The 131,120-nt window shown below is 40.7% G+C and overlaps 4 protein-coding genes and 2 long non-coding RNA genes across 10 annotated transcripts; 2 read left to right on the top strand and 4 right to left on the bottom strand.

Moving 5' to 3' along the window:
- Window positions 1-16,642: 16,642 nt before the first annotated feature.
- bmp16 (bone morphogenetic protein 16) lies at window positions 16,643-25,712 on the bottom strand. Its single transcript, XM_003450830.5, has 3 exons — window positions 25,181-25,712; window positions 20,011-20,372; window positions 16,643-19,116 (listed from the first exon to the last, which is right to left on the bottom strand). Exons 2-3 carry the CDS (start codon window positions 20,363-20,365, stop codon window positions 18,056-18,058), a joined length of 1,416 nt encoding a protein of 471 aa, XP_003450878.1. The 5' UTR covers window positions 20,366-20,372; window positions 25,181-25,712; the 3' UTR covers window positions 16,643-18,055.
- A 17,005-nt stretch (window positions 25,713-42,717) lies between these two features.
- LOC112842151 (uncharacterized) lies at window positions 42,718-43,986 on the bottom strand. Its single transcript, XR_003213835.1, has 2 exons — window positions 43,926-43,986; window positions 42,718-43,427 (listed from the first exon to the last, which is right to left on the bottom strand). It is a non-coding gene; the product is annotated as an uncharacterized LOC112842151 (long non-coding RNA).
- Window positions 43,987-53,468: 9,482 nt separating this feature from the next.
- On the bottom strand, window positions 53,469-56,321 carry gemin7 (gem (nuclear organelle) associated protein 7). The gene is made up of 2 exons (XM_003450802.3): window positions 56,196-56,321; window positions 53,469-54,698 (listed from the first exon to the last, which is right to left on the bottom strand). Exon 2 carries the CDS (start codon window positions 54,675-54,677, stop codon window positions 54,291-54,293), a length of 387 nt encoding a protein of 128 aa, XP_003450850.1. The 5' UTR covers window positions 54,678-54,698; window positions 56,196-56,321; the 3' UTR covers window positions 53,469-54,290.
- A 9,593-nt stretch (window positions 56,322-65,914) lies between these two features.
- LOC109200093 (galaxin) lies at window positions 65,915-99,455 on the top strand. The gene is made up of 18 exons (XM_025898514.1): window positions 65,915-65,925; window positions 66,298-66,303; window positions 66,393-66,425; window positions 67,069-67,099; window positions 67,720-67,874; window positions 71,657-71,791; window positions 76,980-77,177; window positions 77,482-77,583; window positions 77,748-77,921; window positions 78,205-78,218; window positions 78,385-78,407; window positions 82,154-82,254; window positions 83,937-84,028; window positions 84,757-84,983; window positions 93,741-93,900; window positions 97,876-98,038; window positions 98,160-98,213; window positions 98,291-99,455. The coding sequence occupies exons 6-18, from the start codon at window positions 71,770-71,772 to the stop codon at window positions 98,542-98,544; spliced, it is 1,584 nt and encodes a 527-aa protein (XP_025754299.1). The 5' UTR covers window positions 65,915-65,925; window positions 66,298-66,303; window positions 66,393-66,425; window positions 67,069-67,099; window positions 67,720-67,874; window positions 71,657-71,769; the 3' UTR covers window positions 98,545-99,455.
- On the bottom strand, window positions 90,991-92,068 carry LOC112842201 (uncharacterized). The gene is made up of 2 exons (XR_003213925.1): window positions 91,214-92,068; window positions 90,991-91,179 (listed from the first exon to the last, which is right to left on the bottom strand). It is a non-coding gene; the product is annotated as an uncharacterized LOC112842201 (long non-coding RNA).
- An 11,962-nt stretch (window positions 99,456-111,417) lies between the features above and the next one.
- LOC102080793 (galaxin) lies at window positions 111,418-119,676 on the top strand. Of its 5 annotated transcripts, XM_005455749.3 has the most exons (12): window positions 111,433-111,496; window positions 111,612-111,644; window positions 112,649-112,755; window positions 114,811-114,891; window positions 115,162-115,290; window positions 115,742-115,885; window positions 117,189-117,259; window positions 117,461-117,519; window positions 118,219-118,366; window positions 118,550-118,694; window positions 118,777-118,830; window positions 118,935-119,676. In XM_005455749.3, exons 4-12 carry the CDS (start codon window positions 114,828-114,830, stop codon window positions 119,180-119,182), a joined length of 1,062 nt encoding a protein of 353 aa, XP_005455806.1. In that variant the 5' UTR covers window positions 111,433-111,496; window positions 111,612-111,644; window positions 112,649-112,755; window positions 114,811-114,827; the 3' UTR covers window positions 119,183-119,676. The 5 variants fall into 5 exon arrangements, with proteins under 5 accessions (XP_019211063.1, XP_005455805.1, XP_019211065.1 ...); XM_019355518.2 differs by lacking the exon at window positions 112,649-112,755 and having other exon boundaries at window positions 111,418-111,496; window positions 118,598-118,694; XM_005455748.4 differs by lacking the exon at window positions 112,649-112,755 and having other exon boundaries at window positions 111,418-111,496.
- Window positions 119,677-131,120: the final 11,444 nt, after the last annotated feature.

Here is a 131,120-nt window from a genome sequence, read left to right as displayed (position 1 = left end):
TATTTTCAGTTTTTATATACAGCTAAGATCTTAATATTTACAACACAATTGAGAGCAGTATTGATCTTCTCATGTAAATCTCACAAGAAAATAATTATGTGTCTTTTACTTCCTTTAAATATAATAGAAGTAGAGTGATGCAACAGTATTCAATTCAATCAATGTTGTTGAAGAAACAGGAGAAGACATGCTGGAGCTGACCTTTATATACATGATGTATTATAAACAGCTGAGAACAAGAAAAGACCACTAAGTTACATTCACACTGTCCACTGAAACAACAGCCTGGTTTAAAGCTTTTCAAAATTCTTACATTATTAAGGTACACTGTGACTCTGTAGTGTTTCATAGATGAAGCAGTAATGCTAATTGTGTTTAATTTGCAAGATTCTGCATTTTCCTATTAATGTCTAATTAATACATCAGTGTTTATCCATTTGTTTATGTGTTTGCGATCAGGTGAATCTGTGCTCTGTGTGTGTTCTCAATATAAAGCATGATAAAGCAAGTGTGTGTGAGCGGGCATATATGACTTACTAAATTTTCTGTATAACCTTTTAACAAATACAATTGCTATGATAATATCAGTAAAATAACCACTAATAGTCACTAATTAAACAATGTCTTTGTTTCATTTGGCAGGTAAATAAACAAGATCTGTTAAAAGGTTAAAATAAACAAAAATCTTCCTTTATTTTTGCTCTTTATGAGCAAATCTGATGTTTAATGGCGAGGTCTGATATCCTTTAGTAAATGCAGACATGTGTTGACTAACCTTGACTTTCTTGTAGCGGGATAAGCTGTTCCAGGCTTTTTTTTCACATGCAAAACAAATGTTGAACATCCACTTCACTGCATACAGCTTTTTTTTTTTTTTTTGGGGGGGGGGGGGTGATATCAGACAAAAATAATGAACAAAAAGTTGACTGTAGAACATTAATTTGTTCAACTCCGTACATGAGCAACAGCAGCTGTGTGTGAAATCAAAGCCATCAGCTTTGGAATAAAAGACTTCATGTGTTACTGGCACTGCAGCAGTAGCAGAGCCAACATGAAGCCCTCCTGTACCATCCTCTCCTCTGCTCTCCACCTTCTCATTGGTTGCATAATTTTACATCCTCCTCATGTCCTAAGCCTGCTGTGATGGCTACCATATGTCCACACTGGTTTCCCAATAAAAAAAAATACTATTTCCCTTTTTAAACATTATAAAAACACAGGTTGGACCTCGGGAGATATAAAATCGGGGTAGGATTTGGCACTGAACACCCATGTGTGGGGACTGACCAGCAGAAGACAGGCACCGCAAATCCACTGCCACGTCATTAGAAGATGGGGGAAGAACGAAGGACAAAGAGATTTTTCATCATTTACCCAGCCACCCATCCATCCATCCCACCTGTGAAAAACTCCCATTCCTCCCCTCTTTTAATTCCTCCATCTGTTTTTCTCTCTTTCCTTTCTGCCTCTTTTTCTTTTCAGCCATAACTTGTTTTGGCTCTCTGTCACAATATTCTCCACAGTATTGCTATTTTTTTAATGCAGTTCTCTTCCTGTTCTCTCTCTCTCCTCCATACACCCTTGGTACCTCATCATCCAACACACACACACACACACACGTACACACACACACACAGGCATTCACACACTTCATTTCTTTAAATATTCATTTCCGTCTGTCTGTGATGTGTTTAATGGAGTTTCCTGTTCCCAGCCCTCCCGCTTCCCTGAGAACCGCCATGTAGGAAGTGGCAGTCCTGGCAATGGTTCCTCCTGCCCCCTCTGACTGGTCACATTCCCACCTTATAGAAACAGACATCGATGGGGAAGAGAGATGGACCTATGTCATAGAGGTTACTGTCCATTTAATATTAGTGCTTTCTGGATTCCATCACAAAAAATAATGTTTGCAATAGCATTTTCCCACACAATATACAAATCTTTTCTGGACAACCTGCATAACTCTGGTCTCTAATAAACTTAGCATATTACTCTGTTTCACAGCTGGTGGTTTCCCAGAATTTCTCTAATTCTTTTGACAGAAACAATCCCCAGGTTGTCACTGAGGAAGTTATGGCATGTTTTTCCTGAACATAAACACGTGAACTTGAATCTGTAAAGTTTGTTTCACACTGTAAAGTATGATCCTTCATCTGGCAGGGAAAAGAATAATTACCTGTGACAGATGAGTAACATTTCCAGAGTCCCTTCGGGTGGTCTGGAGTAATGTGCTACTGAGAGGTGAAAGGGAAAAATGATTAGAGTTAGTGTTATAAGGTTTGGTTACACTGAAAAGTCACAAGCTAAATTAATTTATATCTTTGGGAAAAATCTGGGGAAATGCTGTGGGAAATGAGCACTAGTTAGGGACTGGTTTTGTCTGTCACAATTGCTGTGAGCCAATGGCTGTGATGGGGTTGGATTAATTGGCAGGTGTATTTGATTGCAATGACACTCGGGTCTACTTAAAGCCCACGCTACAAACAGGCCTGGGCTTACTATATGCTGCAGCACAAAGGCAGAGTTGGTTTGCCTTCTATTTACAGGGTGGTGGTTCTTGGAGGACAATTACTGTTCCCTGTTAAAGCTGTCAGCATGTAAAGTGTAACAGACTCGCAGTATAGCTGGCTCTGGCCTTGTACTGTGTGTTTTATCCACTTTTACAAGTGGGACACTGGACTGTTTTAACCCTTCATTTTTATGGTCATTGCACTAATTACCTTTCAGAATTTTATTGGTTGTCATCTTTTGCCCATGGCTGAGACAGCTGGTCAGACCTAGAATCTGTGTGTTGCATTGTTTCTATACAGTATAAAAGACATGGATGTAAGAGTGGAGTGCTCATTTATCATTTAAAACCTGGTAGCCTGGTTAGTTAGCTGTATTTACAGTAAACTGTTGGAGTGGAACCCATGGACATGTATAACAGCTACATAGTCCTAAGTAATGGAGTAAAACACTAGAATCACTCAAGCTCAAGCACAAACATATATATGTATATATATATATATATATATATATATGTTTGTATGTATTATTTTAATCAGATATCCTGTAAAATGCTCCAAAAGACACCAACAACAGCACACTGTGGGGACACGTCACAAAGTGGACACTTGAGGAACTGCAGTTTTGTGCATTGGCTTCAAGTGACAGCTGTGGTCACTGGCATTATAGAACGTAACACAGCTTCTTGTTCAGAACAATAAAGAAATGTGGAAGTCCTTTAAACCTGCATTTTATCTGAAGGCCACCAGATGGTGATAAATGTGGTTGCAAGCAGCATTCTAGTCCTACAGAAGTCTATAGGAAAGCAGCTCTCTGTTTTGACTTCTGTAAACACTTTCCCGATGAGTTTATGGGCTCCTTCACTCATTTTGGGTCATACTAAATCTTGGTCATACTATGTTTCAAAACGGATAATTGTCGTTCATGTAACCCCACGCTCACTGTCGCTAGCCAATCAGCACCTCATCAGATCTGGTGTTTTGCAACCAAAATGGCGACAGCGGAAGCGCTCATGTCGGGCTTGAAAACGGGACCTCAGAAACCAGTGGGTGATACTGTGAAAGATGCATCCATCATTGTTATACTACTTGTGCTACTACCACCTGGAGCTTGTCGTTGGGCTGTTCTCCCTTGCTACCACAGCATTCTGCAGCACCATGCAATACCCTCTGGTATGCGCCTAGGTGGTCAGGGGTTCATCCTACAGCGAGATAATGACCCAAAACATAAGTCCAAGCTATGCCAGAACTACCTCAGGAAAAAAACACACAAGATGGTAAGCTTGAAAACAGCACAGTCTCCAGGCTTAAACTTCATGTAGCTAGTTTGGGATGAACTGAAGAGCGAAAGAAAAGCAACCTACAAGTGCCACAAATTTATGGGAACCTCTGCAACAGATATGGGAAGAACTTTCTGAAGAATATTTGATTTCTGTTGTAGAAATAATGCCACTGGTGTGTTCAGCTGTTATATCTGCCAAAGGTGGCTACTTTGATGAGTCAAATGTTTAGTTTAGTCTATAAATTGATTCTTTTTTTCACTCCAATTGCTTATTTGTACTATGCATTCATTTTAGAGTGCAATGAGACATTAAACTGCATAACTTTCAGTAAAAAACTGAAAAACTGGGGTGTTCTAAAACTATCACCAAGGTTAAAATAAACAAGAAAAATCTTGTATTTTTGATCTAAATGAGCAAATTCTGTAGATTCTGACATTTTATATGGTGTATGTCTCTGATATGGTTAACTCTGCTACACGGTTATGCAAGAAGCTGTGTTTTGGAATATCTCATTCATCATCGGGGCCTGTTTTTATTTTTTTTTTTGTTTTTTTTGTGTTTTTCCATCTTTCCTGTTCTTGGTCAGATTTGGTTCTGTCTTTTACCGCTTTACCACAATTTCATTCTTTCCTCCCATCTGAACCACACAACGCCTCAGGGTCCCTCCCTGTCTGATACAAAAATAATCTGCTGTATGTTTCAAGTCCCTGTGACGACAGCTCAAGGACGTTCTCACATTTGTGTTTATTTGTGTGCATGTCTGTGTATGTTTGTGTGTTTTTGAGGGAAGACGCAATGCTCTTGGACAGCTCCAGGCTTGGTTTTCTCATTCTGGCTCCAAACAGACCTGTTATTCAGGTTATGGTGTAAGACTGGAAGAGGGAGGTGGATCCAGATATCAAGACCCCAAGACAGAAGAAAGCGATTGCTTAATTGTGGCTTGTTATGAACTTGATGTTGATCTTTGGTTTACACTTGATCATTGCTGATCAATAAGCCAATATAAATCTAGTATTAGACTATATTTTTGTTTATTAATATATGCACAGTGCTTTCAGTTCAGCCAGATTTAAGAGTTTTCAAGCATGAATCATGCTAAAGCTTTATTTTGTCTTATTTAGGCATTCAGAGATGGACTTGCTGTTTGTTTAGACCGCTCTGCATTGAATCATACTTGTTATTAATCTCTTTCTCTCTTCCACAGCATGTCTTCTATCCTGTCTTCCTTCTCTCACCCCAACCGGTCGCAGATGGCCGCCCCTCCCTGAGCCTGGTTCTGCCGGAGGTTTCTTCCTGTTAAAAGGGAGTTTTTCCTTCCCACTGTTGCCAAAGTGCTTGCTCATAGGGGGTCATATGATTGTTGGGTTTTTCTCTGTATGTATTATTGTAGGGTCTGCCTTACAATATAAAGCGCCTTGAGGCGACTGTTGTTGTGATTTGGCGCTATATAAAAAAAATTGAATTGAATTGAATTGAAATTGAATTTTGTTTTGGATCATTTTCATGCTGCATAATTCAAGTATGCTTCAGCATCAGGCCAAAAACTGATGGCCGGACAGTCTGGTAGAGAGCAGAATTCATTATTCCATCAAATATGGCAAGTCATCCATCTAGGGGTACATCTAGTTGTTTTTTGCTAAATTTGAGATGAGTCTTTTTGCTTGTTTTTATCAGCAATAGTTTTCTCCTGGGAACGCTCTCATTTTTGCCCAGTCTCTTTCTTATTGTTGAATCATGAACTCTGACCTTAACTCAGCCAAACGAGGCCTGCAGTGCTTTAGATGGGTTCCCCTGTGACCTACTGGATGAGTCATCAACATGCACATTTTGGTAGGCTGGCCACTCTCAGGAAGCTTCACCACTGTTTTAAGTCTCTAGGGTCTCGGGTGTCTATCCCAGCTGTTTCAGGCAGCTTGGAGACAGTTCACACCTGGGACATATCGCTAGTAGATGACATATATTCATGTTGGTGAAATATACCTTCTCAAAGATAACTGCAGTGTATTAGTTATTTGAAACTAAATGCACGCAAAGATATTCTCCAATAAGAGCAAAAGATTTACGACTTACTCTGTAAGGCCCTCATTAATAAGGTACAAGTGGCACAGACATCCGAGGCATGTATATGTATGAGAACATCTACCAAGCGGTAAACAGAAAGGATTCAGGAATCACTGTGAATTAGATCTATACTGATTTAGAAAATGAAATAGCCATCAAGATGCTGCTGTTATGAAATATATAGTTATTTAAAATAATATGCCCAGGTTGGGCGGTAATGATTGAACGTATGGGTTTACTGACATTGAAGTTATACTCATAGCAGCAAAACTCGGATTTCTCCTGAGGAATGAGGAGCATTAAATGATGCTTTAAATGATTTATTGTACCCTACAGACTCTGGCTGTTTCAAACATTTTATTTGCTTTAAATTGTCGTATTTTTAATCATCTTAACATTGATCTTTTGCAGCTGCACAGCAGTTTTGTCAGGTTGTGGGTGATGCATGGTTTTCTTAACATTTTTGCTGTTCTGCCTATATGTTGATATAATGGATATACTCACACTTCCTCCTGCTTTTGTTACCATTGTGGGTGATTTTATAGAGTCAGCCCTCCCAGCCTTCAGTTCCTGAACAGCTTCCTAAATAAATGAATTCAAATGGAGTGTGAAGGATGTTTATAAGATGTGTTTTTAGCGTTTCCATTCCATGACCACACCACAATCAGGATGTCTCTTTCTCTTCCTCCAAATGAAACCTAATACCATTTCATATTAGCTAAAAATTTTGAAGTGATTTTCACTCAGTTCTATTGTCGGTGATCTTCAGAATAATATGGACACCTGTTATAGTGCTCACTGGTATTACAACAGGCTTTGTTGATGTCCCGTAAGCGCTCAGATGGAACTGCTCCATGGCCTCTTGGCTGGCTTCTCCTTTCTTCCTTCCTACTAGCTTTTGTTGCAATCTGCCAAGCACACACATGCACACATACACACACCTGATCTTGACTCAGACCAGGTTTTTCGGAATCTGCAGGACCATGTGGCGGCTTGTTTTTATTTAAAGAGGGTACATGTTTCCAGTAATCTCAGTTGGACATCTGGTCAATGGTGAAAAGCTGGATTTTAAATTAAAATAAAGTTTGTGTTTTACTAGAGCCAGAAAAAGATAAAAACAGAGAAGGGGACATACAACTGCTAAATAAATAAGAGGAGCTTATAGCAGGCCATGAAGAATATTGTGTTTCAGTGAAAACATTATTTTTAGAGTATCCAGCCACAAACAGCGAGTCATACCTGGCAAATGTAGATATAATAAGTAGGCCAGGATTCCACATGTAAATATGACACATGCTCACTTTGACACATAGGCCTAGCTTTGGAGAGCCTGTTTACATCCCCTGAAATTTAAATATATACAGAATTCTGCTAATGAATCTTGATTAGTCAGTCCAGGATTCACAACATGACATCCTTCCACGATGGCACCTGTACAGCACATGTTAACATCAAAACCCTACATGTGTTTATATGAAGCATTTGGCTTTTATGATCAGTGCTGACTGTTTTTAGGTGGCTGCTGCTGCTGCATCCACTCATCCACTTATCAGATTCAGCATCTGGACAGGGGGCTGGAGCTAACAAAGAGAAACACACATCCATTCATGATCACCTTTAAATCTAACATGCATGTCTTTGTGGGAGGAAGCTGGAGTAGCTGGAGAGAACCCGAGCACGTACGGGGAGAACATGCAAACGCCACACAAAAAGGTTGCCTGGTTTTGAAAACGGGCCTTCTTGTTGTGACACTGTAGCACTGTGCTTCCTGATTTGTGCTACATGTTACATTCAGGTACATCAGAAACATTAACAAATGTTTTAACAATGTAACTACAGCTATTGCCTTGACCACATTTACAAATAAAAATTTCTTCTTGCTGTGAAAATGATCAGGAAACCCATGGATGTTACTTTTTTGAAGCACACAGCCATCCAGCCATCCGTGTCAGTTTCTGACACAAGCAACTGATTTGCGCTTTGTCAGTTACACATGTTCTTGTTTCCCACAGATGACAGTATAATAGCAACTCAAATGTCCTATGTCTTTAAAAAATAGTCCAAATTGACAATGGGATCTGGTCAGATTTGTAATGGATATATTCTTTTCGTAGCTACTTACCACAGAGGCACGTTCAAAGGGCTGGGCATTGCTTGTTATTTAGTGGCAGATTAGATTTTTCAAAGTCGTTGGGTGTGTCAGTGAGCTTTTCTAGAGATATCATGCAGTTTATTTAAGAATACATGAAATCCAAATATGTGGTTTTGGATTAGCATTCCTGTGGTCCCTCAAGAGTCTCGGCTCATCTCTTCATTATCTGACAAAATAATTGAGTCTCCACCAGCCCACCAATGAAGATTAGAGGATATCAGTCTTTCCATCGCTTTGCCTTGATACTGTTCCCACCCTTCCTCCCTTTGGAGTTGCAGCTTATGCGGCTGGAAGCAAACTCACAGCTACAGGGGAAAGGAATGGAGGAAACCCTTTTCCTCCATACCCGGCCAATGCTTTCTTCCCAAAGGGTACATAATGGCGATGTGAACAGTGGAGGCATGCTGTCCCTGGCCTTCACTTGCAGGGCTGGACCAGGGTGTTTAATGTAACACACATTATCAAGCCTTAAAACCTCAATCCTCTGGGTAGGTGGAAATGTTGACGCTAAATTGGTCATATAGCAAATTTCTATATTATGTATACTAAGTGTAACATAGTTAAATTGCAAAAACTGGAGCTTTAATTAAGCAGTCACGTCACTCTGGATTAACTACCATAATTGGCTTTTGCACTTCCTACATTCTAACAAAGAGAAGAAAGAAAGAATACAGACGCTTCAGTACTATAGGTGGGGAAGCCAGCCGCCCACTGATGAAGCACTGGGAGTAGTCTGTGAAAAATATTATAAAATGTTAATAACACTACTAAAATAAAACACCACTGTACTAAAATGTGGAAACAGAAACTATGTGACCATCCAAAGTGAGTGAACTCCCTGCACCAAACTTGCAAGTGTAGGCTGACACCAGCCACTGGGACAGGATTAAACCCTTAAACTAAAACAACTCCAGTTTGATACCAAAGTAAAATCTGACTAAAATAAAGTGCAGTCAGTGCTCTTACTCAGTGCACGTAAACAAACTGTTACAAGTCAGCTTCGAGATAACATAATTTTTAGCGTCTATAAAACCTTAAAATTAACACATCACAAACAGTTATTGAGTTCGTTGTTTTCCATTTAAAGAAAAAGTTATGAGGAACCCACAAATTATTTTAGTAGCACCATATTTAAACATAAAGACACAATAAATGATGAAGAATTCAGAAGGTTTGGCTACATATTCATTCTTTATGAAGCATTATTTCATGTCTCATTCCACACTCAAAAGAGAAATGGTAAATACGTCAGTAGGGTGCCAGGACATGATCTGTTAGAGATGCAGCAAACCGGATGATTACTAAACTTGCCACTGTATGACGTCAGTTCAAGGAGGATTTACTTGCTTTTCCCTTTCATCATATCACAAAACTGAATGTCAAATTTCCAGGATTCTGAAGACCTTTAAGATTTTCTCTCCAGGTTGGTTTAAAAGCTTAGCTTTACAGATGCATTCTTGACTTATTTATTTATTAATTGTTTATGCTCATAGATCATGGAAAGGTCAATCTAAAAACAACCAAAAAATTAAAAAGCACCCACTATTGATGGGCTGAAGAGGAACGGGACCAGGTATAGGACTCCAAAAAAGTGTGTTAGCGCAAAGCCCACAATATGTGGGCACAGACAGTTTTTTTAGGTTAAGCGTGACCATGTCATGACATCAAAAGGCATTTAAATCTTAATTTAAAAAAAGTACCATGGAAGTCTTTGATTTTTAACCTTACACCTCTGGTAACCACTGGCCATGAGGGAAAAATGTAAATAAAGTTTCACACCTGGGCCCTTGGTTGCACTGTTTTAAATGGTATTACCTCATTTAAAAGCCATAAATTAAACTGCTGTTATCGTTATGAAGGATTAGTGACAGACAAAAAGGTTGAGTGAGGAGTAATGAGAAGTGGAGAGCAAGGGTGGGAAGGTGGAGGGAAAGAAAATGTGAGATCTGGCTCATATCTGTGGGGGAGCGGTAGCTAGGGCCGGACGAGTTAACAGATGTTTTAAAGTGCTAATCTAATCTTTATGCCAGGCCTCCCCCCTCCTCTCTCTCTTTTTTTTCTCTTTCCCCTCTCCCCGTCTCATTTTTTTTCTTTACTCCTTCTTCTTTTTCTAGAGGGATGCTGGAAAGACTCCAGCCTGTGTTAATGCATCTCAGGAGCATCATGTACTGCCGCTGCTCAGTGCTGAGCCCTGGTTATTCATGCATCTGTTATCAGCCCTGATTTCAGACTAAGACACATGTGCAATAGCAATGAAGGAGTCTGCAGTACGCCGAAAAATAAACTTGCTTTGTGAAGATGCCTAGGGATGAAAGGAAGGATTAAAGCAAGGTAAAGATGAGTGTATGTCTTTACAATTCTCACTCTGGCACCTTTTTGTTTTGTTGACTTTGCTGTTTATTTACGCACCACCAAAAAGTGTGCTGCGATGGTATTATATGGCTCTGATGCAAGATGAAGGGGGATTACACTGACCTTTTATGTGAGTGGACCTAATAAATTTGAGGCTTACTCTGAGTTTTAACTCATTTCCTCCTCTTGTCACTCTGTTCCTTGAATTTCCCTTTTGCTTTTCCTGCCTTCCTCCCCTTTGCTGCCTGATAGGAGGGAGGCTTTGTGTCAGACAGTACCTGCATTGAAATACACTGACAGCTCCCTCAGATTTAGCGGATGTACTTGCACAGGAGTTAATCTGACTCCACACAATTTAGCAGCTAACCCAAATCCTGTGGTTAAAACCTCACGCTAGACAAGAAACAAAGAGGCACTGCCAGCAAAACCCACAGGTCACAAAACCTGGAAACCAAGCCAGAGATTAGAGGTACATGCTGAATCCTGGGAAGAAATAAAGCCCTAATATTTATGATGACATAAGCTGTTAATCACTTATAGGTCCACAGATCATTTCCATGGTTTGATTTTCACATTATTTATTTTGCCTTCCCTTTTTTGTCATTATATATGTTCTTGCATCTTAGGTAAATTTAAGGGAATCAGTGAATGTGGTTGAATGCTGGTTGTTTCTTCTCCTATGACATGTCCTAATGCCGATTCCTACTTTGCCAACCACGCAACATGTTGAATGTGCAAGTCATAAAATACACTATGATGAGTTCACCCTGGCAACAAGTACCGGAGCTCCGGCAACTCACATCCTTCTGCTGTGCTCGCTCCCTTTTCCTCTGTGTACTACTAACCATCTGGAGAAGAGTGATATCGTCGAGGTAAACACACCAACAGCTGTCAGCCAGGCTTCGCTCTCTCCTGTTGCCGTCTCTCGCTTCCTTCATTGCTTGATTCCACCTTATATGTCCTGTTTCAGTCATTCTGTCCCTTCCTTTCTGTTTGTTTCTTGTCTGTTGGCTCATCAGTGGGTAAGCACAGTTGATGGATACATTTGTGCTGCTTTTCCCTTCTGGTGTGGGCCCTGTGAAGTGAGTGATGGAGGACACCAAGGACACAGACTGAGTGATGGGTTTGGTTAATGGCAGATACGTCTGACTTCATTAAAACAATTTCCTGGGACTTTGAGAAAGGATGCAACTTGAGTCTTAGTTTTGCATTTTTGGCTTTGCTTTCAATATGTACTAACATTGTACTCTAAACCTTAATTGTGCGAGCTTGGAATATGGCAATGTTGTGTAAGTCTGAAGGGTGTGAAAACATAATGAGTAAGGTTTTAAAGGAGGATTTATGAGGTATAACTTCACAGAGTGGTTGAGTACTGTTACATGCAGTAGTGCAGAGTGCAGGGTCATGTTTTGCATCCATTCATAGCTTGTTCTGATTAGTGAAACATGCCAAAACAAGTTCAAGGAAATCATTTTATGACACAATTTAACCGGTTCCACGTAACCAAGTACAATTACAAGGAATACCCAAGGCATACTACATGACAGTTTTCACGGAGACTTTCTGGTACTACTTTAGATGGAAGTACTGTATGAACTGTATACCAGTTTTTTATGTTTACGAAGATATTATGGCCAAATTTTCAGGCTCACCTTTAGTTTTCCTTCAACTGTGAAGTGGTTTTAATATTAAGTCTGGACAGTTGGCTTATTTGCAGCCTTTTTCAGGGGGGAATTAAGAATAAGAAATAAGAACATCTCCTTCCTTTTCTCTACTTCAGCGGTGCAGTACATTTCCCTGAACACGTGCCTTGAGTGTTAAAAACAAATCAGTGGTGGTGAGAGAAAAAAGGAATAGCAAAAAGGATGGAAAGAATGAATGCAATTTCCATTTGAGCAAGGTCAGCATCTGCATTGCAAGACACCTGTAAAAACATAATTTTTCATCCTTCAGCTGTAAGGGAATTGGAAGAGGTAAGGCGGAGGTGGAGTGGAGAGGGCCTGGAGAGATGGACACGGGGTCAAAGAAGAGGGAAAAAAATGTTTGATTAACACATCATGCCTACAGATATTTTCACTCAGGAAGGACCGACAAAGAGGAATTTTTGAACAACAGCTGGAGCTCATGTACCTCTGCGTCTCCAGATCAAGCCGACATGCACACAAGGTTGGAGAACTGGAGGCAGGCGAATGCAGCGGCCCTTCCTGACTTCAGGGGTCAGTGTTCTGGCTCGTGGCTCACCTGCTTCCAGCCAGCCCACCTGGTGTTTTGACTTGCTGCACCTGCCTTACTCTGTGACCCAGAGGTCTAGTTCTTCTCAGTCATTTTCAGCACGAGTCTTGCCTTTGAAGCTCAGAGGTGAAACCCAAAACCTTCGCTATCTGTTTTATGTGTTCCAGACTGAAACCACCAACAGCACCAGCACCACCACCAGCACCAGCAGCAGCAGCAGCAGCAGCAGCACACAACTGGAATATACATCCACATCTGCTATAGTAATTTCAGACACTATGATTTTATTGTATGACACACTATATGTATCTAAATGCAATTTAGTGTACTTAAGGGGTTAGCATGATTGAAAACTGTTTCTGATGTCCAAAAGGGGTTTTTTGTGGCCATTAAGGGTCTTTGACCCCAGCAGTATAAAGCAATGCCCTGAATCTCCTCTTGCTGGTATATCACTGTCATCTTGGCTTTTATTTATTACAGCTGTTTGAAAAACCTGCAGCGCAGAATATATGTTGCTGGGACTTCTTGCCAAATCCATAGGCTTTAACAAATCCAGCTGATATTCCTTTAGAAATATATGAAATCAAAAGAGCAAATTTATAGCCATCAGAGTTATCAAATTCCTAAGATTTATTGTCTCACTGCGGCTTATTATTGGTTTACACAGACTAATTTATTCAGGCATTATAATAAAGTTTAAAAATGTAAACTCTTACACCGTCATAGTCATTCAAACTATGCCTTAGACAGATATTCATACAGGTTTCATATGTACAGTGGGTGGGCTGTACAGTTGACTTAGCAGTGGTTTTTGTGGACCAGGTTAGGGAACAGGGGACACCAGGGATTAACCAGGTTTTCTCCATCTGTGTCTCCCCTTGGCTCTGTTGGTGTGAGTGGAAATAAGCCAGTCATCATGAACTCAGCCTGCACTGTAGTAAACCAGGAAGCAATCCCCACGCCTCAATGACATTGCTTATATTTGACAGCTGGTATATGATACTAAAGAGCTCTGATGTGGTCCGAAGTTCAGCCGCAGCACTGATTACTGACACATTTCACATTTACATTTCTAATGACACTGAGTAGGAGTAGTTTTTTCAAAGGTGATGTTTTATATATAATGTTTAATATTTTTTTTTTGTTCCCTTAAAAATAGAGGATCACATTAAACATTCTCTAAGTATGGATGGGAAGTAAAAAGTGAGTGGTTGATGTGTATCCTGTGTTAGACTTGTAGCCTTTCTGGGCCAGGGTGCACCTCACCTCTAACCCATAGCCAGCAGCCTCCTCCTGCAACCCTGAACTGGATACAAAGATAAGAAAATGGATGGATGTTCCTGATAGGTCATTTTTGATAAGTATCAAAAACTATCAGTGGATTAGGGGCACTTTTATCTACATCTACAGCTACCTTTAACCTCATGTCTTTATACTTCTGTGCAAAATCTGAGTTGAATTGCATGGGGACGTGTGAACATGAAGGGTTGCCTGTCTCGCTGTATTGGTGACCTGGTGACCTGACTGGGGTGTACCCCACATCTCATGCTACGACAGTTAGGATAGCTTCCAGCACCCTCTGTGACTCTTGGATTAATGGTTAAGGAAATGAATAGCTGGATTAGCTATATAACTAATAAGGATTTGAATATAAATAACGATTTTTTTGTGGTGATTTCAAAGACTACAGTCAGTATCTTGATGCATGCTCAATCATCCAGGTAAGTAAATCCCAAAAGGTTGATTCTGTACATCAATGATCAATCATGATCAATTCTCTTTGATGGGCTTTGATTAGTGGCTGTTGATCAATGGTCATGACAGTTTGCCAATTAATGATCAAAGAACTGACCTCACAGCCTGTTGTTCATTTCAGTCATTGTGCAAATGTACTGTTTATAAGGTTGGTGATACCTGCAGTCAGCTGAGACTGAAGAAGTCACTTGGATTGGATGGAACATTTCTCCCACTGAAAACGCTACGTCCAGATGAACAGAATCGACCTTTTGGGACTATAGTCAGTACGAAAAAATACATCAATCTTTTGAGGAAAATATTTTGACTATATAAGCTATACTATTAAATTATTGCAACATATTTCTCTGGGGCAGACTTTTATATGTGACTCATCGATGAGCACTGAGGATATCATCAAAAGAAAATTGTCGTCTGGTTTTAATAATCTTGAGAGACCAGTGCCCCACATTATGAAATAACATGGGTCATTTCTACCCTCTTCTACTGACCTCTGATCTGTCTGGAATATATTTAAAATCCAGACACCTGCTCATAAGTGTGGCAATGCTGCCCTGTTACTAGGAGTAATCCTCCACTGCTCGAGTCCTCGAGCATTGATTTATGGACTGAAGAAGATGATCCTCTGGTGTGACTGGGTCAAGGCTGCTGCTGCTACCTAGCTTTAAACTGCACACACCTGACAAGATAAGAGTCACCATATCCTGTCTTTATCCTCTACAATTTCACCCTTACGGATTTGTAATCAGTGCAACTATGATAGAAAGGAAAAGAAAAGGTGTTACCTGGCTTTTGGCCTCACTGCAGAATCATTAACACATAATGAGGACAGTTGAATATGCTGCATTTAAAGCAATCAAATTTTTTTTAATGTTCTTAGTTATTATACAAAAATTTCCAGCTTGTTCTTATGAAGACTTATTTCAGTCCTTTAGTTGTAAGAAACAAATGTACGATTTAACAACGAGTTGGAGTCAAGTACTTGAAGAAGTTTAGGGGTCAGGCTGGAAGGCAGCTTGGGCAGCTGACTGAAAAAAATCAGGTGAGGAAAAAGTGAACTTGATTAATGTGCTGAAGGATCAGAGTGATAAATGAGGCAGCGGGAGGGGTTGTAGGTGAAAGAGTGAGTAAGGGTCATGAAATAAGAGAGGCCAGAGGTTATCGTCCAACCACTGCATGAACGATGACGTGTTACAGCACATGCTGAAATGTACTGGCAGTAACCCAGAGTGCTATTTGGTAGAATGCACATACTCTTTGTGAACATGAGATCATAAAACACATGTGAGGTGCACATCTTTAGCTGCTTATTTTCATGGCCTTATTTATCTCATCTCTCTCCCTTTCTCTCTCTCTCTCTCTCTCTCTCACGCCCACACACACACAAACACACACACACACACACACACACACACACACACACACACACACCTGTGCACTCCTGACAGGTGTTGAGAGATGAAATATACAGGGGAAATGGGTTTATAGATTTCCAGCTGTACGCTCTGGACAGTTACCACCAATGCACTGCAGCAGGGCTGCTTCACATCCAGTATGCATGTGCAAAATTGGTAAGGTAGTCCTTACCAGAAGTAGTCTTCTTTTTGACGCCTCAACACACTTATTTAATACACATATTGCCATGCCTGCACACATATCTACTTCTAAAGATGTAATCCATACATCGGTAGTGGTATTTGGTAATGGAATGTTTTAAATGCATAGGAAATCTGCACAATCTGAAATCTCATCCTCTTCTCATCTGTGGAGGCAGGCCTGTGAAAGGTAGGATATTAAATCTTAGAGCCTGGATTGCTGTAGGTTATTTCGACAGGAGTAGGCACAGATTTTTATATTTCTGTTATCAAGAAATGATCAAAGAGGAAATACTTATATCAAGGGAATGAAAACATGAAAAGAGATCTAAAAATAAAAGATAAAGGAATCATTTATACATTCAACTAGCTTAATGGGGATGCATTCTTTTAAGGCAGGGTCCTCCAGTTAAAAATGCAAGAATGCTGTTCAGTTAGTCTAAACCCCTCCATTCAGTCTTTACTCATTCTAGCTACCTCCATTGATACATGTGATCAAAAGCATGTGTGTGGTGTTCTTGTTTTCCTGAAACAGTTAGAAGAAATTTCCTCTTTTGTTTAAATTTGAAACCAGTAACAGTGTCATATTTGTTCTCTGTGGGTTTCCTCTTTCTGCTCCAAGTGACTGAAGAAGAATGTGTATATTAAAGATATTTCATGCATTTGGGCTCCAGAAAAGGGAAAAAAAAAGTCTCCCAACAGTTGTGCTGTTTGCGCTGTTTATTAGAGGTATATTGTCAAACATTTTACAAGCTCTTGTTTAAATGTTTCCATTTAGAGAGAAGAATGCAACACTGAAACATTTACCAAGCTCAGCAGAGAACACACTTATAGCCCCTGTTTGAAAGGCACTAAAGTCCCTGTTTTAACATCAGTCATCCTTTAAAAAAAAAATCTTGACACATGCAGACACAACTAGCTAAGACACCTGTTGTTACACACGTCAGTAGCTACAATACACAGAGCTTACAATTGGCTTGTTAGTTGAGCTTTTGTAGGCCACACCACTTACGTCTGCTATTGTGTGTTGCACACTGAAAAGTGTTCAATGATAACATGAGAAGTAACACAGACTGTTAATTCAATACACTGAACATTTGCATGGATGTAAAGCTACCTTAAGTCACTTCATTTGGATCGCAGACTTTTAATATGCTGTATGCTCTATTGAGTGCAGGTATCTTAAATATGTTAAAGATTAAATACACCATATTGCAGCTATTTAAATAGATAATGTGTCTTTTAAGTTAGAATCAGGATTCAGTGGATTTATATATAATCACAAGACAACTATCACTGGATTTCCTCAGTCTGCAAAATAAATTTACAAAAAAAAGTCTCTTTTATTTAAATAATAATGTTAATAGTACATTCAAATAATAGCATAATAGTTCCTCAGCATTATTGTTGTGGTTTTTAAATAGCTTGATGAAGGAGTGTTTGTGAAGGGGTATATTATTTTATTACCATTCATAAAAACATATGAACCCTTCTTCCCAGTTCAAATACTGCAGAAACAACGCCGTCTCAAAGTCTGGATGCCACACTGGTGCCATCGTCAAATTGCTAATGCTGCCGATCATCAGTAAGTCCATCAGAACAGTAAAGAACTGTGTAAACCCTGCTCTAAAAAAAGCTAAGCACATATGCATGTGCCTGTCAGACCGTCTTTGTCAAAGCTAGATGTGTAGCAAACATGAATATACACTTCTGCTGTAATAGCAACCAGTCGGTTGATGATGTGCACTGTTGCATTGTAGCTAAATGGCAGAAATTAAACGACAGGGCAGTTTGACCATATTTCTGATAACACTTGTTCCTCTCCTGTTTTCTAATTACTTGTTAATTATATACATATACATATATATATATATATATATATATATATATATATATATATATATATGTATAAGGGTCTGTCTGTTTCTCTCTCATCCCTTTCCCAATCTCTCACTCATCCTTGGTATGTTGCTACATTTGTCTCTGTCACTCAGTCTAAAATTAGTTGGCTTCTAGAGTCTCTTCTTGCCTTCTCTCATCTGCATTTTCATGCTTCTGTTGCTTCTTTTTTCCCACCGACCACGTGAGTTTGTCACTCGGTCCGAGTTCTCTAGCTCACTACCGACAGCCGCAGCCCTCCACAACCATGTCCTGATAATTTTTCAGCACAACTCGGTCTTGAGAGTCCAGGTAGAGCAGGGCGATGGGACTGAGAGAGGTTGGGACGCAGCAGGCCCGGGGCACTGCTCCATTCACAGAGTTTACCAGAGTTTGCACCATGGCGTGGCTTGAGGAGTTCATGTGGTCAGCCAAAGGAAAGCGACACTCACCCAGGCAGAAGAAGGCGTCGTAGCCACTGGGTGCAATGATCCACTTTTCCCAGCCCACGTCATTGAAATCTACATAAAGTGGATGGCGGCGGCATCTATTGCGGGAAAGGCGTTTCAGTTTTGCAGAACGACCACCGTTTCTTTTCACCCTGCCACGTTCGCTCCAACTGATTCCTCCTTTGTCATCCGCCCAGCTCGGCACAGTATACCCCATTCTTTTGTCCCTTCCCCAGATTTGGTTTCTATTGAGACCCTTGTTTTTATTCTTGACCCTTGCCTTTGCTCCTTTTCTCCTCTGGCCATTACCAGGGTTTCTTCTACCATGTTTGACTAAAGGCTGTCCACGACCATCATGACTGTAAGTAACCAAGAGGGGTCTCTCTTGGGCCCAGCTGTGATCGTCTTGTCCCACAGATCTGCACACCCTCAGGTGTGCCTCTTTTGATTTCTCCGTCCCCTCACTTGCAGCAGAAGAGAGGTTCTGCTCAGGAAGTGAGGTGGTGTTTTCAGGTCTGACCTCCAGGAGGAATCCTAGGCTGCCAGTCCCAGCATGGGCCTCATGTAGGAGTTCTGCGCTAAGACTAAAAGCCTCCCAGAAACCACTTGTTTTATAACTACGGAGGCCATTGGTGAGTAACCTTGTTTCCAGCAGAGTGGGCTCAGGGTCCTCATGGTGCTCAGAGAGGTATAGGTTTAGTCTGTGGGGTCCAGGACCCAGAGATGCTCCGTCACTGCGACGGAGGCGGAGCTCAGCAGAGAGCACACTCTCATCTTGAGGGATGGAAGAGATATTGAAGGAAATGTGCACTCTGGTATGATCCTCTGCACCAAGACTGTCTCCAAGGGGCTCTGAGTGGAAGAGTGACAAAGCAATATAACAGTTTAGTAAGACTTTATTTGAGCAATAGCAGGAAAATTGTCAGACTGTATAGCGCAGTCAGCAAATAACTTAACATTGTTGTTTTTCAAAGAAACTTAATTTAAAAAAAAAAAGAAATCAAATATCAGATAGATTTTTTTAAGAAATTTGCGTTAAAAGAAGAAGGTAACTTTACCAAACCTATATCACTAAAAGCCTTATAGTTACAGCATGTGGGTTAATTCCTTTATGAATTTTCCTCACAAAAATGCAACATTAACTAATGTCAGCCTCTGTATTATCAAATAATTGTACTGGCAAAAGTTGGGAATTCCTTCAGTGCTGCTACAGGATTACCTGAGCCTTGGGATTAGATTAAATGACTGTGTGTGCTCCTCCTTTGTCATTTTATTAGTTTGGAGCAAACATGTCTGACAGGAATATGCAGTGTTAACTCACTGATGGTTCACTGATAATGAACCATTATCGCAGGTCTTCATTTATTCTAGCTTGTTGTGCTGAAATAAGGGCAATGGGGAGGCAAATGTGCTGGCCAGGATAGGCCCAACAGCAATGTTTCCCTGGTGAACAGGTTAATCCAAGTATGATGAGAAGAGTCCAGAGTTTAGATTTTCTCTTAGTCTAAATCTGATCTCATACATGTTTTGAAAAAAAAAAAGGATCCACTTATCTCATTTTATAGTGTAGTATCTTATTTTGACTGTTAAAAACTGACATACAAAGACTTACAAAGGTGTGTTACTGCTATAAAAGTTCAAAGCTAGAATCAGCTCAAACAGATATAATTCATATATCTTGAATTTAGTTTGACATCAAGAGGAATCAGTTGACTGCGTGCCATCTAATTGTGTAAGTAAGCTTACCATTGTGGTGGAAGCTGCGTATAGTGTTGGCCTCCTGGATGTGCTGACTGGGGAAACTAAATGAAGGGTCCTCTACTAGATGGTACTGCTGCTGGTGGAAGTGGTAAAGATCCAGGAGGTACCGTGGCACCGGCACTCCAGGCCTTGGGTCAGGCTGAGACTGCAGCCCCAGTCGGCTCAAAAGGAGACTCTGGATGGTCTGAGCCAGACCGGGATCCCGGAGTGACGGTGACAAAGCGGAAGGTGTGGGGTGCACCCTGCCATGATCGATCTCGCTGGTGTCTCCACCCTGGCGACCAGACGAGCCATGAGGTAGCAGCAGGACCATGAGGAGCAGGAGGTTAGGAGGGAACATGGTGGACCTGGAGGGAGATGCGGAGGTGAGGAGAGGTAATAAGGTAGATAACAGAACAGGAAGAGGAAGTGGAAAAAGAAAGGAACGCATACAAAGTAACCTAAACATCAAAGAAAAAAATTGCGAATTCAGGTCATGCACCACTCTGTCCTTCCTTCTGTGTGTTTTAAATAAGAATTTAAATCATATGACGACATGACACAATATAAAGTATTGCTTGAAATCTGCAAAAGAGATAGCCCCAGAGAGATGCTTCTGGACTCTGTATATTATGCTTATGTCTTCTCCTTCCTGGACACACTAGTTTCTCATCAGTCTTCAGCCTTCATGTGGCATATGTTCAAGAAATTTACCATTCACATGTCCATATGAAGTTGTTTGCTTGCTACTCCTGGTTGTAGAAACAGTGCTACTTTGTTTTTTCTTTGTTAATTTATTGCAGGCTTCTTCCCCTAGAGATCCATTTATCTCACAGGACACCTAAGCAGGAGTAATTAAACAGTCTCTATCTGTAATTTAATCATGCTGCATGTTTGTGTGTGCTCTACTGTAGTAGTGCTGTTGTGTGTGTGTGGATGCTTGTGATGTGTTTGGTATTTACAGAGACCTGATAGAGTGACATGTAAATAGATTTTTTTTCTTCCCTTTTTTTCAAATGACTTGAGAAAATACTTATTCAAGAATTAAGTAGCTTTTTAAAAATATTTTTTATTTGAGGTCTAATCTAATTAACCCCTTAATTATAGGAAGATTAAAGAGATAGCTCAGGCATCAAATAGCAGATTTAAACACTAAACGCTGAAAATGCTCAGTTTAGTCTGATGTCAGGGTAAATTCTGGTATTTTAATATAAAAAAATAGTGCCACAATAATTGCTCACTGACTGTAAGCCAGCTGAATAATTGGACTTCATGTCTTCTACAGTGATGTGATCAAAACAAATGAAAGCTTTTAATGTCGCAGTTTTGAAAAATATGAGCTTCGGGGCAGCATTACTTTAATGCTGCTTTGATGCGAGTAATGCCACTGCAAACCAATCAAAACAAATCTGCGTTAAATCACGAATTCAAGGCTGCCGTCATGCGCAGAGGTATCCACCACACAATTATTATTGTGTTGTTTTATTTTGCAAATAAAACGAAAAGAAAACAAATACAAGAAATGGGACATCTCATTAGAGTTTAGATGTGCATGCACTGGCATGCTCTGCTCAGCACACACGTTGTATTCCCTCCGTTGGGTCATCCAGAGTTAGATTCATTTGCACCTGCACAGTCCAGTTGCCTGTAACCTCCCTATTTCTTTCATATTCCTGCCTGCTTCATTCACTTCACTCATACAAATGAGTGAAAAGATTATATTCGCAGTCATTAATTTGACTTGAAACCCACAGATGCTGCAAGAGCACTCTTTTAGCTACACTTGATTTTGTTGGCAGGGCATTCAGTGCTGGAACGTGATCACAGACAGGGGTCACACAAATACTACTGCGACCTGGCCAACACCTTACATCTCTGTAGTATGAGGGTTAAGAAGTGAGTGAATTATTGCAAACCAGCAAGGTAATGGCTAGCTTGACCTGAAAAGGTTGAGCTAAGGTGTTAAAGGGTCAGTGCAAAGGTGCAAAACTTGTTTACCAGGCAGAAAAAAACATCTGCACTGCAAATCAGATGAACTGCTGCACAGTAAAGAAGAACAGAACAATAAACCCCATCTGCATCTAAATTTATGTCTTTTGCAGGACTTTAAGTTTGGCTTTATCTTTTTTCTCGTCCAAGTGCTCACCTATCTCTCGCTCATTCTTGCTTCTATCTCTTTATCTCTCGCCTGTAAGGGACAGAGAATCGATTAGGGCCTCTACAGCGAGATAACAGAGGAGTTTATGACTGAGTAAACACATAATGACGTTGTAATGACAGCTAATCTTACCACGCTGTCAGAAAAAAGGTTAGAAAGAGGTCACAGGTGTGAAGGTGTGTATTTTTATGTATATGTGACTGTGGGTATGTGTACTGTGTGTGGTACGTGGCTCAAAGGGCAAGCCTGGGAAAATAAGCCACCTCTAGCGTGGGATTGTTGCTAGCTGGCCATTAAACACCACACCCAGTGCTGTTTCACCTGAGGCAACGCAGCAGAGGACAATTACAGATTAGGAACTGCTGGACAACCTCTCCCATATATTGTGGAGGCTTGTAAAGCAGATTAAGGACAACAACACCACATCTCTCCTGTACTTTCCTCACCTACAAAACCACCCAGGTGACTCTGAGGTACAAAGGTTAGGTTGTCACACAGAAGGGTGTGTCGCAGCTGCAGCGAGGAAGAGGAACAGGGACAAAAACAGAGAAAGAAGTTTGGGAAAAGTGTCCTACACTGCTTTGTCAGGCTCTTTGTTTCCTCCCTGGGTGTCTGCCTTATGAATGGTTCAATCCACTTTCAAGGGAGGGCAAAGAGGATCCAGACTTAATTTAGATGTTTTATGTGTTATGTGCATCTGAGTGGGTGGCACCCAGATGTCAGCTCATTCAAGTTGGCTAGAAAAACTGACATTTTCATGATTACATTCCCCAGTTCCTTATTTTATCTCTGACTTTTTTATACCTTTCCTCTGGCTTAAACAATGAAATGTTCTGGAAGGATAAATTAGGAGAGCCGTATAATGAATGGGGTCAGGGATAAGGCGAAATGAAAGGTATGGAGTTCAGCAGCCGTGTTTGTGTGTCTTTCCCCTCTGTGCTCAGCCTATGAGACTTATTATATGTGACCTGACCTCACGAGCAGACAGCTGAGTGACCCTGGCATGCGGCGGACGAGTGTGGCTGCTGGTCTGCCCCGTGTCTTTCTGAACTCACTGATTAAAACCTCTGACCTCTGACATCCGTTTCTCTTTCTGCCCCTCTTTTTATCTGTTTATTTCAAACTCTGCTCCCTTTCCCCTTCCTCCTTCCTCCTTGCATTCCTTGAACTTTGTCCTTCTGTTGTCATACACCACCGTATATAACCCTGTTTTACTTTTCTTTAAGCACAGTCTCCCATGTCCCCTTCAAACCATCTTTTTTTCCTTTATTCTCTTACATCTTTTTTGTTAAAATGTCACTTTTCATGCTTTTCTGCGTCACCTTCCCCTTTCCCTATCAACTTTCTCCCTCTCCATCTCCCCCATTAGTTCTGCTCTTTTTTCCTAGGTCTTAAAATGAATGGTGTTTTTGCGGAAGAGTGCGGCAGACTGTTGCCGGGCCAGGGGGCCGGAGTGTCACCACAGCCGGCTGATTTATCCACTGCCGCTGTCTTCATGTTACGCCTGGTCCCTCAACTTTCCCTTCCTGTTGTTCTTCCCGTGTTTCTTTTCCTAAATTCCTCTTCTCACTCTCCCTGATTTCTCTCCCCCCCTTCCAAGCTCTCATTTTTCTGTGCTGCCGTCCCATTCTTTCAGAACACGATACGTGCAGCGCACATGCCACAGGGTTCATTTTCAGGCTCTGAGCTAACTCATTTTCTTGAAACTGTGCCATGTCGGATAGCCTCATGAGTCCAGATATGATGTGCTGTGTGCATATACACACCTGGGATCACTTCTGAGGATACATCTGTACTGGCTAACACTTTTTCCCCCCATTAAAATGTATAAAGTGCGTGTGCAGTCACTATAATTAAATGTGAGGTTAAGCCTGTACCATACTCCCCATACCTAACTGATCATTAATGGTTGACTCTGGGCTGTGGAGTTAATATATAATGGGGGTGGGGTGAAAAATGTCCAAAACAGTTGCAGTTGTGGCTCTGCTTTCTGAGGCGTAACAGATGAAATCATTAGAACAATATTCCAGGTAGGCTGCTGTAGAGTTTTATTGGAGTCTATTAGAACAGCACTCTAATTCATCCCAGCTGGACTGATTAGTTGGTTAATGACCCAGGCGTCCATTTCTGCTCTACACATACAGAACATACACGCACTTGGATACAAATGTGTCCAAGCACAGAGCACTACAGAGTTTAAACACAGGCTAACAGCCAGGCAGAGTGAGCGCAACACGGAGAAAAACTTGCCAATATATGTAACAGTGAAGGGTTGTAAAAATGTGAGACAACTTTGATATAGATTTAGAGTTAGCTCGCAAACACACTGTTTCCACAGCTTAACTGTAAATTGCTTTTTCTGGCTGGTCACATCTACACGCACATGCCTACGCGCACTGTTTTTTTGGCTTAAGTCTCAATTGTGAGGTAGAACAGAGCATCGGTAGTTCGGCATGTATTCACAGCTTGTCTCTTTCATCCTCATGCGGCTCTGTTCCTCAGCCCGGGATGCTGCACAGAGATCTCACAACTGCATTGTGGTTAACAGGAGGCCCTACTGAGGCACAACACTGTAACAGCATCAGTGGAAATACTGACATATCTAACCCATGACTGCTGAAAGCTCAGAGACTGCCCTCGTTGTGTGTCTGACAGCTAAACCGATGTGAAATACAGAACAAAAACACACCTCTGCTTTTCACATTAAAGCTGCTGAGCATTAACACTGAGGGCCAATTCATACTTCGCATGTTGCACAGTGGTGGCGAGTTACGTTATGCTCTTTGAACCAATAAAGGGCACATTATTCTTGGACAAGTTGCTTACCTGACAAGAGGTAGATTGAGCAATACAGTGGGCCAGCAGTGTATTCATATGCACGAGTGTGTGCAAGTGTGTTTTTCCCAGCGGAGACTAATGGTTTCAGCAGTGCAGTTCCTGTGGCCTGTGGTTTGACAGACAGATCTGTGCATGTGTGTGTGAGAGACAGAGACATAGGGACAGGGATGTAGTACTCACGTCCAGGTGTAGTGGGATGTATGCAGAGTCCATGGTTTATCCTTGAGCTCCAGTGTTACGATCCCTCGGCTCTCGCTCCCGCTCCTTTGGACAGAATGGACAAAGTGGACTGTTTACCTCTGTCTCTTTACCTCTCTCAGAGAAGCCAGTGCATGTCTCTCCTATGTCTCCTATGCAAATGTACTGTAGGTAAAGTCGCTTGCTCCATGATTCTCTTCCTCTCTACTCCCTCACTCAGCTCCTCATCCTGTTGTCAGTGTCAGATAAGCAAACTCTTAAAAAACATCCACTAGCTTCCCCTCTGCCTGCCTGACCTCTGCTAGTAGGCAACTCCCTTTTCTCTGTCGCCTGCACTTCCACCCTTAGTTGTGTAAGACAGACTGGTACCGCTGCTAGAAGTTGCAAGAAGACAATAAATGTCTGTCTGTCTGTCTGTCTGTACTGTATCACAAGCAACAACTCCTTCTTGTTCCTAAACCTTACTATGTCTCTCTCCTTTCCTCTCCACTCTGTTCCTCCCTTTTGTATCTCCTCCCCCTTCCCTCTCTCTCTTTTCTTGCTCACATACATACACCTACACACTCTCTCTCTCTCTCTCTCTCTCTCTGTCTCTCTCACACACACGCACACACACTTTTTCCTTCTAGTGTCCAGCTGGTAAACTCAGTTTAACTCTAAATGACTTTCCTGACCACTCAGATTCTCTCAAATAGTGATGTCACTAAGACCGGCGCTAGTACATTTACAGGCTGTTATCTCTCTCTCTCATACACACACAGAAACACGCACACACACACACCCACACACACGCACAACCACATGAGGATGAAAACTTAGAGATATGATAATGTGCACGCCATCAGAGTAAATAACATCAAAAGAAACATACACAATTAAATGCACAAAACACACACAAATAAATAAATAAAACATGTTCAAGAGGGACTTTAAAGTCAGCACACAAATGCAGACTAACTGTTTTCCTCCTTTACCAAACTCACCTGCGGCGTTTCGTTGGCAACATTTTAATTTTTCCGCCAACATGCTCGCAGACAGTCTCTCCATCATTATAAATACGAGGCCTCATTACTCTGAATGAGAGCGAACGGATTCAGTTAGAAGACAAAAAGCTATGAATGGATGACTCATAAGAGCTTTCATGAAGTCACCAGAGCTGAGTGCTGTGATTGGATGAAAGTAAACATTGAGGGGGGAAAAAAAGAAAAAGAAAGAGGCTGCACTTCTACACTACGCAAGGTGCATTCGTCCTTCCAGCACAGAGCGGGTGGCGGGTTGAATTTGTATTCATGGGGTGGACCCATGAGAAAACGTCTCTTTAGGATGCACCGTCTCACATATTAGATCTCATCTGGAGAATCACTTGCCCACGTTCCTGTGCTCCTCCTCTCTGTACCCTCCACTTGCTCTTCTAGTCCATTCTCGTACAAACACCCCCCCCCCCCCCAAAAAAAGACTCATTCACAGAGCTCATTCATCCCAAGGCTGAGTGACTGTCTCTGTTACACTGTTGCTTTTCTCTTGCAATACACACTGCTGGGGTCGGAGCATTCAGTCAAAGTTTTTTGAGGTTCGGGATGGTTTGCAGTGAAAGAATCTATGACCTGTGAAAGAAGAGATTACATAATGTGAGAGATATATTTATGTCCTGTTTGGTGCTTCTCACTACCTCTATGCTCCTTTTAGAAGCTGGAATGAAAACATTTGTACAAGCAGATCTTCCGTGGTTAAGTTCTTCTAACTCAGCATGACCTCTGACCTCCTTAAGGAGTGGTTTAATTGGTTTGATTGTGGATACAAAGGAACTTTTTGGCCTTTGCCACCTCCAAACAAATGTCAACTTCACTATCAGTCAGTGTGTAATTTCTTAGATGGACACAATTTCCTTGTCACTTGGTTCTTGGGTCTGTTGTAGTAAAAAGATATTTGAGGGCACACTGGCTCGGATCCGTGTTCACCTTATTGCCCTTTCACCATATCACGCAGAAAAGGAAATGTCTCTTTTTACATGAAAAAAAGCTACAGCTGGGAAAGGTTACCGTAACTTAGCATTAACATCATAACACAGAAAAGCAGCTAAGCTATAACTGTTCACCATGAGGATAGTAAACAATGATTGTGGTGTGGATTAGAAGACAGGATATTTAACATTAATATGGTTTAGAGGTGTTGGTTAGAAATATTTAAAATTTTAAACAATGCTCAGCTAGGTTTTCTCTTCCACTTCCACTAGCTAACTAGCTACATAACTAATGGACAGCTGCACTCAAAAGCCTGGCTCTAGGCTCAAAATCATTTGTTATTTTTAAATAATTTGTTGAGATTGTTAAGAATTTTTAGTTTAAAACATTAAAAAATGAACAAATTATAATTGCATCATGCATAAACATCTAATGATTGTGCTGCATATATTGATGAAGACGATGTTAGCATGTTAGCCACTTAGCTTCAGCTGTTCCCTGAATGCAATTCAAGACTGTATTTTCTATATAAAATTTATCAAAAGAAGAGACTAATACTGATGAAAAGCAACTGCCTATAACATGATTGACATTTTGGCATTCATGGCTATATTCAATATATTGAATATTAACGACAATAAGAGCTCCAGTAACCACTGGACAGATTCAAGGTGTTAAGGTGTTACCTCCTTATAGCACACCATTCATGGCATTCCTTAGTCAACTGTAGTTCTGTATATATATATATATATTATATTTCTTCTCTCTTGAATAGTTTATGTTCCATCTATTCATTCCTGTTCTCTCCACTCTGCTGTTGTAACAACTTACCTTATCTTATTTTAGCTTATCTTATCTTATCTTATCCCCTGGTCGCTGGCATCAGGTGAAATGTGTTTATTGGCACATCATTTATATTTTGTTGGTCTGAGAAACCACAAAGTCCTCTTGATCAATCTGTTATCCTCTTGTATGCTATTCTATTTCACCCCACCTAAATCCTTATCTGCTATTCCAGTTACTTTGGCTGTTGGTACTGATTGGTAAGCCAGTCTAATATTAAAACTGATGACCTACCTTACAAAGAGCTGTTGTTTTTATTTAATTCAAGGTAAAATATGACAGTTATATCCTAATACTTATAACTCTTAAGTGCTATGTCTTGAAAAGTCTTCTTTTTTGGTGTACTTAGGAAGACTCTTAATCTGGTACTTGAGATTAATAAAACATGTTGTAGTTGCGGCATATTGTCCCAGAGATCAAACTCAGAAGAAAAACAGAAAGAAAACATAAAGCACAGATTCACAGACCCTTAAATGAACCACTAGGGAGAGTCTCTTAAACCTTTCTGACCCACAGATGGGCCTCTCATTGCAGACTCTATAATTCAGGACAGGTTAAATTTAGGAGGAATGTGTATAAATGATGGAAAGGAAATCAAGAATATCACCCATTAAAGAAAATACCACAGCAGTGAGTGTTCACTTCATCTGTGGTAGGTGTCATTTAGCTCAAGCGAATCAAGAATGTAAACAGGATCTTCTGTATATGGGACACTTTAAGAGAGAAAGGTAGCTTTAAAGACAATTTTTCAACATTAAAGTAATAGTTAGCCACAGCTCTGGCTTCACTGAGTGCCTTCCTGAAATGAGCAGTAATCCCAGCCTCCAGCTTTCCCATCCTCTGGAAAAGCTGTTGGCTGCCTGTCCCGCTGACTTCCGACGGGGGTGGAGAGAAACTTTTAAAGTAATACCTCACCGCCCTCTTAACAAGCCATCCATCCGTCCCTCATCCCAGTGTTCCCACCTCCATACTGCTCCATCCCTCCATGGACACAGAGTTTGAGGCCTCATCAGGAGAGGAGGGGGGGAAGCGGGTATCTGAATTACTTCCCTGTTCAGCCCCCCTTCTCTTCTTCTCTTTTCTTTCAGCAAATTGTCCGACATAATAACTTGTTGATTGGCATGATCATCGCTCCTTGGGTGGAAAGGAGAGCCTGGATAGAAAAGTTAACTTGGCGTCATAGTAATAGTAGCAAAAGCTGTAGACACACACATTTGTTTGTTTATTTGTGTGTGATTTTTCCATCCATTCATACAGTCTCTTTCGCTTATGCTTATCGAGGATGCTGGAACCTATTGCAGCTACTATAGGGCGAGAGGTGGAGTACACCCTGAGAGAGACAGACAACCATTCACACCTATGGGCAATTTAGAATCACCAATTAACCTAAGCCCACTGCATGTCTTTGGACTGTGGGAGGAAGTCGGAGTACTTGGAGAGAAACCAAGCAGACACGAGGAGAACATGCAAACTCCACACAGAAAGGCGCCGGCCAGGTGGTGGAGGCAAACTCAGGACCTTATTCCTGTGAGGAAACAGTGCTAACCACCATGCCACTGTGCTGTGGTTTTTTTTTTTTGTTTGTTTGTTTGCATAGTAAATACTTCCCAGTTGATAACATGGGAATTTATGAGTCCTGTTATCCCATCAATAAAAGTCACAACAATCCACATTATCTGCTCAGCTAAACATCTGCTTGTTGAATTTTTAAGGAAACTGACTGTTGATTTTCACATTTTTTCACAACTGGATTAGTTTTCACTTTTAATTGTTAATTTAATTGCTTAATTGTTGAGTTGACCATATAAAATTGTTAATTTTACATATTAAAATGAACAATTATTAATGTACACAGCTTTTATGATGTTATTGCTGCTGTAACTTCATGTAGTCAGGATGATATTATTACATTAAACACCCTCAACGTCTTGGTGTTGTCATAAAACTTGAAATCTGAGCTCAGACGTTTTTGTTGAAATGAGAAAATCTGTTTTATATGAAACAATTTAAACATGATCAAAGTTTCAGTTAAATATGTTGTGAACTTGAATCGTCAACAGCAATCCCAGTCTAATGAGGCGTGTATTCAAATGCATGACTCACTGGCAGAAGGAAGAATAAAAGCATATGTCGTTTATTGGATTATTGAACCAAATAATGATTGGGTGACAAAAGTCCAAATAGAAATGAGCAGGTGGGAAGCATAAAGCCAAGTAGAAACTTAAATTAAATTAAATTTCCCATACAGTGGAGGAAATAATTATTTTGTCCTCTGCTGAATTTGTTTGCTCACTTACAAGGAAACAGTCTTTAATTTTTATGGTACTTTCATTTTAATGGAGAGAAACAGGATATTAATCATTATATAAAAGTAAAAAAATTGATTTTCATGTCATTGATTGAAACAAATAACAAAAAACAAAAACAAACTATTTGATCCCCTACAACCCACCCAGTCAGTCAATTATAGATCCTCCAGATCTCAAGTCATTATGTGTATAAAGCACACCCACCCACAGAATCAGTGTCTTCCATTTAAACCTCTCCAGCACCATGTGTAAGACCAAAGAGCCATCAGAGGATGTCAGTTGTAGACTTGCACAAGTCTGGAATCGACTGCACGACCATCAGCAAAAAGCTTGGTGAGAAGGTGACAGCTGTTGGTGTGGTTATTTAGACATGGATGAAATATAAAATCACTATCAGTTGCCTTCAGTCTGAAGCTCCAAATCTTGCCTCATGGAAGTTAACTTAAATACAGAAATACAGTGGAAATGCATTAAGTCCCTCCAAAAGTCCCCAGTTCCTGGGAAAAGCTCCTTCGCTGAAATGCAGCTAATGCCATCTACTAGCTATCTACTCTACTGATAGTCATTATTTTTTCATCAATACTGGGCCAAATCTCCTTGTATAATGTAAAAACGATTGCTTTGGTTAAAATGCTCAAGAGACCCATGCTGGTCTTTCTCTTCAGCATCAAACGGACAAATGAAGTAACCTAAATGTTGTTATTTGCAGGGAAAAGCAAATTTATCAAGAAATCTATTAGAGAATGTGGTTTACTTGTATGGGATTGTGAGTTTTAGGAAATAGGTTTGAATAAAGGATTAGAAAAGTAATGCAGATTTACAGCTGTGGGAACAAGCCTTTTATTCTGGGCTTTGTTTAAAGCTTTGGACCTTGCACATGTTGATAAAACATATTAATCTACTTTAGCTGAAATTAATAAAACCATTTCTATCGGGGACAGCAGAACACATTTTCTGCAGCTGGGACATGTTGGAAAGTCACACATTCCTCTGAGTAATCAATCCAAGCTATTAAATCCCCCCAATATAAACCTGTGTGAAAAGGAAAATCACTTTATTTTGAACCATGGAAACAGTTTAAAGGAACGAGTCTGACAGTTTACGGTATTGTACGTAAATGTTTTGTTGTGGTGCAGATGATGTGGAAAGCAGTTATAAAACTAAGCTGTTGTAAAAGTGAAAGCGGTGAAGTGACACTGACAAACATCAAATTAATGTGAATTGTTGTTTATAGAAATTATGCAACAAACTCAGCTTTATTACTTAGTCATCTGGAGACTTTTTCCAAAATCCTTTGAAGAGCGGTGCTTTGAACAGAGTGAGGTATTAGGAAAAAAAATATTCTTTTGGGAGATTTTATTTTAAATAACCTTTTTGACTTTTAAAACTATGCCGTTGAGTTTACATGGCTTTCTGTACTTAAATTTCAGACACAAACACACATTACAATACTGAAATAGCCACTGCACTATTGTGTCACCCTACAGAGTTTTCCTACGTTTCTTAAAGCTTCCTTACTTCCAAAACACCAAAAATATGGAAGCTAAAAGTCGATGCAGATTGGTGAGTATCTCAACTTGAAACTGCTTTGCATGATGAAATAAAGCTGTCTGACCAAACATAAATTTAGTCGCAATGCTTACTGTGATTTAGCAGTGATAATAATGATAATGATCATCATAAAGGACAACAGCTGGGTTCCTCTGAAGATTGGAAAATCAGCTTGGATATCATCTCAAATGTATCTTCCTCGGTATATATGGGAATAAACAACTTCTTAAGAAGTTTTCTGCCATGTTGTGTTTGTCATGAACAGAAACCAGTTTTCAGACACCGAATGCTTCCAAACACTACTGCTTCTGTGTTGGACAGATCCAATGGACAACAAAACACAGGCCTTTGGGCCCAAGGTGTGAGATGAGCTGGTCGTATCCTAGAAATAGGATATCTGCATCTGTCATAATTGATCCTTCCCACTCAAACCAGTGCTTGAGATTCCACTGGATGCACTCGGAAATATCTTAGAAGTGGATATCCACTATTTTAAGCTAAAAGAACATATCTAGTCTATTTCTGATGAAAGCCATGCCCCCAGCACAGAGCAGGAGATGAGGAGGATGGGGAGTAAGGCACAGAAACAGCAGGGAATTTTCAAAATAAAAGACCCAATGTCTTTAGAGTAGAGTAAACGTTACTGCTTCTGTATCCAGTTTCCAGAGTTACATCTGCCACAAGATATACAAAAAAGCCAAAATAGCGCATAGAAGAGCTGTATGATGAAACACAGTGAGACACAGGATGGCTTCGAATAGAAAAGAAAGGACCAAAATGTGATATAAGCTAAAACAAAGATGTGCAAAAATTGCCAATAAGTTGAATGCTGAATATCAACCCCAAGGTGACGAGTGTTTCACTTGCACCGTCAAACATTGCAGTTTGTCATGAGACAGGTGTATAAAAGGTATAAACAGGTATGGCATGTAAACCTGTTCGAACTCGACAACACGATTAGAAGTGTTTAGATTGATAGTTTGATGCATCCAGTAAATCCTTAAGCACACTTCAGTATTTTTAGATGCGGAGTGTGTTTTAGAGGGGAATGACAAAAAAAAACAAAAAAACAGGATGATTTGTGAGTACTGCATGCTGGAAAGGACAAATGGATGTCAGAAAAAGAAGTGACGAGAAAGAGCATGGGGGACGGGGATGAGATTTCATTACCAGCTCATATGAAGGAATCCACTCAGCTGAAATGAGCACACATCCTGCCCAAATGTACACAGTCGCACACTGAGAGACTATACACAGACACTGTCGCAAAAACAGAGTCTGACTCTTTTCATTCACCAGTAAAGAATTCCAGTGTGCGATAAGATTTCATTCTTTTGTTCTGAGCTCAGTGTTTTTAGTTAGACAGTGGGCCAGACGTGTGCGTGTTCGTGTGTGTGTGTGTGTGTGTGTGTGTGTGTGTGTGTGTGTGTGTGCACACCTTGTGTCATGTCTCCTGCCCACACTGAGTCAGTCAGACATACTCAGACTTCACCAGTAAAGACAACAGTGTTGCTAAAGGGGAAATCTGGACTTCACTCATTGTAAATCCAAGATTAAAAGCTGACTCAAAGATTCTGTAAAGTTGGTTTAGGAGATTAGGGTGGCAGACAGCAGCAGTGGAGGAAGGTCTTAAATACTCATAATAATCATGTACAACATATTGTTTCTGGAACAATACCTGCAACTGAGAACCTGAGAACCGGTCAGTTTTGCTTTTTATGCATTTTCACTATTACTGTGTACAGTACAATATATATTTTTATTTAGGCAGTATATTTTAATACTATAAATGTGTTTCTAACTAAAGGTCTCATCTGCTACAGATTTACAAAGTGAATTTTGCTCTATTAACTTTGTACATCCCTGAAATCATATATATTATAACAGCATTCATCCATCTGCAACAGACTGGTGACCCATTTAGGGTCCCACCTTTCAACATATGGCAGCTGTGATACAGCTCATTTGTGACAATGAAATGAAAAATCAGAGCAAAATCCATCCATCCATCCATCTATCTATCCATCCATCCATGTATCATGATGAAGAGCTTCGAGAGGCTTGTCATGAGGCACATTAAGACCCGGCTGCCACCCACACTGGACCCACTGCAGTTCGCCTATTAACTGGTCAACAGATGACGCCATCGCCACCACCCTACATCTTTTTCTCACCCACCTGGACAATAAAGACAGATATGTACGAATGCTGTTCATAGACTTCAGTTCAGCATTGAACACAATCATTCCTCAGCACCTGATTGGAAAAGTGAGCCTGCTGGGCCTGAACACCTCCCTCTGCAACTGGATCCTGGGCTTTCTAACGGAGAGACTTCAGACAGTCCGGATCGGTAACAGCATCTCCAACACCACCACACTGACCACTGGAGCCCCTCAGGGCTTTGTTCTTGGCCCACTGCTGTTCACGCTGCTGACTCACGACTGTGCAGCAATGCACAGTTCGAACCATATTATCAAGTTCACTGATGACACGACTGTGGTGGGTCTCATCAGCAAGAACAACGAGTCAGCATGCAGAGAGGAAGTTCAACAGCTAATAGACTGGTGTAGAGTCAACAACCTGTCTCTAAACGTGGACAAAACAAAAGAGATAACTGTTGACTTCAGGAGAGCAGGAGCGATCACTGTCCACTTCCTACATCAATGGTTCTGTCTTGTGTTGCACTGTTGCTGTTTTGGGTTTTTTGCAATTTCTGCACACTTGCACTTTATGTAGTCCTGTGTTGATTGTCTGTTTTATGCTATATATAGCACCATGGTCTTGGAGGAGCATTGTCTTGCTTCGCTGTGTACTGTACTATTGCACATGGTTGAAATTTCAATAAAGCCACTTGACTTGACTTGAGACCTCTGACTCCCTAGCCACTTCACCCCCTGCTCTTCTGGTGTTGGCTCTGGTGCTGTAGCACAACAACCAACTAAAGAAATAATATTCTTACTGTGAACATGTGATCGTGTCATTGTGAGTAGGACTGTGTATCTTGATTATCTTTTGATAAAGAAGTATTTTAGCTCATTAGTTGGCTTCTTGGACATTTTATAATTCCAACTTTTATAAATAAAGTTATTAAAGTTCATTTTGACTTGTTGGGCTAGTCTCCTTGTAACTTTCTTTACCTTCCATTAACTTTAGCCAATACAAATCTTAATACCAAATTTTAAATTATTCTTTCCTTCCATTGACCCACCTTACTGGACTATAAAACATAGTCTATGATAGAAAAAAAGTAGCTACAACCCATACTGTTATTACAGTAAACTCTCCCTATTTTGGGAATTATATTGTGTGTATAGTGTGTAAAGTGTATATTTGCAATTTGGATATCCTAAAGATAATTTATGTCAGGTCTGCTCAATATGCAAAAATGTCAAATTTGTCTACAGGGATATCTACATCTAAGCATAGGTTAAGTTTCCAGTAAGAAAGTAAATGTGAAATAAATTATAATTAATAGTTAATTACATTGTCTTTCCAAGAAAAATATTAGTAGGAAATTATTTGCAATTTGTGGGCTCTTAAAAATAAAACTTTACCAGGTTGTGGATTGAAACAGATACATCATAACAAGGGCATATCAGTAAATCAGAGACATAAAATGAGAACAAACTTGAGTGATCCATTTGATTCCTCTGAAATGGAAACAGGAAGTCTGGTGGCCACACTCCTCCTCCACAGAACATTCAAACCAAGGTTAATGTAGAGGCAAAGATGGATTTAGTGTGTGTGTGTGTGTGTGTGTGTGTGTGTGTGTGTGTGTGTGTGTGTGTGTGTGTGTAAGAGAGAGCAATGGAGAGAAAGAGAAGGAGAGAGAGACAGTCAAGCAATCCTATGAGCTAGTATGCATTCATTATCTTGCTCAAGGGCAAACACCAACCTACTTACTCCACAAACGACCACTATAGCTGCACGAATTCATTCACATAGACACACAGACACACACACAGACACACACACAGACACACACACAGACACACACACACACACACACACACACACACACACACACACACACATACATTGAGAGAAAGCGAGAGAAAGACAGACTAGATCCCTTATAAACTAACTTTCTTGCCGACTGATAAAGAGCTCCTTGTTTATCTAAGGTCAATTACATCACATTTAGTTTCATATTTCATTCTGTGGTTAGTTTTTACAGTTCCAAGAGGAAGATTTACAATAAAAAGTTTTAACTATATAATGGAGTAGACTTTATTACAGCTGCTGTTTGCATGCCTTTATATGACAGTTGGATTTTTTCTAGATGGCTAATCAGACTCTGGTATCCGAGATAAGGTGGTGGCATAATTGTCCTTAACATAAAGTGTAAATCTAATGACCTGTGTGTCTGTTTCAAATAAAATTGCTGTTTAAATAATAACAAATTTTTATTTTTTTTGTCAAACAAGAGTAAAGTACTTTCAGTACTCATCAAAATTGGGGTGCCAAAAATCTTAATCTACGTTATTTAAGGTCAGTCATATATTGATCTGAGTTGCAGCAAGACACTATTAAAAACTGTTAATTTAAAAGATAAGCAGTTGTGAGGACAGCATGTTTGCGGATGTTTCAGTTTCTACAGCTGTATATATGGCCTTGCTCGTTGTAGAAAGCAGATAAGCACACGCACAGCTCATGTCTGTTTGGTTGTTGCATGCTGCTGCTTAATTACAGATACAGTATATTACAGGTTTGTATATACATACGTGTGTGTGTGGTCAGTAATAACAGGAAGCTGGTCCTCCATGTTGACACAAAGCTGCCCGGGTGATTGGCCTTTTAAAATAAATAAACAAACACACACACGAGTGACCCACTCAAACCACAAGCTGCAGAGTTCTCCACGAGACTAAAAATATGAAATGACGGGCGCTCCACGCCGTCAAACCCAAACAGGAACACCTGCAGCTCACCCCTCAGCCCGGCCTCGTTGCCGGACGACCAGCTACACTGCGTAAAAACAGTTTATAGTAGGATAAGGAGGGGTGGGAGAGATTTTACAGATGCCAGAGGATTCAGGTGAAGATGACTGGAACACAGTTTGTAGAATTACAGCAAAGTTTGAATAAAGTCAAGGAGAGTGAAGAATGAGGAGACAGTCATAGTGTTGGGAGAGAGGTAACATAAAATAGAAATATTAAAGAAAGAAAAGCTCCAAACTGAGAGAGTCTGGGATGTGGTTTGAGTGGGAGCTGGTGCTGTTTTTAGAGCCAGCAGGTGGCTGTGGAGCACCAAGGCCACAAGACTCACAGAAGAAGGTATGAATATGACTGCGGTAAATTATGCCATAGCCTTTCCAGTGCAGTGGAGAAGTAAAAAAATCAGTGTGAACAAACAAAACCAACTTTTGACCAGAAGTCTGGAGTCTGACTCACATCTGGAACCATTTTTAAGTTTCACTTTCAGTCACTGTTTACTTTGGTTTTCACACACTGTTTGGTTTAGGTTTAAGCACCAAAACTGCTTGGTCAAAAAAAGGCTGATGGTTTGGGTGTCAACATATCAAAAAAACCCCAATGTGTTAATGTCTCACACTAAGCAGGTGTATCTACGTAAAATTTACCAAGCACAGATGTTTTCCCGTAATCTTTGTTGCTATAGACGCTCATGTTGTTTGCACTTATATTTTGGGGTTGATTTGTGTTCAACATGTATGGGCTGATTCCATTCAAATCACAGACCCTCTATTTCACCCCCACTTCCAAAGTATTTGGGATGCTGTGTAAAATGGAAAGAAAAACAGAAAGCAATGATTCACAAAGCATCAAAACTGAGACATTTTACGTTCTCTCCGGTTACTCCTGCTTCCTTCCTCAGTCCAAAGACATGCAGTTAGTGGGGTTAGGTCATTCTAAATTGTCCATAGGTGGGAATGGTTGTCTGTCATTCTGTGTTAGCCCTGCAGTAGACTGGCGAGCTGTCCAGGGTGTACCCTGCTTTTCCCCCTATAACAGGTGGGAAAGTCTCCAGCCAACCTGCAACCCTGATAATCGAAAAAAAAAAAAAATAGTAGCTCCGTACATTGATTGGCAGTTGGCAATCATTTTGCAGCATATAATGTTAATTGGCAACTGGTCTGTAACACTGGGTTAGATCGGATACAATATGTAAAGACATACATACTTAGACAGCCAGAGTTTCTAAGAAGTAAGGATGGCTACGGATTCAAAAATCTGCAAAATACTGCATTTACAAATTGTAGAAAACTTTTCAGAATAGCATTCCTCCATGTGAAGCTGCAAAAACTTTCATCTACAGTCCATAATATGATCAAAGTTTTCTTAAAATCTGGAGAAATCTCTGTGGGCAAGGGACAAAGCTGAAAATCTTTGGGCCTCAGGAGACACTGCATGATTCTGTCATGGAACTAACTGCTCAGCGACTCTTTCAAAAATCACTGTCTGTGACCACTGTTCACCATGGAATCCATAAATATGGTTTAAAGCTCTGTCATACAAAAACGACACCACATGTGATCATGATCCAGAAACACTGTTGTCTTCTCTGAGACAAAGCTCACTTAAAATGGACTGAGAGAAAGTAAAAAACTTTTTCGTGGTTAGAAAAATGCAAGCTTGAAATCATGGATGCCACATCCTCCCGACTAAAGAGGAGAGTGACCATCCGGCTTGTTATCAGCGCTGGGTTCAAAAGTCTGCATCTCTGATGGTGTGAGAGTGCATTAGAGTCTATGGAACTGGCAGCTTGCACATCTGGAAAGGCACCATTAATACTGAGAGGCATAAAAGATTTTGTGCTCCCATCCAGACAACTTCTTTTTTTTTAGGAAAGTAAATAATAAACAACATACTGCATCTAATACAAGAACATGGTTTCATAGTAGAAGTGTCCAGGTGCTAAACTGGCCTGCTGCAGTCCAGACCTTTCAGCAAATGAAAACATTTGATGCATGATAAAAAATCAAATACCACAAAGAAGACCCAGGAGTTTTTAGGAACTAGAATCCTATATAAGAAAAAACTGGAACAACATTCCTATCCCGAAGTCCAGAAAGTGGTCTCATCAGTTCCGACACATTTACAGACAGATGCTAACAGTGGTAAACGTGGCCCTGTGCCAACTTTTGACACATTTCTGCAATCAAATTCAAAATTAGCTTCTTCTTTTTTTTTTTAATGGTACTTGTTCTCTGTTTAAACATATACTTTGTTACTGTTTTCTATTGTGAATAAAATAAGAGAATTGCTACTCATTGCATTCAGTTTTTAATTATGTTTTACCTTTTTGGGGGATTGGGGTTGTACCTCACATCTTCAGAGCTTTTTATTTTCTACACTGTGGTTTAGTTATGAAGAAATTTTTGAGAATTGCTATATTTCAGAGGCAGATGTCACACGAAAATACGCAAGATTTCCCAAACATGACCTGCTTTAAAACAAAGCCAACAGAGTGTGAAATTTGAAATGCTTAAACTATTCCATAGAGTGGAAAGCTGTCCTCTCAGGTGGCCATTGATTTCCATGTGCACGCATTTTTGTATCTATGGTTTGAACTTGAGGGAAGCTCAGAGCTTTAATTCAGGATGTGTTGTCTGGCACAGTCAGTGGCCTCTTCTGGGAGGTTAAAATGCCCTCCAACAGCTGCAGCACCTGCTCAGATTTCTCTCTGAGACAGTGTGATAAAACCCAAGTCTCCCTTCATACATAAAATAAAAATGCAGACTCACAATTCATCTGGAGTCATGACTTGACATACATTTTTGTTTTTTGCATGTGTCTGTACATACGCATATGTACTTCATACACATGTGGGGACATATGTTTGTTCTTTGGTGAAGAAGTGCATGCCTATCTGAATTTGTGTATTTCCCACGAATAACATACTGTACATACGTGAGAGTGTTATTTATGCATCCTCTCTGTGTCTGTAAATGCGTAAGCTCCAGATGTGTCCTGGTGTCAGAGCAGGGCTGCCCTCTCCAGTCCAGATGTGTCCAGGTGTGGCCTTAAGTGTCGCGCCAAACAGAATCTTCTTAATGGCAGAAACAGGTCACAGGTTCACAGATATTTTGTTTTGACTTGTGTCTCAAGAAAAAGAAAAAACTGTGAATTAAAAAAAAAAATCAATCATGTGACAAGCAGGTGCACAGACACTGGACTTGTTGTAGTTTCTACTAAAATGAATGAATGTCTCTGGTCTAAAGTAATCTAGTGATTCATTTCTCTGTTACTATCTTTGGCAGGATATGACTGTCTATTCAGTCCTTACAGCTGTGTCCGTTGATATCTTCAGCAAGGAGGACAGGACCACGCTTAAGGACGGAGATCTGGCAACTTTACAACAGGAAAAGGGCACTCAAGTCTTACATTCTCTGGCACAGCAAACGGAGAGAGCGAGAGAGGAGGAAAGAAAGAGACAAAGAGAAGGAGGCAGTAAAGTTTAACAGAATTTTTAAAATGCAGAATTTACTGAGGGGAAATGTGAGTAAAGTTCAGGAAGAGCTTGGTGTTTGTTAAGTGTAAGGATTTGGATTTCGGGGGCATCAGGTCTGTGGTCGGGAACATAAGGAGAAAGGGAAAAAGGAAGATGTGCTCTACTTGTTATCTAGCCTCACTGTTTACTCAGATTCCAGCTCACAGATAGCATCAGCAAATAAGCTGCGGCCAAGTCAACGTGCTGTTAGACCATGCCAAAACTGACCTTTTGCTTCTGTGAACACACACACACACACACACACAACATATACACATGCTGTCAAGCCATTCTCCACATTCTGCTCAGTTATAAACAGCAAACATCAGTGGGGCCAAAGCAAAACAAGAACCTGATCCTCAGTACGTTTATCTGAATCAAATAACACAAACATGAAAATTTACATTTAAAAGGCACTGTGATCATTACATGTAGAAATAAAAAAAAACTGAATCCTTATACGTAGTAGCTAAACTACTAAAATATGAAATAAGAGTTGAATTCAGCAGTCATTTACCAAAATGGCAAAAAGATCATGCAGAAAATGTTCTTACAGAATCCATATTTGAACAGCTCACAGGATCTTGTGTGGGTTATACAGTCATCCATCCATTTTGGGCCTTATCCTATTTGGTGAGGCTCAGATTATATATGGCCAATGTATATAATCTATAAACAGTTAAAAAAGTTATTTAACACCCCAGTAATTCAAGAAAGTGAATTCTTGACTGAGGATTTTTCTGGGTTTATTAGGGTGATTAGACCTTTTTTCTGTTCTCTTTGCTCTGTGGCCAGGACAAATTGATAAAAATTACATACCTACTCAGCTTCATTAGAAACAGAGGTCTAATCCACTGTAACTCATCAGATTTTCATAACTGTAAACTATCCTCTCTGTTATATGGAGAATAAAGTAAGATTTTTTAAAACTGTTTTAACATAATTCAGCATTTTGGAGATCATCTTAAAATAAATGATCCTGATGATGGTGCCAATGGTGATAACATCGATTACTTGGTATACAACCTGTTCTTATTTTTCTTGTTCTAAAAATAATTATATTTTTTCAAATGTGACATGTCTCAGATACACAAAAGCTGTCCTTTGGGAACAGTGGGTGACAAACAGGGTCTTGGGATAAATGAGGTGGAGCTGTTGCTACCAAGCTGGTGTTACTGGTGCGAGGGCCTGTATTTTAATCCAAACCCAATTCACTGTTTCCTAACTGTTCGTGAATCATTTTAATTGTAATAATGTAATAATATCCTGGCTTAGAAACGTGTTATCTATGCCAGTCCTCCAACCTCTTTATTTGGACTGTCTTGGACACCATCACCAACTGGCACCAACACCAGACGGCCCCTTGTAGCATCTGACAATGGACACAGTTGTGATAGCACAAGCAAATCTATTCCTAGCTATAATATTTTCTTCATTATTATTTAACCCGTTTTGCCTCCCTTGGCCTTACAATTTTTTTAAGGTGAGTTTTTTTTCCTTACTGTGACCAAAGCCTTACTCACAAGCAGCAGGTGTCTCTATGGTGTTGTAGGTTATATAAATAAGATGACATACAGGAGTAGAAGGAACATGACCACCTGCCACGTAGCTTTGGTGAAAGTTATAACATGGGCTGTTGAAGCTATCTCTGATGTCTTTCTGGTGAGAAAATTTCACAGATACTTGATCTGACTGAGAATTGTGCTATGTCAACACTTTGAAGTCTTCATTGTGTTTCTTAAACTAGTCCGAAACAGTCTGTGCATTGTTGCAAGATGCAAGCTAAAAGAAGGCACTGCCACTGGGGAATATTATTGCCATGAAGAGGTGTAGCAGGCAGATAGCATAAAAAGTGTGGCCACAAGAGTTCCTTAACCCAAGCTTTCCCAGTAAATCATTGCCAGAACATCGTTATTCTTCCAGCAGCTTCTTTTCTTCCCACAGTGCATTCCTGGTGGACTTACTCACCTGTTACATGGCATGAAATAAAATAAGCTTTAATTTATATCACTGCTAATGTGGGAACCTCTCATCATGCCAAGGGTGCTCTAACCAGGTCATCTGGCCAATGATAATGGTTTGATGAGGGTTGCTAAGCTCTGTTCACCTGCCTGTACAGTGGCTAATTTTCTGACCAATATGTCCCAGACTATGACTTTCACTGCTGGCTGGACTCTTGGTAATTTATTGCCTACATTTAAGAAATGTACTATTTTGAAATGGATGAATCAACCAACCCTTTTAACTTCTGCTCTTTGGTGCCGGACCTCGTAGATGATTTTATGAACTAGAAAAAAATTGTAGCAAAGTAATGGTGGAATAAAGTCTCTCATGTTTTTGTAGACTAATAAAATGACTAAAGTGTATTATAATATTGCGACAGCATTTTGATGAAGCAATAGGAGTTGGTGAGCTTTGATTTTATTACGTAAGCATTACTGTATCTTTCACGATCCCCATCTTCTTGCAACGTCCCTCATTCATATTCAATGTCTCCCTCTATTGCTGTATTCCTCTCTTTGTGCGACAGAGTGGTGTGACAGTAGAGAGCAGACAATGTCGGGTTACCCTGGTAATTTAGGGAGGAGGACGGAAGTATCCTGGACAGGCAGTCCCTCCTCCCGAGAGTCCCACTGATGATTCACCAGCACTGCATGATGAAGGTTGGTGACCCCAATTTGAGTAAGGCAGGAGGAGGTGGAGCGGGAGAAGAAGGCGGATGAGCAAGGGGGATAATAAGCAGGAGGGGATGGCGATGCCTACGTCAGTGGCACTCGCTAATAGGCAGATGTCCTTGTCCATGACAGAAGTAAATCATGTCTCTTGGGGGAAAGAATACAAGAACGAGAGGAGAGGAAGGGAAGAAACAAGTAAGACAGAGACCAAGATTGCTGTCTGGAGAAGTGAAGTGCAGGGCTGGACGTGAGTGCGTGTCTAAGTGAAATTATAGGCAATTAGTTCAGCCTCTGAGCCCACTGTAGAAATGTTGTTTTGATGAAGAGGAAAACAAGAAGGAGGGAAGCCAGAGAAGGTGAAATGACTCAGTTTAAGTGTTTTAAGCTGTTTAGGTTGAGTGGGCGGGGTTGCATTAAACCAGAGAAGGACACAGGTGATCTGCAGAGACAGAGGAAAACAGAAAAAAGGAGCAAAAAATAAAGGAAAGGTAAAGGAGTAGTCTTCAACAAAGAACTAGTAATGTGAGTGTAACAATAGCAGACTATGGAAATACTCAAGAGTAAGTTAACTTACAACTAATAGTATATTTCTAAGGAAACAAGTAGAGGAAAGTACCATCAGAAAACTGCAAACTAGCAGCAGAAATAAAAATCACTCACATCCCTGTTCCCCAGATTACGTAATATATTCTCTGTATTAAATTAATATTTACTGTTTATAATTTTCTTAAAAGGCTTGTATGCCTTCAGACAATTCATCTGGAGCAATGTGTCATGTTTTGTAAGCATCTCCTTGTTTTTGCATGAAAAATATTTATCTATTTTTTATGGAACTCTTTGATGTACCACAAAATTGATCTTAGATTTAGTACTTAAGTGTCCCAAAGACTCGGCTAATGACTAAAAGAACATCAACTTTTATGAGTATGTGATTTACCTCCTGATTAAATAGCTGTATGCCCAACAACCACCCCCACTGCCAAGGAAGTTTCCACTCTACAGAAAACATAATGAAAACACCAGAAACACTTATTTCTTAAAAGCAATGTGGACATTCAAGGTCATAGAAACATTTTAAGCAATCATATTATGAGACACTAATAATAATAATACGATCCTATCGAGAAAAAAAAAAAACTAAGGGCAGGATTGGGCCTGCACCTGAAGCAGGCTTTAAAGGGAAAATCATTCTTATTAACAATGTTTTTCTTATGTTTGTCTTATTAGCAAACATAGCTGAAAGGTTTCTCCAAAACATATGGTTCAAATCATGTTTAAAAAGTAAGGCTTGAGCCAAAATGAACTACTTTCATTCAAATTATAAAGTGGGTATTAATGTGCCTAACTCTGTATGGGATAAATAGTAGAAATATTTATTACAGTAGTGGAAACTGAGATTGGCCGCAGGGCTGCCAGTGCTAACCCCTGATTGTTATCCCTGCAATCGGGGAATAAAGTGGGCTGGAATGACACAAAACACCTTTTTGGCACCTTTGGTTAGTGAACCAATAAATCTGATAAACAACTTAATGCATATTACTGTTGAAAGAGTTTATTTTTCATGTGCCACAGCTTGGCATTGCTTTATTGACTGCATAGAGATATTTGCTCAGTAATAATAAAAGAATGACATCCCATTGTCTGCCTACATGCTCAACATGTTCTTTTTTCATCCTCATCTCTGAGTTGTGTTCATGGTGCAGATGTAAATAAAGTTGAGGTCATGGATGAACTGAGAGGTATATTAATTTTTTCTTGTTTAAAGATTGCGTGAAAATACTAGGTGTTTTGGCAGGCTGCAGGCTAAACTGGTTATTTTGCAGTACTGTGGTGAAGTTTACAGTAATGCACGATGTTGGAGTGGTGGAGGGCAGGCTGTGCTGTTCATGGTCTATGTTGGGCTACATCAAGGCTAACTGGTATCAATTTAAGGTGAATATACTGAAGGTGATGATGCTGATTAGTCACTCACCAAATTCTAACTTTTACTTGCTTTATATTGCCTATGGTGTTTGAAAGCAGCCATATGGCTCATAACACATCTGCTTATATCTTGTTGAATTCAGATGGTGATATCTACAAAGAGCAGTGAATGTCAGAGTATCAGTACAGGTCAATTGATTCTTCTGGTGCTCCCAAAACAAAGTATGTGGCTTAATTTCCAAGTGATTCCTTTCCCTATGCTGCATTGCTACACCCAATCTTCGGGTTACTCCAACTGCCAAATCCCACTTTAACTGCTGCCTGGGATAAACTGGCAACCTCTCCAGGATGTAACACACTTCTCATCCCATGAAAGCTGTGGTACCCTGCAACCTATACCAGCTGTCATAGGCCAAAAATGTAAAATAGAAAAATAGCTATTTTAAGGCCTTGTAAAAATAAAGTTGGGAATCTTTGACGTTACCTTAGATCCTAAGCTCAGCATTCTAACATGACCATAGCTCAGCTGATATAAGATCTGTAATATGTCGTGAACTTCTAAATCACAGGTGTCGAACTCCAGGCCCCGACGGCCGGTGTCCTGCAGGTTTTAGATGTATTCTTGATCCAACACAGCTGATTTAAATGGCTAAATTACCTCCTCAACATGTCTTGAAGTTCTCCAGAGTCCTGGTAATGAACTAATCATTTGATTCAGGTGTGTTGACCCAGGGTGATATATAAAACCTGCAGGACACCGGCCCTCGAGGCCTGGAGTTCGACATTCCTGCAAGATAAGCATGTTAACATTTGCTAGTTGGGACCAAAAAGGTGCAGTTGAAGTTGATAAAAAAAAAAATTCATAATTTTGCACATATAGATGTTTTACACCACAGGATTAAATATATGAGCATTGCGACTTGATCCTGGCATTAGCTGAAATATCATGAGATCACCAAAATTATTATAATCAGTCTCATGATGGCAGTCGGTAAACTGACTTCAAAATCGATGCAACATGTATAATAGGAATATTGATGACTGCACAAATGTGACAAATGTGAGGATCTCAGAGATAAACATCAGTCAAACCTTCACTCAAATATTCACAAGCTTCTCAATAATAGCACTTCCAGCTGGTCCTGATTGGTCACAGCTGATGAACCTGTCCAATCAGTGCTGACATCAGTTGGTCCTCAGCATCACAGACACTAATTAGCAGCATCTTCCTGTGTTTACTCCTGTGGGGAAGGGAGTGGGCCATGATAGAGTCTACAGACTTATAGATAAATGGAGATAACTTTAATCTCACTCTAATTAGCGCTTCCCTTCTCCTCCCACCTCCTCATATGTCTTCCTGTCTAGACTTGAGTTGGACATAAGCCTCCACTTTCCCATATCATGCTGTGGCAACTTTTTGATCATGTGCACAGATAGATATAGTCCAATATGGATTTAGCTCCTTTGCAGGGCTGCAGGCCAATAAAAAGGAAAATTATAGTTTAGTATCTTCACCTTTTAATTTAAAGAACTGGCAGCTTCACTTCAGGGAAACAGTCTCAAAATGCTGTTGTGTTCATATATTCACCCTAAACACAAATAAAATTGAGTCTTTCAATGCCTACGGGGTTTTTACTGTTTGGATCCCAGGCTTTTTCCAGCTGGCATGCTCCACTGCTGGCCTCTTTATCTCCCTGGCCACTTGAGCTGGGGAAATGAGGCTGCCACAGAGCGCCTGGCCCTCACAATTGCTGGAGATCCTCCAACATTCCCCGCGGTGGCAAGTCAAACAAACCTGGGGACTGATTGTGACTCAGCCATTCCTTTTGTGTCTGTTTGCCTGGCTGCTTTGACAACACCTTCAGTGAGAACTTTACAGTAAATATCAGCACTTCTACTTTAGAAAACGTACTGTGACTGTATTGTATGCACTGACGTAAATGGAGTTTTATTCATTTATTTACCCAATTCTTCTTAATAATATCTATAATAATAGAGGGAAGCACCAGAAACACACTCTCATTCATTCACTTCCTTATATAGTTTACAGTATTCTATAATGAATATTTAATTTGTGTTTTAGAAATAAACATAAATCTTCACTGGAGGCTGTAATATTATAGGATTGATTTAATCATAATACTACAACCATTGCATTGTGGGATTTTCAGCACTTCCATTGTGAGAAGGTTTGAACTCATTAACTAGTGTATAAAGTTCATAATCAGAATGCAAACACCTAAATACAAAGTAATTCTGCTGCCTTGCATAGTAAACAGAGAATGATAGTCGTCTAGCACTGTGCACGTCTGCTGAGACAATGTTTTATGTATGCAAGCTGCTGAATGCAAATCAGCAGTCAGGAGGCAAAGTCTTCTTCGCATACTGTACCTTGCACTAAAGAAGGTCTATATCAAATTTAGTGCCTTTTGTCTCACAAAGATATTTTTAGGGATTTGCCTGTTGGTTGCACCACAGAGAAATTCAATTCAGAGTCATATTTGTAATGCGACAAAATTACAACAACAGTTCCCTCAAGGCACTTTATACTGAAAGGTAAAGACCCTGCAATAATTCAGAGAACAAAAACCACACACCCATGAGCAAGCACTTTGGTGACAGTGAGAAGGAAAAACTTGCTTTTAACAGGAAGAAACCTCCAGCAGAACCAGGCTCAGGGAGGGACGGCCATTTGTCCTGACTGGTTGTGGGTGAAGGAAGGACACAGGACAGAAGACACACTGTGGGGGAAAGGTTTTCAGCTCGTAAAAGTAGAGAGGGTGTCTGTTTCCCAAATCCAAACTAAGGGCTGCTTCCACAGTAGAGGGGCCTGAAAGCTAAAGGCTCTGCCTCCCATTCTACTATTACATATCATAGAAACCACAAAAAAATTGGAGTCTGACAGCAAAGTGCTCTATTGTGGTGATATGGTACAAGGAAGTCTTTAAGATAAGATTTTTAAAGACCTTGTATGGGAGAAAACTGAGTTTAGATTTAATTCTGGATTTAACTAGGAAGGTAATCTGGGAAAATTGTGGTCTCTCTTTGTGGTTCAGTACCCAATTAAACACTCAATTAAAAGTTTCTCAGTTAGATTTTAGAAAAGCGTGATAAAAATGAATGACAGTCAGCCAGACAGTTTTTTGTTTTTTTTTTACTGTTTTTCTCTTTATTTTTTGTTTTGGATTGAAGCAACCCATTTTTACTTCCAAATCAGTTTATACTTTATACCCCTTAGGCCTTCTTTTAGCATTCACTTTTAGCATAACTGTTCATTGTAAAAAAAAAAAAAAAAACTTTCTACACAGAGGCAGAATGATACTGCAGGCACATGTAATGAGAAAAGGCTACGCAAGCATCACTATGTAAAGCTGGTACTGTGAATGGATGCCTTCCCCACTAAACAAGAAGTATGAGCAGTAAGACAATAACCGCAATGTTTCCAAGTCAGTTACAAATAAGCAAAAATATTAGATTAAATGTGAAGTTGAAGAGAGAAAGTGATCACACAGACTCATTGAGGAAGCAGAGGAATGAAAGGCAGTTTCACTGACTCATCAGCCGGCTGAGTGAATTCCCCATCTCATACTCCAGTATATTCATTCATTTTGCTCCCAATGTCACAGCTCAGAGGAAACTTCGTTAGTCAGCGTTACCATATATGTTAACGGGTCTAACTCTAGCACTGATACAATGACAACCAAAGTTAATACTTGCTTATACTTGAGTTAATACTTGTTCCAATGAATGTTGAATGATGTAAATCATCATTTCTTCCCCCTATTGATAATGAAATGTGCTAAAAATACCAATTCATGAGGTCACTGCCCAATTATTTTTGTCTGCTGGCTGGAGTTTTTGGCAAAAAGGGTGATTAAGTGGTTTTGAGAGTTATCAGACACTTGCCAGGAAGTGACAGAGGACCACAAACAGGAAGGAGCGGAATGTGCTTCCTGTTGGCCGATGGTAGTGTACAGGGGCAGATTCCTTGTACCATCATGACTGATACACCACATACACACACATGCATACACTAAAAGGCAGGAATGTTTTTCCACTGAAATCAGGGAGAAGCAGACTGTCAGGAAAGGCAAACAGCAAGAAAAGATAACACTGAGACAGCGTGTCCAAGTGCAGTACGACACATTGGGAAGTATAAGCCAACACCGGGTCTTCAGAACTGCCTTGTAAAGCTCATTCGCACTTAACCTTTGTAAAATACTCATGTAATATTTAGTTTGTTGAATCAAGTGAAGTCATGAGGAGATCACGCTTTCGGCCAACTTAATAATGCATCTGTTTGACAAAGATCTTCCCCTCAAATTGGACTGATCTTATCCATACTAAAGCTTAATTTTTAGATCACGTTCCCATGAACAATGACAGCCTAGCATGCTGACATAACAGACTCTTAACAAAAAGCTTTTTACCAGTGAGAAAGAACCAAATCTGTAAAGTTGTTCACTAAAAACACCAAAACAGTGAGCTGAAAAAGGTTTCTGCTTGTTTCCATTTTCTTTTAATTGCATTTTTTTAAAGATGTTGTCCAGAAGTATTTGAACAATGACAGGTAACTGAAAAGTACACTAGGTTGAGATCAGGTGACTGACTTTACCACTGATCAATATTCAAGTTTTTGCCTTTTGCAGCTTACTTTAGGCCGTTATCTCTTTGCACTGTGAAGCAGTCTGATCAGTTTAGCTGAATCTAGAAAGTATAGCCCTGTATACTTCGTAATTCATCCTACTACCTCTACCAGCTGTCACATCAATAAACAACAAAAACCCAGTTCCACTGGCAGCCATACATGTCCATGCCAAACACTGCCTCCACCATGTTTGACAGATGACCATTGTGACCTACCCATTGTTCTGATACAAGTTCATTATGGTTTCATCTGTCCAAAGACAGTCCACTGAACTGTGCAAAATATTTTAAATGTCTTCTGGCAAAGTCTAATCTGACCTTTCTGTTCTTGAGTGTCACCAGTCGTTTGCACCTTGTAAGCCCTCTGTATTTATGTTCATAAATCATCTCTTCATGTAGACTTTGACAATGACATGCCTACCTCCAATACATTATCAGATATCAGATCAGAAGTATTATTAGAAAATGAACCAGGAACCAACTAAAGCATGAAGTTGTATAAAATTGAAATGAATGTGTTTATGTATTGTATACACTCCTGCAGATAGTCACAGAGGTGAGAGTGAGAGATGGGGGAGTTGAGAGCTGCTGGTCATAGAACAGCATATGAAATTAACATTGGTTGTCCTTGAGGGCTTCCTGATTCAATCACACAGGCTTGATGACGTCATGCAGAGGTTTAAGTCATATTTCGGATTAGGGAGGGTGAGAGAGAGTGAGAGGGAGAGCAATGTGGGGAGGCGGACGGGGGGAGGAATGAGTCACTACCTCACTGATGACTGTCTCCACTGAGTGGTCAGATAATTCAGGTACAAAAAGAGACACAGGCACAGCACGACCGCCTAATGGCACTCAAATAAAATGACTTATTGGGAACTCGCAAAATACACCTTTTAGGAAGATTAAATAGTATTGATGCTACCCCTCCTCCTCCCCATGAGGCTGGTACAAAACAATGACCAATACTGTTCTTCTATATTTAATTAATGATCAGAAACTTACATGACAAATGTCTTTGCTGCCAACATATGTTGAGTCAGTATGGGGTCTATTACTGAAACATTCAAGAAAAATGATCCGGTGTAATCCTGATTCATCAAAGATTACAGTTGATTTAAGTTATACAGTCCCAATCAAAAGTTTAAGACCACTTGAAAAATGGCAAAATCATATTTTTCATGGTTCGATCTTATAAGGTTCCAAGTAGAGCTTCAAACTGCAACAAGAAGAAATAGGAGTGAGACAAAACATTTTTGAGCAAGCAAATTGGTGAAAATAAAGCTTAAACTGAAACACGAACTCAGTAATGAGTAGGTCCACCATTATTGATCATTTCAAAAATGCTTGAAGTGCTTGATGCAAGCGTGCTACCTGACAGAAAATGACAATGAATCCATATTTTTGCACATATTTGGCCTTTAAAAGGCATGTGGTCCTAAACTTTTGATCAACTGTAAATCAGACGGTTTCAGTTAAAGCGTTGTTTTCAATAAATTGTATGCTCCAAAAATTGTTTTGTCTTACTCCAAATTCTTCTTGTTACATGTTGAAGCTCTATTTGGAACCTTGTTAAGATCCAACCATGCAACATTTTTTAAAATCATTTTCAAGTGGCCTTAAACTTTTGATTGGGACTGTATGGTCCATGCTGTAAATCTGTTCAATCTTTGACTGAAAAAATATAATCGCATCACTAAAATCTGCATCCATAGATGCAAGGTCAGACACAAGGACAGATGATGAACCTAGAATTGTCATCATTATAAATTTCTTGATCATCAGAATAATCATTTTCAGTCAGTCAGTTGAGATCTGGCTGAACAGTACAAGTGTGTTTCACAAGTAAAAAAGTAACATTTGTGAAAAACTTGCTAAGAAAGAGGATAACAGGATAATACTTTAAAAACTGTTGCAGTAGTCTAAACATCACTTTTATGATCATATTGGAGAAATATCTTTTGTTTCTTTATACTCTGTACCTGATGAAACCTTAAAGAAGAACAAATTACAAATTTCTTGGAAATCGAAATAACAATTTTCAGTTGTTCAGTTAATCAGTTGAGCATGAAAACTTAACAAAGTGTTCATAACATACTATAACAGATCCACGTGTGAACATGAGGTTTTGAACCGTGTCTAAGTTAGCTCATTGTACAGCAACACTTTTATAACATTTAATGTCGTTATTATGAATATGAAACTGGAGATCAAGGAAATCGGCTGTCACACTTACATAGATTAAATGTTTTTATTTTTTTATTTCTCCAAATAAAAACTAACTACAGTAGCAACTAACTGTTGCTACTATAGTCAACACACTATTCTACCAGTTTGATGAAACACAGATATTACACTGGTCATCATGATGATAGAGAGCCAATTGGAGAAAACTTGGTTTATAGCTTTGTTGTCAGGCATTTTTTAAATAATTAGAAAAAAGGGTTAAAATATGGCTATGCAGTGGTAAGCCTTACAGGACTTTGATTCCAACTGGCTGGAGGTGCTTCTGTGTGGAGTTGGGCTGATCTCCCTGTGCCTGCACACAGTTCCTCCAACAGTTCAAACACATGCATGTTAGGTCAGACGATGGTTCTAAATTGATTTGGTTGAGTACGAATGGTGTTACCCTTTATGTTGTTAGCCTTGTGATGGACTGGTGTCATATTTAGTAGGAACCTAACCCTTAGTCACATTATACAGTACTACACAAAAGTGGGACAACCCCACATTTATATATATAGCTTCCAGATAGCCAACCATTTAAGAGGAATGCTTTGTTATTGTTTTGAGAGGAATGTTTAAGTCACTTAACACTGACCTATGAATCACCCAAACATAAAAAGCACCTAACTCAAGTAATGCACCAGTGTTGTGTCTACAGATAACGACAACTTGGCAAAGAATCCATTTTAAATTGAACAGTTAAGACAGTTAATAGCAGCCTGTCGTTGAAAAAAACAAAAAAACAAAAACCCGCCCCTAAAAAAAAAAAAAAAAAAAAAAAAAAAAAAAAAAAAAAAAATCCCCACAATTTGCTTGCTCCTTTTCTACTACTACTACTACTACTACATTATTAAGCTAAATACCAAAGATAATAAAATCTGACAGGCATAAAATAGAATTTTTGTACCAGCAATGTCATTCCACCACAAGAGGTATCAGCTGAACACCTGGCATATCTTGACACTGTGTGCAGTGCAAGCTTAAAAAAAAAAAAAAAAAAAAAGGAGGAGGAAACTGAACAAGTGGAAGACAAGTATCAGACCTAAATTACAAACTACAGCCAACGAAGCCAAGGACATAACATCCAAATGTTGTGTCCTTAAGAATAAGGGGGGAAACAAACAAACAAACAACCAACCAACCAACCAACCAAAAAAAGAAGTTCACTGGAGTCTCATTAGAAATGGTCTCAGTGGAAGGGTGGCTGTCAAAAAGCCATTCTTAAGGGAAACAGGCTGAGCAATGCCAAAATAGACAAGAACTGGACTGAAAAGCAGTGGCAACAGGTCCTATGGAGTGATCCACATTTGAATTTTTTTAGTTAGATGAGGTCAGGGAATGAACACTGAAAGGTACTATCAGAAGCGTGGAATACCACCAAGATTCCAAATATCTGATTGGAAAATGCTTTACTTTTCAGCATCCCAAACATACTGCTAATGCAGTAGAAGCATAGCTGGATAGAAAAAGACAATGAAAGACATCATGGATTAGCCTCCAAACATTACCGAAGCAGTGTAGGATTATCTTAAGAGAGAACGAAACACAAGGAAGCCAACATCCAAAGCTTCTTGAATGTCCTTCAAGAAGCCCAGAGAATTATTCCTGAAGACTACTTCAAGAAATTACAAAAAAGCTGCCTAAGAGTTCAGGCTGTGCTGAAGAATAAAGATTGCCGTACAAAATATTGACCTTGAAGCTTGTACTGTAAATGTACAAACAGTTTTTGCTTTATTTAAACTGTATGTTTTTGCACGTTTCAATAAATCACACATGCTTCCCATTTCTGTAGAAAATATAAAGAAATGGAGGTACTTCAAGACTTTTGCACAATGCCAAAAGGAAGAGTTTAATGAGCCCACTTTAGGAAAAGAGCTCGATCCAAGGGTGGATTTTGAAATTGAGCACTTCTTTAAACATGAATATTTACCAGTTATTTCTTTAGACATTTTATTTCGCAAAAAATAACATTTTGCCACACAGTCCTGATCACTTTCACAGAGAATACAAAAGGGTTTCTTTTAAGTGCAATATTTTATATACCTCATTCAGTTAAATTCAATGAGGCAATTTCACAACTCCAGCACCAGTACAGCAGTAATATGTTTGTACATATCTAACTCTGATGTTTAACTGAGACAGGAAACCTGTTCATAAACATGATACTGAGGCTAAATGTCAGGTGACATCTGGCAGGATTCACTGACCTCAAAAAGCTGCATTATCTTTGAAGTGTTGCACTTCTTTAACTTTGCAGACTGTTACAGTCTCTACCTCAGGCATTTGTTGAGACTTGTTATGAAACCACTAGTGGCACTTCTGATATTTAACTCAAGAGTATCATTGAGCTCTGGTGCAACCACTAAACTCTGCCATCAGGTTTGGATGGCTACCTCTTGACACAAAGGCACGCGACTCCCTCTTGTGTTAAAACAGTGGGACTGCTTGTTGAATGCAGTTAAACCACTAGCATATAATCCAGTCCACCGCACACACAACAGCAACATGTTTATACATCAAAGGTGAATGATATCACATCCTGACATCTGATTAGAGCCTCTTTCTGGACCCCAATGGGAGTGTGCAGGTCAGACACCTGAAAGTTCAGCACGTCAATGTCTGATGCCCCAAATGTGGCCTCCACCTTCACATTCTCGTACATCTGGAACTGAACCTTCTTGTTGGTCATGGAGAGCAAGCACCGGAGGAAGCCCTCTCTCAGCACAGATCGAGCATGCTGCTCTTTCTGCAGCTGCTCGCTGTCGGTATCTGAAGCTGCTGAGGAGGAAATTGAGGTTCGGCAGAGAGCGATGAAGCGGGGCGAGTTGGGGTCAAATCCACGGCTGTTGGGGTCAGGTCCTTTGGGCAGGCGGAGTACGGGCACTGGAGTCGCCATGCTGACTGCTTTTGCCAAAGCCTTCAAGAGGAAAATAGAAGTCAGGAGCAGGAAAATAAATGTGCTCAAGAAAAACTTTTCCAAGCGCAATCATACAAAAAAAGATTAAACTGCAAACTAAAAATAAACAGAGCTGCGTGCAGTTCAAAATTAGCTACAATATTATGAAAAAGTCGTTCATTGTCACTTGTTAATTGTCAGTTAACTTTTCTTATTATATGTAAGACTTGGCAAACTAAGTATTTAAAATGAAGTCAGGGGGATCATCATGGAAAAGTAATTTATTTATTTATTAGTTACATTAAGTAACAGGTATAAAAGCAGTTATGTAGCGCTATAGTTACAGCTCCTGCTACAAAATGTATGTAAACCATATGTGTTTGTTTTAAGTTAAGATGTCATTTTTGATACCATAGAAATTAACAATTCTAATTATAAGTCGTTATTCTTTTTTCCCTTTTTATCCCCCCCCCCAAAAATAAATCCAATATAGTGAATAAACCCATTTCAGGAAATATGGAAAATGTGAGATAATTGAGATAATGGGTTTTAATTTAACAGAGTTACATGATTTTAAAATGCCAAAAGGTCAGAATGGACCCCTTGGCACATGTTAAATGTGAATGAGTGATGGGATCCACGCCTGCAGTGAAAGTCTCTCAACAGGGACCTCATGGTTATGTCAACATCGCCATAAAACACCAAAAAATGTACAAAATAAAAAATCATGAGTAGCTGATGTTTAGCTTTTGTATCCTGTCAATTTCTCATATCCATGTTCAGATTTTTGAGAACTGGTCTTCAGTCACAGATGTGACATAGGCAGAATTAAAAGCAGCATGTCAAGGATAAGGGCGATATAACGGAGACATAAGAGAAACAAGCAAAACAATAACAACAACAACACTGGCCTTAGTGTCGTGCATTCTTAGCTTTACTGAAATTAACAAACCTTTCATAGCTCGCAAAGAGTTGCTGATTAACAAATGATTTGATCCCATTCTCTGCTGCCTATCACTGTAAAGTATATTTTGATTTTATGTTTGTCTTTTTGTACGTGCGTTTGTAAGATTAAAGCAAATATACTATGCGCCATTCGGGGTTTTGATAACAAGTTATCCACATTTTCATTAAGTATTATTTTATCTTTTTCTCTCCCGCCCCCCTCGATCTTTCTTTCTTAAATACATTAACTTTTCATTGTAAAAATGCACTTCAAATTTACGCTATTAATAAACACGAAAAAAAAAACGATTTATACCTTCGTTTCATCCAGAGCATAGGTTACAGTGAGCTATAACGTTTCATGTACGCTGCCCTACATAATGCAAATTTACCAGAAAAATGTAAAATTTGCCAGTTTTTGATCAATAGAACTTCATTAACAGTTAGCCACTTGGTTTACAATCCCATTTAATTTAGACACAACATAACCGCACAAAACGACTAGAAAGCATAGTGAAACAATCGAATTAAAAATGCACAAATGCTCTAATAAACGCTCTTTCCTTTACTTACTGTGTGCTTCCTCGTGTTAGCACCGTGAGCAACAGCCAACTAGGCCCAGGCCTTGTTGTTCGGTTTCTTCCTCGATGGATTCATTTGCGCATATAAATCAGCTTAAATGTGCATTACCGCCCCCTACTGGACGTGAGGGCAAAGAGCCAAATTTAAAGTGAATTTTAAAATATTTTATTCTTTACATCAATAATAATAATAATAATAAACGTGGACATGTAGAGATAGAAGCAACTGTTAATACCATTAAAAATAATGTTTTTGAATGCAATTACTTCTTAAAGACACAGTAAAGTAACTTGTTAAAAGTGTGTCAAAGGTAAGTCAAATAACCATTCATTAAATCCAACATAAGCAGAAGAGCATTTCTGAAGTCAAAGTCATGCTACAAACTAGTTTACTGAAAATGACCTCCTCTGTTGTCATTTAAGCTGATTGTAGCATTTTTCTTCAGGACCTGTATTCGCAAACATTTGAAAAATCCCCTCACAGAGCATAAGTAAATTTTGTAGCCACTGATGTAAACAATATATATAACTTTTCACTAGTCCGTAGTTATGTTGCAACATGAAGTTTGAAAGCACATACTTTTGAAAGACGAAGTAAGATGAATTACCAGTTGAACTTTTCACAACGCCTGGGCTTATTTTGCCCCACAGCCACTGTGTAGTAAACAGTGTAGCAAAACAGAGCTCAAATGAACCAGACTGATAGACATAAGGTGTCACGGTCCTGGGTAGGTGACCCAGTCTTTTGGTTTTCATATTATTATTGACCTTTGTTTTTATCTGGAGTTTGACTGCTAGTGTGACGGTTTCTGTTTTGTATTTCTAGTTCAGAGGTTTTGGTCCCTGTACTCTGTGTCCCCTGTGTAGTTTCAAGTCCGTGCCCTTAAGACGGTTGTATTTCCTGTTTTACTTTGAAGGTCCGTGTCTCAGGTCATGTATTCTGTTTTGCTTCCCCAATGTCTTGTCTAATTAGGCTCAGCTGTGTCTCCCTCCTGTGTGCCATTTCCTTGTTACCTTTGCTGTGTCTCAATTCAAGGGCTACATCCTTCGGAGACCCGGCCTTCGCAGTCTACTTGGGCCTGGTCCTCCGAAGACCGAGAAGGCTGGAAGTGCGAGGCTGTGAAATAGGACGGTCTAGCCTTCAGATTTGTGTCACCAGCTGTGTTTAATAAACTCATCCATCTGCTCCTTGTTATCTTAAATATAACAGGACATTGGAGTAAATTCTCTACCATCTCACACTTCTGTTTAATCAGTTTTCTATTTGTTTATTCAACTGTGTGAAAACCGATTTACTCAGGAACAAATAAAACACAGGAAAAAGCCAAACAATAACATTGTTAAGTTATCTAAGTGGCTGATATATCATGTTTAACCTGAGTAGCAAAAGACCGGGAGTCCAGCTCGAGTGAGTCCTGACCACCCGGTCAGCTATTGAGTCTCCGAAAACATCAGAGCGCTTTTGCAAATATGTGATGTCTTGATAAACCGAGCAGATATTTGAAGTTGACACAGCTACATTCTCGTCTGAAAATATGTTAAAAGTTTACTTTGTGACCCAGAAAGAGTAATAAGATTAATATTAAAACTAAGCGGCTGCCGCCATTGTTGGAAACTGGAATTGGCTGGGCCGCGCTATGAATCCTGGGATAGGTTGGGCCACGAAGGATACATCTGACCCATCCTTCAAATTCAGGGAAATGAAAGACGCATTTGTCGGCCGCATTTGGAGCAGCCTTCGAATTGGGACAGCCCTCGTCGCGTCACTGTGACGTAGTCGGCCTTCGAATGCGGCCTCTGAAGGATCCAGCCCTTGAATTGAGACACAGCCCTTGTGTGTATATTTAGTGTGTGGTTACCTCTGTTCTTCATCGGAGCATCTGCGTATCATGCATGTTGGTCATCCTGCTCATCTTCCCCAGTGTCTCTCCAGCTATGTTGCCATGTTTCAGGTTGTTTAGCTTTATAGTTTCATGTTTAGCTGTCTCCAGTTTAGGTTTTTGCTAGTGGTTTTGTGGTAATTCTTAACGCTGCAATAAAGGCTCAGTTTGAAACACTCTGTCCTGCACCATTGTCTGTGCCTGGGTCCACGCCTCTTATGACCACCATGACATAAGGGAAGATATTTTGTGATTTTTATTTCATTTTCATTCATTCTTTTTTTTATCTTTGACATTATTTAGCTCTATAATTGTCAAGAGAAATTGAATTAAAATTGGATTTTTTTTTCTTATTTCTAAGTGTACTGCATTTTTCACTCTATGGAACTGGAAAATAAAACAGGATTTTGCTTTTAGTAAATGACGTTTGAGTTTTTTTGGGTGTAGTGAAAACATGTTTTACTTAGTGTTGGTTTGAAGATACAGGTGTTTGTTAGTGCTTTTGTGGTTCAGTTTAAAAGGTGATTGGTTAACTCAGTTTTATTTATACAGCACCAAATCAAAACAACAGTTGCCTGAAGGCACTTTATATTGTAAGGTAAACCCTACAATAACACATAAAGAGAAAAACCCAACTTGGATAACCTCCTATGAGCAAGCACTTTGGCAACAATGGGAAGGAAAAACTCCCTTTTAATAGGAAGAAACCTCCAGCAGAACCAGGCTCAGGAAAGGGCGACCATCTGCTGCGACCAGTTGGGGTGAGAGGAGGAAGACAGGACAAAAGACATGCTGTGGAACAGATACAAGGATTAATAACAAGAAAAAACAGTTAGTTAGAAATACCAACTGTTGCTTCACTCTGTGCAGGTTATTAATGTAGAAAGACAAGTTTTAAGTGATATAAATTTGCTCTGATAGTATTTGCACATCAGAACCAGTTTGTGTTACTTGTTAATTTTCACCTTTTAGTACTTTGCTGGCCTCATTCTCCATCTAATATGACTGTCAATGAACCAAATGTATATTGTACTTTATCTCAAGCAGCCACGTCAATAATAAAATATTAAATTGTAGTAAAATATCTAAAAATGTATCTAACTTTGACTGAGAAAATGAAGAAGCTTTTTTCCAAGAGAAGATTTATTCCTCTAAGGCAGGGGTGGGCAACTCCAGGCCTCAAGTTCCGGTGTCCCGTGGGTTTTAGATGTGTTCTTGATCCAATCTTGATCCATCCTGATTTAAATGGCTAAATTACTTCCTCAACATGTCTTGAAGTTCTCTAGAGGCCTGGTCATAAACTAATCATTTGATTCAGGTGTGTTGACCCTGGGTGATATCTAAAACCTGCACTGGCCCTTGAAGCCTGGAGTTGCCCACCCCAGCTCTAAGGTCATTATAAGGTCTTTGAATTTGTTTGTTCACAAGATGGAGCCAAAGTGCTTCAAATTTGCAAAGTCATCATTCAGTGAAAAGACATAGTGGAAAGCTGTGGGTTGGCAACCAGAGGAGTGAATCCAAAGGTGTAACATTAAGTAAATAATTTCCCAGACCCAAGCATTTGTAGCCTAAGCTCATTTGCAAATCCTGATGCTTTGTCCTTTGCAAAACCTGGTTCATGTTGCTATTAATTTAAGTGACAGGTGAAGGCCCAGTGTTTGCCAGTGCATCCCAGACAGTTTCTGCCTCTCTTAGTGGTGCATCCAGCCATGTTGGAACCCTCCTCTGAGGTCACAGCAGCAGCAACAGTGCCAGGCTGAAGAAAGTGAATGTATAGAAGGCAGCAAGCCCAGACAAGTCCAGGACACATACTCAGGGAGTTTGCTGACCCACTGGCACATGTCCTTATGGACAACTTTACCACCTTTCTGAAGCAGACTGTTGTTTCATCATGTTTCAAGTCTGCCACCCTATCATTACAGTGCCCCCAAAAAATCCACCATCACATGTTTTAATGACTGTTGCACTGACTCCCCTAAAGATGAATTGCTTTGAGAGGCTGCTAAGAACTACATTATCTCTATAGCTCCCATGTACGACTGCTACGGAGGCACAATGGAGTATGCTGACCAGCTGTATCTCCACCTGGTATGGCAGTTGCACGGTCTAAGACAGGGGTGGCCAACTCCAGGCCTCGAGAGCCAGTGTCCTGCAGGTCTTAGATGTATCCTTGATCCATCACAGCTGATTTAAATGGCTAAATTACCTCCTCAACATTTCTTGAAGTTCTCCAGAGGCCTGGTAATGAACAAATCAGGTGTGTTGATCCAAGGTGATATTTAAACCTGCAGGACACCGGCTCTTGAGGCCTGGAGTTTGCCACCCCTGGTCTAAGACAAGAAACAACTGTAGTGGTAAGGACTGCAGTGAACATCATCAGGACTTCTCCATCCATCTAGGATGTCGTGCACAAACAACATCTCAGCAAAGCATTGTTTCCATCATCTGTGACTCCGCCCACTGACACCACGCACTGTTCTCCCCCTAGAAATAGATTCTGTGGCATGAATTCTGTTTTAACTTTGTTGTCTTGGTTCCAAAAGTTTATTTTAGTGCAATAAAACTGCATTTCCTGAACAACTCCATCTCTGCATAAAGGTAAGACACCAGACAAACAGAATTCACCCACTCAGCCAAGTGCTTCCCACTCGACCTCTCTCTATTTCCTAAGATCCTGTACATATGTCTGTGAAGGTTCTCAGTCATCCAGGTCATCGTAGTCTAAGGAGCTTGGAAAGGAAAGCGTTTCACCTCTCATCTGAGAAGCTTCTGCAGTTCTAGGGTCAAATGGTGGAGAGCCCCAGATTTAAGCACTGTGGGAGTATCCGCCTAAGAGGGACAACACACCCCCTAATGATCCTCTACCTATGTCTGTGAAGGTTCTCAGTCATCCAGGCCATCGTAGTCTAAGGAGCTTGGAAAGAAAAGCGTCTGGACTTCTTTAGGTTGCTTGAAGACGTTTCACCTCTCATCCGAGAAGCTTTTTCAGTTCTAAGGGTCAATGGTGGAGAGTCCCAGATTTAAACCCAGTGGGAGTTTCCCCCCAAAGAGGGACAAAAGGAACCCCTGATGATCCTCTACCTAATCACATGAGCCAAGGTGTGAAAACGGGTGTGGGTCACGATCAGCCAGGGTTTCGGGTGAGCTCATTGTGAAACCTAACCCCACCCTATCATGTGATTTCCTGAGGTCAGATGGCCCAGGATGTGAGTGGGCGTTAAGGCATCTGGGGAGGGAACTCAAAACTGGATTATAGATGGCAGACAGTTGGTGTCGTAAACCACTGCCTCTGTTCAAAGATGGTCGCTCACAGTGGACATAAATGGTTTCTTTTATTCCTCTTTCAAACACTCTGTCTTTTCTGTTCAAAATGTGAACATTGGCATCCTTGAAAGAGTGACCTTTGTCCTTTAGATGCAGCTGGACAGCCGAGTCTTGTCCCGTGGAGGTGGCTCTTCTATGTTGTGCTGTGGGTTTATGAAGTGGCTTTTTGTTCTCTCCATTGTAGAGGTCTGGGCATTCCTCGCTGCACTGTACGGCATACACTACATTGTTAAGTTTGTGTTTACGAGTTTTGCCTTTGGGATGAACCAGTTTTTGTCTGAGTGTGTTGCTGGGTCTGAAGTATACTGGGATGTCGTGCTTGGAGAAGATTCTCTTGAGTTTTTCTGATACACCGGCTACATAGGGGATAACAATGTTGTTGCGTTTGTCTTTCTTATCCTCCCTAGCTTGTGTCTGATCTTCTTTTCTGTGCATCTTTGCTGACTTGATGAAAGCCCAATTAGGATAACCGCAAGAGCTTTCTTTACATGTGTGTATTCACTCTTTTTCCCTTCAGGCTTAGAGGGAACATTCTCTGCCCTGTGGTGTAGGGTCCTAATTACTCCAGGTTTGTGTTCCAGATGGTGGTGGGAGTCAAAGAGGAGGTACTGGTCCGTGTGTGTGTGGGCTTCCGATAAACTTCAATGTTGAGGTTTCCATTCCCTTCAATGTGCACGGCACAGTCCAGGAATGGCAAACAGTTATTCTTTGTGTCTTCCCTGGTGAACTTGATGTTTTTATCCACAGCGTTAATGTGAGCAGTGAAGGATTCCACTTCTTGTGTTCCTGTACAGTTTTTCCTTACTTACTGTTAAGTTTTATTTATACATTTTCCCAATTTTCTTAGATTTTTCTCACATGTATATAACCTACATTCTTTTTTTTTCTTTTTTTAAAAAAATATATTTAATACTTTTAGTTTTATTCATTTATATTATACAGTCTAATGGCAAGTAAATGCACTGACATTTTGTCTGACTGGTGTGTGTTCTGAACGACAATAAAGGGGCTATTATATTTTATTCTAGGCTACATGCAAGAGCTATACACAGCCTTCCCCAAAGGCCAGCTGGTATTAAAGAGGATGATATCTTCATCCCTGGGGGATTGTTTTTCCCCTAGAGCAGGGGTGTCAAACTCCAGTCCTCGAGGGCTGGAGTCCTGAAACTTTTCCATGTGTCCCTGCTGCAACACATCTGAATAAAATTTAGTAGGCCATTAGCAATTAGCTCTATAGAACTTGACTACATACTGAGGTGGCAACCCCTAACCCTACTCAAGTAAATTTAAGTAAAAGTGAAGTTTAAAAAAGTACTTCAAAAACTATTTTTATTGCACCATGTTCATTCACTCTTGAGCTGCTGTAACATGAATCAAATGGCTGAACTGCCACCTCACCATGCATTCAAGTTCTATTGCTAATGACCCACTAAATTTTGGTGTAGCAGGCAGCCTCCCCCATATCTCAGCCTGTGGGGGAGGCTGAGATAATGACTGAGCAATCTTCAAAAGGGATTGTGGTTTGACTGCTGACCTGAGAACTGAGGTGATTATTTCTCTAACAATATTCATAACAGATCGAAACCATAAGTTAGAAAAAAATCACTTCATCCCAGTCTTACTTTTTTGCTTCCTCTTTCTTACCCTAATCATCCCTCATAGTTTAAATGGTCACAGAGTGTGTTTGTCCTCATTACTGTGATGTGAACTGATGAGCAGTTTAAACAACAACAAAAAAAAGCTAAATAAACATATAGATATTTTAAAAGAGGCTCCATGCTCCACAAACTAGTGATGGCCCGCGTGAAGCTGACGCTCCGGAGCGTGTGTCGAAAAAAACAACACACTGGTTCAGAAGCACTGTGTCGAGGCTTGCTTCGTTTGGCAAAAGTCACGTGACCAGTGACGTCCGAAGCTTCATCACGCACGTAACTGCTTCGGTACCTGATTCAAATGGATATAAGGAAGTGAATCATTCACGGGATTTTGAGTTGATTTTGCTCAATTTATTTTATCTGCAGAAGTGAAAAACTTGAAATGTCCAAAATCATCTTTTCATAATGTAAATATCATTACTGCATATGACTTTAGAAATACTTCCATGTGAATTAAAGCTAATAAAGAATAAAAAAATGTATTTGACACTATACGTAAATTACATTGCTACACATTTTAGAAAATCATTTTGTTTATTGTTTTTAGGTGATAGTCTGCAGGACCCATAAGTTGGCATATCTACCAACTTGCAGTGTAGTTCCTGCACTCCACAGCCGCTTCTGTTCCATGAGAGAGGATTTTCTCTTGGGCAGGAGAAATTATTTCTAAGAAAAGAAACAGACTCGGCCAGCGCACAGTAAAACTAATCCTCTTTTTAAATGAAAATAACAAAAAGGCTACCTTACATAGATCATGTTTTTACTTTGCAAGTTCATGGTTAGGGGTGGGTTTTGATCATCGCTTTTCTGATTACAATCCATTCTAAATTGAATAAAGTGATATTGATTCATTAAAATCCTGAGGCGATTTGTAAATTAAATGTTATTTTGCGTGAAATGCCAGCATCTCAGGTTAAACCTCACAAAATTTCGTCAAACACCAAACAGCTAAAACATACAAACGTAAACACAGAGCGCGGACCCGACGCGTCAGAATCAAATTTTGATGTGTAGGCGGGTTCGCGCTGTGTTTACCTTTTTTTTTTTCCCCGCTGGCTTCTGAAGCTGCAGGTTTCATAACTCTCTGTTTACATCTCTAATTAAGTCTCACTAGTGTCAGCTTTCTTTTAATAGATACAAAAATATGGATATATACTGATAAATGATCAGAATTGTAATATGTCTGAGGCAAAACCTTCCAGATTCCAATCAAATTGAATCGGATCCTGTATCGAATCAAAATGATTCTACAAATCAGTGACGATACCCAGCCGTACTCAGCCCCCTAAGCATTTTCCCTTTCCAGTTCACAATCAATCCTACCCCTAGGTCAAAAATATGGATAGGACAATTGGCATAATCTAATAGTTTGTATGAACATACCTGTCCAGCTGTCCAGTGATTAAATGCACAAGTAGATGGAGGCAGGACTTCACAGCAGGGGCATACTCCATAGTGTGCTGTACATTATCATATGTACATTATATATATTGCTCACTTATTGTATTTACCAACATCAAGGAGTCATAAGCAAAGAAAGGCCACACCATGGTGCATGTTTCATAAGGAAAGTTTATTGATCAAAATGTATTAAGCAAATAAGCGTTACAAATTTTTCAGCCCCCCAATCGAGGAAAAAAATAACAATTACATGTTCAAAGCAACGCAACGGAGGCCCAATATCAGAGAGAACTCCACTCTGTGGAGTGAGCAGTGATAATTAAGCAGTCTGTTTCATTTTGCAGATTCAAGCTGCTCTTCATAATTTTCGCCACCAGATGTCACCGGAGAGGATTGTGTTGAAAAGCTTCGAGTAATGAACCGTTTTTCAATACAAGCTTCAGTGCTTCAGAAAGCTTCATTTGGCCATCACTACCACAAACGGTAAACACACATCAAGTCAAATCACTCTGCCAAACACTCATGCTCAGGAATCCAGGCGTGGGAAACAAGAATGGGTCCGAGGAATCTAAACACTATAAACAAAAATGAGATCAAAACCAGGAAATCACAAAGAAACAAGAGAGACAGTCTGGCCCAGGGCTACACTAATGTAAGTTGTACAACGATCCAGCAACAAAAAGTAATGAGCCACTGCCTTAAATAGTGGCCAGAAGTTGCAGGATAATGAGCCACAGGTGAGTAACTGCTTGCAGGTGTGTGGGCCAAAAGCTGGAACTCATAATGAGCTCCGCATGAGGTTAGTCCACCTAAAACAGGGGTGGGCAACTCCAGGCCTTGAGGGCCGGTGTCCTGCTAGTTTTAGATATCACCCTGGGTTAACACACCTGAATCAAATGATTAATTCATGACCAGGCCTCCGGAGAACCTCAAGAGATGTGGAGGAGGTCATTTAGCCATTTAAATCAGCTGTATTGGATCAAGGACACATCTAAAACCTGCAGGACACCAGCCCTCGAGGTCTAGAGTTGCCCACCCCTGACCTAAAACTACCAACCAACAATCCAGCCACCCAACCAACCATGGAGCACAGAGTATAAAAAAAAAAAAAACCACAAACACACATCAAACAATTTATGGTTGGGGGAGTGAGTTCCTTAGTGTACCCATGTGAAAATCCCCCTTCTTGGTCTCTTTTTGCGTCTTTCTCTAAAATATTTGAATTGACTTGTGTCACCTTTAAACAATCAGTATGCTTGATAGGGAATTTAAGGATATTGGCTTGTGCAATTGATCCATCCATCAATCCTCTTCCGCTTATCCTTGTCAGGGTCACGCAGGGGCTGGAGTAAGTGCTAATTGTTTTGTGTCTTCTTGTACACATATGCTACACGACAGGTGTATTAGCGAGTAGTCATTTGAAAGCTCAGTGTGCAGATGAGTTTGTTGGTCATTCCAAAACGTTTGTATTTTATAATTTAGATCGCTTTCTACCCAGATGAACATAATGGACAATTTTAAAACTTGTCTTCATCATATATCCTTTAAAATCAGAGGTAAGTTAATTACCCCGCTTTGATATTACTGAACCTGTGTTATGAATGAAGGATTATGATGGCTGTACATTTTTAAGCAAACACATTGTGTGTGTGTGTGTGTGTGTGCGTAAGCCACCTTGATTCTGTGTTGACTAATTCCACATTTATCATGAGGGAGGTGTGGTTTTAAAAGAGTTTAGACCGAGCGGTTTGCTTCTTTTGCATCTCACTTTTAGAGACAATTTGTGGTCGGAATTTCTTAAAATATTTACAGATGTTCTCCCTCTGGGCTCCAGGCTTTGGTAGGCTACTTCATTCCTTTGCTAAAATTGAATATTTTTAATTAAACATTAGTATTACTTTAATAATGCTTCCGTCTCCCATCTTTCAGTTTTGCTGATTTTTGGCATCACCACTGTCTGTGGTAAGTAAGGTTTTTTCCTCAAAATTAGGGACCACTTGTTCCATACAGCTCATACTGTGTTGATATTGTGTTTCCTGAACTATGTGTATGTGTGTGTGTGTGTGTGTGTGTGTGTGTGTGTGTGTGTGTGTGGACGCAGAGGATGCATGTATTTATTTGTTATTCATTTTTTATATTATTTTCCATCTACCTATCTATCTATCTGTCTGTCTGTGCGTGTGTGTGCGTGTGTGCGTGTGTGTGTGTGTGTGCGTGTGTGTGTGTAGAGAGAGAGAGAGAGAAAATAATGTTTATCCACTTTAGGCTTTTTCACGTCAACAATTTTAAAATGGGCTTTATGTGAAAAGAAAACAGCAGAAGAACTAGGTTACTGTTTCCATCTGTTCCCTTTCCTCTCTCTCTGTCTCTCTGTGCAGTATTCTGTGGTTATGTCGCAACTAATGTACAGTGGAAAAAGGCAGTCGATTGTTGCTATTGAACAGATACTTTTGTAAAATTTATCAAATTGTATCACGTTAGTCAATGACATGCCATAACCTTTGAATTATGAAATTTTGAATCTATTTATTCAGAAAAACAGGTTAACGGGTTTTAGTTTGTTAATATGAATGACTCACAGCTTTGAATGTTTGCTTGTCCACAGAGCCTGCAGCCTCCAATAATAACTGTCATCGGTGAGTCACCTCTGCCTTACTGTGAAAATGTGTGATGCTTATTTTTACCACTTGACCATTATTGCAAGTTAAGTCCTGTTCAGTGAGTGTCACTGAGTTTCCATACAAGAAAAGAATTAACAAATGAGGCTGTCAAGCAAAAGTTCAAGCAAAAGGAATGAGTTGGATTTGTTGAAATTGGTGTTGCATGCTTGTCCACCTTTGTTTTTTAATGGCTGAGTAATGACTAAACATTTGTCCATTCTCTGGTCTCTTGCTGCTTAAGTGTGCATTAACGATTTGACCAGATCTGTCAGTTCAGGGTTAACGTCTGCTTTCACCAGCTGATCGGCCGTAGTACCTTGACCATCCACTTCATTAACGTAATTTTTCTTTCCACTTCTGATCATCATACTCACTTCACCCATTAGAGCCCACACTTCTGACACCACTTGTCAGTTTGACCAGCAGTCTCTTTTAGGTTCAAACAAAAGGCATGAGATTGTAATGCCAATCTTCCACAAACTAATAAAAATACAATAACAGTAACGAAACCACATGTCTTCCCTGCAGAGGAAGATATACTTTTATATCTGACTGCCAGCGATAATGTCCAGGCTTTGGTTATCTATGCTTTTCAGAAAAGACTGTAATGGAACATGGTATGACATCAAAGAGGCTACATGCTGCGGAAACAGACTTTACCCTGGTGCAGGCCTGTCTTGTTGTGGAAATGAGCCTTACAGTCCTGGAACAGCCACTTGTTGTAAACAGCACCACAGATACACTGTCACAGGTAATGAATTTATAAGATAGAAAACTGAAATGTTAAAAAAATATATGTATAGAATTGTAATTTTAAAAAGTCTGTCAATAAATGTTCATCAGCTGGTATTAAAATAGGTTATATGTTTCCATCTATTCAGATCTATTCTTAAAGGTCTTTTTCTCACTTCTGAGAATATTTGTGTATCACTCAACCTTGCATTATGCTTATTAAGCAGATTAAGGTTTTTCTTTTTTAGCAAACAAAAAAGTGCTACACACCTACAGTGCGGATGTGATGGTTAAGAGGGAAAGCTTACACTATTTTGTTGCAACCATCATAAAGTACAGGGAGATGTGAGGAAACAGAAGTACAGTGCATCAGTTCAATTCAATTCAATTTTATTTATATAGCGCCAAATCACAACAACAGTTGCATGCCTCATGGTGCTTTATATTGCACAGTAGATTGTACAATAATAGATACAGAGAAAAACCCAACAATCAAATAACCCCCTATGAGCAAGCACTTTGGCGACAGTGGGAAGGAAAACCTCCCTTTTAACAGGAAGAAACCTCCGGCAGAACCAGGCTCAAGGAGGGGCCGCAATCTGCTGCAACCGGTTGGGGTGAGAGAAGGAAAACAGGATAAAGACATGCTGTGGAAGAGAGACAGAGATTAATAACAGATATGATTCGATGCAGAGAGGTCTATTAACACATAGTGAGTGAGAAAGGTGACTGGAAAGGAAAAACTCAATGCATCATGGGAATCCCCGGCAGCCTACGTCTATTGCAGCATAACTAAGGGATGATTCAGGGTCACTTGATCCAGCCCTAACTATATGCTTTAGCAAAAAGGAAAGTTTTAAGCCTAATCTTGAAAGTAGAGATAGTGTCTGTGTCCCGAATCCAAACTGGAAGCTGGTTCCACAGAAGAGGGGCCTGAAAACTGAAGGCTCTCCCTCCCATTCTACTTTTAAATACTCTAGGAACAACAAGTAAGCCTGCAGTGCGAGAGCAAAGTGCTCTAATAGGGTGATATTTAAGATAAGATGGGGCCTGATTATTTAAGACCTTGTATGTGAGGAGCAGGATTTTGAATTCAATTCTGGATTTAACAGGAAGCCAATGAAGGGAAGCCAAAACAGGAGAAATATGCTCTCTCTTTGTAGTCCCTGTCAGTACTCTTGCTGCAGCATTTTGGATTAACTGAAGGCTTTTCAGGGAGGTTTTATATAATAATAATGAATTACAGTAGTCCAGCCTGGAAGTAATAAATGCATGAACTAGTTTTTCAGCATCACTCTGAGACAGGATATTTCTAATTTTAGAGATGTTGCGCAAATGGAAGAAAGCAGTCATACTAGTGATGTGTCGGTCGCGAACGAAAAGGCTCTTAGAGCCGGATCTTTGACGTGAACGACGCGAGCTGGCTCCTTATCGCGAGCTGTGGGTTTTTTTTTTCTTTCTCTCACCCCCTCTCTCTCGCACTTTTTTCCGCTTCACTCCGCATGCGAGCCTTGTGCTTTGCGCTGGGAAGAGGGGCTGTAGTTACACTCGCAGTAGCACAGGAACAGAGCCGGAGGGAAAGAGAGAGAAAGAGAGCCAGGGACAACAACGTCACATTAGAAAGGTATAGTAATCATCCACAACTATTGTCAGTTGCGGATGATAAAGGATTCAGAAAGTTTATTCATGCAGGCCCATATGACAGAGAATATGCATGTTCTTTTTGTTTTCATATTTTAATTTATATTTAATTGTGTTGTGGTTTGCAGTGTTTTGTGTTGTTTCATTTTAAATTTGTTTAAAAGGAAAAAGCTGAAAATTTAAATAGTTAAACGTTGAACTGTGACTAGTTGGTTTTTGTATTATATGATTTATTTATTACATTTTATGTGGAGTGAATAAATAAAAGTATATTTACGGTGGCCCCTAGAGACAAAGCACGTACAAACTCCAAAACACGTACAAACCCTGAAGCATGTACAAACTCCAAAACACGTAGAAACTCCAAAACACGTACAAAACACAACAGAAGTGCTCCAGAATGCTAGGTGCAGTGTTGAGCTTTTGTTACCTAGTGGCTACACAAGCCAGCAAGTACCAACGACCAGATTTGGTGTGTAGTAGTAACAGGTAAATGAACATTTTTTTTTAATTGTTTGAATATATATGAGTGCTTGTGTATAAATACACAAAACATACACATATGCTTTCAATTGTGTAATTTAAGTGATCTAGATAGCTCTGTTTTGGAAGTTCAGTTAACTCTAGGAATGTGTTTTGGAGTTTGTACGTGCTTTGGAATTTGTACATGCTTTTTGGAGTTTGTATGTGCTTTGTCTCTAGGAGCCACCACATATATTTATATATAAACATATATAAATAAAACCACTTTTTTTTTTTACATTAGTAATTCCTTTTGTGCATAATTTTATATTATTGTTAATAATAAATTAATTAAAGCAACAAAACAACCTAAAGAGCCGGTTAGGAGCCGAAAGAGCCGGCTCTTTCTAGTGAGCCGAACTGAAAGAGCTGGTTCTCTAAAAAGACCCGGAAATCCCATCACTAAGTCCTACATATTTGTTTATTATGTGCATTGAAGGACATGTTTTGGTCAAAAGTGTTACTGGAGGCCAAGGTAATGCCATCCAAAGTAAGAATCTGGTTAGATACCATATTTCTAAGATTTTCAGGGCCGAAGAAAAATATTCATAGCGCTTCACTTGTTCCACAATTTATTACATTGCAATATTTATTAATGGATTAAATTCATTTTCACCCCAACATTCTACAGCTAACACCCCAAAGTGACAAAGTAGAAAAAGAGTTTGCCTGAAATTCTTGCAAATTCATTAAAAATAAATGATAACACTTATATGTACAAGTATTCACAGCCTTCACTCAATACTTTGAAGCTCCTTGTTGAGTCTTTTTGTATATGATTTTTAGACAATTTGTCATATTATTCTTGGCAGAAACTCTTAAGCTCCATTGGGTTGAACAGGGACCATATGTACACAATCATTTTCAGATATGTACAATTAGATTTAAATCTGGTTTCCGACTTTCCCAATTAAAGACATTCACATACTGGTCCCAAAGCGACTCCTTTGCTGTCTTGGCTGTGTGCTTAGGATTGTTGTCCTGTTGGAAAATTAACCATTGCCCCTTCTCCAGTCCCTGCTGCCGAAAAACATCTACACACCGTGATACTGCCACCACCATGCTTTACTGTAGGGATGGTGTTAACCAGGTAATTGGTGGTGCCTGGTTTCCTCCAGATATGATGTTTGGCATTCAGGCCAAAGAGGCAAATCTTTGTTTCATCAGACCAGAGAATTGTTTCTCCTGGTCTGAGAGTCCTTCAGGTGACAGCTACTCCAGGCAGGCTGTCATGTGCCTCTACAAGACAGGCCCGATCAGTGGAGTGCTGCAGAAATGGTTGTCCTTCTAGAAGGCTCTCCTCACTCCACACAACTTTAAGAAGAGTCCTGGTGATTCCAAACTTCTTCCATTTTTGTGCTCATTGGGACCTTCAATGCTGAAAAAAATTTTCTGCACTCTTCCCCATATCTGTGTCTTGATACAATCTTGTTTCATAGGTGTGAATATTTTCCAGATGCACTGTGGCTGTCTCGATGATGCTCAAGTAAAAGAAACAAAAGAAAACAAAACAGTTTTTAGATTGAACTTTGAGTTTCTTTGAAGTTGTGAACTTTCGAATCGTGATTTAATGCACTTATAATCATACTCTTTCAGCAGTTACATTAAGGTACTGATGTCTGCATCCTGTTTTTACAGCCAGTGTTACACAGGGTCTTAGTGAAAAGGTATCGAGCTGCTGTGAACTGAAGGCTTACAACCCAGTGAATGAAATATGTTGCCAGTCAGCCATCATAGCAAAACCTTCACCAATGGCTGAGTGTTGTGGTAAAGGTGAGTAGATACACTGATGGAAAGCATTAAATCAATTATAAAGTATACAATGAAAATACAGAGTTACGTTTTCTCTTGAGTGTCTAAGAATTTGTAATTGTTTGAGTATTAAATCGTGAGATTCAGTTTAGGTGCAAACTGAAAGAGATAGGAAACTGCAAGGTGGTGTCAAGAGAGAATATAACTAGCCACCATCAGATGGTAGACTTTGGAAATCAAGAGAAATGACTGAAGGCAGAGAAAATGATTAAGTGATGGCTTGATGCATGCTCAGTCATTCGGGTGAGGAAATCCCAACATTTTCATTGGGAGAAATGTTTCGTCACTCATCCAAGTGATTTCTTCGGTCTCAGCTGACTGCTGGTTTCCCCAACCTTATAAATAGTACATTTGCATAATGACAGGCACTAGCACCACTGACTAACAATGAGTCATAAGGGTTGTTCATGATAATTATTATACAAATTGTCATGACCATTAATTTTTACATCAAGATAACCAGGGGTTAAAGTCAAAATCAAAGGATGTTCTCTTTATGGATTTTGTGAACTAGACTGCACCATATATACCAGGGGTCTGCAACCTTTAACACCCAAAGAGCCACTTGGACCCGGTTTCCACGCAAAAGAAAACACTGGGAGCCACAAATCCATCCATCCATCCATCCATCTTCATCCGCTTTATCCGAGGCCGGGTCGCGGGGGCAGCAGCCTAAGCAGAGAAGCCCAGACCTCCCTCTCCCAAGCCACCTCCTCCAGCTTATCCGGGGGAACACCAAGGCGTTCCCAGGCCAGCCGAGAGATATAATCTCTCCAGCGTGTCCTGGGTCTGCCCCAGGGCCTCCTCCCGGTGGGACATGCCTGGAACACCTCACCCAGGAGGCGCCCAGGAGGCATCCTTGTCAGATGCCCGAACCACCTCAACTGGCTCCTTTCGATGTGGAGGAGCAGCGGCTCTACTCTGAGCCCCTCCCGGATGGCCAAACCTCTCACCCTATCTCTAAGGGAGAGGCCAGCCACCCTTCGGAGGAAGCTCATTTCTGCCGCTTGTATCCGCGATCTCGTTCTTTCGGTCACTACCCACAGCTTCTGGCCATAGGTGAGGGTAGGGATGTAGATCGACCGGTAAATTGAGAGCTTTGCTTTTACACTCAGCTCCCTCTTCACCACGACGGACCGGTGCAGCGTCCGCATCACTGCAGCCGCAGCACCAATCCGTCTGTCGATCTCCGGCTCCCTTCTCCCATCACTCGCGAACAAGACCCCGAGATACTTGAACTCCTCCACTTGGGGCAGGAACTCATCCCCGACCCGGAGTTGGCACTCCACCCTTTTCCGGCTGAGAACCATGGCCTCAGATTTGGAGGTGCTGATCCTCATTCCCGCTGCTTCACACTCGGCTGCGAACCGTTCCAGTGCGAGCTGGAGGCCTTCACCTGATGAAGCCAACAGAACCACATCATCCGCAAAAAGCAGAGATGAGATTCTGAGGCCACCGAAGTGAAAGCCCTCCGCCACTTGGCTGCGCCTAGAAATCCTGTCCATAAAAATTATGAACAGAACCGGTAACAAAGGGCAGCCCTGGCAGAGCCCATCACCCACCGGGAACGAGTCCGACTTATTGCCGGCAATGCGAACCAAACTCTTGCAACGGTTGTATAGGGATCGAAGTTTGGGAGCCGCAAATACTTTTTGAAATCTAAAATGAAGATAACACTGTATATATTGTTTTTAACCTTTGTGCTTTGTGCGAACATCTAAAGTAAGTAAGTAAAGTTTATTTATTAAAGGCTTTTCACAGACAGGCAGTCACAAAGCGCTGTACACAAATATTAAAATAAACAATACAATCAATAGACATTATACACAATGTAAAAGATCAAATGTAAATAATGTAAAGAATATAAAATACGTAGATCAACAAAAGGCTTGTTTGAACAGAAAGGTTTTTAACTGCTTTTTAAAAGAATCCACAGAGCAACTAAGGTGTGTTGCTTATGTAATCCATGCTACAGAGTGCTACAGAGAAAATTACATTTTATTTATGTAAATAACACATTTTGACCTCTTAAAGAAATATAACAAAAGGAAAGACACCCAGCTGAACTAAAATGATCCATGTAGCAAACAAAAACTGTTGTGAGCCGCCACCCTTTTCAGGTCAAGGCTTTTGGAGCCTTGACCTGACTTTTAAAAAGTAATTGGAAAAAAGCACTATGCCGTTAAAAAAAAAAAAAAAAAAAAAAATAGATATTTGCAAAATTCTGCCTAAATATCTATTTTACCTTGTTAATGTGTGTGGCGGGGCGTGGTCTGCAGTGCTGCTGCATGGGAGTCGGACGCACCTGAGCGGCACCCGCAATCACGCCTCGCCGCCTTAAAGCCTGTTCTCTCTCTGCTGTTGTGTTGTCGGCAGTGTTGGGACTAACGCGTTATTAAGTAACGCGTTACAGTAACTACGTTATTATTGTGGTAACGAGCACGGTAACTAGTTATTATGCCAAAACCAGGAACGCGTTACTCGTTACTGGGATTTAGATAGGCTCGTTACTCGTTACTTCGTATGGTGGATATCGCGGAGCTTCCACAGATTCAATAACATTAGCAAGTGGTGGAAGCCAGCAGGTGGATGAAGGAAAAGGGAGGCAAGAGGAGAGACCCGAAGCGGCCGCCGGTCCGCGTGTCAGGTGAACTGAACTTCAGGTAAGAAGTTATGACCTGCAGTCTATCTGAGTCAGATATAAACCAAGTTTAGGTGGAGTTTATTTTCAGTATGCTGACATTTTCGTACTGCGTGCTAGCTAGCATGACGGAGTTTCTATACAGATGGGTGGGTGCTATGTTACTGATGTTGAACTTTATTTTGTTCATAGGTTAATTATTAGAGTTGCCAACCGTCCTGTAAAAAACGGAATCGTCTCGTATTCAGAGAAAATATTACGCATTTCGTACTGAGGTGAAAAGGAACACAGTTTGTCCCGGACTTCAGCTACAATGAAAAAGACACAAAGCTGAAGCTGCACAGCTGCCTCTTCTTCTCTCATTCTCTCCTCTCCCGTTTCTACTTCAATCACGAAACTGATCAGTGATCAGCTGATCGGCTTTTCTCTCGTTTGTTTATCGCCCACTTTGCGCCAGAAAGAGGAAACCAGCGGATGTCGCGTTAAACAACAGCAGCACGTTTAAGCTTGATCAGCTGTTGTTAGAATTTATTTAATATTAATTTCTAGTATCAGCTGATGTTTGCTGGAGCCACAGCTGTAAAGCTGCTGGTCATGATATCGGTTTGGTTATCTGGTGAGAGGGAAACATGCAGATGAAACCAGGAGATGTCCTTACTGAATCATCAGAGCTGAACAGGTGATGTAGAAACAGGTTTACCTTTTAGGTGACATGAATGAGTTGAAGGGAAGTTATGAGCTGTTTCTGAGAAACAAATAACACCAGGATCCTTTTCTACGTAGCTGACAGCTGGTAACTGTGCAGGGGCGGATCTAGCAAAGTGTTGCCAGGGGGCCAGGTAGGGCATTAACAGGGAAAGGGGGGCACAAGGAAATACTTTTCTTTATTATTCTCATTTAAAATGTCTCGCTTTTAAAAAAATAATTATCTGAGTCTTACAACAAACAGTTGATAGATTGATACATATATACCATCAGAACAGTGTTTCATCACTGTCACAACAGTGTTTATTTTCATTCAAAGGCTTTATGATTTTTCCTATAATGGTGGGCTAGTCAAAATGCCCGGGACGATTTTTTTTGTCCCAGTCCAGCTCTGTATGCAGCTCATCTGCAGTCTGGTGTTACCTACATCTTCCTATTCAGAAGGCAGAATTTCCAAGTTCTGAGTACAATCAAAAGGACCACGACTGCAGTTTTTGTGTTGGATGTAAAAAGCAGGCTAGAATCATGGCGGCGGTCATCGACGGTCCAGGCGTGGGATTTCTCTTGTGGAAATGTGCACATTATTTTCTCCTTTCTGTTGGTAGGTGGCACAGTGCACTTGTGGCAAGTAAGCAAGCTAGAAGACTGGCAATCTTGCTGGGTATCCAGTTACGGAAGCAACACATTAACAAGAGAATTCTGAGTAAAACCAAAGTTACTTTCCCTAGTAACTAGTTACTTTGAAAGTAACGAGTAACTTGAAGTAACTGAGTTACTTTTTTAGAGAAGTAACTAGTAATGTAACTAAGTTACTAATTTAAAGTAACCTACCCAACACTGGTTGTCGGGCTGTGAGCTGAAAAGCTACAGCCGGCTTTAAGCGTACAGCAACCGTGTGTGAAAAGTGGTCAATAAAGAGATGCTGAAAAGCATGCTCATGCAAACATCGTCGGGTCTGCCGTGATATGTTTACAATGAGACTTCTGGTCCCAAACCTCGGCACACAGCGTCTGCAAATCGGGGCTTTCATCTTTACGCAGGACTGTAAGCTGTCATCTGTGAGGCGTGAGCGGTGTTTGTTTTTAACATAGTTCATGGTGGAGAACAGCTGCCGACATAATGTGGATCCGAAGATCCATAATTGGCCTACCTGGGGTTGAAAGTCTCGATAAATGCACAGCATTTCGGCGGGTACACCAGCTTCCGCGAGTGTGACGCTTATTTTGAGCGATGAAAAAAATAATAAGATATAATTTTATTTTTATATTTCAAAATCACAATAATCTTCCAATTTAGAACTACAAGTTAAAAAAAAGAACTAAACACAAATAAAATGCACTTCAGCGAAATACTTCTAATTTATTTTCCCAAACCACCCGGAGCCGCAAAATAAGGACTAAAGAGCCGCATGCGGCTCCGGAGCCGCGGGTTGCCGACCCCTGATATATACCAAACATTAGCCAACATGGCCACTGACCAACCCCTAGCAAGTATAAAGCTAGTATAATGGTGGAAGTATTACTGAGGGACATACTAAATAGATTGAATCAAATCAGTGATTGTTTCATGAAACAGCCATAATGAGATGCATCAAGGCACTTGTTGGGGAAGTTATTATGAATTTCTAAATGAACTTTAATTTGAAAGTTCAACAAGACATAAAAACTGAATGTACAGTAAAATATGATTAGAAAAACACACACACACACTTAAAGGTTTGCCAACATTGCAGCAGCTTGACAGCACAGTTATGGTTAAGGTAAGTTAAGAAAGCAAAAAACAAAACATATTTTCTTTTCACAGATGTTTTTGATAAGGTCAAGCAGTTGTGTTGTGGTTCGCCTGATATTAAGATGATTCTGATGAGGAATTCCAGTCACCATCAGTGCTGTGGTCACAGCCAGTATGACACCGAGACTCAGTGCTGTTGTTCAAATGAGGAGAAGAGGCTGGAGGTACAACCAAAGATTTCATCCTGCTGTCTCAGGGACTCCACTTCAGGTCAATACAGCATGTCACACTGTGCAGAATAGATTTAATAAAATCTGAATCTGAAAGTTCTTGCAGTTTGCATCATAATTTACACGTTAGATGAAGACAAGAAAGACATTTGATGGACTAGAAATGAAAAAAAAAACCCTTATCCCTCAAAAACTCTCTGCAATAGATATGCCATGTCTTTAATGTTGCATATACTTTAAAAAAATCTGTGTGGAAGTATCATAGTTGTCAGAAAGTATTTAAAGGAAGTTAATGTTAATCACTATGACTAATGACTGTGTGTTGACTGTCTTTGCCTCTACAGCTCATTTATGTGGAAATGAGACCTATGACAAAAACACACAACTATGCTGTCAGTCAACTGTTATTGACAAACGTTCACCGAATCACAGATGCTGTGACAAAAGTAAGTGAAGCTGAAAAGAAGAAAAGTATTTCACTGAACATAGATGATTAGAAAGATTACACCAAATGAGGAACATACAGACCTCTTTAAAAAAGCTCCATATTAGCATAGCTATGATTAAAGTGTAAGTGTTTCAGTTTTTGATATCTGTATCTTTTCCACAGGGGCGTATGATGTGGAAAAGGAGCTGTGTTGTGGTCCGATTAGTGATAAGAAGATCCTGACAAGGAACTCTCCAGATCACATGTGCTGTCATCAGGGCCAGTTCAACAGCAAGACTGAATGTTGCTGCTGGAAGGATGATGGTGCTGAGATACAACCGAGGAATTCATCTTGCTGTGAGTCGTGTATATTTGAATGGCATAACTTGCCAAAGGCAGCTTAATGCACATCTTAAAACTCGATTTAAAAGTATGCTTAGTTTTATATTTTATATTTAAATCATGAAAACTGAATACAGTTTTATTTTAGTGTTGGGAACAGTTCCATCATATTTATAATGAAATCAACTCCTACACCACAACCCTTACCGCATTACATTCTTATAATCAGATTAAATGCAATAAATATTGTTAATAAATTATTGTTTTAATGAAAATTCTTTGTGCTTCGTGTTCACAGGTATGCAACAAGAGGTAAGTGTTATGTTTTCCAAGAAAGGAAGTTATTAATGATTAAACTGAAAATAACAGACAAGCGCCACTCAAGGGCAAAAAAAGCAAAGAAACACAACAAAACCTAAAAGATATTCACAAAAAAAAGGCTGTTAACCAAAAACATGCTCTTATCTTAATTTTCCAGGCACCTGTGTTCCAACCCAACTGGTAAGTTAACTGTGGCTTTGCCTTAGACTAACGGTGCGTTCACACCGAACGCGATAGAGGCGGCCAGAGCGTCAGGTTTACATGTAAAGTCAATGGAAAGAGCGCGATGACACGCGATTGCGCGTCCGGCGAAAATTCGGAAGCAGATTTGCGTCGCGAAAACGCCAAAACTCATGAAACGCGCGTCAGTGTAGCGCGTCTGGTGCGTTTGACTCGCGAAAAAAACCACGCGCGTGAGTTTTTGTGTTGCATTTTGTGCATACGCGTGTTTCGCCTCTACCGCTCGAGTTGGAAAATCTGAACTCCGGCGTCAATTCGCGCCGCGACAACCAATCAGGAGGCTGGTGACGTGGCTCTGACCTAGGTACTGACGCGTACTGTCCCGCTATTTTCCCACTGATGTACAAATACCTTTCCGCTAACAAGATAATGTGTTTATTCAGAGGACATCTGCAGGAGAAAGTGGAAGAGCCTCAGGGACACATATAATAAGGAGAAGAGGACAGAGAAGGAGAAGAGGAGTGGGTCTGCAGCAGGATCGGGGAAGAGATGGAAGTTCTTCGCGGTCATGGGGTTTCTGGACCCCTTCCTCACCCCGCGGGAGACTAGCGGCAATATGGTGCGGACCGTGGAGAACTTCCCCCCCGAGGACCAGGGACAGCCCGGAGAGGAAGCAGGGGAGTGTCAGTCAGAAGGACAAGGTTTACAGTGAATTAATGTAGGCAGTTAATTTATGCGTGTTGTCATATAGGAATATATTTTGTTTAGTAATAAAACAGTATACAGTGGTCCCGCTGTTCATCCGTCACATTTCGCTGATTTTTGTTATTGCACCGTACAGCTTTCAACAATGCGCATTGCATTCTGCAGCCTGATTGACAAATCTCCTCCGTGTCGTGTCTCCTGCGCTTGCCAAACTTATCATGTTTGGTTTTGATAACCATCACGTCCAATAGTAAAAACAGCACAAAAACACTCATAACTATGACCCTCATTCGGACATACACACCTGCACCGCGAGGGAAAAAGGTGCACGAAAGTGGCGCGCAGACGGAGAAAAAGCACAGCATAATAAAACTTCCTCCCACATTTCCGGTTCACGCGCGTCAAAATATGCAATTTTGACGCGCGATGGATTTTTCTTGGACACGCGTTGAGGTGCGAATGTGCACGCGTCAAATTAGGGGCGTTTGGGGCGTTTTCGCTCGCGTCTATCGCGTTCGGTGTGAACGCACCGTAAGACAATTCTATTATTGCCCACTTATCCATACATACACACGTACAAATAGTACATACAAACATTTTCTTAACCATCCATCGCCACCTATTGCTTTGTTGACAACACTACAAATCCTTGGTCTTCTCTCAATGAGCTTCATGATGTAGTCACCTGAAATGGTTTTCACTTCACAGGTGTGCCTTGTCAGGGTTCATTTGTGGAGTATCTTGCCTTCTTAATCGGGTGGGGATCATTAGTTATGTTGTGCAGAAATCAGGTACACAGCTGACAGCCCTATTTTAAAAACTGTTAGAATTCATGTTATGGCAAGAACCAATCAGCTAAGTAAAGAGAAGACAGTCCATCATTACTTTAAGGACTAAAGGCCAGTCAGTCTGGACAATTGCTAAAACTTTGACTGTGTTCCCAAGTGCAGTCAAAAAACCATCAAGCGCTACAACGAAATTAAATTATATGAAGACCACCCCAGGAAAGGAAGACCAAGAGTCACCTCTGCTGCTGAGGATAAATTCATCCAAGTCACCAGACTAAGACATTATAAGTTAACAGCACCTCAGCACCCCAGATAAATGCCACACTGTTCCAGTAGCAGACACATCTCTACATCAACTGTTCAGAGGAGACTGTGTGAATCAGGCCTTTATTGTCAAATAGCTGCTAAGAAACCACTACTAAGGAAAAGCAACAAGCAGAAGACATTTGTTTGGGAAAAGCAAAACAAGGAATAGACATTAGACCAGTGGAAATCTGTGCTTTGTTTGATGAGTCTAAATTTGAGATCTTTGGTTCCACTCGCCATGTCTTTGCACGGTGCAGAACAGGTCAAAGGCTCCACCGTGAAGCATGGAGGAGGAGGTGTGATTGTGTGGGGGTGCTTTGCTGGTGACACTGTCGAGGATTTATTCATAATTGAAGGCACACTGAGCCAGCATAGCTACCACAGCATCCTGCAGCGACATCCCTTCCCATCTGGTTTGCGTTTAGTTGGACCATCATTTAATTTTTAACAGGACAATGACTCCAAACACACCTCCATGCTGTGTAAGAGCTATTTGACCAAGGAGAGTGACGGAGTGCTGCAACAGATGGCCAGGCCTCCACAATCACCTGACCTAAACCCAGTCGAGATGGTTTGGGATGAGATAAACCTCAGAGTGAAGGAAAAAGGGCAAACAAGTGCTTAGCATCTTTGGGAACTGTCAAGACTGTTGGAAAACCATTTCAGGTGACTACTTCATGAAGCTCATTGAAATATTGCAATGAGTGTGCAAAGCAGTAATCAAAGTAAAGGGTGGCTATTTTGAAGAATCTAAAATATAAAACATGTTTTGAGTTATTTCACAGTTTTTTGTTTACTATATAATTCCATATGTGTTGATTCAAAGTTGGATACCTTCAGTGAGAATCTACAATGTAACTAGTCATGAAAATAAAGAAAAAACCTTAAATGACAAGGTGTGTCCAAACTTTTGACTGGTAGTGTATCTGGGGTTGCGGGGTCGATGGAGCGCATCTCAGACATCAACCAACAGGTCACCAGCATATCACAGCTTTATTTTGTAAACAATGATATTTCATATTTATGACATTTATGAATTCATGCTTTAATATTAAAAATGGCTTTAATCTGCTTATTAGGCAATTTTCAGTGGTTAGGAATTTAAGCACTTGTAGGCACTGAAACTACTTGTTTTTTAACCTAAAACCTAATCATCTTTGCAATTTCCTGCAAGTTTAAAAGTTATTCTTAGAACAGCCTTTATAAGCTTCCATACATGAAGAATAAACATGCTGCATCATGGCGCAAATCATGCGGAGAGAATGAGGAGTGGACCCAAACGCAGACAACTGAGAGATAGGTGGAGGATAACAAATGCAATCCTTTATTTGGGCTGCACAACAACACTATAAACAAAAAGCAAGGGGGAATTGAGAACACTAACAAAAGCTAAACTGGAAACAGCTAAACTAAAGAACATGAAGAACAAAGCAAAACTTGACAACCGAGAATTAGGAACCTGAAGCATGGAAACATAGAGGAAGAAACACGGGATGAAGAACAGAATGATGAACAGACAATCTGACGAGGAACAGAGGTAAATACACCCTAAATATACACAAGCAGGAAAACGAGAGGATGGGGAACAGGTGAGAACACAGCTGGGATTAATCAGACATGATGAGATGGGGAGGAGAGCAAAACTGAAGACACTGACACAAGACACAGACTGTCAAAGTAAAACAGGAAATACAAGAGAGACACGAAGACGCAGATTCGACACTTAGACATGGAAACATGAGACGAGGCGAGGTGAGGCACAGGAACAGAACAGACCATAATTCAACGAATAAAACTTAAAAACACTGGGACAGTGACAATGGCATAAATGCCACATGACACCTTGTGTATACCTGTGAGAGGCTTTGAAAACACAGCATAGTATTTATGCGATGTTGACTGTTTTTGTGTTTTTGTTTATTTTGACCTGTTTTTGTATATCCGCAGCACTGAACCAAACACACATCTCTGTGGGTCAACATGCTACAATCCAAAAGAGCACCACTGCTGTGAAAGAAACCAAAAGCCTCACTGGTTCTGCACCTCAGGTATCACTGTCTGTTTGTTTTGGTTTTGCAGCTGTCGTGTCGGTTACTATTACATGAACATTACATAACCCTGTGGTTCTAACTTTTTAGCTTTTGGAAGAAAAAGTAGAACTGCATCACAGCCCAAACTCCAACAAAGCAGTTAGAACTTAGTGAGCAGTTTATTTTGCTCTACCGGTGTAAAAACAAAGAGTTGCTTTCAGCATAAATTTCCCCTACAGAGCACATTGTGCCAATTGTTCTTGTGATGTTAGCTCACTGTGGAAAACTCTTCAAGTAATAAAGTGTAAAGACATAAAAACATGCCCCTAGTGATATAATTTTATATACTATAAAATACTAAACTAACTCTTTCTAAAACTGAGAATAATGCCTTGGCAGTTTATCAAATGATGAAACAAAGGCTATGTTCACACTGCAGGCCTTAATGCTCAATTCCGATTTTTTGAGCAAATCCAATTTTTTTTTTTGTCTGGTTGTTCACACTACAAATAAAATGTGACAGCAAACGCGCTCTAGTGCGAACGATTCACGGCCCTAAAAACGTTCCGCGTGCGCAAAAGAAGACGTCACACACAACATGCTCTGTTTACGGAAGTAAAACTGGCGGCTACAGAGCTAGTAGGTGTTGTTGCAGCAGTCTATCAATTTCCGCACAGTCGTAACCAACAGAATTTTGACAAATTAATTAGAGAAAGAAGGACACTGACAAAAAAGAGAGCCCGTGCTTTCACAATGGCCTTGTTTGTTGCTACCTTCGTGCAGAGGTATATTCTGACATGGAGTCGTTTAGCTTGAATAAAATTGTCTCCCCATATGCTAATCAAGTCCAAAACCTCAGTTTCTGTCCATTGACTCGCCCGTCTCCAGTTTCCGCCGCCATGCTTTCTCGTTTGTCTTCTCCGGCGCTGATAATTGTCTTGTGTCAGTGACGTAAAAGACGGATTTAATGCGACATGACCAGTCAAACAGCAGTCGCTTTCTAAAACAACAGATATGTATCGGATTCAGTTCCACATACGAAAGTGACCTAGGTCGGATTTGAAAATATCGGATTTGTGCTGTTCAAACTGTCATACCATGATCGGATATGGGTCACATAGGGTCAAAAAAGTCGGATTTGATGCGCTTTCGCCTGCAGTGTGAACGTAGCCAAAGAAATACCATCTTGTCTTCTATTTGCATTTGTAAAATCCTATATGCTCATTTTTAGTTAACTGTGTGCATTAAAGAGGGTTTTGTGTCATGAACCAGAAGTTCATGCAAGATATGGACCCAAATGCAGACTCCAACCCGACTTAACGTTTCACAAGATTTTATTTACACAGCAGAAGAAGAGTCAGGTAAACATGAATATGCACCAGCTGAGAGCGGACTGAGAGCCACTGGCAGAGAATAATTAATCACAGAGAGTCACTAATGGTGAAAGACCCCGGAAACCCACCAACACCGGCTGGAGAATCCCAGACACTCCCATGGAACATGACAGTTTTATATTTGGGAAAATAACGTGAAACTATAGTTGCAAGGGAACACCCAAACTAATTTGAGTGCATATTTTCTCAAACATTTTCCATGATCTCTCTCTCTCCTCTCTCAGATCCTACTTTTTCCTGTTATGTCTTTCCAGATGTAACTGAATCCTCTCTCCACCCTTCCAACCCTCACACCTCTCTGTTTAGGTCAAAGCAAGGCAACACCCACTGTATATAATCCACACATACAAGTCTGCTGTGATGGATGTATGTCTACGTGGAAGCCTTGGATGGATCAGGTAATAATTGAATTGTTTTTCCTTGTCTTTTTTTGTTTTTCTGTCTCTGGGCCTCATTTGTTGGCTGAGTGTTTAGTTATACTAGACCGGTCAAAAGTTTTAATTTGTGTCTCTGGGAAAAAAAATTCCTTTTCTAATGACAGTGATAGACTTAAAGCAACGTTTTCTTTCAAATAAAAAAATTAATAAATATTAGGAAAACTTTGGAAGGATTTTAATAAGATTGTTAATGGGTAAAATGATGGACAACACATTTCCACATTAAATTCTACGCAACACACATTAGGATGTAGAGAGCTGACAGCATTGGAAAAGAGAGATTCTAGGAAAAAATACTGCTTTACTGACGCTTTTTGAGAGAGCTCAGAGCCCCACCCCGCTCCTTTTATACAATAACTGAGGGTGTTTTTCGATCTGTCTAAAACTCATCGAACGGCCTCAGTATTCGCTACTACTAATGCAAAAGGGTCAAAAGTCTGGTAAGATTAAAACAGCCTAGACACATTTTATGCAGAATAGTACATAAAATGACCTTAAATTGCACAATGTAAATGTAGTTTAAATGTAGACTTGTTGCAAGTTTCTTTTTCAATATTCCTGACTTTCATCTTTAACCTTTTTTTAAAATTGTCCATAACATACATTATTACATATACATATAAATGGCAGAGCTAGGTTTCTGAGCTGCATTTCTGAACAATTTACTGTATTATCTCTGATTCTTCAAGTGCTGTGGAGAGACGCCATATGGCTCGGGACAACGCAGAGTTCTCTGTTGTAATAACACCTTGTATGAGGACAGAGACGATGGAGAGGAATGTTCTGGCACGGGTATTCCTTACAATCCGGCTAAAGGGACCATATGTTGTTCTCAGTTTCATGGCAGCCCAGGACAACACTGCTGTGGGACAGAAATTTACCGGCCTGATGTTGAGATTTGCTGCAATGGACACAGGTGATTTTTTGTGTGTGTGTGTGTGTGTGTGTGTTGCTGAAGAAATCTAGTGAAAAGGGATGGGGTTTTTTCCATTCCTTATTCATCAGCTTGGTATGCAACAGTGTTTGATTTCAGGTCAGTGGGGAGTTAATGTTTATATGCATCTTGTGCTGGTTGAGGGGAAACCCAGAAGGGAGAGGCGTGGCAAATGTCTTGCATTCCAGTAGATTGGCTTTTCTTCATAGAAATTCCAGCTGTGCCCAAAACAGTCCCGCCTTTGCTTACTTTCTGGCACCGTTGTGCTCTGGTCTAATGTGATAAAGAATGTGTCTGTCTCAGTCCATGTGGTTTCTGACTGGGTTTGGTGCCGTATGGGTTCAAGTTTGTAGTGTGTTTGCATCATTCAGTAGTCCGGATATCGTATGGCCTGAAAACGTTTGTGGCAGCTATTTTCCTTTCGGTCTCAGTTTTAGTATCGGTGGAGCTGGTTGTATCCTGAATGCTGTCATTAAGCCTATTTTCAACTGCAGTGTCTGTCAGAATGTGTGATGACAGCAGCGCTGGGTATGAATGTATTCTGTGTGAACACTGAGAGCTGAAGCTGCAGTTCTGATTCTCTGCTTTCAGTGTACAGCCTGTGTAATAACTGTGTTGAAGAAGTGGAAAAATATCTTCCAGGCTGACATCCAACAATATACATAAGGACATGTCTCACTCAGCCTCTTGTTGGGAAATCAGTTTTACCCGGGTTCTTTTTCATTCCTCGGGCCTCCAGAGATGCACCGGACCCAGTAGTCATTTTTACAAAATCTTTATTCATCTTCATCTTTACTCATCTTCATTCATCTTTACTTATTCTTTATTCTTTACTCATTCTTTATTCTTTAAGCATGCCTAGAAGGGAAGACGAGGCCGGTGTCCCTCTGAAACAATCTTCCCCCCTTTGTTCGTTCCAGCCAGCTTTATAGAAGCGGCCGCATCATAAAACCCCCATGGTGTGGTCCAAACTCTGTGTCTATGTGCACGAGCACGTGAGTGAGTGTGCATGTGGATGTGTGAGTGTAACAGTTTAAGCACTGTGTGTGTCTCTGGTACGTGACTCCCTAGGGCGTCATAAAAACCCTGTCTCCCTTCCAGACCACAGTTATCAAGTTACAAATGTTGAGACCCCCACACAGGTATCCTCTGGGGAATTTCCACTCAGCATTAACTCCTCTTTGTCTTACTTTCACAGTTCAATTGGGGGAGGGTCTCCTAAGATCTACTCCTAAGTTCATGACACAGTCAGGCCTTTATTTATATCCAGGGCAGTGTCAGTGTCTCACAATAATTCTACATTCTATCTTAACACATTTCTAAACTCTAAAATAAGCTAAACATTCCTACAAACCCCCCTTTTTATCTGCCCTAAGGCAGATAAAACTACACTAACTCTTTCACCATAATGTTTTCATACTGTGACTCCCCATTTCCCAAAAGTGGCATCATGGTATTGGACTTTGTATCACATTCTCCCACAGCATGATTCATGAGTCTTACGAACAAAGCTCTGATACAAGGCACACAACGACACCCACTTGTTGCTAATATTGCAGTAAAAACAGACAAAGAAACCATAATTGACATAATGAAACCTTTCCATTGCCCAGAGAATGAGGTCATCCACGCTTCCCACGGGTTATCCACTCCTGAATGCTCATACATTGTGGTGGACAACATCCTCAGGCCTTCCAGTGCTCGGGTCACAGAGCAGTCGGGAACTGTGTTATTTGGAATAAAAGTACAATACATATCCCCAAACATCGCGCAAACGCACCCTTTTTCTCCCAACAACATATCTAACGCCATCCGATTTTGTACTGCCATCAAAGATGTGGGACCCAACTGTTCAGCAAGCCCCTCAACTGCGTCCCTGGTAAGGTTAGCCAGTCTCAGGACATTGTGTCATACCAGCGGTTCAGTGAGAGGGTCAACGGGTTCTTCCCAGTTGAGAAGTCCCGCTGAAACCCAAGCTTCTGCCACATGGTGTCCTTGTACGGGCGCCACGTGCCAGAATACTACCCAGACATCATATCCCCGCCATGAACTGTTTAAGCCCTTACATTTAATGACACCACAAAGATCAAATGTATACGAGGTAGTGGACCCTTTAACGTGGTCCAACTCTATACCGCCATAATAATCAAAACACTCATCTGATTTACCTGTTTCACTGCGTTTGGTTTGCTTCGCCGTGGCCTGTGATGGTGGAGTCGCCGGAGTGGATTCGGGTCTGTCTATGGGCAATTCACTTAGAAGAAAAATCACAGTTACAATAACAACAGTTATCACACCTAACACTACCGTTTCTCTCCAATTTCCCCTTAACCAGCCTAGAGAAGTTGACCTGATGTAAATGTAGATGAAAGGCTTGTCTGTTTACATCTTCTCCCACGCAGAAGACTTCTCTGCAGTGCATCAAATCATTTGTGCTGTTCACAGAATCACAATTCCATCGCTGGACTTCCTCTGCGCTGTCACTCTTGGAGCTTGGCACGCTCTCTCCATCCCTCGATTCTCACGTTCCAACGCTGCTGAAGATTTTAAGGCAGAGCACGTCGTACACCTTAGTTGTCTTCCTCAACGTCAACGTCGACACTCTTTCATTTTATTTAAGATTTTGCTGTGCAGAGTCTCCTCATGACGATCTCCTGCGCGATGTTTGCTGTGCTGAAGGTGATCTCTGATCCTCCTGAAGACTCTCTCCTGGCCTCAGCTCCCATCTTGTGGACAATCCCCTCAGCCACTCCTTCTCGCCATGGCACCTCATGACATCTACAGATTAAAAATCGACACTCCTCTTGCCACATGGCTTTCACCATGTTTCAACTCCCCAATGAGACATGTACAAGAATGTTGCACATTCTCTCTAAAACAATCTCCAGGGTTTCCCAGTTGGAGCAGCCATACTCCAGCCTGTAACCCTGTGTAAAAACATTAGTCGGCAGTTACATGTTTAGCTTATTTAAGTCCCAGCTCCACCTGGAGCCTGTATCCTGGAAGACAAATCTGTTAAATCAAACTTCACATTTTCAACCGACTATAGATCATAAGAATAATAAAGTATTCAGCATAAAAGACAAGTATCATGTGCAGATTTTCTCAAATCATTAAATCACTATTATTACCATAATTTGTCCCAAATCATGAATCATCCCAATTTATTCCACAATTTAATCGGTGACTTTCCTTAAGCAATGTCACGCCACTTACTATGAGCTCAGTAGTGGCCAGCTAATGAGCCCATATTCAACTATTCCATAAACACTGCATCTCTTATTTGTTTTCTCATGTCACTTGTCTGTTTTCTGCCGAATCCTTTACAAACACTCTTAGAAAAACAAACATTAACAACACACACATGGACAATCCTGGTGGTCAGGCACAGGTCGACAGGTTCCAGAGGTGCTGTAAAAGGTCATAAGGTTAAGCCTGCTGTAAAAGGAATGACACTGGTTTCAACACAGGATGGGTTTCACACTATTTTCACTTCTCCCCTGTAATATTCAACATTTTCCCAACAACACAATGTAATCGCATAATCAACATATAGCCTGTAAACACAGTTCCCTTCACTCATAAACCCAGTAATCCTGTAGTAGAAAGAACATTAACCATTAGTGTGTCCTGCTGTAACTCACATAATCAAACACATGATTAACTCTCTGCTGTAGAAAAGAAATGTAAATGTTAACGCTGCGCACAAGCCCATGAATAACACACCCCTGATAGATTCAGAAACACAGAAAGTGGCATTTAAAAGGTTAAATCGTCGCGCATTCTAGGATGCTGCTGTCATCTTCCTGCTCCTGTAAAAAGAAACACACATAAATTCATCCACCCTTTTGTCCTGTCTGGGTGGACAGGACAAAAGGACAGGACCTTGAGTAGTGGTCAAGTCTTGTCAGCTTTGATCAGCTTTTACCAGTCAGTCAGTTTTTTTTTTCTCTTCCACTCAGTCATTCATTCATTCTTTCTTTGCTGATAGTGGAAATTATCGTCGCATTTTCATTTCCACACTCAGCAAAATGACGTCATTTCAAAAAAGAAGACTTTAGATTAGATTACCTCGCTGAATCCTTTTTGGGCAGGGACTCTCATTTTCTAATTGTCCCAAATAAGCGGCTTTCTCCAGAGCCCATTGTAATTTTGGAGAAACTCACTTGCAACAGTTTTCTCGACGTGTCGTATAGCGCTTTTAATTCCCGTCGTGCGAATCTGCTTAAAGAAAAGAAATTCACAAACAGAAATCAGTGCACTGTTCAAAAACAAAAAATAAAATAAAAATAACAGATAAAACTGAAAAACAAAAGTAAAAACAAAAGTAAATAAAAATACAGAAGCCCGGTCCTAGGACTTGTCCCAGAATATTCTTTTTCTAATGGGTGAAAACACACCAAATCTAAAACTTGGTGCCATGTTAAAACCTTCCCCATACATCAGAAACAAAACAAAACAAAAACAAAACAAATCTGCTAGTTTTATTCATTTAAACTCTGGCTGCAGGATTCTGTTCACCCCTGTTATCATGTTCCCCAAAATAATACTAATTCAGTCGTCTATGTATCACTTCTCAACCCACTCAATAAACCAGACAGGATGATGGTAACAGTATTGCCTACTTAAAATTGTGTTTGATCCTAATGAGCTTCATTGCGTGTGTGTGTTAGTCGGGTTAAGACATTTTCTATTTCTGTGTGTCCTTTTATGTACCTTCCCCCTTTTTTCTGAAACAAAACTCCGTTCACTCCAAATTTTGTTTCAGAAACATCTAAATGAAAATCTCTGTCATAGTCAGGCACAGCTAAACCCCAAATGCTTGCAGGTTACCCTCGGCAACCACGCTGTGTGTTATTAACCCCTTCTACAAATATCCTCTTTTGATGTGTAACACTTTATGTATGATTGTGTGCTACCTCTAGTACACATTATGTGCATGTGTGGTGTTGCCTTTCCTTTTCTCTAACAGTAAACTTGCATACCTCAGTGCTTGTCTTCCTCCCCCTTTTGTGGTGGTCTGGACACTTTGTCAATTCTCCACTTCAAGGCAGTCGCTTGTCTCCCTGGATTCCTTAACCCAATTTGATTCCCCACAGTAAAACAGCCTTCATCTGTCCTCACCTCCTCCTTTCTTCTCTCCCACTTTGCAGTCCAATGGCAGTCAGTTCTCATCAGCTTTGTCCCGTGTTTGCTCCCACTGTCTCTTTCATTGCCATCTTGCTCCAAACATGGCAAGTGTCAAACTCCAACAATCTTCTCAAAAGTCCTTCACACACAGTGAACTCGCAGCTTGCTGGAAACGCATCTCCATTCATCCAATCAAGATGATGGATCTTCTCTTTCTGATGCCGTTTGCCCAGAGTGCTGCTGGACCTCTCTGCTCAGGTCTCTGGTATTGTCTCTTGGACTGTTGTCCACTGTTGATGTTCATGCTTGTGCTTCTGGAACTGCACTCTGTGTCTTCAGGGAGAGATTAGCTTCCTTGGAGCTTGCTTTTTCAGGATGAGGACAGGAAGCTGCAAAACAATTCAGCCAAAAAATTCTGGCTGGGTGTTTCTATTTTTTTGTTTCTAATGATCTTAACCTACAATTTTCTTCCGACTGCTGCCCGTGGAGAATTGATCCAGGTCCGTTCCCCACCTGTAATCGACAGACTGAGACTTTCATTATTCACTGTGACTGCATATGTTTTCATCACTCCTAAAGCAACACATCTCCGCTTATTTTGTTTTGAACTCTACTGACTTTAAACCCCAAAAATAACATTCTTATTTGTTCTTAACCGCAAACACAAAAAATCTTCTTGTTGTTGTTAATTATTTTCACCCACAATACTCCAAATTATGTTTTCTTTTGTGTCCAGCAGGGGAAGAAGGTGACCTGTAGTGTCACTGCTTCCCCCAGTTGGAGACAATTTCCCACTCACACTTACACACTTTTCTTTTCTTTTTTTTCTTTATTTTCTTTCTCTTGTTTTTTTTTTTAAACACCCACACATTAACCTGTAAACTCACTCCTCCAAGCTCATTTTCCTTTCACCCCAACAGCTCTCATACAGTCAGCAATCAAATTCTCCATCCATCCTTGGGTACTTGGTCAGCTTTAAATGTCACTATTAATTTGATCAATTTATTTATCATTAACTTAACACTAATCCACTGTTTAGTTTTTCTTTCTTTATTTTAGTTCACTTTCTCCTATTTGATCACGTTTATTTTTTAACTCTTATTATTTCACAGACAATCAACTAATGTACTTTTTTTCTCCCTCTTTTGTCATCAAGGAATTCACACACACTCAGAGCCTGGTCACTCGCCCCCACCTTTCTTTCTCTCTCATACACACACACACACTTTACTCCTCCTTTGTTCCACCTGTGAACCCGCCCCTCGAGGCTGGCTCACACACACCTCATGCTTCTCGCAGTCCCATTCAAACTTTCTGCAAGACACCTTCTCTGCTGTGATTCAGGACAACACCCTGATCAGCACAAAGAGTGGATATGGTCTTTTTAGAACTCAACAAAAACAAAATTATAAACTCACGATCTTCAGATCGCAGCCTTTAACCGCGATTTCTCTTTTGTCTCAAAACACAGTCAAATTCAATCCCCAATAAACTCAGAATACACAACAATCAGTGGCACGGCCTCCCGTCCACATACAGCACAAAAACACAATCTTAAACTCAAATCTCTTAGTTCACACACACTCACACATTTCCCCAAACACACACTTTTAGACTCGAATTCTTTTTGTTACTTTAATTGACTCCCGTACTTCAAACGAGACGCCGACTCTAACGGCGCTTTCATACACACTACGCAGTCTACACACGCTGCAGTCAGCGGGCTGAGCCAAGCAGTCATACTCTAACTAACGAAGCAACTAACGAAGCAACTTGCCCCCACTCTCATGCAGGTTATCAACCGCGAGTAGGATCCAACACCTAGCTTTAGTTATTTAAGGCGCCCCCGGTGCCCAGGTCACCACCCCAGCAAATCCCACGGACGCGTCCGACCGTGGGTGGAGTTGCCAAACTCGGAGCACACAGCTCTCAGCTGCGACAAGGCCTTAAACCCCGTTTTCTAACTAATAGTAACACACGTTTCCTGCTTTAACGCACGAGGACGGATCACAACACCGCCACTTTTTTCCTAATAACTAAAACGGATGAAACACCGATTCTACTAATCCGTAACAAGCGTCTCCTGCTTTAACGCACTGAGATTTTCTTACGGGGCGCTAAACATCAACCTGAAGTTCTTAACAAAAGTCTCTTGCTTTAGTCGCTCTCATCAGTTCGCTAAACATCAACCTGAGTTCTTAGCAAAAGTCTCTTGCTTTAGTCGCACTGGGCAGCACGCTAAACATCAACCTGGGTTCTTAGCAAAAGTCTCTTGCTTTAGTCGTGCCGCCCCTTTATGCTACTGAGTGAATTTACACTGAGATACGCTCAAGTTAGCGAACAGATAACTTAGGCTTTAAAAAATATGCACGGTTCGAAAATAAATAGGTTGTGCTTACCTTTTAATCATGTGAGCTAGCTCTCTGTTCACCTCGTTTCACGATCTCAGCTCTGCCAATTCCTCTCTGGGCCTCGAGCGAATCCCGGGTTTTCGGCACCAAAACTGTTGGGAAATCAGTTTTACCCCGGTTCTTTTTCATTCCTCGGGCCTCCAGAGATGCACTGGACCCAGTAGTCATTTTTACAAAATCTTTATTCATCTTCATCTTTACTCATTCTTTATTCTTTAAGCATGCCTAGAAGGGAAGACGAGGCCGGTGTCCCTCTGAAACAATCTTCCCCCCTTTGTTCGTTCCAGCCAGCTTTATAGAAGCGGTCGCATCATAAAACCCCCATGGTGTGGTCCAAACTCTGTGTCTGTGTCTATGTGCACGAGCACGTGAGTGAGTGTGCATGTGGATGTGTGAGTGTAACAGTTTAAGCACTGTGTGTGTCTCTGGTACGTGACTCCCTAGGGGTCATAAAAACCCTGTCTCCCTTCCAGATCACAGTTATCAAGTTACAAATGTTGAGACCCCCACACAGGTATCCTCTGGGGAATTTCCACTCAGCATTAACTCCTCTTTGTCTTACTTTCACAGTTCAATTGGGGGAGGGTCTCCTAAGATCTACTCCTAAGTTCATGACACAGTCAGGCCTTTATTTATATCCAGGGCAGTGTCAGTGTCTCACAATAATTCTACATTCTATCTTAACACATTTCTAAACTCTAAAATAAGCTAAACATTCCTACACTCTTACAAACTTATCTTGCTCTCCTTATTTCAATGAGGAATGATCATTCAGAGGACTTGAATATGATTTATTGAGCTACAGAAATTAATTGATCCTTTTGATTAGTCTCTGATGACACATGAAGGCAGAATGGAATGGAACTGTGGTGAAGATAGAGGCTTGGACAGAGCTTTAGGTGACTTGAGGGAGACAGAGATGGGTTCCTGGAAAGGAAAATGATGGAAAAGCCCACAGATTTAAAGCACACAGGGTGGAGTCTGATTGGCTCAAAGAAGGCAGATAAGAAGAGCACTGGACTAGTGTAACGATGTCAGTATTGAATTTGACAGCGTGGGAAATTGGAAGTCATGTAAAGAACTGACTAGCAGGCAAACACCCAGGAAACCAGACAGATCTTGAAATTACATATCTTCCTTATTGAACTTCTGCATAAGCTTCATTTGATATTAATTGCTCCCTCTGTTTTCCTCCCAGACATCCCAAATCAGAAAACATTCACTGCTGTGGGGTCAAAGCCTACAACATTAAAGACCCACAAATGAAGTGCTGTGCAGGAAGTCTGTACAATCTGACATCATTAGATAAGCATGGAGGGGACGCGCAGTGCTGCGGATCCACTCTGCAAAAGCCACAGGTAGTTTATCAATAATGATTTATATAATATAATAATGATGTTATCTAACCATTTTTCGTGCATCCTATTATTCATGCCATGAGAACTTATTTGAGATAAACTATATGAATTTCAGGGGCAGGACGACACATCAAACACTCCACTTCAGGTTATATCTCTATAAATGCCTCACATGCTTGTTTGTTCTCATTTCCATGCCCCACCGTCCATCCGTCTTTCTCAGTTTTTCACACCCTCTCATCATTATCAGGGGATCTGTGAGGTTCAGGAGCCACTGAGAATCCGTCACTGAGCCGTTCTCTGTACTGCATTCTCAGGCCATGATCTTTGCTTTCTCCATCTGCTTTCTCTATCATATTTGAGATTGCAGTCCCAACTAGTGAATGACATAATAGAGCTGCAAGGTGAAAGCAGCATTATAGGCCACCCTAGTTTCAGAAATTATGGTCCCATTAATTTTGACACTGTTTTTTCTTTTCTTTTTTTCTCCAAAAGCATTTTGAATTTCCTTTCTAACTTGTGACAGCTCTTATTAACCAGTTGAGCATTAAATCTAGAATGTAATTGTTGGGTCTGCGCTTACAGGCCCCGCTGGTTACACAGAAGGGAAACCTGGTGGGAACCAGGATCTTGGAGCTGAACACTCCTAAACCGAGTTAATGATAAAAATAATAAAAAACATTACGATAAAAACCTATAAAAAACATGAAAATAATAAATTTCACACCCGAGCCTCAACTCTCATGGCCCGGTACCAAACGACTCCGGTGTCACACAGAGTTGATAAATGCATCCAGGAGAAGATTACTGTACTTTATAAAAGTCAGTCCAAAGAATTCTTTAAAAATCATTTCAAAAAAGGAGGAGGATCTTCAGTCTGAACCTAAACACAACAATTTATATTTAATTGTTGTCTTCGGTGGCCTCAGAATCTCATCTCTGCTTTTTGCGGATGATGTGGTTCTGTTGGCTTCATCGGGTGAGGGCCTCCAGCTCGCACTGGAACGGTTCGCAGCCGAGTGTGAAGCAGCGGGAATGAGGATCAGCACCTCCAAATCGGAGGCCATGGTTCTCAGCCGGAAAAGGGTGGAGTGCCCACTCCGGGTCGGGGATGAGTTCCTGCCCCAAGTGGAGGAGTTTAAGTATCTCGGGGTCTTGTTCGCGAGTGATGGGAGAAGGGAGCCGGAGATCGACAGACGGATTGGTGCTGCGGCTGCAGTGATGCGGACGCTGCACCGGTCCGTCGTGGTGAAGAGGGAGCTGAGTGTAAAAGCGAAGCTCTCAATTTACCGGTCGATCTACGTCCCGACCCTCACCTATGGCCACGAGCTGTGGGTAGTGACCGAAAGAACGAGATCGCGGATACAAGCGACAGAAATGAGCTTCCTCCGAAGGGTGGCTGGCCTCTCCCTTAGAGATAGGGTGAGAGGTTCGGCTATCCGGGAGGGGCTCAGAGTAGAGCCGGTGCTCCTCCACATCGAAAGGAGCCAGTTGAGGTGGTTCGGGCATCTGACAAGGATGCCCCCTGGGCGCCTCCTGGGTGAGGTGTTCCGGGCATGTCCCACCGGGAGGAGGCCCCGGGGCAGACCCAGGACGCGCTGGAGAGATTACATCTCTCGGCTGGCCTGGGAACGCCTTGGTGTTCCCCCGGATGAGCTGGAGGAGGTGGCTGGGGAGAGGGAGGTCTGGGCTTCTCTGCTTAGGCTGCTGCCCCCGCGACCCGATCTCGGATAAAGCGGATGAGGATGGATGGATGGATGGATAACCAAACCATCATTATTAGGCTTTGCAAGCCAAACTATGCAGTTGCCGCCAAGGCCCCAGTGAAACTAATACTAAAACATTAATATTTAGCGATATATCAGATTGGTAGCAATATTGAAATGTATTTACTTTGGTATAGTATTATATTATACTATAGTATCTTTTTCTCTCTTAGTTTCTTTACTAAATGTACCAGTATATTGTTTACATGTTTGAAATAAATTAACAATAACAATAACAATTAAAGCTGCACGCAGTGTTATGAGGGCCCTCGCACCCTGGCGCGTCGAGCCACGCCCAACACCTACACCCATCATGTCTGATCTGATGTCACATTGATGGAATTCATGCGTAGAACCACCAGCTAAAATTTCATCCTGTTCAATGATGATTATAGTCGTCCCACTAGGTGGCGCTCTAACCATTACCGAGCTCGACTCCCGACCTTGGGAGAGTTTGGACATTGTGTTTTTGAGTGACAGCAGATTACTGCTCTTTGGCGAGTGATTGAAACTCCACGTGCCGCCATGACCACCCCGTTTCCCTAAACGTAAAAAGCTTCGCAATTTACCATCACAAAGGTCTTTAGATTCCATGCACCGGAGATCACGTCATTTTGATGAAATCCCGAGGAGGAGTTCGTCAAAGTACGAGGCCTGAAAAGAGGAGAAAATGTAGCCAAAATTACACTTTAATTTTAAAATGGCTGACTTCCTGTAGGATTTGGGATATTGCTCTTTGAGACTTTTTTGTCCATCTTGATATCTAACATAAGCTTACCAGGTTTCAGACTTATAGATGAAACACAGAGCAGGGGCTGATGTTTTAAAATTTTGCAGGGGGCGCTGTGGAGCCAGAGGGGCCGATGGCGCGATATGGCAGCCTTGCTTCTGTCAGTCTGCCCCAGGGCAGCTGTGGCTACAACCGTAGCTTGCCTCCACCAGTGTGTGAATGTGAGTGTGAATGAATAATGTCATTGTAAAGCGCTTTGGGTGCCTTGAAAAGCGCTATATAAATCCAATGCATTATTATTATTATTATTAATTATTAATTATTATTATTATTATTATTATTATTATTATTATTATTATGATGATGCAATTTTCCATGAAAAATGATCAGATATCAAGAAAGCCTTCATCACACTGGAGGTGTGGGCCAAATTTCAAGAGTTTTTAAACTTTCCAAGCCACTGAAAAGCCACTTCATCTTTCATGGTGAACCGCCTTGCCACCAGGGTGTGCCGTTCAGTTTAAACTCACAATTTTCTCTCAGAAGCATCATGAGGGACTGATGTTAATATTTACCGCTTTTGAGGTGGACCTGATGAACCTGTAAAATTAAGTATGTCAAAGTATAATACATGACATTTCGTGTTCCCACTAGGTGGCGCTCTGCGTATTCCTGACAATGGGCATATCAATCTGTTCAGAGCAGGTCTATCATCATGTCTGTAAAGTCTGGCACTGATCAGATCGGATTTCTTTGAGTTACACTAATTTGTTTCTTCATGGCGAGACATCAATTTTCGCCATGCTGCTGGGGTCACACCCTTTTGCGAAAACTAACACCTTTCACTGTAACCCAAGACCAACTCCTTAAGGCTTTCCTGGAGAAATTTCAGGTCGCAGACGTCACGCACCACTATACTGTACCCCAAACTGTAAAACATGACATTTCCTGTTCCCACTAGGTGGCACTCTCCCTGATGTCAAATGTTGCAGTTGAAATTTGTTCAGGGGTGGACCCTGATCATATGTGCGCAATTTGGTCCAGATTGGACAATGTATGACAGAATGAGAGGCAATAAGATTTTCATGGCGACTCATTGAAATTCGTCGTGGCGCCACATCTACACCCTAGTCCGAAAACTCAAAAGCTCCGCAATTTAACATTGCCCAGGTGTGTAGTTGACACTGACCAAATATGAAGCTTATACAGTCAAATCTCAAGGAGGAGTTCACAAAAGTACAAGGCCTGGAAATGGCAAAATTAGAGCCAAAATGTCACCTTCAATGCAAAATGGCGGACTTCCTGTTGGATTTGTATCAGTGGTTCCACTGACTTTTTTGTTCGTCTCAGCATGATAGCACTTTTAGTGCTCAGGCTCTAATAATATTTAGTGTATATCTGACAGTCAGAATACCTTCAGCAAAAAGGAATATTACACCTGTCTTTAGAAACTTAAGTAACATCTCTTTTTACTACCAGGACATTTGCTGCTCAAGTGAGGACAAAGAGGTGATCTACTCTGCCAAGACAGGGTTCAAATGCTGTGGTCACCTCTATTACAACACCGCCCTGTGGTCATGCTGTGCTGGGAGGCTGAGATCAATCCATGAACCAGGACAGGGTCGAAGAAAGATGATTAATGGTTTGTTTTGTCTGCTTAGATGTCCTTTCTGTGCAGTAGAACTTCATTTGATGTTATTTTAATTTGATGGCACAGCCCAGATCCTGCATTTTACCAATAATGTGTATAATGTTGTTTTCAGAATCCAAAGTCCTATCTGTGAATAATCTGAACAAAACAGATCTTTGCCAAAAAAGTAAGTCTTTTTTTAACATCAAAATAAATGCTGACGTTTTGGTTTGTAATGCTATGACTTTATGTATCTTTGTTTAGTTTACATTGGGACTGTGGAAAGTGTGTCTCAGCAGAGCGTTGTGTTTGGGAATGTGCTGAAGGTTCATGGTATGAAGACCAAAGTGAAAGCTCTGCCTTTTCCTTACATCCTGGAAACAGATGATCGCTGCAGCTCCCCTAAACTGATTCTTGGGAAGACCTACTTCTTTAACAAAGTTAATGTTTTCACTGACTTCAATCATGACTCTGTTCTTCAGTCACTCCATGTCATTATTTGCAAATGTTCACCTTAGGTCACCATTGGTTGATTTATACATGGGCAGTCCTGATGAGTTACTCTATTCTCTGACAAAGTACTCATTTTGTATTTTCATTTTGTGCTTGCAGTATTGAGTTTTTCACTGTCTTGAATGTATTACACATTACTGCATTGTTTTGCATTGGTCTGTTAGCAATAGTGATGGTATCCTAAAAAGAAAGAAATATACCTAATTTGTCCTTTGTTTTTTTGTGTATTACTAGAGCCATTACTAATGGTTGATTCTCACAATTAAATCAAAGAACTCCTTATGTAACATCTGTAACTGAACCCAAGAGTTTAACTAGTAACCGTAAAGTCTTTACCTGATTTAGAAACAGTAATGCATTACTTTTAAATTGCTACACTTAACACTGCTTACTTATGCATTTAAAATAAATACATACATAATATTACTAAAACTGCAGCATCAGTTACATGTTACTCTGCACGTAACTAGCCAAACCCTGCTGTTCCTCCACTCTCAGAAAATCTGTTCACTGAGATGACTAAGTGAAAATATTCAAAATCACTAAGAACATTGTAGCTTTTTACTGAAATATTTCACATTGTACTCACTCGCATAACTTAAGACAGTTATTACTACTGTGACACAGCCCAGTTGGTACATATTTAAGTATAGAATGTATGCAATAATACAATGAAACAGTTAACTCCAGAAGTCTAAAAAAAGCTAGCATGGAATCAACCGTTGCTGACTTCTTACAGCACTATAAAAGGTAGCTTGCTAAAATATTAGCATATAGCTTGTTGTTTACCTTTAAGCTACTTTCTTGCGCTGAAACAAATTATAATACATAATTTAAAAAATGTTTGTACATGACCTTGACCCTATTAAATTCCGTTCTTTTTCTGAATTCTGTTGCCGACAGAGAAAGACTTCCGACTCAGAGTGGTCAAGTTTATAAAAAAAAAAAAAAAAAAAAAAAATTATCTTTAATTTACATTTCCGGAAATGGAGATCTGCAGAGACGAAGACGTACCCCAGTTCTGAAAGCATAGCAAGCAAAATACGTGTATATATATAGGTTTGCTATACGTCACACACAGTTTCGATCAAAACAACTCTGCTTAGTTTCACTTTCTGTCTGCACGCTTCCTGTTCTCTGCAAAAGCATGCAGTTTCCTGTCAGTACTTGTGTGCCAGAGCCATTATTTAAAACCACCAAATCCTTCTCAACTACATCTTCTACCACTTTCCCATTAATGTCACTACGGTGCCCCCATAAAGTGCTGTGTGCATTAAAATCCCCACACCAAACTATTTTCCCTCTCCAATCCCTTAAAAGTAGTTCCAGTTCTCTCCTCTCCAACTTTTTGCATGGATTATAAAAATTAATTACTTTGATATTTCCTGCCCTAGACCATACTTCTACAACTATCACCTCTAACTCTACTGTAGTGTCTAGCTGACTATACGTAATCCCACTCCTAACAAACATTGCACACCCTCCTCCATTTTTACCCACCCTGTCCTTGCGAATGCTTGTATATCCTTGAATAACAAAATCTAGACATGGTTTAAGCCATGTTTCTTGTACATATAATATCTGGCTTTGAATTTAATGCACAAATAAAGCCCTTCAGTTCTTGCCCATTCGCAATTAGGCTCCTAGCGTTCCATTGAAGAATAAGCATTAAGTTACAACTTGTGGGTCTGATGTACCTTCTCCATGACTAAGATCTGAATGTATTTTTTCCCAAGACAAATCCCTCATATTGAAAAACTTCGCTGCTGCTTTTACTATTATCTTGATCTTTTCTGTCTTTTTTTTGGCTTGTTCTGTACAATTAATGACATACGCCAAGAACAAGACAAGTTTATCCATTTGGACTTCAGCGAGATTCCTGCCTTTCTCCTCCATCCCTTTCCCACCACCTATTCCTTGCTCCTCATCAGGTCTTCTGCCCTTGTTTGTTACGCTCTTCAAAGCTTCTGCATAAGATATCCTCTCCTCTGTTTGAATTTGTTGAACTTCTGCTGCCTTCTTCCTTACTGTGCACCCACCATACGCTGCTGCATGTGGTCCCCCACAGTTGCAACACTTCACCTGACTACTGGCACACTCACCATACATATGTCCTCCTCCGCATCTTCCACACCGTACTCTTCCTTTACACACACTAGCTATGTGACCAAACCTCTGACATTTATAGCACCTGAGTGGAGGAGTCACATAAACACGGACACTAAAACTCATGTACCCCAACATAACTCTCTCTGGCAAGTTATTTCCTTGGAACTCAAGCAGTACTGACGGACTATCCACTTCCCCCCATTTCTAACAGCTTGCAATCTTTTTATTCCAGTGACTTCCCCTCCTTTGATCAATTTCCTGAACTCCTCCAGATTTTCCCCAATGGGAATACCTGAAATCACTCCTCTACATCCTCTCCTCTCACCAACCACCTTCCTGTTCACAATCTCCTTCTTACAAAGTGTTTGCAACTTAAGCGCTTTATTCCTTTGTTCTGCATTTTTACATTTAACAAACAAACACCCGTCTCTGAGCACCTTAGCTAGCTCAACATCACCGATCGCCTTCTTCAATCCATTTGTCAGAACAATTGGACTCACTCCCGCCATTTCATTCCCAGGTTTGAATTTCAATAGCACTTTAAATTCTTCCATCAATACTTTCTTTCGTTGATCATGCCTAGCATCTTCCTCTTCAACTGCCCGCTTACCTGTTGGCGTGGATTTCAACTTGTCCTTCCTAACCCCTACCTTTCTACTAGTGATGGGACGTTCTGTATCGAGGCTTCGAAGCTTGTGTCGAGTAATGGAGGGGGCGTTTCCGCGATGCGCGTATCTAGGCTTGCTTCATTTATGGGAGGAGCTGAAAATGATGACGTCCGAAGCCTCGCTGCCCGGCTGTACCACGTGACTGGTTCAGGAAGTGGTTCGAACTTTGCCGCGAGCTATGATAGCGATATAAACCCCTCAGACTTCATTCAAAATTTGGGTGTTTGATGGAGAGCTGCGGTTAGTGAGAGTTTGGAGAGAGTTTGGAGGTTTAGGAGAGTGAGGAGAGAAAGTCAGGAGAGAATGGAGCCAGCTAAGAAGAGGAGGATGTCCTCCCCTGTGTGGGAACATTTTGATCTTATTCCTCCCAACAAGGTATGTACATTTGTACAGAAGATGTATTTTCATAATACTGATGGTGCAATACAATTTATGTTAAGCTGTCTTTACTTTTGTACAAGGTGAAGTGTTTGCTATGTGCCAGGGAGCTGGGATATAACAACAACACCTCATCCATGCTTAGGCACTACAGAGCTTTGCATGAGAATAAGGGGAACACCGATTGTGGAGCAAGACCTGGTGAGCCATCAAATGCCATGATAATATAGCATGCCATAATGTTACTAAGTGATATAACAATATTATACAACTGTAATAAGTTACGTGTGTGATATTTATATTTGTGCTTTGTTTTTATCGTCTTTCCTCAGGAGAACAATCTCAAATAGATGAAGACCTGGTTAGCATGGTGATTGAGGACTCCCAGCCATTTAGCATTGTGGAGGACAAAGGATTTAAAAGATCAATTAAATCATTAAATCCTAGCTATGTTCTCCCCACTAAAAAGGTCTTAAAGCAGTGAAAATTTAGTTTTTACAGAATAAAATGTGAACAGGCAGGACTGAGGCTCAAAGCCTCAGTGTGTAGCTGTCCATAGCTCAATGTTACAAAAGCACAACCACTGTCCATACATACCCCAACCACACCTCACAGTAAATGATCATTTCCATTTTAAGCATTTCCAAATAATCATTTTCCATACTGCCAGCATAAATATACACAGTATACTGCCATCACTACAATATACATGTTTTACACACTCCTTTTGTTGTTGACATTTACAGGCTGTGTGCAAAATGCCACACTCTTCAAATTCATGCCAACTAATATTTTTACGTCCAGTAGATGTCCTACTAGAGCAAATGAAGCTTCAAGAAGCTTTGCGCTGGGGTGAACCAACTGGATGAAAAGCTTCAGTGCTTCATGAAGCTTCATCTGCCCATCACTACTTTCTACTATATCCAACTTTATGCCAATCAACATCCATGTCCTCATCATCAGAAAACCCTCCACTACTACTTGCCATTCCGACCCAGTCACAATCCAGATTATGCCAATCCACCGCCTCCAGAGATCCCCCAAGACACCGCCGCGGTCCTACTGACAGCTACGCCAGCTTCACCCCTGCAGCCGCTCTCAGCCACCTTGGTCGGGGAAAGAATGCCAAATGCCTCCATGTGGTAATGAAGCACAGCTGTTTCTTATAAGGCCTCTAATTATCACCTGGGAAGGCATGGATGTTAGCGCTGCATTCGCGGACATCACATAAAAGCCTATCCAAAATGTACTTCACTACATTTGCAACCTCTCTTCAACTGTCTCCATGAGATTAAAATGTGGTTATCACATTAATTTTCTTACACTGAACGAGAAAAAGACCGAAGTCATAGTTTTTAATAGTCACATTCCGTCAGACCAGTTAGCCCATGCCCTAGGTCAGGGGTCGGCAACCTGCGGCTCTTTAGTCCTTAAAGTGCGGCTCCGCATGGTTTGGGCAAATAAATTAGAAGTATTTAGCTGAAGTGTATTTTATTTATGTTAGTTCTTTTTAACTCGTAGTTCTAAATTGGAAGATTATTGTGATGTTGAAATATAAAAATAAAATTATATTCTATTATTTTTTTCATCGCTCAAAATAAGAGTCACACTCGCGGAAGCCGGTATACCCGCCGAAACGCCATGCATTTATCGAGACTTTCAACCCCAGGGGCCCGTTCTTCGTACCTCGCTAAGTAAGTTAGCCGGATTTGATTGTTGACGATTTCGCGTGATCTTGGATCGTTCGGTTCTCCGAAGCTCATCTGGGACTTGCTGTCATAGCAACAGATCCGTAAGCGTAAACCTGCTCGGGAGCAGGCTTACTTTATGTAAACAGGATTAGATCGCGGCCACTCAGGTATGTCCGCTGCAGTTATATGAAAGCAAGAGCGATATTTCGCCACTGTTTTACCATAAATAAATATTATCAATGTAACTAAAGATAATGCAGTATTTGATTCTTTTATTGATTTCATACAGATACATACAGGTCATTTCCGAAAAAAAGGGAAATGTACTATAATCATTCTATTACATGTAGTAGATCATGTCAGATGTAATTCATATTTTAGAGTAGTAATAGTAAATTACTACGTGCAATCAAGATGAGAGACCACGACTATAAAAGCGAAGGTGGATTTGGGAAGTCTGTCGCAGCCATGTCCTGTCCGTTTGTACGCGAGCAAGGAAGGTGCAAGATTGATAAGGAGAGTTTACAGAATTTAGCGTATATTGCGGGATAGACAGGATCCTTTAGCTCAGCGCGACGGTGTGCTCATAGAGAGATATCGATTCTCCCGTCACGGTATTATTTACTTTCTTCCTCTCTCTCTCTCTCTCTCTCTCTCTCTCTCTCTCTCTCTATATATATATATATATATATATATATATATATATATATATATATATATATATATATATACATATTGTAACGATGGTTAAATGTTATGTTCAGTCAGGTTGGTTATCTCTGCACGCTGTAGTAAGCGAGGTACGAAGAACGGGGGCCTGTTCTTCGTACCTCGCTTACTACATCCAAGATCAAATGACACATCCAAGATCAAATCATCGCGCTAACTTTGAGCTCGCTAATCTGGTTCTCCGAACACACCTGTTGTTGACGATTAGTATAGCTGGATGAAGTAATCTGAGATCACTGGGTGGCTTAAAAGGGGCTACGCATCGATAGTAGAAACATTGATCGGCAACCCTGTGATTGGTCGGCGAAGATGTCGAAGGAGCGCGCTCAGTATTTCACGGCAGCAGACCAAGAACTCTTGATTGAGGGATATCAGGAGTTTCAGAGTTTAATTAAAACGCAGGGGAACACTGCAAAGGCTGCAAAAGCAAGGAGAGAGGGCTGGCAGAAAGTTGCTGACAAATTAAACTCGTAAGTGATCCATGATATTACATTATATCATGTGATATTATATTATACCACATTATATTATATTACATCATATCCTCTTTCACATTAGAGCCACTAGAACATGGGAAAAAGTAAAAGTGAAATATAAGAATATTCCACAGAATGGTAATATTTATCACTTATATTGCTTTTAGTCTATGACAAGAGACCCTGGAATAATCTGTTTGTTTGTTCATAACAGCAACCAAGAAAAGGGCAGAGCAAATAAAGACAGGTGGTGGTCCTGCACCCCCTCGTCACACCCATTTTTGTACTGTGACATTTATTGACATTGTGGGTTTTTTTGTGTGTAGTTTGACATAACACTCCATCACTTTTACCTGTTCCCATGCAAGGGGTGACTGAAGCATGCACAGTAAGTCGGGAGTAAGTATATACAGTACAGTAAGTATATATATATATATATATATATATATACATATATATATATAAAAGAGAGAGAGAGAGAGAGAGCGGAAGAAAGTAAATAATACCCTCACGGGAGAATCGATATCTCTCTATGAGCACACCGTCGCGCTGAGCTAAAGGATCCTGTCTATCCCACAATATACGCTAAATTCTGTAAACTCTCCTTATCAATCTTGCACCTTCCTTGCTCGCGTTCAAACGGACAGGACATGGCTGCGACAGACTTCCCAAATCCACCTTCGCTTTTATAGTCGTGGTCTCTCATCTTGATTGCACGTAGTAATTTATTATTACTACTCTAAAATATGAATTACATCTGACATGATCTACTACATGTAATAGAATGATTAATAGTACATTTCCCTTTTTTTCGGAAATGACCTGTATGTATCTGTATGAAATCAATAAAAGAATCAAATGCTGCATTATCTTTAGTTACATTGATAATATTTATTTATGGTAAAACAGTGGCGAAATATCGCTCTTGCTTTCATATAACTGCAGCGGACATACCTGAGAGGCCGCGATCTAATCCTGTTTACATAAAGTAAACCTGCTCCCGAGCAGGTTTACGCTTACGGATCTGTTGCTATGACAGCAAGTCCCAGATGAGCTTCGGAGAACCGAACGATCCAAGATCACGCGAAATCGTCAACATTCAAATCCGGCTAACTTACTTAGCAAGGTACGAAGAACGGGCCCCAGGAGCAGAAGTCCCATTGTAAACAAATCACGGCAGACCCGACGATGTTTCCATGAGCATGCTTTTGAGCATCTCTTTATGAGCACTTTTCACACACGGTTGCTGTACGCATACAGCCGGCTGTAGCTTTTCAGCTCACAGCCCGAAATACACCACCAACAACACAACAGCACAGATAGCGCAGACATAAAGGCAGCGAGGCCTGATTGCGGGTGTCGCTCAGGTGCGTCCGCCTCCCTGCAGCGGCGCTGCAAACCACGCCCCGCCGCACGCATTAACCAGGTAAAATACATATTTAGGCAGAATTTTGCAAATATCTACTTTTCATTTTTCAGCAGCATAGTGCTTTTTTCCAATTATTTTTTAAGAGTCAGGTCAAGGCTCCAACAGCCCAAAGGCGATATAAGGGTGGCGGCTGACAACAGGTTTTGTTTGCTACATGGATCATTTTAGTTCAGGTTGGTGTCTTTCCTTTTGTTATATTTCTTTAAGAGTTCAAAATGTGTTGATTACATAAATATAATTTAATTTTCTCTGTAGCACTTCATGGATTTCATAAGCAGCACACCTTAGTTGTTCACACAAAGCATAAAGATAAAAAACAATATATACAGTGTTATCTTCATTTTAGATGTCAAAAAGTATTTGCGGCTCCCAGTGTTTTCTTTTGCGTGGAAACCGGGTCCAAATGGTTCTTTGGGTGTAAAAGGTTGCTGACCCCTGCCCTAGGTCCTCTTGCTAGCCATCTCTCCCTCACTGTAAGAAACCTTGAAGTGTTCCTCGATAGATCTTTTAATCTAGAGAAACAGGTCTCCACTGTGGTAAAAAACAGCTTTTACCAGTTGCGCCAGATATCTAAAGCAAAGCCGTACCTTCCTTTAAAGGACCTTGAAAAGCTTATTCACGCATTTATCACGTCCAGACTGGACTACTGTAACTCCCTCTACTTGGGCCTCCACACTTTTATCTTTACCGGCTTCAGTTAGTTCAAAATGCAGCTGCGCGTCTCTTAATAGGTACTAGAATCTATGATCACATCACTCCAGTTTTACCCAATTTACATTGGCTCCCTTTTAAATATCGTATAGATTTTAAGATTCTTTTGTTTACTTGTAAAATTCTAAACAATTTAGCGCCCCATCTATCCAAACTCCTCCATTTGTACAATCCCAATAAAGCACAAAGATCTTCCAATCAGATGCTCCTAACAAAACCGAGGTCTCGTCTGAAGTCCAGAGGTGACCGGGCCTTTGCTACCGTAGCACCTAGACCTTTTAAACCATTTAATATTACAATTCATAGTTTTATAAGTGAAATATATAATGTGAAGTTACTATTAAACAAATGACTAAGTATTTTAGACTTTAGTTTACTTCAGCCATATTCCATATAAATCAGGTATCATACAAAAATAAAAATAGCTTCAAATACAGTCATGACAATAAAAGAATATGACTTTAAGGACTTAACAACATTACTTCAGTTATAGTACACCAACATCTCTTATACATTAGCACTAAGGGAACCTGGTGAACAGTAGCGGTTTTTGATACGGGCGACACGGGCGGTTGCCCGGGGCGGCATCGTGGTGGGGGCGGCATGACGGGCATCGGCAAAAAAAAAATGCTCGTACTCATGCTGCCCCGACGTCATGCGAGCGCATATTGGGAATGTCACAGTCACCGATCAGTTTTCTATCGCCCATTTGCTGGGAGTAAGGGCGCCCTTCGTTTGCGGCGCAGGGATTAGAGGGCGGGGCGGCGGGGGATTCTCTGACCGGCTGGAGCAGCATCTAATAACCAACTCGCAAAATAAAACAAAATAAAAACAAACCAACAAGCACGAAAACACCAGACATTATGATGCAGACTTATAATTTGTTTTTCCGAAATTCTATACAGGAAAAGTGAGCACGAGAGCCCTCGGTGCGCCTGCTCGCTGCTGAAGTAAACTTTATTGTCATCTCCGCTACATACAGTCCAGTATATAGAGAGACGAGACGACGAGGCTCCAGTTACAGCAGTGCAAGTAAACAAACAATATATATAAGAGTAAGAAAATAAATATACACTTTAGGACTCGGGGTAAAGGGATCAATAACAATTTAAAATTTATAATTTACAGTTTGATGATTTAAAGTCTCACACACAACCCGTCGAAAGGGGAGGGGCCAGCTGCTTCCAAATAGAGCACATTTCATTCATAATGTTGTAAATCCAAGCCCATTATGTATTCATGATTTGAATTCTGGGTTGTGTGAAATCCCAGAAATGCACCCTAGACAAAGTGAATCTGTGAACTAAGGTGTAGGTCTGTTAGGTTATGTTGTGGTGATCCTCTGGTTGGGGGATGGGTGTTCATACTAGAGTGCAAAATTAAAACCAATGTAAGATGGACAAGAAAAGTTCAAAGCCATCAGGTGCTCAGTTTAGAAAAAATAGAAAAGAAGAGGAGGAGAAACGAGCAACAGATGCAGGTAAGCAGATGTGTGATTGGATAATGGCAGGTCATCCTGAAACAATCAGAATCAGAATACTTTATTAATCCCTGAGGAAATTATGTGGGTTACAGTTGCTCCAAGAAGAAATGGTAAAAATAGTAACAGTAACAGACTAAACTCCAAACAATAAATTATGTTACAGATTTTAATATTAATTAGTCATTGTCAGTTGTTGATTTGTCCTGTTCTCAGTGTATGACGAATTATGATGGCTGTTTGGTAGCTGTTTGCTATGCACACTCTCTCTCTCTCTCTCTTCATGTGTGTGTGTGTGTGTGTTTTATGTTAATGTACAATCCTTAATATGTTTTGTCTATGTTTGTGTGTGTGTGTGTGTGGGGGGGGGGCGCCAGAGGGAGTGTTCGCCCAGGGCGCCAAACAGGCTAGGACCGCCACTGCTGGTGAACATGGTACAGCCTCTGTAAACTAATATCCTGGCTTGCTCGAGGCTGCCGTTTTCTCTGACACTTTCAATCAAAATTAGAAATGCTACTCTCGTTTTTTTCTTTCTATCGGGTTTGTTTTTCTTTACTCGAAGATATCTTATTGCTGGGGACAATAATCGCTGGATATTGGTGGGGACATGTCCCTTCCGTCCATGCCAAATCTACGCCCTTGGCACCTTTGCTTTTCTTCTGACATCTTAGGGTGATATGCAGTGGCGGTTTTTGATATGGGCGTCATGGGCCATCGCCCAGAGCAGCATTGTGGTGGGGGCGGGATCATGGGCATCGGCAAAAAAAAGTTGCTCGCACACATGCTGCTAGGGCATTTTTGTGATTGCATGGGCAGTTTTCTATTACCCATTTGCGGGGAGTAAGGTCGCCCTCCGTTTGCGAGATGCGCCTGCTGCTTGCCGCACAGGGAGGAGAGGGGCGGGTAGCGGGGGATCCTCTGGCTGGAGCGACATCTAATAACCAGCTCGCAAAATAAAACAAAAGAATAATTTTAAAAAACAAACAAAAAAAACCAAACCAAACTCAAAAGCACCAGACATCATGATATAGACTTATAATTTTCACCGATGTGTTTTCTAAATTCTATCGCACATATATGCGAAAACTGAGCGCAAGGGCCCTCGTTGCGCCTGCTTGCTGCATGCTGAAGTCTCACACACAACCTTTCGAAAGGGGAGGGGGACAGGCTGCTTCCAAATAAAGCACATTTAATTGATTATATTGTCAATCCAATCCAAGCCCATTATGTATAAATTATTTTTTCCTGCGTTGCGCGACCCCCGCCCCCTTCCCTGAAAAAAAAAACCCTATACAAAACAAAGGTGTAGGTCTATTAGTTTATGTTGGGTGTTGATACTGGCAGTAGCGGTTTTAGATACGGGCGACACGAGGGGTTGCCCGGGGCGGCATCGTGGTGGGGGCGGCATCACGGGCATCGGCAAAAAAAAAAAAATTGCTCGTACTCATGCTGCCCCGACATCATGCCAGCGCATATTGGGAATGGCGTAGGCACCGATCGGTTTTCTATCGCCCATTTGCTGGGAGTAAGGGCGCCCTCCGTTTGCGAGGTGCGCCTGCTGCTTGCGGCACAGGGAGGAGAGGTCGGGGCGGCGGGGGATTCTCTGGCTGGCTGGAGCTGCATCTAATAACCAACTCGCAAAATAAAACAAAATAAAAACAAACCAACAAACACGAAAACACCAGACATTATGATACAGACTTATAATTTGCACCGATGTTTTTTCAAAATTCTATACGGGAAAAGTGAGCGCGAGAGCCCTCGGTGCGCCTGCTCGCTGCTGAAGTCAAAGTAAACTTTATTGTCATCTCTACTACATACAGTCCAGTATATAGAGAGACGAGACGACGAGGCTCCAGTTACAGCAGTGCAAGTAAACAAACAATAAATATTTAAGAGTAAAAAAATAAATATACACTTTAGGACTCGGGGTAAAGGGAAAAACAAAAATTTAAAATGTATATTTTATATTTTGTTGATTCAAAGTCTCACACACAACCTGTTTTTAAAGTTTAAAAAAAAGAGAAATGAAGAGGAGGAGTGTAGCGACTTCCACAGTCGCTAGAGGCCGGGGACTGAGCCTGCCTATTTGCCTGACGCGCTGTCAACTTTACGCAATAAGGTGGAATTGCTTGCTTGTTTATTAAAGTGCTTGAAAAGTTTACAGAGCAATGTGATCGGCTCGCGATTCAAACTCTTAAAACATCACAGGCTCTAATGCAACAAAGGGAAACTCGTTGTGCTGAGGTCAACAAAAAATACAGCTACCCAGCCCTGCTCTGTCAAAATCAAACCAGTGAAAGACAGACTGACTCTTAATGTCTCGGCTAGCACCCATGTGACTCTCGTTACACATCACGCAACCAAACAAATGAAAACCCAGTGATCATTAAAATTCAATACATTTAATTATGGCTCCTACAAGGAGAAACGAGCAAAAGATACAGGTAAGCAGATGTGTCATTGGATAATGGCAGGTCATCCTGAAACAATCAGAATCAGAATACTTTATTAATCCCTAAGGAAATTATGTGGGTTATGTTCCTCCAAGAAGAAATGGTAAAAATAGTAACAGTAACAGACTAAACTCCAAACAATACATTATGTTACAGATTTTAATATTAATTAGTCATTGTCAATTGTTGATTTGTCCTGTTCTCATTGTATGACGAATTATGATGTCTGTTTGGTAGACGTTTGCATACTATGCATACACTCTCTCTCTCTCTTCATATGTATGTGTGTGTGTGTGTGGGGGGGGTGGCGCCGGAGGGGGTGTTCGCCCAGGGATACTGGAGTGTAAAAATACTGATGGAAGATGGACAAGAAAAGGTCAAAGTCATCAGGTCCTCAGTTTAGAAAAAAGAGAAAAGAAGAGGATGTGAAACGAGCAAAAGATAAATGTAAGCAGACGTGTCTTTGGATAATGGCAGGTATTATGTATGACATCTATCCTGAAACAAGAAAACATTCATTATTAGGATATAGGAAAACTTGGCTATGACAGTAAACAGTAGACAGACAGTAGACACTGATGTGGCTTATTGAATCTTTTGGACCGTGTTCAGCACCATATTAATTAGAAACAACGCTCAGGCTGTCGGTACTCTGACTCAAGGGATGTTACCTCCGGGTATATATATGTGGTATTTTTAGGTTATCGTGAGGAAGGAGTGGCTAAGCGGTAGGCTACTATTTGGTTTCCCTCCTCTGTGATCCATTTGCATCTCAGCTTCTTGTGCAGCAGGCTCTTAAACAATGTCTCCGCGTTGGGCTCTCAGATTAGGTAGGCAAGTGAACTGCAATCGTTCAAACTGATGTGGATTTTACTTGAACTTCTGATATCTGATAACTTCCTAACAATAATAATACCAGCATTGTGTTTATTATTCTTCTTTCAGTTTGGCTTATTTGCGCAGTATCACCTGTTTATGGTAAGTTTAAGGACATTTTTGGCTATCTCTCTCTCTCTCTCTCTCTTTTTTTTTTTTACTCATGGTGCTTAAATACTTTGCTCAATATGCATATTTTAACCAAGGCTTCGACACTATTGTAATATGAAATTATAAAACAGATTAATATAAGTGTAAAAAAAAATAAACAAACAATCAAAAGAGCAGTAAAAAAAACAGGCTAATTACACGGGTGCAGGTTCAAACAACATTTTCAGAACAGGATCTTGTTTTTGGCAGACGATGCCTATAGTTTGACTCATTGTTTCGCTAATGTTTTCGTCGGTTCATCCCGCAGCGCCAGTTCTGCTTACCAAAAGTGGCCCACTGGGCAGCTCGCATTCCAGCTGCCCAGTGGGCCACTTTTGTGGGGTGGTCGAAAAATTACTAATAAAAGAGGACAGTGCATTAGCGAAATGCTATAGATAAAATATCTAAATAAAATACATTCAAATATTTAAATTGAGCTCAGCCTCAAACTTTCCCATCCTTATAACACAGATGGGGAACATGTGGCTTCAGAGGTATTTCCTGCAGAAGTTAAACGATAAAAAACCAGAGCTTAAAGAGAATCAATGACTTATGTGTAGTTAAAAACGTTTTAATAAGTTCGTCACATCGACAATAAAGGTGAAATATTTTTATGCCAGTGTTGTTTTAATTTGTCCAAGAAAGAGCAAAATCTGTTATTACAGATTTAATTTGGAAACCAAGTTGGATTTTAGGCAGGGGAGGATCTAGAAGGGTGGCATAGGTTAGCAAGTACCACCCTAAAATGATCTCTTGTCACCCCAGGTGCCACCCTAGTTTTGCATATAACAGTGTTGTTTATTAAAATAAGATAGCATTAACACTTTGAGCGTAGTTACAGTTAACAGTGAATATAAAAGCTACAACTGAATATATTGCATAGTGTTCCCCCCCTCCACCATTAACAAATGGTTCAGCCCATAGCTCAGACCGTTTTTTTTTTTTCTTGTTTTCAGTAGTAAGCGATGCTTATGATTGTGCCAGAGCACACTTTGAACAACACCCTGGGAATTTCAGATTTCGCACAGGTGGTTGGTTGTTACACAGTGGAAATGGAATGAAGGTGAGTGTTATTAACCCTCTGGGGTCCACGGACACGCTGCACCTCCAAATCACATGACTGATTGCTGATATAGCAACAAGTTAAAGCCACGCTGAGTCTCTGTTTCAGCCCATATTTAAAGTTCGGACTTCAAAGTATACATAGGTTTTTAAATTTTAATTACAGGCCAGTAAATCCGGAGTTATGATAAAAAATATATATAAGCCATGCTTTTTTTCTAAACACTATCGTCACGGTTTTGTGTGTGTGTGTGTGTGTGTGTGTGTTCAAAAGCTTTTCTAAAGACAGCGCGAAAACAGTAAAGAAAGAAAAAAAGACACCTCTTTCCTATCGGTGGAAAAATGTACCATGTCGACCAATTAAAAAAAAGTCACGTAGGATCTGGTTGTTTCGTAAGAGGGGAGAGTTTTGGAAGTGACGGTAACGCCAGCGAGACAGAGCGAGCGAGCGAGCGAGAGAGAGAGTTTTTAGATGTGGGAAATTTGTGACGTTTAGCGTGGAGTTAGTGGAGTTAGTCTGTCGTGTAGTCGTTGTTTTGTTTTGTGTGTCAGTGAGGGCACTAATGAATGTCACAAAAGCACATTTGCAATGTAAACACTCTCACCAAGTAGCAGCGGAGTGATGCACCTGCTGTTGTCAGGCCTGCAGGTTATCCTTCTGTCTTTTGGTGAACTTACGGGGCGATCGTGGCTCAAGAGTTGGGAGTTCGCCTTGTAATCGGAAGGTTACCGGTTCGAGCCCCGGCTCGGACAGTCTCGGTCGTTGTGTCCTTGGGCAAGACACTTCACCCGTTGCCTACTGGTGGTGGTCAGAGGGCCTGGTGGCGCCAGTGTCCGGCAGCCTCGCCTCTGTCAGTGCGCCCCAGGGTGGCTGTGGCTACAACGTAGCTTGCCATCACCAGTGTGTGAATGGGTGAATGACTGGATATGTAAAGCGCTTTGGGGTCCTTAGGGACTAGAAAAGCGCTATATAAATACAGGCCATTTAACTAACAATTTTCTTTTTACTGGCACACATAATTTGTGGGGCATCTTATTGCGACACCTGATTTTTCTCTCATTTTAGTTTTAGTAATATTTTTAAATGGTTGTACAAAATTCTTTTTTTTTTTTTTTTTTTTAAACGGCAGGTGTATTGACTGCATTTTTAGATAAATAATTGTATATATTTCCAAAATGTGTGAATAAGTTTTCAAAATGTACAATTTATATTTGCATTTCAAGTTATAAAAATAATAATTGACTTAACATGTCTGTGGGGGGTTTTTTTTACTGCAGAAAAATACTACTAGGATTTTAATTTTCTGTGTGATTTCAGATCAGTAATACTATGTCAAGGCAAGGCAAGGGGAAAAAATAAAATGAAACAATTTGAGGGTGAAATAGAAATGTAAAATCAAAAGGAGTCAAAAATGGTTATATTTTGGACCTCAGAGGGTTAATCCAACAAATCATGAAAAATTAGGTTTAAACTTTTGTTCATGACGGCGCAGATTTCTGACAGTTTGTGTAATTTAAGCATGAAACAATGTGATTGTTTTCTAACAAAAAACGGTGTGAAACTTAAGTTAGACTTGTGTTTGTAAATGAACTGCCCCATGTTGTGTAGCTTTCTGGATTTTATACTTATTGGGCTACATATCTATTTATTATACAGGCTATATAGTAATGAAATCAAAACTCATGTGTTTTATGTAACTAAAGTGTTTAATTATGTGGGCTACAGAAAATAATTAAGTTATAGACTATATGTTTATGAAAAACGTGTATACTTACTGTATTTGAATCATTTTAACCATATGTAACCACCTGCATATGTGTTTGAAAAAAAGGCTTTGATTTTGCCACCCCATTTGATTTCTTTGCCATCCTCATGCCAAGAAAATTTCTCTAGATCTGCCTCTGATTTTAGGCAGGAATCACCCAATAACTGCTTGATGGTTTTAAACGTGTAAAAAAAAGGAAAAAAATACAAAAACATTTTTCTAGATCTTTTCTTATGGACACTTATTTTCACCTAAAGTCCAAACTAAGCTGCTCACCATTTGTTTGACAGGGTTTTCACGTCAAGAAATGCAGGATTTGGAGGGGAAAATGGACGGCTGTAGTGAAAAAGCCGATGGCAGCAATCAAAACGGTAATTTGGTCTCAACCACTAATATTAAATGTATAACATGTAACTCAAAGTAATCAAAGAAGCACCCCTGAAGTACAGAAGTACAGAAGTACTTTGTAAGATACATCAGGTGTACCTTACAAAGTATCCAGTGAGTGCAATTGCATATTGTAGATAAAATCTAATCTGCTGGGGTTTTCCCCTAATTTTAATACACACACACATACATACACAAATCAGAGGACTCAGAGGCCAAGAGTGTAATTAAAGATATTTGATCTCTTTTTACAGCTTTGATGACTGTATACAAAAATGTGCTGGCTTGCTGCGGTGAGGAGGCCTACAATCCAGTCAATGAAATATGCTGTGACTCAGCCATCAGAGTGAAACCTGCTGTTAAGAGCAAGTGTTGTGGTAAAAGTGGGTGAGCTACATATGTGTGTGTGTATAGAGAGAGAGAGCGAGAGAGATTTTTTTTTACATTCACATGTTGGTTAGTCATGTAAGTGGTTATACAGTTGCTGCCAAAGCAATTAACTTTTGTGTTGACTCTGCACTTCTCAGGAAAACTGCCTGATGTGTGCACAAGCAGCTTTGATATTTGTATATGTATGAAGATTCTTGCTGCTGCCACATGTAATCACATGCTTATTTCTTGCTCTTGGTACAAACTACTTAGATTTGAATACATTAAGGCTTCTGCTTTTAATGAACAGTAGATAACATGGTCTCTTAAACCTGATCAGGCTTAGTGAATTGCTTTTTTAGACATTAATCCACCTGACCTCCACATCAAAATCACATCAGAAAATTGGGCTCCAATGGCTTTAATGTAAGAGAATTGATAGTGTCCCTATAATTTTTTCCATAGAGGCCATCAATGAGGATAAGCAGTTGTGCTGTCAAATCAACAAGACGATAACAAGGACTTCAAGTCTATACCAGTGCTGTGGAAGTGAAGAGTATAACACTGAGACTCACTGTTGTGATAGCGAATTACAAATCAAACCATTCGGTATGTCGTGATTCAAAAGTCATTTCCTTCTGTTTTTTCTTTCTTTTTTCTTTATTTAGAAGGGACAGCTTACATTAATGAACATCAGTATTCCAAACATAAAATGTAAACATGCCAGATTATAGCAGAACTGATCATTTAGATCTGTTGTCCCAAGACACATCATATAAAACTTTATAGTAGACAAACACATGCAGAAATGCAGCACAGATAAACAAAAACAAACATATGACAGAATAACCTAAAAGTTCGATATTATCGCAGGATCTTTACTTTGTAATGGAAGGCACTTTTTTGTGATTTGTCGCTATGTAAATAAAATTTAATTGAATTTAAGTACTGGAAAGTTTAGGATGTTCCTCTGTTTGCAAATATGCTGAAGTCCACACGTTGTTATGCATTATTACTATAGAAACAAAAAAGAGTTTCCAGCTAAGTGTTTTAAATTGCCACACTAAAGGTAAAATTCAGTCAAACTAAGTGGTGTTTTTTGTAACTAAAAGTCGAATTTTCAAAATCCATAAAAAGTTGTAGCTTCATTCTTAGTTTCATTCTAAAAAGGAAAACAAAACAATAATATAACACAGAGCCGGGCCGTGCGGGGAGGATTGGTGGCGTACTGGAGCGATCTAAGGGAGAAGGACAAAACAGAGTTAAGGGGGTGACCCCGAAAGCCGAGAGCAAACCGTATGCGAACGGGGAGACTTGGTGAGCTTACTTGATACAACTGAAAATACAGACCCAGGCGGAGACCTGGAACCACAGGCAGAGGCGAGGCAGATCTCCGTTTAGACCAGGGAACACAATCTCCAAAACCTCAGGCAGGCAAGCGGGCAGCGGGTCAGGAAAGGAAAAACAGGCAAGGACACGAATCCTGAATACTTAGCAGATGTAGCGTCAGTCTCTTGAGTCTTTACAAGAAAAATGTTACCACTTGTGAAAGCAACAATACTCCAACACCAGACGTCTGTCGCACGGCTCTTTAAAAACGCTCTCTCTGATGACGTCTGATGCGCCGCAGGTGTGCTGGGGATCCCGCAAAGCACCGCCCCGCCTACTAGTGCCGAAAAAGGAAAAAAAAAAAACCCAACCGCCACACATGTACACACCAGCTTCTAATAAAAACTCACCATCAGCATGTCAGAGCATACTATGTATTATTTAGGAGGTCATTGGTCCAGCACTCTAATTACAGACTCTTCTGTTTTTCTAGTGTCCAAGTTAGTTTTCATAGAGCTCATTTATTATTACAATTTCCTGCTTTACACTAACTCCTCCATATTTTATTCATCATACCATCCAGGTAATAGTTCCATTACCTCAAGAAGACAGGTTGATGACTGTGAACCAGAAAGCAAAATCTGGACCGATCAGGTAATGAACAGCTGAAACACAGTGATACACTCAAGTGTACCATTCTATAGGTCCGATTCTGATGCAAAAATGGGGACAAATATAATGTTGAAAGACCAAAAGACAGAAAACAGTAAGTGTAATGTTCAGAGTTGAGTAAGTGATGTTCGAAAACACTCAAAGTGACTAAATTGTTCTTCATTGCATGGTTGAACTGGGCAGCACTACTGTGGGCCTAAAGTTTTCAGACCTGAAAAAGAGATCTGCTGCAGTGGACACAGGTAATTTTGTGTGCATGTTAGAAATCATGAAAGCACTGATTTCTTACTTTGATCATTTCGGACTCTTGTCATGTATGAATTCTGTCTGCGTTTTTAAAACTAGGTATTTAGAATCTGTCTCCAAAAGTTGATTCTGTTCATCTGGACTTAGCGTTTTCAGTGGGAGAAACGTTTCGCCACTCATCCAAGTGACTTCTTCAGTCTCAGTTGACTGCAGGTTTCCCCAATCTTATAAACAGTACATTTGCATAATGACTGAAACCAGCCCACTGAATGAACAATGAGCTTTCTTTTGGCGCCTTTGCAGCTTTGACAAATGTCCAGCTGGGATAATCACATTTACTCAGGGCCTTCTTGATGTGATGTTCTTCTGCTTCCCTGGCCGCTGTGTCTGTGGGGATGGTGTTGGCTCTATGTTGTAGCGTCCTGATGACACCCAGTTTATGCTCCAGTGAATGATGAGAGTCAAACCTTAAATACTGATCTGTATGCGTAGGTTTCCGGTACACATGAGCTTTTACATGTCCCCACGTTACTGATGGAAATCTCACAGTCTAAGAACGCTAACCTGCCACTTTTTCATATCTTTTCAAGATATTTGGAATCTAGATTTTATCATCTATTAACAGCAGCAATATCACCACTTGTAATAATGATTATTTATCCTATTTAAAATAAGACATAACTTTCTCTGCTCAGATATAACAAAGCAGGAAATGATCACTGCTGTGGGGTGAAAGCCTACAACATTACAGACCCAAAGATGAAGTGCTGTGCAGGAACACTGCACCGTCTCACAGCTGCAACTGCAAATGGCGAGTGCTGTGGATCCATTCTGTACACAGAGGTATTTGTTTTTAAATTATTAGCAGTACTTCTACAGGAGGGACAGCTGTGGGAGAGCAAGGTTACAGCAAATTGATTGGCTTCTTTCACCTCTTTAAGTTGCCCAGCCTGACTGAACATGACTGACATGCTGGATGCAGAGATTATTCATACTGCTTATAAAAATATGTAAAACTCTATCAAGGGTGTTTGCTGCCTGAGTGAGGATAAAGAGGTGTTCTACTCTGCAAAGACAGATTTCAGATGTTGTGGACATCTCTACTACAACACCTCTCTGTGGTCATGCTGTGCAGGGAAACTGAGACCTCGGAAATCAGGGGTGTTCCACAGTAAGTACATTTTTCTTTTCTAGTATTAAATTACTTTTCCTATATGATGGCATCAGGATGTGTGTAAAATTTTCTTTTTCAGACTCCACAATTTTGTCCTTGAACAAACTGAATCAAGCAGAACTTTGCAACCCAAGTAAGACATCATTTCAATAATTCCATAGACACTTCATTAAGAAAAATGTTTATTATTAAATGGGAGTTTGGTTACTCAGTGTATTTGTTTATCCATCTATTTAGTAAAAATTGGGACTGTGGAAAGTGTATCTCAGCACAGCATCGTGTTCAGCAGTTTGCTGGAAATCAATGGGCAAATTGCTTCTTTGAAACCTCTGGACTGGCATTATTCCTGGAACAAACCTTATTTACCTGAACTAACTCCTGGGAAGACTTATTTCTTCAATGACAATAATGTCTTCATTGATTTCAATCATGACTCTCTTCTTCAGTCGATCCGTTTCATTATTTCCAAATGTTCGTCTGGTTAATCTGGTTAATCTGCTCCAGTGTGCAATATGAAATTAGTTCTCAGAGAGTGACAAAAGCTTCAGTAGTAAAATATGTACTTTGTGCAGTCAAAGTCATGCAATAAGATGGTGCACTAAATAGTGTGTTGTCTGCGTTCTCATAGTGAGTTCTCATAAAAGCTCTTTACAGTTTTGTTCTTCAGATTTTTTTCTTTTCAAATTTGTATTATGTAACAAAAAACATAAAAACTGCAGTTGTTTGGGCGGATGCGATTTTTCGCTAACTTACTCTGCTATCAACAATAAAAGCTAAATATGCAGGTGCCCTGTGATGTCTGCATATTTATCTGTAACTGTGTTTATATTGTTTATTTCTTAATTGTTACTCAATAGCTAATTTTTCCCTGAGGTCTTTGTTCTGTGTTACTATATATTCACATTTATACAAAAATCAGTTATCATCATCATCATAAATGTATTCATATTTTATCCAATGAATAAATTTTTAAAGAATATATCAGTGGCCATGTTTTTTTTATGATGCAGTTTTTTTTATTTATGCTACAACTGGTTTTGTTGAAAATCATATTTGGTGAGTAATTCAATAACCATTGCTGTCAGATGTGAATGAATTTAATTTAAGCAGAAGTTAAGCTTTCTTTTTACCTGTTTATATTTTACCATCTGCATCCAGAGACAATAACCAGATTACTGTTTATTAAACAGTATTAAACAAAACATTATTCAATTAGTTTTCTCTTTGGCTCTCGGAGGAGGCGGACACATCTTCCCTGCTGCTGCTTTTATGTCTGTGTCTAGTCTCGTCTAACTCTAACCCTCAAAGAGTCTCTCAGTCTTGTTCTCTAAAACCTAAAGAATTATGGATTTGATCAACTGGTCTCGTAACAAAATTGTCACCTTCCTGGGCTTGGGAGAGCCCGATTGTCCTGCGGAGAGGTTTGCTGCTGGATACTCGATGGTCGGTTGCGTCGACGATAACAGAGTTCTGGCTGATTGGAGCTGGATTGGACCTGGCTTATCGAAGAACAAAAAGCACCTACAGCTGTTCAAAATCCCACAAGGCTGGCCGACATGATAGACGATGGGCAGGGCTGTGAGTAAGACTGTGTTATTGAACGCAATATGGATAAGATCTTGGAGAAGCTCATGGCTCTGCAATATGGATAACATGTTGGAAAAGAAGAACGGGAATTGAGAGAATTGAGAGAATTGGTGACCAGTGATGGACATTAGACCAACTGTAAAAATTGGATGCAGTTATTCGCACTAAACCCAAACATTCACCATCTTCACTCATGCAGCTATCCCACTGGTGCCAGCTGAAGGCCTGCCGAGGTCGAAGCTGACTGGAACAACAAAAATTCTTCCGTGATAACAGGACTGTTGTCAGAACACTGTCTCTCCTTCAAGGTCACCTGGGTCCTGTGGAGACTGTTGACCTTAGCTTAACCGGGCGTGGTGACACTTTCTTTCAGCTGAACACGGGTGTTGGAGTCAAATTGTTAAATGTTGTCATTGTGTTACTTAAATTTGTAAGTCTTAGTTCAAGCAGCATGATCAAAGACATTCCTTTGTCTCTGACCACCTCTCCAGCCAGTTTGTTGGTGGGGGAGGCTGTAGTGTTTTATTATAGGGACATCCTATCTGAAGGTACTGTTTTCTTGTAGTAATTGTTTTGCTCAGAAGGATGAAGCTCGGGGCCAGTGCCAGCTGCTGGCCTGGGAAAGGATAGTGGGAGTCTTCCTGTTCAGCAACAGCCCGGGTTGGACAAAAGACTGTAGTAACTGAAAAGATACACAGAGTTTGTGTGATGTTATAGAAGGGGCACTGCGATGCTAGAACGCTCATTACTATGAACCTGTTATGTTTTGATGTGTGTTCTCCTGCGCAGTAATAAATAGTTTGATCACAGCTCTTTCAGTGTTGCAGACTTTATTTACAAAATTCCACGACAGTAGGAACACATTATTGTATTGTGCAGTTTTTTTGTTTTTGTTTTTTTTTTAAAGATGAGAGAAAATCCTCTGGCTACTTCATTATTATAAAGCTTTTAATGAAACCATATTGTGATGGTTACTTTTTTCCTCCAGGAAGCAACACTAGTCTCCATTTAGAACTATCCTGTGTGCACGTACGCACACATTCTTGCATGATGTGTTAGGACTGTAGAAAAGGGAAAAAAAATTATCATCAAAGCAGCTTCACAAGTTTGTGCCCAGAAATCTTGATACAGGAATGCTAAAACAAAAATGCAGCTGTTTGCACACTAACTATTTGGAGGGAAAAAAAGGAAACCTCAGCATGCAGACATAACAGTAACAGACATAACTCCCGCAGGAATCTTGTCAAAATGTATTTATGATGTACATACTTCTAAATTTTCCCTCTGCGGCTAAATGTCTTTGAATCTCATAGTGCATTAGAGTACATAAATTCTGCACTGCCATAAATAATTGCATAGTCACATTTATATCAAATGGTTCAGGATTATAGTGAAGTTGTATTTAGTCAAAATAGTCATGGTCTTGTATTTCTGTTGCAAAAAAAAATTAAACCCAACAACCGCGTGAAATATAAGAAATGGAAATATGTCACTGTGTGTGACGTTTTATAATTGACAAAACCTGCAGAAATACTTATTGTCCTATACACTGCTCATACACAGTTTAGGTTGAGTTAGCTAAGAAAAACATTATCACTACCTGATAGTGTAAGCAACAAAAAGAGAAAATAAAAGAAAATAAAAATGACAACACACGGATGATTATATCAGTCATATGACCACTTCTGATTATTTATATGATTATTATGTGTGCCTATGACAAGAGGCACACATATTACTATTCGTCGGATTTATTATTATTATGTGTGCCTATGGAAAGAGGCACACATATTACTATTCGTCGGATTTATTATTATTATGTGTGCCTATGACAAGAGGCACACATATTACTATTCGTCGGATTTATTATTATTATGTGTGCCTATGCCAAGAGGCACACATATTACTATTCGTCGGATTTATTATTATGTGTGCCTATGACAAGAGGCACACATATTACTATTCCTCGGATTTATTATTATTATTATTATTCTTCAGTTTCCGCCTGAAATTTTGCAGCGAAACTCGCCCCGCAGTTTTGAGACAAGCTTCATATATGTTACCTCATTTTGTGCGGCTGGATCAGGAATGGTGTGCTATGACTTTTGGTGTTTATAACTATTATAGTTTTTTAAATATTAATATTTTAGTGAAAATTTTCCCGCGCTTCTCTGCCAAACAGTTTTGAAAATAGGGTTACATATGTTAGATCATTTTGTGCGGCTGGAGCTGGACTAGTATGGTATACACTTTTGGTGTTTATGACTTTTATAGTTTTTGAAATATTTAGATTTTAGTGCAAATTTAGGCCAATTTCCATAGAAACAGACTTTATTTGTGGTGGGTTGGCTCTCTCTAGTGGTATACCGGGAGTAGTACGGCTGAAAATCTGTATGCTTGTTACAAAACTCCATATCCCATAATTCATAGCACCCCTCTGCCGAGTTAAACAATGGCGGACACCACTTCGTTTTATATGTCTTTTATTCGTGTTTCTAGGTCACAAAATACACTTTTAAGATATTTTCAGGCGAGAATGTAGGTGTGTAAACTTCAAATATCTGCTCGTTTTATCAAGACATCCCATATTAGCGACAATTCTCTTAAGTGTTGCTGATAGCCGGCTAGCTAGCTAGCGCCGCTAGCTTAGCTAGCTAGCGCCCCTTCGTGAAAAACCACCCAGGCTTGGCTGATAGTGAGGTGGCTAAAATTTGTTTAATCGCCTGATCGCTCGGCAAGGATCTGTGTCTTAGCTGGACTTATTTTTCGTTTATATGGGCCGATGATGCTGGTCGATGTGGAAAAAATAACTGAGTTGTTTGGTGGTGGAGCTACAACAGAGGGCAGCTATCCACCGGTGTGTGACAGAAAGGACATGCCGCGAACGAGACATACAAGGCGGTGAGGCTACCGCCGATCGTCCGGTGTTTAATAACGCGGAGGTCAATCGTGGATCAGGGAAAGCGAAGGCAGGAGCGTGAGGTGAACTGAATTTCAGGTAAGAAGTTATGACCTGCACTCTATTTGGGTCAGATATAAACCGAGTTTAGGTGTAGTTTATTTAGCAACAGTTCTCTTACGTGTTGCTGATAGCTGGCTGGCTAGCTAGCTAGCGCCGCTAGCTTAGCTAGCTAGCGCGGCTAGCGACCCTTCGTGAAAAACCACCCAGGCTTGGCTGATAGTGAGGTGGCTAAAATTTGTTTAATCGCCCGATCGCTCGGCAAGGGTCTGTGTCTTAGCTGGACTTATTTTTCGTTTATATGGGCCGATGATGCTGGTCGATGTGGAAAAAATAACTGAGTTGTTTGGTGGTGGAGCTAGCCGGAGCTACAACAGAGGGCAGCTATCCACCGGTGTGTGACAGAAAGGACATGCCGCGAACCACACATAGGAGGTGGGGCAGGCGACCGCCGATCGACCGGTGGTTGCTAACCTGGAGGTCAATCGTGGATCAGGGAAAGCGAAGGTGGTTGCTAACCTGGAGGTCAATCGTGGATCAGGGAAAGCGAAGGCAGGAGCTGAGGGGTGAACTGAATTTCAGGTAAGAAGTTATGAACTGCACTCTATTTGGGTCAGATATAAACAGAGTTTAGGTGTAGTTTATTTTCGTTGTGCTGACCTTTTACAATCGTACTGCATGCTAGCTAGCACGACAGCTGTGTGCGCGGTAAGTTACTGAGGTTTAACTTTATTATATTCATAAGGGTTGGTTCGTCAGAGTTGCCGTACAAACGGAATCGTGCCACATTCAGAGAAAACATTACGATTTATTCTGTCGTTACGAAGCCTCCCCTGTCATTCTCTCGCCAGTTGCAACTTCACTCATGAAACTGATCAACGATCGGCTTTTCGCTCTTGTTTATCGCGCTAAAGAACAGCAGCACGTTTAAGCTTGATCAGCTGTTGTTAGAATTAATTTGATTTTAATTTCTAGTATCAGCTGATGTTTTCTGGAGCCACAGCTGAAAAAAGGGAAGTTATGAACTGTTTTTAAGAGACAAATACAGGGAGTGCAGAATTATTAGGCAAGTTGTATTTTTGAGGAATAATTTTATTACTGAACAACAACCATGTTCTCAATGAACCCAAAAAACTCATTAATATCAAAGCTGAATGTTTTTGGAAGTAGTTTTTAGTTTGTTTTTAGTTTTAGCTATTTTAGGGGGATATCTGTGTGTGCAAGTGACTATTACTGTGCATAATTATTAGGCAGCTTAACAAAAAACAAATATATACCCATTTCAATTATTTATTTTTACCAGTGAAACCAATATAACATCTCCACATTCACAAATATACATTTCTGACATTCAAAAACAAAGCAAAAACAAATCAGCGACCAATATAGCCACCTTTCTTTGCAAGGACACTCAAAAGCCTGCCATCCATGGATTCTGTCAGTGTTTTGATCTGTTCACCATCAACATTGCGTGCAGCAGCAACCACAGCCTCCCAGACACTGTTCAGAGAGGTGTACTGTTTTCCCTCCTTGTAAATCTCACATTTGATGATGGACCACAGGTTCTCAATGGGGTTCAGATCAGGTGAACAAGGAGGCCATGTCATTAGTTTTTCTTCTTTTATACCCTTTCTTGCCAGCCACGCTGTGGAGTACTTGGACGCGTGTGATGGAGCATTGTCCTGCATGAAAATCATGTTTTTCTTGAAGGATGCAGACTTCTTCCTGTACCAGTGCTTGAAGAAGGTGTCTTCCAGAAACTGGCAGTAGGACTGGGAGTTGAGCTTGACTCCATCCTCAACCCGAAAAGGCCCACAAGCTCATCTTTGATGATACCAGCCCAAACCAGTACTCCACCTCCACCTTGCTGGCGTCTGAGTCGGACTGGAGCTCTCTGCCCTTTACCAATCCAGCCACGGGCCCATCCATCTGGCCCATCAAGACTCACTCTCATTTCATCAGTCCATAAAACCTTAGAAAAATCAGTCTTGAGATATTTCTTGGCCCAGTCTTGACGTTTCAGCTTGTGTGTCTTGTTCAGTGGTGGTCGTCTTTCAGCCTTTCTTACCTTGGCCATGTCTCTGAGTATTGCACACCTTGTGCTTTTGGGCACTAGTGATGCTGCAGCTCTGAAATATGGCCAAACTGGTGGCAAGTGGCATCTTGGCAGCTGCACGCTTGACTTTTCTCAGTTCATGGGCAGTTATTTTGCGCCTTGGTTTTTCCACACGCTTCTTGCGACCCTGTTGACTATTTTGAATGAAACGCTTGATTGTTCGATGATCACGCTTCAGAAGCTTTGCAATTTTAAGACTGCTGCATCCCTCTGCAAGATATCTCACTATTTTTGACTTTTCTGAGCCTGTCAAGTCCTTCTTTTGACCCATTTTGCCAAAGGAAAGGAAGTTGCCTAATAGTTATGCACACCTGATATAGGGTGTTGATGTCATTAGACCACACCCTTCTCATTACAGAGATGCACATCACCTAATATGCTTAATTGGTAGTAGGCTTTCGAGCCTATACAGCTTGGAGTAAGACAACATGCATGAAGAGGATGATGTGGACAAAATACTCATTTGCCTAATAATTCTGCACTCCCTGTAAACACCAAGCTCCTTTTTTTGTGTAGCTGACAGCTGGTAACTGTGCAGGGGCGGATCTAGCAAAGCTTTTGCCAGGGGGCAGGTAGGCCATTAACAGAGAAAGGTGGACACAAAGATATACTTTTCTTTCTTACTCTCATATAAAATATTTAGCTTTTATTAAATAGTTATCTGAATCTTACAACCAAAGTTTGTATAATAATACACAAGATTGGCTGTAGACCATTGCTCATCATTCAGAACACTGTGTAAAAATAACAAAAGACAAAAAGTGAATGCAAAAGTGCATAAATATTTATTTTACGTGTTTGATGTGTGTGGCGGGGCGTGGTCTGCAGTGCCGCTGCAGGGGAGGTGGACCCACCTGAGCGGCATCTGCAATCACGCCTCACGGGCGTTGTTTGTGCTCTCTCGGCTGTTTTTTGGGTGTGTGTAAGTTGAAAAGCTACAGCCGGTTGTGTGGGTACACCAACCATGTGTGAAAAGTGGTCCATAACGTAATGCTTCAAAGCGTGTTCATGCAAACATTGTCGGGTCTGCCGTGGTACAATGGGACTTCTGCTCATGAACCTCTGTGCACAGCGTCTGCAAATCGGGGCTGTACAAAGCAACTTCATCTTTACCCAAAACTGTAAGGTGTCATCTGTGAGGCGCGAGCGGTGTTTGTTTTTACCATAGTTCATGGTGGAGAATGGCTGCTCTGCTGAGTTTTGCTCTCTGTAGCTGTATGAATGGCAGACTACACTGATTACCAGCGGCATAGGCACACATAAAATTTCTTCTGAAATTTTCCCTTTCTAGTTCTTATTATTATTATTCTCCATCTTCCGCCTAAATTTCGGCACGTATCACGCCCCGCAGTTTTGAGACAAGCTTCATATATGTTACCTCATTTTGTGCGGCCGGATCTGGAATGGTGTGCTATGACTTTTGGTGTTTATGAATTTTATAGTTTTTTAAATATTAATATTTTAGTGAAAATTTTCCCGCGCTCCTCTGCCGAACAGTTTTGACATTAGGATTACATATGTTAGATCATTTTGTGCGGCTGGAGCTGGACTATTATGTTGTGACTTTTGGTGTTTATGACTTTTATAGTTTTTTAAATATTAATATTTTAGTACAAATTTAGGCCAATTCATCTTTTGGCGCCAAATAAACAGACTTCATTTGTGGTGTCTTGGCTCTCTCTAGTGGTATACCGGGAGTAGTACAGCCGAAAAGATTTATCCTTGTGTTGAAAACTCCATATCCCACAATTCATAGCACGCCTCTACAGAGTGAACAATGGCGGCCACCACTTCGTTTTATATGTCTTTTATTCGTGTTTCTAGGTCACAAAATAAACTTTTAAGATATTTTCAGGCGAGAATGTAGGTGTGTAAACTTCAAATATCTGCTTGTTTTATCAAGACATCCCATATTTAGCGACAGTGCTCTGACGACGTTGGTCCTGCCTGACAGCTAGCCGGCTACCTAGCTAGCTGCCGCACTTGGCTGCAAATGGATAGCGAGGGGACTCTCTCTGTCGTTTCACCTCCCCGGTCTCTCGCAAATGCTCGCACAGAATCGGAGTTACAGCTGGATGTGGAAAAAATAACTGAGTTGTTTGGTGGTGCTATAATGCGGAGCTACAACAGTGGGCAGCTATCCACCGGTGTATGACAGAAAGGACATGCCGCGACCGCCGATCGACCGGTGTTTGCTAACGCGGAGGTCAATCGTGGATCAGGGAAAGCGAAGGCAGGAGCGTGAGGTGAACTGAATTTCAGGTAAGAAGTTATGACCTGCACTCTATTTGGGTCAGATATAAACCGAGTTTAGGTGTAGTTTATTTAGCAGCAGTTCTCTTATGTGTTGCTGATAGCCGGCTAGCTAGCTAGTGCCGCTAGCATAGTTAGCTAGCACCGCTAGCGACCCTTCGTGAAAAAGCACCCAGGCTTGGCTTATATTGAGGCGGGTGAAGCTCGTGTCAGCACCCGGTCGCTCGCCGACAGTATGTGTTTTAGCTGGACTTATTTTTCGTTTATATGGACCGATGATTTATTTATTTATTCATTTTAGTAACGGTATAAACAGTGAAAGGTGGTGGATTGGCCAGATGTAAACTTCAAATATCTGCTCGTGTTACCAAGACATCCCATATTAGCTCTGATGTTTTCGGTGCCTGCAAAGAGCTAGACAGGTAGCTAGCTAACCCGAGCTGGCTGTCTTTTTGACTCAGGGTCATAGCTGGACTTATTTTTCGTTTTTATGAGCCGATGAGGGTTTTTTTTAGTAACGGTACAAACAGTGAAAGGCGGTGGATTGTCCAGATGCTGGTCGATGTGGAAAAAATAACTGAATTGTTTGGTAGTCGCTGACGCGGAGCTACAACCGAGGGCAGCTATCCACCGGTGTGTGTCAGAAAGAACATGCGGGGAACGAGGCGGCGAGGTGACCGCCGATCGACCGGTGGTAGATCGTGGATCAGGGAAACCGAAGGCAGGAGAAGCAGGCGGCTGCCGGTCGGAGCGTGAGGTGAACTGAATTTCAGGTAAGAAGTTATGACCTGCACTCTATTTGGGTCAGATATAAACCGAGTTTAGGTGTAGTTTATTTTCGTTGTGCTGACTTTTTACAATCAGTTATAATAACTCGTACTGCGTGGTAGCTAGCACGATGGAGTTTCTATACAGCTGTGTGCGCGCTAAGTTACTGATGTTGAACTTTATGACAGCCTCCCCTGTCATTCTCTCGCCTGTTCAAACTTCAGTCATGAAACTGATCAATGATCGGCTTTTCTCTCTTGTTTGTTTATCGCGCTAAACAACAGCAGCACGTTAAGCTTGATCAGCTGTTGTTAGAATTCATTTGATTTTAATTTCTAGTATCAGCTGATGTTTGCTGGAGCCACAGCTGTAGAAGCGGCTGGTCGAAACCAGGAGATGACCTTACTGAATCATCAGAGCTGAACTGGTGATGGAGAAACAGGTTTACCTTTTTTTTAGGTGACATGAATGAGTTGAAGGGAAGTTATGAACTGTTTCTGAGAGAAATAAACACCAAGCTCCTTTTTTATTTAGCTGACAGCTGGTAACTGTGCAGGGGCGGATCTAGCAAAGCTTTTGCCAGGGGCCAGGTAGGGCATTAACAGAGAAAGGTGACACAAAGATATACTTTTCTTTCTTACTCTCATACAGGGAGTGCAGAATTATTAGGCAAGTTGTATTTTGAGGAATAATTTTATTATTGAACAACAACCATGTTCTCAATGAACCCAAAAACACATTAATATCAAAGCTGAATGTTTTCGGAAGTAGTTTTTAGTTTGTGTTTAGTTTTAGCTATTTTAGGGGGATATCTGTGTGTGCAGGTGACTATTACTGTGCATAATTATTAGGCAACTTAACAAAAACAAATATATACCCATTTCAATTATTATTTTTACCAGTGAAACCAATATAACATCTCCACATTCACAAATATACATTCTGACATTCAAAACAAAACAAAAACAAATCAGCGACCAATATAGCCACCTTCTTGCAAGGACACTCAAAAGCCTGCCATCCATGGATTCTGTCAGTGTTTGATCTGTTCACCATCAACATTGCGTGCAGCAGCAACCACAGCCTCCCAGACACTGTTCAGAGAGGTGTACTGTTTCCCTCCTTGTAAATCTCACATTGATGATGGACCACAGGTTCTCAATGGGTTCAGATCAGGTGAACAAGGAGGCCATGTCATTAGTTTTCTTCTTTTAAACCCTTCTTGCCAGCCACGCTGTGGAGTACTGGACGCGTGTGATGGAGCATTGTCCTGCATGAAAATCATGTTTTCTTGAGGATGCAGACTTCTTCCTGTACCACTGCTTGAAGAAGGTGTCTTCCAGAAACTTGCAGTAGGACTGGGAGTTGAGCTTGACGCCATCCTCAACCCGAAAAGCCCCACAAGCTCACCTTTGATGATACCAGCCCAAACCAGTACTCCACCTCCACCTTGCTGGCGTCTGAGTGGGACTGGAGCTCTCTGCCCTTTACCAATCCAGCCACGGGCCCATCCATCTGGCCCATCAAGACTCACTCTCATTTCATCAGTCCATAAAACCTTAGAAAAATCAGTCTTGAGATATTCTTGGCCCAGTCTTGACGTTTCAGCTTGTGTGTCTTGTTCAGTGGTGGTCGTCTTTCAGCCTTTCTTACCTTGGCCATGTCTCTGAGTATTGCACACCTTGTGCTTTTGGGCACTCCAGTGAGTTGCAGCTCTGAAATATGGCCAAACTGGTGGCAAGTGGCATCTTGGCAGCTGCACGCTTGACTTTTCTCAGTTCATGGGCAGTTATTTTGCCCTTGGTTTTCCACAGCTTCTTGCGACCCTGTTGACTATTTGAATGAAACGCTTGATTGTTCGATGATCACGCTTCAAAGCTTTGCAATTTAAGACTGCTGCATGCCTCTGCAAGATATCTCACTATTTTTGACTTTTCTGAGCCTGTCAAGTCCTTCTTTGACCCATTTTGCCAAAGGAAGGAATTGCCTAATAATTATGCACACCTGATATAGGGTGTTGATGTCATTAGACCATACCCTTCTCATTACAGAGATGCACATCACCTAATATGCTAATTGGTATAGGCTTTCGAGCCTATACAGCTTGGAGTAAGACAACATGCATGAAGGGGATGATGTGGACAAAATACTCATTTGCCTAATAATTCTGCACTCCTGTATAAAATATTTAGCTTTTATTAAATAGTTATCTGAATCTTACAACCAAAGTTTGTATAAATACACAAGATGGCTGTAGACCATTGTTCATCATTCAGAACACTGTGTAAAATAACAAAAAACAAAAAGTGAATGCAAAAGTGCATAAATATTTATTTTACGTGTTTGATATGTGTGGCGGGGCGTGGTCTGCAGTGCCGCTGCAGGGGAGGTGGACCCACCTGAGGGGCATCTGCAATCACACCTCTCGGGCGTAGTCTGTGCTCTCTCGGCTGTTTTTTGGGTGTGTGTCGGGCTGTGAGTTGAAAAGCTACAGCTGGCTGGGAGGGTACACCAACCATGTGTGAAAAGTGGTCCATAACGTACTGGTTCAAAGTGTGTTCGTGCAAACATTGTCGGGGTCTGCCGTGGTACAGAGGGACTTCTGCTTATGAACCTGTGTGCACAGCGTCTGCAAATCGGGGCTGTACAAAGTGACCTCATCTTTACCCAAAACTGTAAGCTGTCATCTGTGAGGCGCGAGCGGTGTTTGTTTTTACCATAATTCATGGTGGAGAATGGC

The sequence above is a fragment of the Oreochromis niloticus genome, linkage group LG14 (assembly GCF_001858045.2).
Source record: "Oreochromis niloticus isolate F11D_XX linkage group LG14, O_niloticus_UMD_NMBU, whole genome shotgun sequence".
Lineage (NCBI taxonomy): Eukaryota > Metazoa > Chordata > Actinopteri > Cichliformes > Cichlidae > Oreochromis > Oreochromis niloticus.
Note: the sequence above shows the minus strand (reverse complement) of the source record. Positions and strands in the feature narration are given on the sequence as shown.

Excerpts from the sequence above, each read along its gene's own strand:
- bmp16 (XM_003450830.5), bottom strand. The coding sequence starts at position 20,365 with ATGTTCCCTCCTAACCTCCTGCTCCTCATGGTCCTGCTGCTACCTCAT. Across the intron at positions 19,117-20,010 it reads ACGCAGCTTCCACCACAATG|AGCCCCTTGGAGACAGTCTT; the intron begins GTAAGCTTACTT and ends TCTTCCACTCAG.
- gemin7 (XM_003450802.3), bottom strand. The coding sequence starts at position 54,677 with ATGGCGACTCCAGTGCCCGTACTCCGCCTGCCCAAAGGACCTGACCCC.
- LOC109200093 (XM_025898514.1), top strand. The coding sequence starts at position 71,770 with ATGGCTGAGTGTTGTGGTAAAG. Across the intron at positions 77,178-77,481 it reads TCTCAGGGACTCCACTTCAG|CTCATTTATGTGGAAATGAG; the intron begins GTCAATACAGCA and ends TTGCCTCTACAG. Across the intron at positions 98,214-98,290 it reads AACAGATCTTTGCCAAAAAA|TTTACATTGGGACTGTGGAA; the intron begins GTAAGTCTTTTT and ends ATCTTTGTTTAG.
- LOC102080793 (XM_005455748.4), top strand. The coding sequence starts at position 111,469 with ATGTCTCCGCGTTGGGCTCTCAGATTAG. Across the intron at positions 114,892-115,161 it reads CGATGGCAGCAATCAAAACG|CTTTGATGACTGTATACAAA; the intron begins GTAATTTGGTCT and ends CTCTTTTTACAG. Across the intron at positions 115,886-117,188 it reads ATTACAAATCAAACCATTCG|GTAATAGTTCCATTACCTCA; the intron begins GTATGTCGTGAT and ends CATACCATCCAG.